This window comes from Clarias gariepinus, chromosome 7 (genome assembly GCF_024256425.1).
Source record: "Clarias gariepinus isolate MV-2021 ecotype Netherlands chromosome 7, CGAR_prim_01v2, whole genome shotgun sequence".
Taxonomy (NCBI): Eukaryota; Metazoa; Chordata; class Actinopteri; order Siluriformes; family Clariidae; genus Clarias; species Clarias gariepinus.
In genome coordinates, this window is record NC_071106.1 from 786,637 (window position 1) to 930,815 (window position 144,179).

The following is a 144,179-nucleotide window of genomic DNA, read 5'->3' on the forward strand; positions in this document are numbered from 1 at the left end:
CAGCGCCGACCGCCTCCACGCCTCCACGCCTCCAAGGCAAAGTTCGTCATGGTGACCAGGGACGGTCACAGCTCGGGTGGGGGCAGTGTGGCGTGGGCGGGGTGGCGGCTGACGACCAGCATGCCTTGCGGGAATGTCGGTGTGTTCACCATGATGGGGAAAGGTGTTTGGGTTGGTGGCTTCGGCCCTGTTTGTGTGTGTAGGGTGTGACGTGTGAAATGTGCTCCAGTTCAGGCTGACGCTGAATTGGATGTAGGCTCCTGAGTGAAGGTGCTGCTCATGCCATACCTGCTGTGTGCTAAATAAAGTACTCCCAGCCATTGCATTGGGCAGCAAATAAGCTTACTCGTCTCTCCAGCATCCTTTCCGGCGTAAAAACGCTACAATATAATGTGCTCTGGTGGAGTTCTTCCATGTGTCACCTGGTGGGAATTCTGTGAAGTACAACACTTGGATGAAAATTGCAAGGCACGTAATCGCAGAATAGCGCAGCAGTCAGCAAGAAGAATTGCGTCAATCCGCAGAAAAATAAGCTCATTTTGTCCCATCTGTACATACCTTACTGTTGTTCCACGTCACTTACAGCCAATGTATGCAGAGAGTATAACAGACCTGAGGGAGGCAGAACAGCGTGAGCTTGCCGAACTTCTTTGTGGCAACAGTGATGTTTTTTCCACTGGCCCCACCGACCTGGTCCAGCATGACAACCAAACCTGGCCTGGTCCACCTGTGAAACAACAGACACCATAGAATGGCATTTAAAAAGCAGCAGAGTGCTGATAATCAGATCTAGCACAATTTTGATGCTGGTTTAGCTCGAGATGTAGTTTTCATAATACGCGGTACTGATAAGCAGCCTGCATCCTTTGATCGAAGTAGGCGTGGCGGATCGTAAGACACTAGCAGTTCACTCAGGTACTGCGGTGCGAGACCATTTAATGCTTTATATGTCAAGAGTAGTATTTTAAAATCAGTAGTCCAACCTAGAGGTGATAAAAGCATGAACTAGTTTTTCTGCATCGTTTAGCGACAATATATTTCTTATCTTGGCAATATTTCTGAGGTGAAAGAATGCTATCCTGGTAATATTATCTACATGAGCTTCAAAAGAAAGGCTGGTTGCACTTGATTGAACAGAAAGGCCATCTAAAGTTACAGTGTGATCTAGAATCTTACTTCTAGCTTCTATGACTAGAACCTCTGTCTTATCAGGATTAAGCAGAAGGAAGTTAATTAGCATTCAATCTGTGAAGAAGAATAGCGTGATCAATGGTGTCAAAAGCTGCACTGAGGTCGAGTGACACAAGCATAGTTACACAACCCTGATCAGAGGCCAATAGAATGTCATTTACTACTTTAACGAGCGCTGTCTCTGTACTGTGATGAGGCCTAAATCCTGACTGATACAGTTCATGTATGATATTTCTATGTAGTTGTGAGCATAGCTGCTCTGCTACTATCTTTTCCAGAATCTTAGAGATAAAGGGGAGGTTTGATATTGGTCTGTAACTGGATCTTCTTAATTATTGGTTTGATAACTGCTAATTTAAAAGATTTTGGAACATAACCAATGCTGAGTGAAGAATTAATTATTCTCAACAGGGGTTCTGTTATTGCTGGTACTATCTGTTTAAGAAAATGAGTCGGTACAGGATCTAATATACAGGTTGATGAATTTGAAGAAGAGTGAAATTAGTTCATTCTCTTCAAGGGGAGTAAAGTATTCTAGGTTCTGATCTGACATGGCTAGATTAACATCTGCATCAATTACATTGTTCGGTTTCAAAGCCTCAATTTTATGTTTAATATTTAATTCAATTCAATTCAATTCAATTTTATTTGTATAGCGCTTTTAGCAATTTTCATTGCCGCAAAGCAGCTTTACATAGTCAAAAGAATTATTTAGGTTTGTATGAAATGTGAATTTGTATGAATCAAAATGGTCAGTTTGTCCCTGGTGAGCAAGCCGAGGGCGACAGTGGCAAGGAAAAACTCCCTGAGATGGTAAGAGGAAGAAACCTTGAGAGGAACCAGACTCAACAGGGAACCCATCCTCATCTGGGTGAAACAGAAAGCAGTAAATGATCTGCATTTATACAGTGTGTAGGGTGGGAGGCAGTTCAGCTATAATAGCTAATGTTAATTGATGTTAATATGGAGTCCAGGTAGTTATTGAAGACCCAGGTAGACTTGTAAGAAGTTCCAGTCATGAACTATCGAGCTGTCAAGTCCCCAGAGAAACAGTTGCCAACACCAGTCAAGGCCAGAACCATTTTCTAGGTAGAGAGAATCATTCCCAGACACCAGACGCATCCCAGAGAGACACACGGGGCATCCATGTGACGAGATCTTCAGCCAGAAGCGGGGCACCAGGATGGGTCAGACAGGTCCGGAGGGCAGAGGGAGTCTGGATCACTGGCAGCTCAGGAACGACATGTGTAGCTCGACAGAGAGAGAGAGAAAGAGTGAAAGGGGGGGACAGGAGGAGAGAGGAAAAAGAAAGAGGGGGGGAAAGAGAAGAAGAGGAGAGATGGCAGTTAGTTATGGTCACAGTCACACAATGTATAATGTGAATGTATATTAACTGTAGAGTGCAAGCAGAGACTCCGGCAGGACTAACTATGACAGCATAACTAAAAGGGAGAGCCAGAAGGAAACACAAACATGAGGGCTTCCTGACATGTAAAGCAAGCAATCACCTCACCATCAGCAAACCTGTGTGATCAATGAGAGTGAGGAAGACAGCATCCAAACATACCAGTTCACCATAATACTCTACGTCCATGAGTCCCCCAGATCTGCTCCTTTACCTATGGCAAATCTATTTATAAAAATGCTCGGCTAAATAAATAGGTTTTTAGCCTGGACTTAAACACTGAGACTGTGTCTGAGTCCCGAACACTATTTGGAAGACTATTCCATAACTTTGGGGCTTTGTAAGAAAAAGCTCTGCCCCCAGCTGTATTTTTCATAATACGCGGTACTGACAAGCAGCCTGCATCCTTTGATCGAAGTAGGCGTGGCGGATCGTAAGACACTAGCAGTTCGCTCAGGTACTGCGGCGCGAGACCATTTAATGCTTTATATGTCAAGAGTAGTATTTTAAAATCAATGCGAAATTTCACAGGGAGCCAATGGAGTGAAGATAAGATAGGGGTGATGTGCTCATATCTTCTGGTTCTGGTGAGGACTCTCGCTGCTGCATTCTGGACTAGCTGAAGCTTATTTATGCATCTAGCTGAACAACCAGACAGTAAGGCATTACAATAGTCCAACCTAGAGGTGATAAAAGCATGAACTAGTTTTTCTGCGTCGTTTAGCGACAATAAATTTCTTATTCTGGCAATATTTCTGAGGTGAAAGAATGCTATCCTGGTAATATTATCTACATGTGCTTCAAATGAAAGGCTGGAATCAATAATCACACCAAGGTCTTTCACTGTTGCATTTGATGGAACAGAAAGGCCATCTAAAGTTACGGTATGATCTAAAATTTTACTCCTAGCTGTATGCGGTCCTATGACTAGAACTTCTGTCTTATCCGGATTTAGCAGAAGGAAGTTAGTTAGCATCCAATTTCTTATGTCCTGCACACATTGCTCAATTTTAGTAAGCTGTTTTTTCTCATCAGGTTTTGCTGAGACATATAACTGTGTATCATCAGCATAGCAATGAAAACTAATACCATGCTTACGGATTATGTTGCCCAGAGGAAGCATGTAAAGGGAAAAAAGCAGTGGACCTAAAACTGAACCCTGCGGAACGCCAAACTCCACTGGAGAACATGCAGAATAATCACCATTTAAGTCTACATACTGATAACGATGGGTCAGATAGGATCTGAGCCAGGAGAGGGCTGTACCCTTAATTCCCACTACATTTTCTAATCTGTGAAGAAGAATAGCGTGATCAACAGTGTCAAAAGCTGCACTGAGGTCAAGTAATACAAGCATAGTTACACAACCCTGATCAGAGGCCAATAAAATGTCATTTACTACTTTAACGAGCGCCGTCTCTGTACTGTGATGAGGCCTAAATCCTGACTGATACAGTTCATGTATGCCATTCCTATGTATATATGAGCATAGCTGCTCCGCTACTATCTTTTCCAGGATCTTAGAGATAAAGGGGAGGTTTGATATTGGTCTGTAACTGGACAGCTGACAGGGGTCGAGGTCAGGTTTCTTAATTATTGGTTTGATAACTGCTAATTTAAAAGATTTTGGAACATATCCAATGCTGAGTGAAGAATTAATTATTCTCAACAGGGGTTCTATTATTGCTGGTACTATCTGTTTAAGAAAATGTGTCGGTACAGGATCTAATATACAGGTTGATGAATTTGAAGAAGAGATGAGTGAAATTAGTTCATTCTCTTCAAGGGGAGTAAAGTATTCTAGGTTCTGGTCTGACATGGCTAGATTAACATCTGCATCAATTACATTGTTCGGTTTCAAAACCTCAATTTTATGCCTAATATTTACAATTTTATTATTAAAAAAGTTCATGAAGTCCTCACTATTGCATGATGTTGTTGTGGAGATTTCTGCAGTGGTCTTATTTCTGGTTAATTTGGCTACAGCATTAAATAAGAATCTAGGATTATTTTTGTTATTTTCTATAAGAGTGGAGAGATATGTTGATCTAGCTACACTAAGAGCTTTTCTATAGTTCAGGATGCTCTCCTTCCATGCTATTTGAAATACTAGTAATTTAGTTTGACGCCATTTACGTTCTAATTTCCGAGCGGTCTGTTTTAAAGTGCGCGTGTGATTGTTATACCAGGGAGCTGGTTTCTTATCTCTAATCATTTTTCTTTTGACTGGAGCTACATTATCTAAGGTATAGCGAAATGTCGACTCTAAATATTCAGTCACCTGATCAAGTTCTGTGGGATCAGACGGTGATCTAATCGAAGTTGGGAACTCTGGAAGATTACTGATAAAACTCTGTTTGGTAGTTGATGTGAATGTACGTTTCATACGGTAGCGCGGCGCTGTGTGTACATTATCACTGTGACACACTTGAATTGAGACAAGATAGTGATCTGAGATAACTTCAGATAGTGGAATTGTGAATAAATTTCTTATATATAATCCGAATAATGTTATTAAATCTAAAGTGTGACCTGCTTTATGAGTGGGTCCTACTACACACTGATTTACTCCTACTGAGTCCAGTATGGACATAAATGCAGTTCTTAGAGGGTCTTCTGGGTTTTCAAAATGAATATTAAAATCTCCAGCAATTAGCACTTTGTCTACAGAAACGACTAGATTTAAAAGGAAATCTGCAAATTCACTAAGAAATTCCGAGTACGACCCTGGAGGTCTGTAAATGACAATTAGCGGGATCGACTGAGCTGACTTAATATAGTTAAATACACTTATGTTACTATAAAGAATTTCAAATGAATTAAATTTGTGTCCGTGTTTTTGTACAATAGTCAAATTATCATTGTGAATAACTGCGATGCCCCCTCCTCTACCAGTTAACCGAGGCTGGTGTATGTAGCTGTACCCAGGAGGACTAGCTTCATTTAGAGCCACATACTCGTCCTGTTTAATCCAGGTTTCTGTTAAACAGAGTATATCAAACTCCTGATCTGTGATAGTTTCGTTAATAATAACTGCTTTAGATGTGAGAGATCTAATATTTAACAGTCCTAGCTTCAGATCAGAGGTGCCGGCTGCGCATTCAGTATGATTTGAGTTTGTGGTATCTATGTTAATTAAATTATTAAAACAGACTTTCTGGATATTTCTACATTTTTGCTTAACTCGGGGAACAGACACAGTCTCAATATGATAAACCCTGAGTGACGACTGTCTGCTCCCTGGCCTGGGCTCTGGATTGTCACCGATTAACTAGGCCTCTTCTAAGACTATGAGCTATACTACAGGAAATGAGAGCAGCACCTTCCCGAGTGGGATGGACACCGTCCCGCCCTAACAGGCCAGTTTTGCCCTCAAAGGTCTTCCAATTATCAATGAAGCCCACGTTGTTTTCGGAGCACCACCTGGACATCCAGCGGTTCAGCGACCATAACCCGCTGTAAGCTATGTCGCCACGTCGCATTGGGATGGGACCAGAGCATATTACTCCATCGGACATCGCCATCAAGTGGGGTTGGAATATATTGGCGAATGCCTTCACTGAGTAACGCACACGTGCGTTGAGCTCATATGGACTGTATGTTCAACAATGGAGCTGCTTATTAACTAAAAAAAATTTAAATGCAAAAGATAAAAGTGTGTAAACATATATGGGTAGATAATGTGTTGCATCTATTTCTGCTTTTAGTTGACATGGTGAATGTATAATATCACTCCTCTTAATACTGTAGGTGTGGGATGTATTTAATATAAGTCCTGTAATGGTACTGGAGTGGTGTTCAGTTTAATCACCACTCAGAGTGGGGGTAGTGTTGCAGGAGAGAGAGGTTGATTTACGACAGCTGGTCACGGGAGTGTAGTCCAGTGCGGCAGATGCATTGTGGGTAATGCAGTCCGGTGTGTGTGATGTAAGTGCAGTCCGAATGCTAGATGTAAGCTGGGATATAAAGCCTGGGTTTTGTTTTTTTAGTAGTTTTTGTTGGATTTAAGTGCGGGATCCACCCAAAAGTTTTGTACTTTAGCCTGACAATAAAAGAATAAAAGAATGGGCATGCATCGACCACTTTGTCCATCTCATCATTACACGAGCATGAATTAATGGGCTGTTACACTGTCGCAAGCAACATTAAAAATAAAGCGGAGAAGCTAACTCTGTTTGCCTGTCTGTCTTCTTCTTCTGTCCCTTTAATGCTTTTAAATTTGATGTATTTCTCCTGCTGCTTGAATGCTTTTTTTTCTCCTTCCAATCCTTTTACTGTTTCTCTTCGTCATCACTATATTTACTTTCCTCTTTTTTTGTATTTTGTCTTCGCATCTCTCTTCTTCTACTTTATTGATTTTATTTGATTTAGATCTTTCTCTCCCACTCTTTTTCTCTCTCACACTTTTTTTTGCTTTCTCCTCAAAAGTTGTTTTCTTGTCTTTCCTTCTTTTCTCCCCTTTTAGCACTGTATTTCTCCAGCTTTTATTCTTTCTCCCTGTTTTTTTTATTACTATTTACTTTTATTTACTATTTAATTTTAAAATAGCTTAGTCTCCCTTCATCAAATGAGATTTAGTGGGTGAGAAAAACATGAATATTGGAGTGTTGGATTAAGAATAATATGAAAATAATGTTAATTAAAGATATTTTAAATAATTAGTCTTATTGTGTGCATGGCTGGGTGTAAATAGTGACTCTAAAATCTGGCCTTGCAAGCTTTGACTTCAACACACTTTGTTATTCCTGACTCCATATCCACTGAATTTATGACTTTGTGCTCTAAGGAGTGAATACCAAGTGCAGAACAGCCTCTCTTGACTATGCACAGGCTTGAAAAATTGTGTTACCTTAGTCAAAGATCCTATTAATTGTCTGTTCTCCTTCCGTTATTTACATTTTTTATGTTTTTCCGCACCACTTAACATTGTTTCATGTCTGTACTGTAGATGGAAGTCTCCCTCTCCTCAACTGTGAAACTGTAGTGAATAACTTTCCGCTTTCATCACATGGAATGTACTATTGTAGTGTTTTTTTTGTTTGTTTTTTTTTTTGTTTTTGTTTTTTTTTTTGGGGGGGGGGGGGGCGTAATGGCATTCTAATGCTATTTCAGCAAGTGGATTTTAATTATTTTTAAATATTAGATGTAAGTGCTGGCTTAAACTTAGTTAGGCTTAAGTCAGGGGCTCTGGCAGTTTGGGGCTTTTGCCTAATGGTCAAGACACAACAACGCCTCTTCCAGCAGGTCATAAAAGAACAACAGAACAACATCTCAGCACCTGCAGGACTCACTCGCTTCAGTTCGTGATTCTACCATAGGAAAGAGACGGGGGGCCAAAATAGCATCCATGTAAGAGTTTCAAGGTGAAGGCCACTGCTGACCAAAAAGAACACAAAGGCTCAAATATTCTGTCGACTGATGAGACAAAAGTTTAACTTTTTAGTGCAAAGCAAACGTGGTCATCTCTAAGCTAGGGTTTGGAGCAAGCATGATGTTATCAGAGCTGGAAGCATGAAGCTTGTCTACCAGACTGGAGTACACAGCAGGCATGGTGTTCTGAAATCCAGGTGGAGGTGACAGCATGGTGACTCGAACGCCAGCTGGTGGGGCAGGCATGATGTTCTTGACAGCAGAAGGAGGAGCAGCTGGGTGTGAGTGGGGCAGTGCAGGCGATGCAGGGTATGGCTCAGTCATAACCTGGAATAAAGCAGGAAGGTGAAGGTTAACCTGGGCACAACAGGCTCTGGGTCAACATGAGGTAACTTGAACAGGAAATGACATCACTCTGAAATATCTAGACATAATTCAGCCAAAACAGAACCTTGTAAGTTGAATGGTTTCAGCTGTGGGAAAGTGATAGGAGGGAGGTTTGTGTCTATATGACCAATAGGTGGTGCTAGTTGTACAGTATTAACAATCTTTGCAGCACCGGTGTTCAGATACCTTGTCTTCAGCTCAGGCCCTTTTACCTGCTGAAGAAAGATTATTATCTGAAGAATAATACAGATAAAGAGTCTGAATTTCTTAAATGAAGTGAACAAATTCTTTACTAGGCTTGAAGCAAGAGATAATAGTGACAGCTGTTTAAATACTGTATGTACAAATGGTTTCACAAGAGGGAGCTGAAGCTGATGTTTATAACACATTGCATCACCAAACCCAGATGATTTAGGGGGCGTTACTCTTAAAAAAGAATTGACTTTAGCAGGGGAAAGTAATTTTTCTCTGGTCCTTGGAGAAGCTTGTTGAAGCGAACTCTCAGGAAGCTTCATATAATATTATTTTACCAAAAAATGCTGTGTGTAAAGTGGTACATTATAGACCATGTTCTTATGAAATAGTACATTATAGACCACGTGCTTCCTAAATCCTTAGAAACGCCTGAGACTCCATATCTTACTCCATCTATGAGTCTCCTACAAAGGCTAACCCAGATGTTCAGTGGTAGAGTTTGTTCATCATTAAGTATTTACAGTGTATGAAAGTAAACAAGTGTTTACATGCTGGTGTGATGAGAGCGACGGTGCTCCTCAATGTAGTGTTAGCTCAGTATTCTTTTTTACTATGCAGATAAATGACACCTTCTTACTTACTTCTTTTAAGGCTGTTTAAATTTGAAAATTGTAGCTACAGGATAGCCACTTCATGGATTGTCCAGCGATATTACAGGAGAAGTGCATTAAGACTCACTAACCTCATCAGCAGGGATAACACAACTGTGTGTTAAACCACTGCATAAATGCAGGACATATACACTCAACAAAAATATAAACGCAACACCTTTGTTTCTGCTCCGATTTTTCATGAGATGGACATAAAGATCTAAAATTCATTCCAGATACACAATATTACCATTTCTGACAGTTTGGGTGGCCTTTTATTGTGGGCAGTATAAGGTACACCTGTGCACTACTCATGATGTCAGATCAGCATCTTGATGTGGCACACCTGTGAGGTGGGATGGATTATCTCAGCAAAGCAGAAGTGCTCACTATCACACATTTAGACTGATTTGTGAACAATGTTTGAGAGAAATGGTAATATTGTGTATCTGGAATAAATTTTAGATCTTTAAGTCCATCTCATGAAAAATCGGAGCAGAAACAAAGGTGTTGTGTTTATATTTTTGTTGAGTGTAAATTGTCTTTCATTATTTTTGCAGCTCGGCTGGTAAATAAAATAAAAAGGAAGCCAAAGCAGGTGTGGAATGAAATCCTGCACACACACCCCAGCCCTTTCTTAAGATTTATTTGACACCACTGACGTGAAGGGTTCATTGTGTGTGTAGTGTATGTTATACAAATAATGTGATTGCATGTTTTTAACAAAGTTTTTAATGCAGGAAAATTTTTCCAAGCAATCAGATAATAGTATGTAATCCTCGTATCCAATGGTAGGACTTAGCTGAGGCTGTAACTCGGTGCTGGTGGTCTCCTGTCAACCTCTGAGTCTCGAAACTGGGTTAGATGATCTGCAAGCTGCTCCACAATGTACAACCTGAAGCTTGGAGTTTGGCGTCTCGGGTGGAAACCTGTTCTTTCTGGTCTTTTTTTCCACCTCAATCTGCACGTCTGCTCCTCAGGTGAAGTGCAGGACGGGGAACATCTTCAACCTGGATACTTTTGCACGCGTTGCAGTTGGGCTTGTGATGTATCACAGGTCGAGAGTGCAGACTTCCTCTCTCACACCCCATCACCTGTCAGCCCCGTTAGCATTATTTCTATCCAAAAAAATCCTGCCTACTATGTACCACTGATGATCCAGTTTCTGTCAGGGATATAAGACTACAGTAGAGACATTTTATTCACAAACTGTATAAGGGCAGTGGTAGCTTAAAGGGTTAAGGCACTGAGTTACTGATCAGAAGATCGACGGTTCGATCCCCAGTTCCACCAGGTCGCCACAGTTGCCACTGTTGGGCCCTTGAGCGAGGCCCTTAACCCTAACTGCTCCAGGGACGCCGTATCATGTAGTTCGACATGTAGTTTAGCTAAATTGACGTTCCCAAATTGTCCATAGTGTGTGTGTGCTCCGCTGTTGCTGGTTCCCAAGTGCTGGATGAGAAAGGAGAAGGGTTGGGTGTAGGGCTAGAAACTTGCCCCGTAAAAAAATGTTTCCGCTATGGAAACAATAAGAAACTCGTTTCCCTATGCACCAATTGGTGCTGGAGGCCTTAAATTAAATAAAAAATATACCATATGATCTATGGCTAAGAATTATGATACTTAGTACAGTATTAGCATAAGAACAAATGAAGACCAAGTGGGTCGTAACGATGGGGGACACATTCAACAGAAGAAACAAAACTGGACACCTGGACTGAATAGTCAGTATGTTGCTCTGAATAAAAGTGTCGCTATAAATGTAGAGCTACAAATGTGTTATAGACGTCTGGATAGTGCTGAAGTCCACAAGCTAAAAAGTCTGACTTTGTCATTGAGGAATCCTTTAATAAACCTTTCTGAGGTTTAGAAAAACCCTGAAGGAACTTCTGTCAAATTCCATAAAACTAGAAAAACAACGTTACTAACTAGAAAATAATATTTGGGTATTTTGACTTCAGTTTAAATGCTACAGTATACACATACAAATATGTATTTTTAATATCTATATTTTACATAGACACATTAGGAACATTATTTAGGCTTAGATATTTATTTTACTTACAGAACTCATTTCTATAACATTTTAATTATTGGAAATAAACACTTGAAAATGATGAGTTGTGTTTGAATGAATTAGTTTAGAATTTAATCACAAACCCCTGGTTAGGCGTCTGCTCATGGCTCTCACTTGGAGAACAGGGGTTCTGAACTGCTGATCAACAAGCAACAAGTCGTTGATTAAATCTCACACAAACACTTTTAAATAACTGGATTAGTCTCTGCGTTCCACCTGTTTGTCTCCTTTTACACCCCATATTTACACTGCAAACATGTGATATGTTCTTCTCTCACCTTTGTCCTCTCTTAGTGTCTTTTATCTCTTGTTCTGTTTCATTATCTCCACAAGTTTATTGTTTTATATAAAAGACATTTCCTTCTATCTGTCTCTCATCTGTCACATTTTTTCTTTATTCCTTTTTTTTTTGAGATCCTGAACATTGAAGGCATTACAGATATTCCTAACCGTTGTTTAACCGCGAGGTAAAAAGTATTTCGCACTACTTAAGCATTTTTCTTACCAATTAAATGACTTTGCCCTCTAAGGTGCTGAACAACTTCCACACCTGCGTTATGATGGGAACCTTACAGGCTGGTTCCTCAGGTGTCTCTATAGAGAGAGCTGAGCGCTCTATCCCCCCTTGCCCCCCTTGCCCCCCCCCGAGCTCCTTGACCTGCACTCTGTCTACAGCGAGACCTCAGGAACATGAACAATGCAGTCTTATCTCTGTTATAAGAGCTTCCTCTCTCTGAGGGTCAACACGGAGAGAATGAGGAGGGGCTTCATCCCTGCACTCAGACGACACCAATTACTAATACACTGGGCTGCTCACACAACACAGTATCTTTTTGTTACTTGAGCTGCACAGTGGTGTAGTGGACCACCTTAAGTGTGGGGTTTAAGTCCCGCCTTCAGGCCTGTGTGTCTGTGTGTGTGTGCGGAATTTGTGTGTTCTCCCCGTGGACTGCGGGTTTCCTCCTGGCACTCTGGTTGGCCAGTCATGTATAGTTGACACTCGGGGATAGCCAATGTTTTTTTTTTTTTTAACTAGGGTTCGAATCCCACTCTGGGTAAAAATGTAATAAATGTGAATCCTTTGTTTTACACTTTTTGCTTATGATTATCATTAAATTATAGCAACTGTGAGGTGAGTGCTAATGTGTTTCATAGCTTAAGAAAACAAAATTCTCAAATACAAACATGCATTTAGTACTAAAGCCTAACTTGGATGTAATGGCATGGTTAATAAAAAGACTGACTTCATTTATTCAGCTGAAACACTTTTAATTTTAAATTGCAATTACTTGTTACAGTCCCACACTCATTAATTTGTTTTACTTTTTACTATACATAATTCACTTTTTACGTTTTTTACATAAAGCATACAGAAATTATTAAATTTTAAACAAATATTGAACACTTTTGGCAACAATAACATGGTAACCCTAAAAAAACTGAATGCTTATTATATATACAATTTACAAAAAAGGATAGTCTAAAAGTGATTTCAACAGAAAGATAAAGGAGATAAACATACATATGGATACAAATAATAATAATAATAATAATAATAATAATAATAATCAGATAAGTGGACATTTTTAATAGTTATTTTTTCTTTTTAACAAAAGGCAGCATTAGTGAAAAAAATGTATAAAAAAACTATAAAGAACAAGAAGAACAAAAAAAATTCACACTTGAGAAACCACAGTCAGTCTCCCCCTTTCTTACATGATCTTTTCCCATCTTCGTCTTTTCATCTCATTAAATGTAAAATCCTAAAACTCTCTCCAGGTCATCTCCTTCTCCATGCCCAGATCCTTCCTTCTCCATGATTCTACAGATCCTTGTACAAAGAAAATACCTTTGCAGGTCAGTAATCTACTGGGTAACCCGTGTGTACGAGTCCCTGTTTGGAATGAGAAGGAAAGATTTAAGTTTGGATTCGGTTTGGAAAAACAATTCATGGTCCCAGCACAGGAGGACTTTTGGTTGGACAGCTCTTTCTGGTCCTGATGCCTGGACCTTCTCTGGCAGTCGATGTTGTTGGCGGCGTAGCAGAAGCAGCAGCTGAAAGAAACATGGAAAAATAAAATGAAATAAAGACTACATAGGCATGCACATTTCATAACAGGCATACTGATCTGTTTTTAATTTAAAATACATGTTCACTCACATCTGTGCACAGACAGTTTGGAAGGAGAGATACTCAGCATCGCTCTCTCCAGCTCTTCATCTTCATTCATCACACTGTGGTGCTGACAGAAAAAGTTTCAGACAACCCTGAAGCATCCCCTCCTGTCTGACTGACCACGGCCAGGGCGTTTTGTCTTGTCAGACCTGTCCTGTAGAAACACGTTATCTTTTATCAGTCAGGCTGCATTGGTCGGATCTTGACGGAGATATCCAAGTGGTTCCTTACGAAAAACCTGAAAAACTCTGACTCAAACTTGTTTGGTCAGGGGTAGCTCAGTGGTTAAGGCATTGGACAACGGTTCGGAAGATCCCAGGTTCAAACCCCACAACCACCAAGTTGCCACTGTTGGGCCCTTGAGCGCGGCCCTTAACCCTCAACTGCTCAAATGTATAATGAGATAAAAATGTAAGTCGCTCTGGATAAGAGCGTCTGCCAAATGCCTAAATGTAAATGTTTGTGCATTTTACCTGTTACAAAGAAAAAATATTTTGTTTAATTAAGCATCACAACCAGCAGAACAAACAAAACATTGAAATAGCTAAAAATGTAATGAATACAGTTAACATAACATTGAATGAAAACACAACACATAAGAAAATTTAGCATGGCATGTAGCATAGAATTTTTTTGACAGTACCCTGGCACTGATATACTGTAGAACATTTACATTTACATTTAGGCATTTGGCAGACGCTCTTATCCAGAGCGACTTATAAAAAGTGCTTTAAAGTTTACATCATTAGATAAATACTTACATTGGGTTAACTAGGTTAATAACTAAGTGCCATTAGTCCAACACAACTGGAAAGAGGTTTTTTTGGGGGGGGGTCCAAGTACTGGAGAAACAGATGCGTCTTGAGTCGTCGTTTAAAGATAGTTAAAGTCTTTGCTGTACAGACATCTAGAGGAAGTTTATTCCACCACCTAGGAGAGAACAGAACAGAAAAGAGCCTGGATGAATGCCGCCCTCGATCCCTGAGAGATGGTGGGATGAGGCGAGCAGTGCTGGAGGATCGAAGGGAATGTGGTGCAGTGCCTGGTGTGATTAGAGCAGAGAGGTAAGTGGGTGCTGGGCCATTTTTATCTTTGTAGGCAAGCATCAGCGTTTTGAATTTGATGCGGACAGCTACAGGAAGACAGTGCAGGGAGCGGAGGAGTGGGGTGGTGTGGGAGAACTTGGGAAGGTTAAAAACGAAACGTGCTGCTGCATTCTGGATCAGTTGCAGAGGACGAATCGTGGACAGAGGCAGGCCTGCCAGGAGTGAGTTGCAGTAGTCCAGTCTTGAAATAACAAGGGACTGAACAAGCACCTGAGTAGCCTGTGAAGAAAGAAATGGGCGAATTCTTCTGATATTATAAAGAAGAAATCGACAAGAGCGAGTAAGGTTAGCGATGTGTGGGGAAACTGACAGATGATTGTCCACGGTTACCCCAAGATTGCGGGCAGTGGTTGAAGGAGTGATTTGGTTGTTGTCCAGGAATATCACAAGGTCTTGACATGGGGATGAGTCACAAGGGATAAACAACAGTTCTTTTTTACTGAAATTGAGCTTCAGCTGATGAGCAGCCATCCAGGATGAGATGTCTGCCAGACATGCTGAGATCCGGGTGGAAACCTGAGTGTCAGAGGAAGGAAAGGAGAGAGTAAGCTGGGTGTCATCTGCATAACAATGGTATGAAAATCCATGCGATGATATGACCTTACCAAGAGACCGGGTATAGAGGGAGAACAGAAGAGGACCGAGTACTGAGCCCTGCGGGACACCAGTAGAGAGTCTACAGGACATGTACCACACTACGGTTCTATCATGTCACATACTTTAGTACACACCCTTCTGGGGAACATAGATGAAGATACCCTCAAAAATATGTTACACATGTTTATGTACGATAGTAATAGTGATATTCACACAGTAACTTCTGCAATGCCATTTTACCTGTTATGGTTCCCTCCTAAGGATGATATACAAAGAAAGAGCTGAGATAAAGTCTATTTATCTGTTTGTGTCTTATTATTTATTAAGAATAAATAAATAAATAAATAAAAACATACTGATCAGCGGGGTCTGTGTCGCGCAAACGCCCGCCGTCCGTCTGTCTCACTCAGGTTCTGGCTCAACCAGTCAGCGCTCAGAATGACGCCAGCGGGCCACACAGCGGCCGAAAGTATATTCCATCCGTAGTGGTTTAGCGCTACCATTGAAAATAAATGGGAATCTGTTTAGGGATCTTTAGCTCCACGCGGGTCCAGGGTCTGGGTTCGATTCCCGGCCAGGTTCGATTCCCGTCTCTGTGTGTATGGAGTTTGCATGTTCTCTCCGTGCTTGGTGGGTTTCCTCCCACAGTCCAAAAATATGCAGGTTAGGCTAATTGGCGTTCCCAATTTGCCGTTAGTGTATGAGTGAGTGTGTGTATATGTCCGCCCTGCGATGGATTGGCACCCTGTCCAGGGTGTACCCTGCCCCGTACCCTAAGTCTCCTGGGATAGGCTCCAGGCCCCCGCAACCCTGAATACAAGATAAAGCAGTATAGAAGATGAGATGAGATGAGATGAGAAGATAAACATATAAAATAAAATACAAATATTTTCACTTGTATAAGCAATTGTAACGCCTGGAGTCGTTTTAAGACAAAACCTCATCTTTATCAGATCTACTTTTTCCATTTCTGACACGATAATGCTAATAATGATGATATGCTAATGCTAATCATAATAATGATAAAGCTGACATGGTTCACTACCAGAATAGTGAAATTCCATAACAATAGGCAGAAGAACTGCGTTACTCAGCGTCGTCTCATTAAATCTCTCTCAGGATTGTCCTGTCACCTTTTCCAAACTCGGTCCCTGTTCACGTCTGCTTTCAAATGAAATATCTGTTTTAAAATAGAATTAATAATTACAACTATGAAGACTTTTTCCTCCATCGAGGGACTCATTTCCAACAACAGCTGCACAACACAACTTCCTTTTCACTAGCAGGGACCCGTGGGGTCGGAGCCGCGGCCCGTCGGCGGGCGCACATGGGCGTTCGAGGGTCACGACTGTATATTTAGCCGCATCCCGTGATGTCACTGAATACATCGAAGCTGATCATCTTCACTGTTTAACTCTTTTTAACCCCAGACTCTGTTTACACCAGTGACTGCAGGTAAACACTCGGGGTGGTGTTACTGTGACCCGGTACCTTTGGGGTATCAGTCGCTCTGTCACCCCGCTGGTGGTAGTAGTGTTTAGTGCACAGAGTGTGGACCTTATGGCTTTCCATACCAGACTGTTCCTGGAGTTAGGAGTTACTCCACTTCTACACCTGTGTGTGTGTGTGTGTGTGTGTGAGTCTCTCTCTCCCCTCCCCCCTTCCCAACCACCTCCCCCACCCCCACCCCCTCCCACCCGTGTACCAAGGACCTATTCCTCTCTCCGATCAGAGACACCTCTCACACCTCTGTGTGTGTGTGTGTGTGTGTGTGTGTCTCCTCTCACCATGTCCGCGTGGTACGCGCTCCTGGCGCTCGTGGCGGCGCTCCTGGCGCTCCTGGCGCTCGTGCTGCGCGTGTGTTTCCCGTACCTGGTGTCCGACGTGCTGTACGTGGTGAAGGGAGTGCGCGTGGCTCTGAGGCTCAGGCGGTTCCGCGGCTCCACTCCGTGTTACTCCATCCTGGACCGGTTCCTGGACTCGGTGGGGTCTCACCCTCAGAAGGTCTTCGTGCTGTTTGAGGGTCGGTCCTTCACCTACCGCGAGGCGGACAGGTTGAGCAGTAAAGCGGCGCGCGCTCTGCTCCAGCACACCGAGCTGCGCGAGGGCGACACCGTGGCGCTGCTCCTCGGGAACCAACCGGACCTCATCTGGACCTGGATCGGACTCTTTAAACTGGGCTGCAGCGTCGCGCTGCTCAACACCAACATCCGGGCCAGGAGCCTCCTGCACTGCTTCACCTGCTGCGGGGCAAAGACCCTCATCACCGGGGCGGGTAGGGGGAGTACACACACACACACACACACACACCCAAAGACCCTCATCACCGGGGCGGGTAGGGGGAGTACACACACACACACACACACACACACACACCCAAAGACCCTCATCACCGGGGCGGGTAGGGGGAGTACACACACACACACACACACACACACACACACACACACACACACACACCCAAAGACCCTCATCACCGGGGCGGGTAGGGGGAGTACACACACACACACACACATATACACACACACATAAAGCTGGGGGCCAATAGTTATGAGAATGCCCCAGATCTAAGTTCCTGACAGAGTTCTGCTGCTTCAGTGTGTGTAGATGTTTGTGTCAGATGTTCCTCTGGTCTACTGAAGTATAATTACACACATTTCATTAGTGTTAAAGTCTTTTATTATAATTACATTAAGTGTCTCAGTATCTGCAGTGTTGATCTTCTTATTAAAGCCCTCGACACTTCACCCTGACACGCTGTCAATCATCTTCTGTTCCACACCCTGACTGATGGCGCGGCCCATCCTTACATCATCAGTGCTTAGAGTTTGTCAGAATTTGTGGGTTGTTGTTCGTCCAGCAGTTTGTCCACGAGGTCTCAGTGGGATTAAAGTCTGGGAGTTTCCTTGACATGGACCTCAGGACTGATGGTAGCGCTTCACCTTTTATTCTCCGGCTTCACAACTGTTTGAAGCCCGTATAATAGATGTTAATTAACGGACTGGTTACATACCACACGCCATCTGTCATAAAGTGCTCCATTTTTGTCCAAATGTCTGTACGAGCTCCGTGTCACCCAGTGTTACCAAAATGTCTCTAATTAGTGCAGGTCTCTTGTCTTCACACCATTTCCTCATAACTCCTAACCAGTTAGAAGCACACCTCCAGAGCCCACCCCCAAGCTTCTATGTGTGTGTGTGTGTGTGTGTGTGTGTATACAGTACCAGTCAAACAGACTGTATATTATAGATTTTGGACACCCCTTCTAACTCCCTGGTCTTTTCTTGATTTTTATTTCTTTCTTCACTGTAAAACATTGCTGAAGACATCAAAATTCTATACAGATTCCAAAACTGTAAAGTGGACGTACATTGAAGTCTATACATTAAAGATATTTGCAAAATAATATCTTGGAGCGATGTAAGATGAGTAACAGAACACATCAAGATTTTTGTCCGTCTGTCTGTTTGTCTGTTTGTTTGTGCACACATCACGTAAAAACTACTGAATGGATGTTATTGGGGTTTTCACAGGTGTATTTGGGTGTGTTTTACCGAGCTTACGGTAAGATATAGACTTTGTTTCATCACAATCGGCCCACAGGAAGATAAGATATGCTAGTGTAAAATTTAAATGAAAAATCCAATTAAATGTGTCCAATTAAATTCCACCCAAACAAAGTCTCGGACACGTCTCGTACACAATAATCTCCTCTGAACAGTTGATATTGAGATGTTTATCTGCTCCTTCTGCTCTGTAAAGCTTCATAACGGCTCTAATCTGAGGTGCTGGTTGTTAATTGGTGATTTCTAAGGCTGGTGACTCTAAATGAACTTCTCCTCTGCAGCAGAGCTCAGTTTTGGTCTTCATGAGAGACAGTTTCATCATGGAGCTTGATGGGTTTTACAAACACACTCGACACGATACTGTTCTTGTAGGAACTGTTCCAGAACAGCTGACCTTCATGTCTTAGAATAACAACTGACTGTTACTGATGTTATTTAATTACCTAATGCCATCTATAGTTATAGTTGTGAAAAAGTCCAGTGTTCTAGAAAGTAGAAAATAAATCACTAAACAAAAAAGCATTGAAGTAGGTGTGTCCAAACTTTTGACTGGTACTGTGTGCGTGTGTGTGTGAGAGAGTGTGTGTGAGAGAGTGTGAGAACATATATCCACTCTCTGTAGTGTTTATCCTGTGTAGAGTCACTGGCGGTCCGGAGCCTGTCCCAGGGAACTTGAGGCACAAGGCAGGGAACACACTGGTGCCACACACACACACACACACACACACACACACACACAGACTGGAGGAGAGATTTAGTCGCGGCCCTGGATAATGTGGTAATAAAACACATACCGAGGTGTTCAGTAACAGGACAATAATCAAAACATTTAGCAAAATCAGTTAACTGTTTAATCTCCAGACCTGATCTGATCGAGGCAGAAGAGAAGGAGAACGTTGGGTTTTTAGATTTTAAAGCAATTATAAAACAAATTCCACAGACTGCTTTAGGACAGATTTATTACATAAACATTTAACTACCGTTATTTAATGTTATATGTAATGTACATGTAATAATATGTCCTCCCCCTGCAGGATTGCGCACACATTAGTGTGTGTCTTTCACACGGGAAGCTGATTTATTGAACCTAACGCCACCCTGATGCTCTGTAACACTAAAATCCTGTAATAAAATTAATTTCCTGTACTCGGAGTGTCCGGCAAAAAATACACACCAAAGGTGTAAAGGTGTTGTTGTCATCATGGGACACGCCTGAGACGAGGAGGCATCGAGAGTCAGATTAAACCCTGTACACAGCTCTATAAACTCGGTGTGCCTCATCACTGTAAACATCTGGGTTAGGATTATAACTGCTGTTATGAAAGTAAAAACAATTCTAGCTCTCGTGACATGAGTTCTTTATATCTGAAAGCTGTGCAGGACCTGTACGGAGGAGCTCCTGGAGAATAGATGTAGAGGACGTCGGAGAATGATCGTTTCTTTACTTGTGTTATACACATATGTAGCTGTGTAGCTGACAGCGCCCCCTACAGCACAGTGTGACGCGCACCTCCTCCACAACGCAGAAAGAACAGCCGTGATTGGTCCACCTCACAGCGTCGCGGTTCTGCCTGCTTCTTCTTTTTATTCTTCTCATTGGCTTTGGGGAATTCTTCAAATCATTCTCAACATGGGAATGAGAAAACTATGAGTAACAGCACATGACCTGGATCACCAGCACAACCCTGTAACTTACCCCGAACACTCCGCCTGTCTCTCCAGGGGTTCTGTACGCTGGACACGGGCGTCAGGACCACACTTCCTTCCGCCATTGTTTATGAAGTTCAACTCTGTGAGTGTTTTCTGATCAAAACTGCAACATTAATATTAATGAGTAATAGAAGAAGCACAGCGCTGCACTTTATTAGGAATTCATCAGTGCAAAGTACAAAGTCACACGTTAATGTACATGGACGATTGGACAGGGTTCACTTATTACTGATTGTACTGTAACTTCCTGACAGATGAACAGCACAACAAAAAACATAATGGACTAGAAACAGAAACACGAGAAACATGTAAAAGTGCACACACACACACACACACACACACACACACACACACACACACACAGAGGACTTACAGCGCTGTTATTCTACACCTGATGAATTTCCTGTCTGTCAGCCTCAAGTTCTCAAATCTCTGCTATGACGTCCTCACACCCCGTATCCACGGCAACCAGGTGTTTTAGAGAAGCAGTGGATCTAATGCTTTAAACATTCCTCTGTGAAGTGGAGACACTTACAGAACAAAGGAGTCTGAAAGAAGGAAAATCAGCAAAGTGCTAAAATCATCTATTAATAAGTCAACCATTTAGGTGTGTGTGTGTGTGTGTGTGTGTGTGTGTGTGTGTGTTATTATACATTTATGAGGGTGCGTTTACTTCTTGTGTGTTGTATCACACTGGTTTATCATTAGTGTGCAGTGTGCTGTTGAGACTGAGGGATCTCTCACACACACACACACACACACACTTCCTTACTGTAGATTAATGGTGGACATGAAAAGCACACGCGTGTGTTCAAACAAAGGCATCTCTGTGCAGCTGGTAGTAAAGTGTGTGTGTGTGTGTGTGTGTTTGGGTTGTTTTGTGTGAGAATCACAGCTGATTGTTAAGAACGTGAATGTTTTCTCACCCAGAGCCACAGTGTTAGTTGTTAGAGACGAACTCTCACACACATCAGTTTTATCGCTTGTGTTGGGTCGCTTCCCTCTACAGTGCGGTTCCCGTTAATGCGTGACATGTGCGGTTCAGATCTCCCTGATGTTGTGGTGTTGGTGGGATCACGTGTTGGTACGGGAGCATTTCTATACACGCGGGAGAAAAGAAGGGGCGAGTGTGTTACTCCAAACCGGGTAGTTAGGACTGTGTGTGTTGTGTGGACAAACCGTGAGTACGGACAAGAAACAATACACAGGTGGTGTTGCTTTTCACTGAAACACGAGACGCTGAAAAGGAAAAAACATCACAACCATCTACGATAAACGTAGAATCATTGAGTATTAAACTATTGCTAAAATATTTATTTAATTAGCAACAAATTGTTTAAACATTTCAAATCAAAATCCATTTTAAAACGATTACATAATCATAATAATAATAATAATAATAATAATAATAATAATTTTAACATGCCAATTTTTTCCTGAACATTTCCATAAGGTGTGCTTGGTCACATGACCAGGGCTCATTATGAAACGTGAAAAGGAAAGACAAACAAACAGGAACAGAGAATATTGGGGGAAACGTCTAATTATACCGTTCATACGTCTGCATCATCTTTATTTCATACACTGGGTGTCTCAGTGGTGGGTTTGTGTAACCGTAACATTTACCTGGGACATCTCTTCACCTTCTACTCGCTGGTATCTGTGGCCTCCATGGATCTTCTGTGTGTACTGACACTGTGTAGGGGCTACATATGTGAGATAAGTTGAAATACCTGGGTCACAGACGTGATCGACTCCCACACACACATTACTGTATCTGTAGATGAGAACTCTATGAACCGACAATTACAGTCAATTGGGAAATAATTACCATCTCTACTAGATTTAGGTAAACAAATGGTTATGTGAACATAAGGGGTTCCCCATGTTCCTTTTGCTCCTATAGAACACGTGTCCACTTTTGGCCAAGGGTAGCTGGATTGTCTCCATATCTCTTACCAAGCCGATGTGTACGTCTGTATCAGTCACTTCTATCATGTCAGTAGTTACAACACTTCCTTTTAACTCTAGTTACTGTTACTTTTACGTCACCATATGTTACTCTGTGCTACTGATACTTTAACACCGTACAATTTCCTCACGTGTTGTCCTTAAATGTACTGTACTTATTGTTGTGATGAGTTTGAGTGGAGAGTCGTGGTTCTGCGTTGTTCCTGTCACTCTAGTTGGTTCTTCTGACCCATGCACTCTGCGTTCATGCAAATTTCATGTGCTATAACCACGCAAACTCCTGTTTTAGAATATTTTGGACCACTACTGTACTTGGATCCAAAGGTTTATCTCGTCCCAAAACAATGTGACCTAAGACTTGACGTGTATGTGTGAATTGTAGCTGTGATATGCTTTGCTTTATGACCTTGTTCTGCTGGACAATAAGGAGTTGCTGGTGTTTAACATGACAACAGCTTTCAATAAAGAATTAAACACTGGAATTATTTCAGCTAAAGACTCGGGTAGGTAAGTTTGTGGGACCTAAAATCTTACTTTGTGTTGATCACCGCCAGTTCAATTCCCTTAATTAACCCTACACCGTGCTTGCCATTAGCCCATACATTTTAGTGAGAAATGATAAACGTAAATTGTTATTAAAAAAAGAAAAGAAAAGGCTTTGCATGCTGATAACCTCATTCTCTGCCTGTCCAGGTCTTGTGACTGTAGGTAATGTAATATATCCAGTTCTTCTATACGTTACAACATGATTTATCAGCATTGCGTCAGCATTTGTTTCTCTGTGGCTGTGATGTAATGACAAGAGGTTCATTCTCAGTCACTCTCATTCATACCACATGTCACTCAAAGGCCTAATATATTTTTTTTTCTTTACTCATCCTTGTTACTTTTAACCAATAACACATTAGGGGTGTCTCTCCTGTAATTAAAGGACATTAGTGTGACACTTGTGTGACGTTTTCTCATGTGCACACTGCTTAGCTCTGCATTAACTACACATCTGAGCTCATCTGAATAAAATGAGATACAATATGTTACTAAAAACAACAGTTTTTTTAGTAAAGTCCCCTTGACTGTTACCTGTGCACCCTGCAACCTGACCTGATTTACCTCCGGAGGTTCTTACACCGAGCGCGTCCGCTTCGGGGCCAGGTTTTCGTAAAACCGGCGAAACCAGTACCCACCCTCTCTTTTTGTGCACCTTGCAGGAGATTGATCAGAGTGTGAGATTCCTGTTGTGTTTAAGGACATAATGTCGAGTTCCTCTCTCATCCCGACGCCGGGATATACGAGCTCTGGGAAATGAGCTAAAACAAACTGCGTGTGTGTCCACAGTGTCGAGCACATGGATGGGAAGTCATGCTGTGTGAGTGGTCGTCCTGTCGTCCTGGGTTTGAGCCTCATCCTGCTCTCTGTGTGGACGTGTAGATGTTTGTCCTGTAGTGTGTGTAAGTGTGTGCTTGTGTTCTGTAGTGAGGAAGTGTGCAGGTTCTCTGCAGTTTGTTCAGGACTGGATTGGGAAAGCCGGGTGTAATCAGCAGGGCTGTTATCTGATGTGTGTGCTCTTTGCCCTGTTGAACTCGAGGAGTGTGTTCAGTGTACAGGAGGACAGCAACTTGTGGCTGTCTCACGTCTCTCAGACTTTAGTAGAAGCTCTCTGTTCCTCATTACACAGATTTATTTATTCAAGAAAGAAATGCATTCCTCCTTCTTCTTCTTCTTGTTCTTTGTCAGTGCCTTCTAATTCCTTTTCCTCTTTTCTACTTCTATTTCTCTCGCCCCTCCCCCACTGTCCTGTACTTTTCTGAGTGCAGTTGTCCCAGTGTGTTTCCTAGAGATTGCATTTGTGATTTATCTAAAAAAAATGGAGAAAAAGCACAGGAGACCATCGGCCCAGTGGAGGCACTTACATATTAGAATGCTAACACACTCTTCACAATTACACACACTCCTCATAATCACACACACTCCTCATAATCACACACACTCCTCATAATCACACACACTCCTTATAATCACACACACTCCTTATAATCACACACACTCCTTATAATCACACACACTCCTTATAATCACACACACTCCTTATAATCACACACACTCCTTATAATCACACACACTCCTCACAATCACACACACTCCTTATAATCACACACACTCCTTATAATCACACACACACTCCTTATAATCACACACACTCCTCATAATCACACACACTCCTTATAATCACACACACTCCTCACAATCACACACACTCCTTATAATCACACACACTCCTTATAATCACACACACTCCTTATAATCACACACACTCCTCATAATACACACACTCCTCACAATCACACACACTCCTTATAATCACACACACTCCTTATAATCACACACACTCCTCACAATCACACACACTCCTTATAATCACACACACTCCTTATAATCACACACACTCCTCACAATTACACACACTCCTTATAATCACACACACTCCTCACAATCACACACACTCCTTATAATCACACACACTCCTTATAATCACACACACTCCTTATAATCACACACACTCCTCACAATCACACACACACTCCTTATAATCACACACACTCTTCACAATTACACACACTCCTTATAATCACACACACTCCTCATAATCACACACACTCCTTATAATCACACACACTCCTTATAATCACACACACTCCTTATAATCACACACACTCCTTATAATCACACACACTCCTCATAATCACACACACTCCTTATAATCACACACACTCCTTATAATCACACACACTCCTCACAATCACACACACACTCCTCATAATCACACACACTCTTCACAATTACACATGCTCCTTATAATCACACACGCTCCTTATAATCACACACACTCCTCACAATCACACACACACTCCTTATAATCACACACACTCCTTACAATCACACACACTCCTTATAATCACACACACTCCTTATAATCACACACACTCCTCATAATCACACACTCCTTATAATCACACACACACTCTTCATAATCACACACACTTCATAATCACACACTCCTTATAATCACACACACTCTTCATAATCACACACTCCTCACAAGTACACACACTCATAATCACACACACTCATAATCACACATGCTCCTTATAATCACACACACTCTTCATAATCACACACACACTCATCATAATCACACACACTTCATAATCACACACGCTCATTATAATCACACACACTCCTCACAATCACACACACTCCTCACAATCACACACACTCTTCACAATTACACACACTCCATATAATCACACACACTCCTTATAATTACACACACTCCATATAATCACACACACTCCTTATAATCACACACACTCCATATAATCACACACACTCCTTATAATCACACTTCTTATAATCACACACACTCATAATCACACACACTCCTTATAATCACACACACTCCTTATAATCACACACACTCCTCACCATCACACACACTCCTTATAATCACACACTCCTTATAATCACACACACTCCTCACAATTACACACACTCCTTATAATCACACACACTCCTTATAATTACACACACTTATAATCACACACACTCCTTATAATCACACACACTCCTCACAATTACACACACTCCTTATAATCACACACACTCCTCACAATTACACACACTCCTTATAATCACACACACTCCTCACAATCACACACACTCCTTATAATCACACACACTCCTCACAATCACACACACTCCTTATAATCACACACACTCCTTATAATCACACACACTCCTCACAATCACACACACTCCTTATAATCACACACACTCTTCACAATTACACACACTCCTTATAATCACACACACTCCTTATAATCACACACACTCCTTATAATCACACAAACTCCATATAATCACACACACTCTTCACAATCACACACACTCCTTATAATCACACACACTCCTTATAATCACACACACTCCTCACAATCACACACACACTCCTCATAATCACACACACTCTTCACAATTACACATGCTCCTTATAATCACACACGCTCCTTATAATCACACACACTCCTCACAATCACACACACACTCCTTATAATCACACACACTTCTTATAATCACACACTCCTTATAATCACACACACTCCTCACCATCACACACACTCCTTATAATCACACACTCCTTATAATCACACATACTCTTTATAATCACACACTCCTCACAAGTACACACACTCATAATCACACACACTCATAATCACACATGCTCCTTATAATCACACACACTCTTCATAATCACACACACACTCATCATAATCACACACACTTCATAATCACACACGCTCATTATAATCACACACACTCCTCACAATCACACACACTCCTCACAATCACACACACTCTTCACAATTACACACACTCCATATAATCACACACACTCCTTATAATTACACACACTCCATATAATCACACACACTCCTTATAATCACACACACTCCATATAATCACACACACTCCTTATAATCACACTTCTTATAATCACACACACTCATAATCACACACACTCTTTATAATCACACACACTCCTTATAATCACACACACTCCTCACAATCACACACACTCCTTATAATCACACACACACTCACACACACTCCTTATAATCACACACACTCCTCACAATTACACACACTCCTTATAATCACACACACTCCTTATAATTACACACACTTATAATCACACACACTCCTTATAATCACACACACTCCTCACAATTACACACACTCCTTATAATCACACACACTCCTCACAATTACACACACTCCTTATAATCACACACACTCCTCACAATCACACACACTCCTTATAATCACACACACTCCTCACAATCACACACGCTCCTTATAATCACACACACTCCTTATAATCACACACACTCCTCATAATCACACACACACACTCCTCATAATCACACACACTCCTCATAATCACACACACTCCTTATAATCACACACACTCCTTATAATCACACACACTCCTCATAATCACACACACTCCTTATAATCACACACACTCCTCATAATCACACACACTCCTTATAATCACACACACTCCTTATAATCACACACACTCCTCACAATCACACACACACTCCTCATAATCACACACACTCTTCACAATTACACATGCTCCTTATAATCACACACGCTCCTTATAATCACACACACTCCTCACATCACACACACACTCCTTATCATCACACACACTCCTTATAATCACACACTCCTTATAATCACACACACTCCTCACCATCACACACACTCCTTATAATCACACACTCCTTATAATCACACACACTCCTTATAATCACACACTCCTCACAATTACACACACTCATAATCACACACGCTCCTTATAATCACACACACACTCTTCATTATCACACACACACTCATCATAATCACACACACTTCATAATCACACACGCTCATTATAATCACACACACTCCTCACAATCACACACACTCCTCACAATCACACACACTCTTCACAATTACACACACTCCATATAATCACACACACTCCTTATAATTACACACACTCCATATAATCACACACACTCCTTATAATCACACACACACTCCTTATAATCACACACACACTCCTTATAATCACACACACTCCTCATAATCACACACACTCGTTATAATCACACACTCCTTATAATCACACACACTCCTTATAATCTCACACACTCCTCATAATCACACACACTCCTCACAATCACACACAAAACATTCTACTTCTAATCCCAGTGATATATTTAGAGATGACAGAAGGCCATTCTAGTAGTAATATCTACATCAGGAGGCGTAGCGGACGCACCATCAGGGTGAAACCACCAGGGTTTGGGGTCGAATTCTCTCCTCCGCTCCGCCTGTGTGTGTGATCTCCATGCGCTTACTGCGTTTCCCCCCCACAGTGCAAAGACATGCAGTGTTTCTATTGGTGTTTCCAAAACGCCCATACTTTGTGTGTGTGTGTGTGTGTGTGTGTGTGTGTGTGTGTGTGCAAACTGATAACGATCAGTCAAAAGCTGCACTGAGGTCGAGTAATACAAGCATAGTTACACAACCCTGATCAGAGGCCAATAGAATGTCATTTACTACTTTAACGAGCGCTGTCTCTGTACTGTGATGAGGCCTAAATCCTGACTGATACAGTTCATGTATGCCATTTCTATGTATATATGAGCATAGCTGCTCCGCTACTATCTTTTCCAGGATCTTAGAGATAAAGGGGAGGTTTGATATTGGTCTGTAACTGGACAGCTGACAGGGGTCGAGGTCAGGTTTCTTAATTATTGGTTTAATAACCGCTAATTTAAAGAATTCTGGAATGATTTGGGCTTGATTCCCGTGTGTGTGTGTGTGTGTGTGTGTGTGTGTTATAGATTGGTACCCTGTCCAGGGTGTACCCCTCATCTCATGCCATAAATCTCCTGGGATAGTCCAGGTCGCCGCAACCCTGTACACAGATTAATGCAGTGTAGACCATGTGTGTGTGTGTGTGTGTGTGTGTGTGTGTGTGTGTGTGTGTGTGAGTGAGCAGTTTTAGCTGTATATGCTGCGTCCTGCCACATGTCCATGTATTTCCTGCCTCGTGTGATGTTCTTGCTGTGCGTGGTCAGATATGGATCATATTATTTTTTAAGAAAGCTTTAAATCTGCAGATCTAAAGGACGCCGTGGAGGAAATACTTCCAGCACTGAGAGAGCAGGAGGTTGGTGTGTTCCTCCTGGGAGAGAGCTGCGAGCAGGATGGACTCGTGAACCTTAGCGAGAAAATGAATGCTGCGAGCGATGAGGAACTCCCACGATCACTCCGATCCAGAGTCACCATGAAGAGCCCTGCATTCTACATCTACACTTCAGGCACCACTGGTAGGACACACACACACACACACTCACACACACACTGACACACACACGTATTTAAGATTTTGCAAGCCAGCCACATATTTTATAAATCCAGTGACGGTGGAAACGTATGAAATGTAAGTGTTAATTCTCATACACAAACATATGTGTGTGTGTATGTGTGTGTGTGTGTGTGTGTGTGTGTGTATGTGTGTGTGTGTACACACTTTAAGGTCTCCCGAAAGCAGCTGTGATCAGTCATGAGAGGGTTTGGTTGGCCTCCTTCTTACAGAGCATGTCCGGCGTCCATTCTGATGACATCATCTACGTGTACCTGCCCCTCTACCACAGCGCTGGCCTCCTCATGGGCCTGACGGGGGCAATAGAGCGCGGTAGGTCTTTCAGACCCCAGTAATCCCCCACCCACCCCCTCACACACGACCACGGTAACTTATGGTGGGGTTATTTTTTGCCTTTGCTATGGCGTGTGTGTGTGTGTGTGTTCAGGAGTCACGGTGGTGTTGAAGAGAAAGTTCTCAGTGTCTCAGTTCTGGATTGACTGCAGGAAACACAATGTGACGGTTATCCAGTATATCGGCGAGATCATGCGCTACCTCTGTAACACACCCAAGGTAACACAACACAACACACTGTACACGACCCTAACACACACCCAAGGTAACACAACACAACACACTGTACACAACCTTAACACACATTTATGGCGTTATATTCCTGCCACAATTCCTAGCGCGTGGTTTGACATTTTGAGCGCAGACAAAGCACTCTATGCGCGTGCAATGTCTCCACTGCGCGCTCAACAGCTCGATTCTGCGCGTGTAGTTCCTCCCCTGCTCGCTCAACATGTTCTCCGCGCACGCGCGACTTCTCGATTCTCTGCGCGCTCGACTCTGTCTGCACGCGCGTGCAACGTTTGTTTTCTGTGCGCGCTCGACTCTGCCTGTACGCTCGCTCAACATTGTCCAGTGTTACAAAACTGCCACAAAACCAGCCAATCACAGACTTCCACACACTACTTCTGATTGGCTGTTCCTTCCCTATCAGCTGGCAATATGTGCTTTTAAAATGGTCATTGTCTCAAAGCAGCTTTACAAAATCAAAAGAAAATAATAAGAAATTAAAATTATATTATATATAATTATATACAAATGAAAATAAATTACAGTATATAAGGGAAGCAATGTAAATAAATTTGCATTTATTTATAAATATTATAAACAAATATAATAGTATTTATTTTTATTTAATGAAGTATTAGTATATACCAGTTTCGTTTGTCCATTGTGTGTTTTTATTCACTTATCTAATTATTCATATAGCTCATTGTTAGACTACATCGACTAAAATTCAAATCAGACAACTCGGCCGCTTCACTTATAAACCTTTATTTACAATGCTTCCGTTAAGCGGTCGATAGTAGTGCCACTTGATTGGAGGAGAAACAGCCAATCAGAAGTAGTGTGTGGAAGTCTGTAATTGGCTGATTTTGTGGCAGTTTTGTAACACTGGACAAAGTTGAGCGAGCGTACAGGCAGAGTCGAGCGCGCACAGAAAACAAACGTTGCACGCGCGTGCAGACAGAGTCGAGCGCGCAGAGAATCGAGAAGTCGCGCGTGCGCGGAGAACATGTTGAGCGAGCAGGGGAGGAACTACACGCGCAGAATCGAGCTGTTGAGCGCGCAGTGAAGACATTGCACGCGCATAGAGTGCTTTGTCTGCTCTCAAAATGTCAAACTACGCGCTCGGAATTGTGGCAGGAATATAACGCCATACACATCTGATTAGGCTTAAAATGATCACAAAATGGTCAGTTTGTCCCTGGTGAGCAAGCCGAGGGCGACAGTGGCAAGGAAAAACTCCCTGAGATGGTAATAGGAAGAAACCTTGAGAGGAACCAGACTCAACAGGGAACCCATCCTCATCTGGGTGAAACAGAAAGCAGGAATTGATCTGCATTCATACTGTGTGTTAGGTGGCAGCCAGTTCAGCATAACAGTTGATGTTAATTGATGTTAATATGGAGTCCAGGTAGTTATTGAAAACTCAGGTATTGAGTATAAAGTTTCAGTCCTGAACTATCGAACAGTCAAGTCCTCAGAGTAACAGCTGCCAACACCAGCACTTCCAAAGAGAACCAATCACCTCACTGTCAGCAAACCTGAGTGATCAATGAGAGTGAGGAAGACAGCATCTAAACATACCAGTTCACCATAATACTCTACGTCCATGAGTCCCCCAGATCTGCTCCTTTACCTAAGGCTAATGTTGTTGTTCTTTCGGCTGCTCCTGACAAGGGGTCGCCACAGCAGAATACCCAGTCCGCACTACAACTTAGCACAGGTTTTACGCCGGATGCCCTTCCTGACGCAATCCTCCCTTTTTATCCGGGCTTGGGACCGGCACTGCATCCAGTGGCTGGGGTTTGGGCACTGGCTGGGAATCAAACCCGGGCCTTCCACATGGCAGGCGAAACACCTACCACTTACCTAAGGCTAATTTATTTATAAAAAATGCTTGATTAAATAAATAGATTTTTAGCCTAGACTTAAACACTGAGACTGTGTCTGAGTCCCGAACATTATTTGGAAGACTATTCCATAATTTTGGGGCTTTGTAAGAAAAAGCTCCGCCCCCAGCTGTAGTTTTCATAATACGCGGTACTGACATGCAGCCTGCATCCTTTGATTAAAGTAGGCGTGGCGGATTGTAAGCCACTAGCAGTTCACTCAGATACTGCGGCGCGAGATCATTTAATGCTTTATAAAATCAATGTGAAATTTCACAGGGAGCCAATGCAGTGAAGATAAGATAGGGGTGATGTGCTCATATCTTCTGGTTCTAGTGAGGACTTCCTGGCATTCTGCTGCATTCTGGACTAACTAAAGCTTGTTTATGCACCTAGTTAAACAAACAGACAGTAAGGCATTACAATAGTCCAACCTAGAGGTGATAAAAGCATGAACTAGTTTTTCTGCATCGTTTAGCAACAATATATTTCTTATCTTGGCAATATTTCTGAGATGAAAGAATGCTATCCTGGTAATATTATCTACATGAGCTTCAAATGAAAGGCTGGAATCTATAATCACACCGAGATCTTTTACTGTTGCACTTGATGGAACAGAAAGGCCATCTAAAGTTACAGTGTAATCTAAAATCTTACTTCTAGCTGTATGCGGTCCTATTACTAGGACTTTTGTCTTATCAGGATTAAGCAGAAGAAAGTTAATTAGCATCTAATCTCTTATGTCCTGCACACATTGCTCAACTTTAGTAAGCTGGTTTATCTCATCAGGTTTTGCTGAGACATATAACTGTGTGTCGTCATCATAACAGTGAAAACTAATACCATGCTTACGGATTATGTTGCCCAGAGGAAGCATGTAAAGGGAAAAAAGCAGTGGACCTAAAACTGAACCCTGTGGAACACCAAACTCCACTAGAGAACATGCAGAATAATCACCATTTAAGTCTACATACTGATAACGATGGGTCAGATAGGATCTGAGCCAGGAGAGGGCTGTACCCTTAATTCCCACTACATTTTCTAATCTGTGAAGAAGAATAGCGTGATCAACGGTGTCAAAAGCTGTACACAACACAACACACTGAACACAAACCCAACACACACCCAAGGTAACACAACACAACACACTGTAAACAACCCTAACACACACCCAAGGTAACACAACACAACACACTGTACACAACCCTAACACACACCCAAGGTAACACAACACAACACACTGAACACAAACCCAACACACACCCAAGGTAACACACTAACCGTCTCACACACGTCTTCTCATGTAGGCAGACTCGGATCGCATGCACAACGTGCGTCTTGCTCTGGGGAACGGTATCCGTCCCGACACGTGGGTAGAGTTCCTGCAGCGGTTTGGAGATATACGTGTCTGCGAGTGCTACGGAGCGACGGAAGGAAACATCGGTTTTGTGAACTACACCGGGAAAGTAGGCGCCATCGGTCGGATGAATGTGATCCTAAAGGTCAGCGAGGAATTTAGCAAACATACCTGTAAAATTTAGTAAATAATAAATATAAGTGGTGTTTATAGTCTTGTTAACGTTCTCCAGCTCATGATGTGTGTTTCTGTAGAAACTTTCACGCTTTGCTTTGATCAAATACGACCCTGAGCTGGGAGAACCGGTGCGAGACTCCCGAGGATTCTGCGTGGAGGTTTCTGCTGGTGAGTCTGAAGACCTAATAAATATTTAAATAAATAATAAATGTTTACGTTTTAGACATGCTATATGGACTGAGAGTGTGTACTGTGAGAGTGTGTAATCTGCACACATCAGAAATGCGTGTGCACACGGTGACCTTGTTTTATCACACAGGGCTTAAGGAAAACATGGCTCCCTTATTTCATGCTGAATATTTTTCAGCATCAGATAATATAGTAGTAATATAATAATATTAGATTATGTTTGTTCTTTGTGTGTGTTTTTTTTTTTTGGGGGGGGGGACCTGTCAATCCAGGAACCACACCTTCCGTATAAAACACATTTACCCAGTCACACAGTATATACAGGACTAGTCAAAAGTTTAGACACAACTTTGGATTTATTTTCCACATTCTCGACCAATACAGAATTTTTCAAAACTCTTAAATAACTTGTATGGCATTAGGTTATTAAGTAACAACATTTACACTAAAAGTCTGTTGTCATTTTAAGACACAACGCTTAGCTGTCCTGAAACAGTTCTCACAAGTTCTGTCAAGTGCATTTGCACAAGAAAAAAAAATCAGGAAACACAGTGGAATTAAAAGGGGTGTCCAAACTTTTGAGAGGTATGTTGGGAACTCTCAGCTGCCTTCTAAATGGTTGCTTTAAAAATACACTTGATTTATTGGCCTCAAGCGTAAGTCAATTTATTTAGCTAAAGGCTAGTTCCTTATTCACATCCTCTACTCCCAAATCTGTTACCGCTGCTGGTTTGAAGACCAGATTTGCAAAGATGGTCACTGTTACTGCAGCCTGGTGTCTAGATGTTTTTAGATCTTTAGTCGAAGAGAGGAGAGAATGTGTAAAGTCTATAAATAGTGTATAAATGTATATAAAGAGAGTCTTAGTGTACTGTATACTGTATGACGATATTAGAGATCAGGAGGAAAAGGGATACAGTATAGATTTCTATACAGCTGAATGTTTCAGCATTTCAGAGCGTCCGCTTTACCGCCAGATGTGGATTAGCCGTTGTATAATATGTCAGCATATTAAGAATTTGTGTCAGCAGCATGAGAATTTAGTTGTTTTTATGCCTCGACCCGCAGGCAGCTGTAGGAAGCTGTTCCTCCTTCTTGCTGTGCAACTATAAATTGACTTATGAGAATGGAACCTGTGGTGTAGATTTCACATTTTACAGTTAGACACTGAAGGAATTATCCATTAATGTATGGAGTTTTTGTTTGTTTATTAGTTGCAGCCCTAGTTGAAACAGTTCACTGAAAACTTCGTTAAACTTTAGCTTTTACCTTAAGCCTGTAATACCAAAACTAATACTCTGTTCATATTAAAGACTTCATGCTGTGTCTGGCGTCTTTAGCTCAGATAGAAAGTATTCGAAAGTTAGTATTGTTTCCTGTACACCAGTCAAGATAACAATCATGGTATCTTATTTGCCAAAGCACATTAATGTATTCTGGTGCTACCAAGCTATGTTTTGGCTCTGACCTGATCCCTGTTGGACAGAGCTTTCAGATGTACCTAAAGTCTGCAGGTGACTTTTCATACAGAGCTCTAATAGCTGCTACGTACTCGTCCACTACAACCATTCCTTCTTAAAGGAAGTTTAAATGATAAGAGAAGAAGAATCTTAAAGGATAAAAGGTCATGTATGGGGTTTAAATGGCCAACCCTTGAGTAGTTGAGGTGATGGGATTGTAGTGCTAGAAACCTTTATGTCCAGTAGCTTTGTCCAGCTCACCCCAGAATGAAGGGATGATCTGAGAGGTCTCAGTCAAAGTTAATTAGCATCATCCCATGTGACCTTCTGAGTATTCTATTATTAATTTATTGTGCTTTGCATGATCTCTAATTTTCAATAAAAGTAATTTTGTAGTGTGTTTTTGGTTATTCATAGATGAAATTTTTTAATGTAATTGTGCTACAAAGAATACATAATATTCATATATCAATACTTGATAGTTCCTGAAGGTGATTCCACCGCATCATGACACACTGTTGAATGTAGTTTGCTACTTGTTGGAATCTTGATCTGTGCTAACACTAAAACATCGATATTATTAATCATGCTGGATATTATTGAGGAGCCTGATAGGCTAAGATCTATGAGACTAAACAAAACGTCTACAAAACCAACTGGCATTAATTATTTTATCAGACGTTATCTTAAAGAACATAAACCTTGCCGTGCTCGGTTCATCATGTGTTGGTGAACAGTGATTAAATGTAGTGAAACTTTATGCTAACACACTTGAGAAGTCATAGTCATTCAGTGTTTGTGTGCATGTGTATATGTACAGGAGAGACGGGCCTGCTGGTGGCTAAGATCACTAAAGTGGCTCCATTTAGCGGCTATGCTAACAACAAGCAGCAAACAGATAAAAAGAAGCTGAGGGATGTCTTTGAGCAGGGAGACATCTACTTTAACTCCGGAGACCTGATGAAAGTTGACAAAGAGGGCTTTGTTTTCTTCCAGGACCGTATTGGGGACACGTTCAGGTGCATGTCCATCAAAAAGTATCAAGCTTGTTTAGGATAAATCTTAACGCGTGTGTATTTATAGCTGTTTGCTGTGTGTCAGGTGGAAGGGCGAGAATGTGGCTACCACTGAAGTGGCTGATATTTTGATCATGGTGGATTTCATAGAGGAGGCGAATGTCTATGGAGTCAAAGTGCCAGGTATGGAATCATCATCTTGCCTTTCATAAAATTCCCTTTTATCACCATCACCATTAGATTTAGGTTTAAGGGGCGAGGGGCAGTGGTGGCTCAAACAGTTACGGATCTGGGTTACTGATTGGAAGGTTGGGGGTTCAAGCCCCAGAAGCGCCATGCTTCACACTATCTGCTTTCCTCCTGACCCAGCGCTCTGTCGCCAAATGGGATATGCAAAAAATCTTTTCCCTGTTCTGTCAAGGACATGTGACAGAGAATTTAATCTTAATATTAAGGGATTAGGTTTATTTTATTTTATCGAGGTGGTGGAAGTTCGAGTGCTTTGTTTGAACACAGGCTTGTTGAGAAACTTGTGACTTCTGACGGAGGTCCTTCACCTGTTGTGCAAGCAAGGTGTTTCTTAAGTGCCATAAAATAAAATAAAAAGTTTAACAGTTTTCATGGTTTATTGTCTGCTTGTTTACGAGATGATTGTTTTACGAGAGAATTTGGCCTTGACTGACACCAAAGTGTGTGTGCTTAAGGTCATGAGGGCAGAATCGGAATGGCTGCTATCAAGCTGATGGAGGGACGGGCCTTCGACATCTCTGCAGCGTACAAGCACATTGAGAGTTACTTGCCCATGTACGCTCGGCCACGCTTCATTAGGATACAGGTAACACTATAATATGATACGCAAACACGTCATCACTCGAACACAACAACAGCAGTTTAACACAACCATCCACTGCCTTTATGTCGTAAGATTAACTTTCATAATCTTCACATTAACCACAGCCTAGGAAACCATAAGCTAGCATAACTAGCTAACAAGCTAATTAACGGTAACAAGCTCACCCTTTTACAAGGTGGTGCTACAATCTTGCGCTCTGATTGGACAGAAGGTATTGATTAATTCTCTATAACAGCAGCTATGGCAGTAGCGCAGGTCTATATTAATGCACTCGTTTCTGATACGTTATCGTTTCCGTAGTAACGGCTCAATCACAAGGACATGCACGTCTCAGTGTCGGGGTTTTTCCAATAATCCTGTGTTTCTCTGCCTTCCTGCAGGAGGTGCTAGACACCACAGGCACCTACAAACAGATGAAGGTGAAACTGACCGAGGAGGGATTCGATCCAAAGACCATCAAGGATAAGATGTACTTCCTGGATGACAGGAAAAAAGCCTATGTGCCCATGACGGAGGACATTTTTAACTCCATTAGCAATGGACACCTAAGATTATAACACACACACACTAACACAAACAAACACATAAAGACCTCAATCAAGTGCCTTAAACCAGAGATGTTTATTATTCAAACGTAGGACTTAATTACATGTATAAGTTGTGATTTGTCATTGAAATGTAAACAGGAGGAAGAAAATAACCAAAAAACACATTATGCTTATTTTTTTATTCTTTTTTTAATAATTTTAATAATTATGTAAAGATTTAACCTGAAGTTGCAGTCAGTAAATAAAGTTTAATTAAAAGAAAATTTATGTGATTTGTATCAAGATTTGATATAGTGAGTGTTGAAATCTTCATGTTAACAGAAACCAACCTAAAGACGTTATGGGGACGCGTGTCCTGGTCAGGGAAAGCCCGCTGCACCAACAGGTTAAAACCAAGCCGTCTTTAATTTAGGCTTATGGCTTGTAAGTTTTAATTATGGCTTGTACCTGAGACTGATTTTTGAAATCAAATCACCCTGTAATCCTGAGCACACAAATACATCAACACAGAACGTGAACCAGCCTTTGCTTTGCATGTAAAATGTAAAATCTTTTCTACACCCTCTCATCTTACCACTTGCTCATTGCAAACAGAGCGGTGGTTCCCAACCCGGGTCCCGGAGGACCGCTGGCCCTGCACGCCTGGTTTAGGGTGTTTTCACATTAGGGCCCCAGGATGGTTTCTGAGAACATTTGACCCCAAAGTCTGGTTCATTTTGATTAGTGAGAACCCAAGCCTTCAGGGTCGGGAACCAGGTGTCCCCTGGGAAAGGTGTCCCCTGGAGCATGGGCACAGATGGAATCAGTGTGAGTGCACACTGCCACCTGCCGTAACTGAGACCGAAATACACAAGTGTACCAGAGTATGGAGAATAATAATAATAATGTGAATGCTGGCCAGCAGGTACAATCAATCATGCCCAGAGTGAAATCTCCCTAATGTGCAGGACAAGGTCCTTCAGGAGCAGGGTTAGGAACATCTGCATTAGATAGATCTGAATTATTTAGACAAGGTGGAAGCCCTGTGGGTGTGATTGGTACAAAGGGACATTAAAGAAGTTTAAAAGGTATAGATTAGTAAATTATAGTTAGTTATAGTTAAAATGTGTGTGTTATTTGGTGGGCAGTGGGCCGGGTGAGTGTGTGTGTGAGTGTGAGAAGCAGTTGAAGCAGTTAGCCTTGCTAAAAGGCCAGTAAAGCTGCTGAATGGCACACTGAGCCCAATCCTGCGGTAAACTCGGCACACTGTGGAACTTCATCAGACGCGTCCGTGTCGTTCTCCGCCCCTCAGGACTCTCTGGAATCTTTGCCAACACACCAAGGGGCGGGACCTCCTTCAGACCGTGGGAGTGGTCAGGCCTGGTCGGTGGAAGCTCCGCGCTGCAGCTCATCGAGCGAATGGCACGCCTCTGATTCTGACGCACCAGATGCTTGTCAATCATGGACGGCTCATCCTGCGTCTCCACTTCCCGCTCCTGCCACAGGGTTTCTTCTTCGGTTTCTCCATCCAGCGAGAGCGCATGGGGGCGGGGCCAGCGTCCTGGCTGAAGGATCTCGTTGGCCATGCGCTGGATGATGCTCCAGTCGCGGTGGATGTCTTCAGAGCGTGTGTGCTGCGAAGTCACTGTGAAGCGAATGATGAGTTTGGAGCCGACGGCGGCCGGAATCAGAAACATGCTGCCGGAGTGCGTTAACCTCCGCAAGAGTTCCTGCGTAATAGCGTTTCCACCCTACACACACACACAATGAATATGCAATGAGGTTACATAGATTAAAACTTTTTCTGGTAGAGTGCCCTCTAGTGGGAAAACTAAATACAATTCTGTGCTTTTGGAATTTTGAGAGCAGTGTTTGCCCTGTGGACACCATAAAAGGCCTCAAGGTTGTCCTTAGTAGAAAAGCTACATATGCTACATATGATATATGATCCATATGATCCATGCTACATATTTTACACTTGTATGTCGCATGGATGCTCGGTTTGGTCAGCCTGGGATGCGTGTGGTGACTGGGGACGGTTCCACTTTACCATGAAGTTTTTTAAAACACATGCGTGTAAAGCAAAAAAAAAGTCTCATTAGAGGTTAAAAATCCATTTTCTTCCTCAGCCTCTCTGTTACAGCCTGTGAGCACGCGTGTAATTTGACACCGTGCAGGGTCACATTCTCGCTCTCTCTCTCGTCTTTGTTTTACTTTACAGCAGTGATTCCGTTAGTATGCGCTCACACGAGTGTCCCGACAAAACAGTCTTCCCGTTAATGTGTGTTTATGTGAAATTCAAATAAGAAAGGTTTAGTGTGTAATAAAGGTTTATCAGAAGGTTAAAAATCCATTTTCTCCCTCAGCCTCTGTTATGTGTGCGCGCGCGTAATTTGGAGGGTCTTCACACACACACTCACGCATATACGGAAATACTTACTGTATCTGTCGGGATTTATTTTAACTTTTTTATAGGAAAGTGCAGGTTAATTTGTTTTATTTTTACTTAATATTGGTGTTAATTATTTTTATGTATTTATTTCTTTTGGGCTGTGGAACGAATAATTTGATTTTATAATATTTCTTATGGGAAAATTTAATTTGGTTTACGAGTGTTTTGGAATACAAGCCCGCTTCCAGAATGAATTATGCTTGTAATCCAAGGTTCCACTGTACTTTAAGTACTGTAGGTGATATGGTTGGTGTAAAGACACACTGATGTTAGAAACAGACTAGGAACTTTTTTTTTTTACCCCAGATATTGGGTGAATCAGTAAGAAAAGGCTAAACTACACCATATTTGCACTTAGCATCAGCTGCTAATGGCTAATTTAAACAAATTTTATCATATTCTGAGATTGAGCTTCCAAGGTTTATGCTAATGAGTTGTGAACACCTGTAGGTGTGTGTGTGTGTGTGTGTGTGAGAGAGAGAGAGAGAGAGAGAGAGAGAGTGTGTGTGTGGCATCATTCGTGTTGGTGTCTCAGCCATAACACTACGGATAAGATACAGTATGTCGTTCTTTAATAAATTTCAGGACGTGCTGCTACGGTAATCAGCGTCGGCGTGGTAACAGTTACTCCACACCAAGTTCTGTTTTTTATTTCCCTGATATTTTATTGAGCTTTGATTCTCAGGCTGTAACTGAGCTCTGTGATAAAGCGCTTTAGAATCTCCTACTTTATCTCCTTTGAACTTTAGCTGACAATCATTAGCCTGTGTGTATAGAACACACACACACACACACACACACACACACAGAGAGGTCAAAGACCTTATTTATAGATTGAGATTGCGGTGAACAAACTCAACTCTTCAAATACTGAATTTCACTCAGTGACAATAAAACTGTATTTTACTGCACAGATGTGTACAGTCTGTGTGTGTGTGTGTGTGTGTGTGTGATATGTTTTGCATGGTGTGTCGCATTGAGTTGTATAGGGTTGTGTAGGGTTGTATGATGTTGTTTACTTACAGTCATGCTGAACACAACCAGTCCCATGTGTCTCTCTGCTGGAATGTGGAAGTTTGAGTCGCTTCTCACCAGAGACTCGAACAATTTGGCCATTTCAATCCCCTGCATGGAGAAAACCACACACAACCAACCAAACACAATAAACAAAACACAAGAACAGTAGTCGCGCTAGTCATCCAGGGTTTAGCGTCACTGTCAAAACTATGAAATGTGAAAAGATTAATAAAAGCAGGGTTTTTTTCACCTTTGGAATAATTTACATCAAATTTGTATTTGTGAGCTCAAAATGCCTTTTATTTGGATTCTTCCTTAAAAAAAACTTTTTAATAAAGTTTTAATTCTGAATTGTGTTTATAAATGTATATCTTACCCTCACTAAATAGAAAAGAAACACTACACAAAAGGTAAAGTGTATTAAATACATTACAGAAACAGACTTTTACTGCAATCTGAATATAATAATGTAAAATATCCTCAGTTTACACTGCAATTCATTTAAACATGTGATACAGCACCATCTGCTGGACATGCACAGAACTACATTACATTGTTTTGATCCTGCTTGCTAATTCTTTTACTTTTTTGTGTGTAATTTTTTTAATAAAGGTGGTGATGGTGATGATGATGATAATAAAGATGATGATGATGAAGATCTTACATGCCGGATGTGAGCCTGAAGGTTCTTCAGGCCGAAGGAGCGAAGAACAAACCACAACTTTAATGAGCGGAAACGACGACTCAGAGGAATCTGCCAGTGCTGGAGAGAGAGATGGAGTAATGTTTACAATCAGTACGTGTTTAATAGAAGATTGTGTGTGTGCGTGTGTGTGTGTGTGTACCATAAAGTCTGTAGCTCCAGAGTTGTCATGTCTCAGGTAAAGAGGATCAACACTAAACGTCTGCTGGAGTTTAAACTTGTCCTTCACCCTACAGGAACACACACACACACACACACACACACACACACACACACAAGCTTAACACTAATGTAAGGTCTCTGAGTGTATTGTGTTGTGCACGGGTGTGTGGTGATCTTCATGTCTGTTCAGGTGTGTATTCATCATTAAACGTGTGCCGCATCATTAAACATCATTGAACCAGAAGAGGGCGCTGACGAGCGCTGAGTGTTTTTTCCCTCTGCTTTACCAGAAGGCCGTACAGTCGAAGTGAACCATCATCCACTTAGACGGGTTGAAGACAAACGAGTCGGCGTATTTGATCCCGGACAGGAAGTGACGTAATTCAGGACAGAGGAAGGCGGAGCCTGCGTATGCCGCATCGACATGGAGCCACAGACCCTCACCAGCACCTAAAACACACACACACACACACACACACACAATCTGTAGATTTAACTTAACATAAATGTAAATGTAGGCAATGAATCACTGTTCATCACACACACACACACACACACACACACACGCACACACACACAGTAAAATAGCTAAACTTACAGATGGGTCCCAGCTCCTCTAGGCAGTCAAAGGAACACACACCTGTAGAACCTAGCGTAGCACATAGCTACACACACACACACACACACACACGTTACTTAGCTACTCACAGAGTGTGTAACATATTTTAGCCTAGCTAGGCGTATGTAATACACGTGTGTTAGCGAGCATCACGTTACCATGACAGGCACTAAGCCCCGCCTCCTGTCCTCCTGAATGGCTCTCTGTAGGGTTTCTCCACGCAGCGAGAACTTTTCATCCGTCTCCAGGAACCTGATCTTCACCAGAGCGATCAGGCCAGCCTTCTCCACTGAGGAATGAGCCTACACACACACACACACACACACACAATGTAAGTGATTTTAGGGAATTTAGTGATGTGTGTGTGTGTGTGTGTGTGTGTGTGTGTGTGTGTGTGTGTGTGCACCTGGTCCGAGGCGTAGGCGATGAGTGTGGAGTTCAGCGTGGACTCGTCCGTGTCGGTGTGTGTGTCACAGAAGGCGTCTGTGTGTGTGTCTGTGGGACAGTTTCCGCTCTTCAGCTGCAGGATTTTGTCTTTACGGGACGCAAGCAGAGCCACCAGTGTGCACTCACTCACCGTGCTCTAACACACACACACACACACACACACACCACAATAATCACCAGTGTTGAGTACCTGTGTGTGTGTGTGTGTGTGTGTGTGTGTGTGTACCTGCAGTATTCCTCCTCCGCGGCTCTCTGGGTGATGGTGAAGGAAATGATCTGGCAACCCGAGAGCTTTACACAGCCAGTCCATCACACACATCTCCAACTCTGTACAAGCAGGACTTGATGCCTAACACACACACACACACACACACACACACACACATTAATTAGTCAGCACACTGGAGAGATTCAGAGTTAGTTAGATTAATATATTTGTGCAGCTGTTTAGTGACACCCAGGTGTGTGTGTGTGTGTGTGTGTGTGTGCAGTGGTGGAATGTACTTATACTGTACTTATACTGTACTTAAGTACATTTTTACGTATCTATACTTTACTTAAGTACAAAAAACAATGCCTACTTATACTTTTACTCAAGTAGATTTTTCAGTAATTATCTGTACTTTGTACTTCACTACATTATTAAAATGCGTGTCGTTACATCCTTCCGAATCTTGCATGAAATTTTTTGGTCGACTGACGTTTTGGCGTTGCTGGCCAATGCACGTTGAAACAGATCAGAGATCTGATTGGTCAAAGAACTCACGCCGAAAATAGTGAGCGCGCGTTTTGAAACAACACAAGCGGAACTGATGTAAATGTAAGAAAAGGATTTCAAATGTGAAACATGGACGAAGAGCGAACAACATCGACTGACCTGCAGCTCTGGTTCTGAGAGACACCCCTGGCCTTATTTAAGCAAGTTATTGGAGTTTAAAGGTTTAAAGAATGACTCCTGGCGTTTTTAATGTGTCAGGTGCCGACCTCAACGCAAAGAACTGTTGGCCTTTAAAAACTCCCCTTTAAATTTAAAGAAATATATAGAGGTAAGAGATGCAATGCGAGTTATTAATATTTAAGTTATTAACTTGCTATGACATGGTGCTATGACTGTTATAGAAAAACGGATGTCAACATAACAAAAATATCACACCAGTATAATATTTGTTTGATGTAAGTTAGTGGTACCCTAACACTCTCATGTTCTATAGGGGTATTTTGCCCTTTTGACCTTTGATTGCCTGGCCAAAATTTTGCTTTTTAAGTTTCTTATCGTAACATTTGCCTTTATATTGACTTCACTGTTTTTCACATAGATTCTGTTTTTTTTTTGTCCTGTTAATGTTGGGTTGATCAGAGTTCTAAATAGCAATATTACTTGCATGTTTTAAGAGAAGCACTCACCCTTGTCAAATTTTGTTTGGTGCTTATTTTTTTTTTTCATTCTAATGTGTTATACATTATTAGCCTAATGCTTTATGTCGTAATTGGCTTAGCTTAATGATTATTTAATGAGTAATAATAAGTAAATAACCAGATTGTTACAGTGTGTCAGTATTGCAGAGATTCTTTCCAGTACACAATAGAAATTGTTTGTGATTATTACAATTGATCAGCCCAGACACTGAGACAACCGAGTGTGTACTTTTACTAAAAAAAATACTTAAAAGTAAATTTAAAAGTTTGTACTTAGGACTTTTACTTAAGTAAGATGTTGATGTAGTAATTATACTTTTACTTAAGTACTAAACTTAAGTACTTTATCCACCACTGTGTGTGTGTGTGTGTGTGTGTGTGTGTGTGTGTGTGTGTGTGTGTGTATGTGTGTGTGTGTTACCCAGGTGAAGCCGAGGCAGTTGATGGCGTCAGCCAGCATGTCTCCCAGTAGTGACGGCCACGAGGTCAGAGCAGGAAAATATGCATGCATGTGGGGACTCTGCCAATGCACAACCTACACACACACACACACACACACACACACACAAACATACATACATACATACATACACACACACACACACACACACACACATTAGCTTTTTGTTTAAGAAAGTAAATACAGTCTGAAAGTGGATTGTGTGAGTGTGTGTATGTGTGTGTGTGTGTGTGTGTGCGTGTGTGTGTGTGTATGTGTGTGTGTGTATGTGTGTGTATATGTGTGTTAGTGTGTGTGTGTGTGTATGCATGCGTGTGTGTTTGTGTGTGTGTGTGTGTGTGTGTGTGTGTGTGTGTGTGTGTGTATGTGTGTGTATGTGTGTGAGTGTGTGTGTGTGTGTGTGTATATATATGTGTGTGTGTATGTGAGTGTGTGTATGTGAGTGTGTTTGTGTGTGTGTGAGTGTGTGTATATGTGTGTGTGTGTATATGTGTGTGTGTGAGAGAGAGAGAGAGAGAGAGAGAGCTCTCACCCCAGGCATGATGATGTTCTCCACGTCCTGCATGATGGCGTCCCACGGCTCCGGCTCATGAGGAGCTTCATCAGGAACCTGAGACTTCATGAATCCAGGCTGAACATCAGGGACAACACGCCTCTGTCTGATCTGCGTCAGGTACTGACAGATATAATCCACCATCTCCTTCCCTAACACACACACACACACACATACACACACCAGGGGTGTTCAGAACTGGACTCAACTAAATTTGGGAGAAAATAATTAGAATTAAAGTTAAGTTCTGGGATTTAACCTCACAACCTCCTGAGCCTGTGCCGTCACACAACAGAACATCATCTAAAATAATAACACTGGCTGGACAAATGCAACAAATAATTTAACAGAAAAACTTTAAAAGGTCAAAATTTAAATGTTAAGTTTATTTAAATTAATATTTAAAAGACATTTATATACAATTAGTTTATTGATTATTTGTTTTTTTATTTGTACTTTTCTCATGGCAATAAAGTTGAATCAAATTTAATAAATCATATTTTTTTAAATCACTTCTGTTAATTGTTTTCGGATCATCATTAATTTCATCGTTGAACAAAATGTAACAAGGTAACTGTAATTACATTTATTGCTTAATTAATTTTTAATAATGTTTGGAACTATTATTGGAACACCAATTAAACAATCGTAACTAAAACGTGAGATATTTAAGGACTTTTTAATTAATTTATATTACATAAAAATGACATTTTAAAGTATTAGAATATTTTTTATTACTTTTTTCTAATTATTGTAATTTTGAATCTTACATTTATAATGCTATAAAAGTAATTTAAATAAAGTCTGAATTATTACTAAGTCATTGTTATTCATCTTATTATTATTATTATTATTATTATTATTTGGCTATCCAATTAATTTTATGACAAATGTTTAAATTACTATTACATTTTTTAAATAATTATATTAAATATTAAATATAGATATTTATCTCAACTGTACTTATTATAGATACACTCTATAAAATGCTGTATTGTTTCTGTAAACACATTGTTGTGTCGCTCGTGTTGAACACCTGGTTGGGTTATTTTGACCCAACAACTGGTTTATTCTTTATATTCTCTGGTTTCTCCAAACGGCAGCCTGCAAAATGTTCGAAATATTACTGTTATTGTGTCACAAAGTGTAGTTTTAAGAGTAAAGTGAGAATTTAAGCGAGAATGCGTGTGTGTGTACAACTCAAAACCTCCATCGGTTATTAAAGATCTCCATGCAAAATATGGAGATGCCTGGAGCACTGTTCCCCGTTTTGTTCCTTGGAGGTGAGACCTGGGCCACCTGACAGATCTTTCCCATTGTTGGAGGAAATGCTGTTGATACAGTACAGACTCTTTGGTGGAGGCCGTTGATTCTTGTTTTAAAGGTGTTTTGTCTTTGATGTTAACTACACAAAGCAGGGTCTTCTTACCTGGGAGTTTCTCCAGCATACTGTAGATCAGATTGATGGACACGAGTCCTCATCTGTTACATTTTTGAGGACAACAGTGTTTTCAGCCCACATTTAATCAATAATATTTTAGAAAGTTTTATCGATTTTGTTCTTAATGTAATTTTGAAGGAAATGAACTAGTAAGAGTTAAATAAGTCATAGTTAAAATGAATAGTTAAAATATTTAGATGGGGAATGTTTGATGTCTTGTGAGCATTATAAGATTTTTATTCAAAACTTCTATTTAAAAAGTGTTTAAACATTGTATTAAATGTAAAAAATTTTACAGGTACACACTTTTAAATTTTAAAGATTTACAGGGGTCCCTTGTTTTTACTGAGTGTTTGTTAGACTTATGTTATATTTAACAAAGGTCACCTTGGGATTATATGGTTCCGTCTGTCATTATTGAAAATTGAGTTATTTGCATTTTCTTATTCTTTGACAAAAAATAAATAAATCAAATGGGATGTGTCAACCCAGCAAGAGTGTCAATTCTACCCCCTGGTTGGGTCAGATGAACAACCCAGAATAGTAAAACCCAGCATTTGGGTCAGAACACCCCAGCCAATAGCGCCGTGTCCGGTAGTGACCCAGCGGCTGGGTTCAGGTTGGGTTGTTTTTTAACTCAGAAGTTTTTAGAGTCTACACCGCGATATAATGTTTATTATTTTTTAAATAATTAAACTGTTATTTTCACTGCCTTTTAAATTTGCCTAACTTTTCTTTTTTTTTGATAACAATAAAGGTTAAATATTAATTGAAATGTATATAATAATTAAAGAATAATAATAAAAAAATGCTTAACAATGTAATTATTCAAAAGAAGCATTTCATATTCCTGCTTTTAAAGTTTTAATTGCGTTAAAAGATATAAAGAAATGTATTGACACTGTGTGTGTGTGTGTGTGTGTGTTACCTCTGCGTGTGTATTCCTCCGCCTGCATAATCCCTCGCTCCTTCTGTGTCTGGATGAGCTGCTGCACGTGTGTGAGGGAACGGTATATATACGGACCCCAGACCACTTCACTCTCACTCACACTCACACACCCTCCCACACACACACACACACACTCTCACACACAGGCACAAAAAAAGCCTGTTGGTGACGTGCAGGCAGGTTTATTCTGCACTCCACCTGTTTGATGAGAATGATGAGGTTTCTTCCATTTAAACAGAAGAAGAATACTCTGTGTTTGATGACACACACACTGCGGGGAACCAGGTGTACACACACTGTGGGAAAACATCATGTGTGCAGGACGATGGTAGAATAACACACACACACACACACATACACAACTGTGAGTAAATAAAAAACTGTAGAAATTGTCCCCGAACGCACCGTAAATTTCCCGTAAGGCAGGAGAGCCGTCGACGTTACCCACAATCCCGCTGCGTCAGATCGCTGTTCTCATGGTGAAAATTACATTTTTGTCATATTAAATCATATTGGTGATTGTCAAACACCAGAGTTCGTTGCCATGGTTACATTCGGAAAATTGGTCTAACACTTTACAAAGCTTAACTTTGTAAATTATGCTAATAACCATTTTAGCCGCTAACTCTTAAAAACACGATTACGCACAATGAAAAATTTAATAATTCACAAAAGTTAGCACTTTTCCCGCCATTTCATATTGAAGGTAAAAATCGATGACATCTGATTACACAACCAACAAGCTAGTGAGCTAATTTAATCACAAAGCTAACAATCTAGCTGTTTGGACAATATTAGCCGTTCATTTACGGTGAAATGGTTGATTTGCTGAACAAGGAACTTAAAGTCTTAATCTTAAACCTGAAGTGATTTTAAGTTTACTTTCATATGGCTCCTGTCAGACACACACACACACACACGCACACACACACACCACGCCTAACACAAACAGCTTTTATGCATAACATTATGTTCCTCTTTTTACGACACTGTTTGCTGTTCTGTTGATCAGTAGAGGTTTTATTATGATTAATTATTGTTGTAATTAATAAAGTATTGTTAAGCAAGCGGCAGCACAGTCGCCTTGCACCCTCTTAATAAGACGAATAATGAAATAATAATAAAATTAAAAATAATTAGAAGATATTTCATGTGACATCATTGAGTGAGCTCGTGGCTAACCATGGTGTTTCAGAGTGATCCATAGCTCGCCAGTTTGGGCTACGAATTTCTTAAAAAAGATCGAAAGATTAATTCAATTCAATTTTATTTGTATAGCGCTTTTAGCAATTTTCATTGCCGCAAAGCAGCTTTACATAGTCAAAAGATTAGTGAGGGAGAGAAAGAAGTGTCATTATGATGTCATTGGTGAGTGAATTTTATATCGTGTAAGTTAATTGCTGTTGATGACTGAAATCTGCACCAATAATCACAATCAGTGCAAGGTAATAAACTCTGGGATTAACTTTAACACTAAACAGTTCATGTCACACACACCACCGCTCCGACATTTGGAATAATTTGCAAGTTCCTTTGTTTAGTGTTTTATCTTCTACATTGTACAACAATACTGAGGATTTCCAAACTGAACAGAGAAATAACAGGGGTAGCTCAGTGGTTAAGGCATTGGACTACGGTTCAGAAGATCCCAGGTTCAAACCCCACAAACACCAAGTTGCCACTGTTGGGCCCTTGAGTGCAGCCCCTAAGTAAGTCACTCTGGATTAGAGTGTATGCCTAAATGTAAATAACACATATGGCATTAGGTAATTACAGTCAGTTGTTATTTTAAGACATGAAGGTCAGCTTTTCTGGAACAGTTCCTACGATGCGTTTGTTAACCCCATCAAGCTCCATGATGAAATTGTCTCTCATGAAGACCTTTTCAGGAAAACAAGACCAAAACTGAGCTCTGCTGCAGAGAAGTTCATTTAGAGTCACCAGCCTCAGAAATCACCAATTAACAACCAGCAGCTCAGATTAGAGCCGTTATGAAGCTTTACAGAGCAGAAGGAGCAGATAAACATCTCAATATCAACTGTTCAGAGGAGATTATTGTGTGTTTAAGATAAACGCCTTCAGCATTGTTTTACAGTGTAGAAATAAATATAAATCAGGAACGATCAGGAAAGGGTGTACATACTTTTAAATGGTAAAAAACACAATAAGTCACACTCTAATGATTCATTGTTCCGCGTTTTGCTTTGATGACGTCCGTGGCATCGTTTCAATAAGCTTATTTGTTACAACATTAATTTCTCTTCACAATGTCGTACTGATGATGAGAGTCGGAGCGCTGCGTGAGGTCTTCTCCAACACATCCCGAAGGTTCTACTGGGTCAGGACTCTCTGGTGTCCAGGTCAGGCTGTACTGGTGATTCAGTACATTCAATCATCAGCTGACTTCATTTTATTGCCTCATAACGTTGCTGAGCCTAGACCTGAGCTCTGATATACCTTGAATAAGACAGTAAACAGCCATAAAGAGAGTGAACCAAACACACACACACACACACCACGTCGTCATTTATTCCACACAATCCACATTATCGCATTCGTTTAAGAACAAAGTTGACGTTCAGGTGATCACAGCTGGGTGAGGGTAATATAAAAAAAATAAAAAATAAAAAAGCACACAAGGGTACCCTAATCCCTTCATCCCTAATCGCTACAGCCTTCATACATCATTAGGAGTACACTGTGTACAGGCACTGGACACTAACATACTGCAATGCATTGTGGGATTTAAGTAGTGCACTAAATATTAAAGCTTTGTCTTGCTAAGTGCACTGAGTAGTGCACAGGGCACAGGGGTCTGAGTGACAGGAGGAGGATGTGGGAGGGAGCACAAAAAGTTAAATTAAAAATGCAAATGAAACAAAACAAAAATAAAAGCCTTTCAGAGATCTAGTGTGTGTGTGTGTGTGTGTGTGTGTGTGTGGGGGGCGTAGAAACCCATAACAGACAGCTGTCTCTGAATGGAGACGTTTCATATCACAGGCTGATATTTTAAAGTGTTCCTGATAAGAATATCTTGGTGTGTTGTGAGACCGGTTTTGATGCATAAGGTTTTTATTGTGTGTGTGTGTGTGTGTGTGTGTCACGCCGGTTTCTTCCCCCCCTGGCGTGTGATGGCCTCCAGTTTTTGGCGGTACGCTTCGGCCTCCTGCTCCTTCTTCAGGAACTGTTGTCTGTATTTTTGAGCTTCTCTGTTTGCCTCTTCCAACTGCTTCAACAACGCCACCTTCTCCTACACACACACACACACACACACATACATAACACACACATACACAACAGTTAATAACACAATAGTTTAATGTTTAAACGCTACAGGAAAGTGATTTGTTTTTATTTTCTCTCTCATAGTTGAGGTATACCCATGATGAAAATTACAGGCCTTTTAAGTGGGAGAACTTTAACAATTGGTGGCTGAATAAATCCTTTTTTGCCCCACTGTATGTGTGTGTGTGTGTGTGTGTGTGTATATGTGTGTGTGTGTATATATGTGTGTGTGTGTTTGTGCTGACCTTTGTCTCGTGTGTGCGCGTGGTGGTATTCTCCTCCTCTTCCTCTTCTTCTTCCTCTTCCAGTCTCGCTCGTTTCAGTGACGGCTCATCGCTCACCACCGTCTCCTCCGCTACGTCTGTGGCTGGAACGGTCAGTACTGAACACACACACACACACGCACACACACACATAAAATCAGGTGCTGGGGCTTGCCAAGTGGTTGTTATGGCAATTCAGGTGGTTAATGTGGGGTTTCTAGCTGGTGGTGGCTATGAGGTGGCTAGATTGTTGCTATGCTAATTTAGGTTGTTACTACAATGAGACCGTTAGGCTGTTGCTATGCTAATTCAGGTGGTTACTATGGGACCGTTACACTGTCGCTATGCTAATTCAGGTGGTTACTATGGGACTGTAGGCTGTTGCTATGCTAATTCAGGTGGTTACTACTATGGGACCGTTAGGCTGTTGCTATGCTAATTCAGGTGGTTACTACTATGGGACAGTTAGGCTGTTGCTATGCAAATTTAGGTGGTTACTATGGGACCGTTACGCTGTTGCTATGCTAATTCAGGTGGTTACTATGGGACCGTTAGACTGTTGCTATGCTAATTCAGGTGGTTACTACTATGGGACAGTTAGGCTGTTGCTATGCAAATTTAGGTGGTTACTATGGGACCGTTACGCTGTTGCTATGCTAATTCAGGTGGTTACTATGGGACCGTTAGACTGTTGCTATGCTAATTCAGGTGGTTACTACTATGGGACCGTTAGGCTGTTGCTATGCTAATTTAGGTGGTTTCTACTATGGGACAGTTAGGCTGTTGCTATGCTAATTTAGGTGGTTACTATGGGGCCATTAGGCTGTTGCTATGCTAATTCAGGTGGTTACTACTATGGAACAGTTAGGCTGTTGCTATGCAAATTCAGGTGGTTACTATGGGACTGTTACGCTGTTGCTATGCTAATTCAGGTGGTTACTACTATGGGACAGTTAGGCTGTTGCTATGCTAATTCAGGTGGTTACTATGGGACCGTTAGGCTGTTGCTATGCTAATTCAGGTGGTTACTACTATGGGACCGTTAGGCTGTTGCCATGCTAATTTAGGTGGGTACTATGGGGCAGTAAGGCTGTTGCTATGCTAATTCAGGTGGTTACTACTATGGGACAGTTAGGCTGTTGCTATGCTAATTCAGGTGGTTACTATGGGGCCGTTGAGCTGTTGCTATGCTAATTCAGGTGGTTACTACTATGGGCCAGTTAGGCTGTTGCTATGCTAATTCAGGTGGTTACTACTATGGGACAGTTAGGCTGTTGCTATGCTAATTCAGGTGGTTACTACTATGGGACAGTTAGGCTGTTGCTATGCAAATTTAGGTGGTTACTATGGGGCAGTAAGGCTGTTGATTTATGTGGATCTAATGGGGTTGAAGAACACGAACATAGTCCTAGAGGTTGCTGAGTACAACTACAACACTGGTCATGAGACTAGTGCACTTATTATCATCTCCTCTTTCAGTTATCACACACACACACACACACACACTTTTCTGACCTTGCTGCCCATCAGGCATTGTGACTATTATGGGTTGGTTAATGGCTCCACCCCCTTGCAGGTTTCCTAGCTGAATGCCATCGGTTACTATAGTGATGACTTGCTGACCTCCAGAGGTCACGACCTGCTGGATAGCGCCGTCGACGGAGTCTGCGGTCACCACCTCCTCAGTGGCCATCACTACAAAAACACACACACACACACACACACACACTGTATAATGTATATGTGTGCTACACAGGGTTTTACAGTCAGTCAGAATGAGCACTCACCTGTAGCCATTTTGCTGTGTTCTATTATAAAGTGTGTGTGTGTGTGTGTGTGTGTGTGTGTGTGTGTGTGTGTGTGTGAAGATGATGTTGGAGTCGCTGCTTTGCTTTGATGAGACAAAGAGGGTTTTCACGGAAAGATGTGGAAATGGTGATGGAGGTCAGAGAAAAGCTTAATAATTTCACACACACACTTTACATCAAAGGTACATACTAGAACAAAGACAGTCATTCATTCAGTGTGTGTGTGTGTGTGCCTTAGATTTAAAAGTGTTAGTGAGATGAGGGGTGTGTGTGTGTGTTTATGTGCGTGTGTGTGTGTGTGTGTGTGTGTGTGTGTGTGTGTGTCTCATCTTGTGTGTGTACCTGTAGGTTTTGTGGTGTTCGAGGGTAGTGTGAGTCCGGTCAGGTTGACCACGCCCCCCGGGCCGATGATGAACTGAGGTGACGCGGTGTGGATGGTCAGCATGTCGGGACTCTCAGGGTTTGTGTTGATCTGGTTCTGCATTGCCACCTGCAGGACAGCACCAGACAGTAATAACCACACCTGTGCTGGGTTTCTGCAGGGGTATCTCAGGTAAATATGACGGGGTTTGAATGCTATGTGTGATCAACCTCCACAATGGCGATGTCAACCGACCCCTATGTGCTAGGGGTTGCTAGGGTGATTCAGGTGCTTACTATGGGGGTGTTATACTAATCTCCACCAGCCATCGGAAAAAAAAATGTATTTGACTGATGGGATTTAGTTAGTAACCTACTAACCCAGTGTATCTGATTAATAACAGTAAACTTCAAAGCACTCTTTGTAAGTCACTCTGGATAAGAGTGTTTATTAAATACCTTAATAAAACTGCAATTGTCCCCAATAACTAACTGGACTCCATATAACATTAATTAACATCAACTGTTATGCTGAACTTCCAGCCTCCTAACACACAGTATGAGTGCAGATCAATCCCTGCTATCCGTTATCACCCAGATGAGGATGGGTTCGCTGTTGAGTCTGGTTCCTCTCAAGGTTTCTTCCTATTACCTTGCCACTGTCGCCCTCGGCTTGCTCACCAGGGACGATCTGCTCTTCTTGATTCATGCACACTTACATTCCATACAGACTTAAATAATTCTTTTGATTGTGTAACGCTGCTTTGCGACAATGATTAAAATTGACAATTGTTAAAAGTGCTATACAAATAAAATTGAATTGAATGTAAATGTTGTTTCTGTGGTAATTCAAACACTATGAAATTTGCGAGATTGTTACACTACAACAGTTATAGTGTAACCATTGTTACATTGTTGTAACGTCCACGACGCTCTGAGATCTCGCACCGCTGCCTATAACGCGGAACTCGCAACAAATGACGTTGACTTGTACAAGGCTTGTTCGGAAAGCAGTAGAAGGCTAAGCAACTAGAGTCACAGCTCCAACAGAGTGATTCTGAGCCTGTGGCAGGGACTAAGGACAATAATGGACTGTAAAGCATCAACATCCGGTATGACGAAAGCCATATGTGTCTCTAACAGATGAGCTAAACATGTTCTACACTCGCTTCAAGCCAACAAAGCTAATAATAATGCTAATGTCTGCAGACAGAAAGAGAACGCCAACATTGGAAACATGTTCATCGTCTCTGAGAGTGAACACCAGGAAAGCAGGACCAGACGGAACCTCAGGTCGAGTCCTGAGCAGACCAGCTAGCACCCGTGTTCACAGAGATACTCAAACTCTCCTTAACCCAGTCGGTGATCCCCACATGCTTTAAGGAGTACTAGTGTAACCAGAGTAGTGTAACCATTGTTATGTTGTTGTAGTGTAACCATTGTTACGTTGTTGTAGTGTAACCACGGTTACAGCTCAGGCACTGGTTTCTAAGTGGTTGTATGTGTATCTAAGGGCACTATGGGGTTGTAAGGCAGTTGTGAAAGCGTATTAGACAGTTACCCTGCGGTTGTTGCTACGTCCTTGCGATAGTACCTCATGCAGTTATTACGGGGTTGTTGAGTGGTAATGGTATCTTTGGGAAGGGGGGATGTCAGGTGGTTGCGATGGTATTTCTGATGTGTGTGTGTATAAATTTGACACCTGCAGTATCTCCACAAGGTCCTCGTTGTTGTTGTCGAGCGCGATGTCGAGCGCCGTTTTCCCGAACTTGCTCTGAGCGTGAACATCGGCTCCAAACCTCAGCAGCAGCGCCACCACGTCACCGTGTCCGTGTTCAACCGCCCAGTGCAGCGCCGTCATCTTCAACATGTCCTTAGCATTCACATCAGCGCCGTGCTACACACACACACACACACACACACAATGTGGTCACTGTTCATCACTCAGTCAGGATGAAAGCGGAGCAGGAAGTGGTTTATTCTGTAATAGCAAAATTGCTGCTCTCCAAACAAACAAATAAACAGGATCACAAACATCAAAGCTGCTCTGACGTCACATATTGCACTTATACACCTAAACACATGCACACACACACACACGCGCAAAGACAAACACATATGTACACACATGCAAAAATGTCAAACCTGATACTGCACTTAACAACATGTAACAGAATTGAATATGGTGTGTGTGTGTGTGTGTGTGTGTGTGTGCGTGCGTGTGCCTGTGGGTTTTGTGATCTTAGAGGGTAAGATGTGGTGCGTGTGTGTATGTGTGTGTATTTGTGTGTGTGTGTGTGTGGTAGCTTAAGGGTTAACATTCTGCTTCCAAAAAAAAAAACACGTTAAAGACGTCATTAAATAGAAACGTGTTATACAAACATACATAATGATGATGTCACCCATCTTTTAAACATGTAAGCCCCACCCCCTTACCTGCAGCAACACCTCTACGATGGAGGCGTGGCCTTCTGAGGCAGCCATGTGCAGAGGGGTGCGGTCCACTTTGGTGCGGGCGTCTCGGCTAACACCAGCGCGCAGCAGCACTTCGGTGGTTGAGTAGTGACCGTACTGGGCTGAGAGGTGTAGCGGCGATGTACCCAACTACACACACACACACACACACACATACACACACGTTACTTACAGCTTTATACAGTGGTACCTCAGGTGGTCACTACAGGGCTGCCATGTCATTTTAGGAGGTTACATTAGGATAAGTATCAGAGTCAGAAGCTCGAACACATGCAGCGTTAACAGAGTTCATCATTAATCACGTACATGATTGCTCCAAAACTCACATGAAGCCCCGCCCCTACATCCATTTTTATACAAACATCTGTTTTTATACAAAAGATTCAACCACATCTGTAAAATTCTAACATTTATTCATCATGACAAAGCTTTCAGGAGGAACGAGGAGTGTGACATCACTTTAACAGTCAGGGAGTTCTTCCCTCGGCACTGTACTGGGCTGGGAGGTGTAGAATCATTAGTAGAATATATTATTTATGTGAAATATTTTTTTTATTTCACATTGAAGTTTATTTGTTCCCGGTTTGTTTATCAGGGACAATCTGTTAACTCTGATTCATACACATTCACATTTCATACAAACTTCTGTCATTTTATTTACAGCTGCTCTGTGACCGTGACGATTGTTAGAAGCGCTATACAGATCAAAGTGAACTGAATGATGATGTCATCACTCACCCAGTCTGTAGTGAACGGAGCTCCGTTGGCCATGAGGATCCGAACCTCGTCATCTTGTCCTGTACGAGCCGCCTCGAGCAACTTCTTCCCCAGATCCACCAGAGACATCTAAACACACACACACACACACACACACACACACACACAGTTACAGCCCTGTCCCATTCTCTCACTGTGTTCCAAATTCAGCGTTTAAGTTATTTTACTTGGACTTGAACAGACGGTACAGGTCACATGACTGTGTGTGTGTGTGTGTGTGTGTGTGTGTTTCACTGTCAGATAGAGTAGGTGAATGAACTGTTAAACTTAATGTTTCTGTAGAGGTGTGTGGATCTGAAATATATTCACATTTTGAAATAAATCCAGACAACAAAACAGCCTTAAATCACTACTATAGATATTTTATTTAGGCTTTATATATACTGTACGGCCAAAAGTATGTGCACCCCTGACTATCTTACATGTTAGTTCCTAATGAACGTCTCATTACAGATTTATTCCAATTTACTGTTATAATGAACCAAAAATCTCCTCTTTCCTGCAGGCTGTACACTAGATGCTGGAGCATGTGTGTGTGTGTGTTTGTGTGTGTTCATACAGGAGCATTATTGAGCTCAGGCGCTGATGTCTGGATGTCAAAAAGGGCTCCAGTATGGGGCACAAACTTTTGCGCCCCTTAGATGAAGATGTTATATTTGGGATTTCAGTGCTTGATGTAAGAGATTCTGCACATCTGTCCTGGACATAATTAAATACAGGTGTTCTATTTCAGACCAGAGACGGCAATTAAATCAAAGACAGAAGATATAATCAAACTCGTTCTCTCTCTCTCTATCTGTCTCTCAGACATGCAATAGTTTTTTTTTCTGTATCTATAGATCCCTCATGCATACATTAAAGGAAAACGAACTGAGTAAAGCGTCATCTAGGCAGCGTTCCAAACCAAACACTAACTCGAATGGTTTCATTTTAGTTGATTTATTGTTTATTTAATCATTCGTATGTTAACACCTTGTGACTATATATATACTCAGCAGAAAAAGAAACGTCCCTTTTTCAGGACTGTGTATTTCAACAATAATGTTGTAAAAATCCAAATAACTTTACAGATCTTCATTGTAAAGGGTTTAAACAATGTTTTCCATGCATGTTCAATTAACCATAATCAATTAATTAACATGCACAGTTCTAAAAACGCAGGACACTAAAGAGACTTGTCTACCGACTGTGAAAAACACCCAAAGAAAGATGCCCAGGGTCCCTGCTCATCTGCGTGAACGTGCATTAGGCATGCTGCAGGGAGGCATGAGGACCGCTGATGTGGCTAGGGCGATAAATCGCCATGTCCGCACCGTGAGACGCCTAAGACGGCGCTACAGGGAGACGGGAAGGACGGCTGATCATCCTCGCGGTGGAAGACCACGTGTAATGACACCTGCACAGGATGGGTACATCCGAATATCACACCTGCGTGACAGGTACAGGATGGCCACAACAACTGCCCGAGTCACAGCAGGAACACACAATCCCTCCATCAGTGCTCAGACTGTCCGCAATAGGCAGTCCATGAGGAGGAGATGCACTGCAGTACTTCAAGCAGCTGGTGGCCACCAGATACTGACTGGTACTTTTGATTTTGAGCCTCCCTTCATTCAGGGACACATTGGGAAACATTTTTAGTTTATGTCTTATGGTGTTGACTCTTTTAGTGTTCATACAAATATTTACACATTAAGTTGACTGAAAGTAAAAACTGTGAAAGTCAGAGGACGTTTCTTTTTTTGCTGTGTATATGATATAATGTCATGTATTATACATTGCCTGGGCAAATAAATGATATAAATATATACTAATATGTGCCTGCACGAAATTAAACTGCACACTCCTTAGCTCATTAAAAAAGAAATGTACAAAGCCATCTATAAAATTTTGAAATGAACTAATCATTTTTTTAAGGTAGATTTTTCTGTCCTTTTTTTTTTTTGTGTGTCCATAAGAAAACCACTTGTTAGTGAGACTCGTCAGAAAAAAAGGCTTCAGTTTGCTAGAGAGCGTAATAATTGGACTTTGGAGTGATGGAGAAAGGTCATGTGACCTGATGAGTCCAGACTGATCCTATTCCAGAGTGATGGGCGTGTCAGGGTGAGAAGGGAAGGACATGAAGCGATGCTCCCGTCATGCATAGTGTCCACTGTACAAGCCTCTGGAGACAGTGTTATGATCTGGGGTTGATCAGTTACTCAGGTCGAGACTCAGTAACGTTATGGGGCAATAAAATGAAGTCAGCTGACCACCTGAATGTACTGAATCACCAGAGGATCACATCTATGGAGGGTTTCTTCTTGGAACAGGACAGGACATATCAAAGGACTCAGAGTGTGAGAGAGAAAGCGGCTCTGAAGGAGAAATGACAAATGAACTGGACACACAGTGTGTGTGTGTGTGTGTGTGTGTGTGTGTGTGTGTGATCAAAGATAAAGGTGACGTATTCCAGCTCCACAATCTTAGACTGTGACACTAGGCAGTGTATGTATTTATTTATATATTCATTTAAATAATCGTTCTAGAGTTCGCACTCATAAGTCAAATAGAAAGTGAGAACATCAACTGTTTTCTCATGAATGTTCTGAGCGCGCTGGTGAATATGAGTTCTTCTAGTAACTTTCTATTGTCATGCAAAATCCAGAAGCCTCAGTTTTTAGGTCCACTGTGTAATACGTTGCTTTATTTACAGACATGCAAGTGTGTTCTTCTGTAATATTATTAATTTTTTAAGTCTTCAGAAAGGGATTAATTATATGGATAATAATACAGACATGAAAATAAACATGTATAACAATATTAATACTAGAGATAATATGGTGGCCAAAATTTTTTAAAGAGTACTGCATTTATACACAGTGAGGCCAAAAGTATTCAGACAGCATATGCGATGTATTATAGCTCTCCCTGTGCACAAAACAGGTAATGCGTTCTCTCCTATTTGACTGAAGTGTTGTTCTAATTACAATGAGCTGGTCTGGATAATGGTTGGAAAAAATACTGTTCCCGGCTGGACTTTTAGTGTGTCCCACTCTGCATGAAAAAAAAGGCTAAAATTCAGAAATTCTCAAGTAATTTCTGTACATGATCTTCAGAGAGCGATCGAGCAACATGGATCAAACAAGCAACATCAAAGCACTGCGTCTAACTACAGTTTTGAAGAATAAAGGATTTCATACTTAATACTGATCACTTAATACTTGTATCAATAATTTTGTTCACCACCGTTCTGTGTGTATATAGATAGATAGATACAGTGGTACAGTACCTCTGCACATTCAAGATTCAAAGAACTTTAGTAATTCCAGAGGGAATGTGCTTAAATAAACGTCCCGCCATGAAAATTTTCGCCGTAGGAACTGAAATTTTGCAAGAAATTTGCCAAGAAATATGAAGCATTTTGGCATACAAGCAAATGAACGAAATCGAACACTGGCTAACTTGCGTGTACGTCCGGGAGCCGCTCAAAACTCGTTTGCGTCAGTGAAATGTCAAGTGAAGCGATTTTACATATATTTTCTGGGGTTATTTGCATATTGTAAGGGCATAGCACCATGGGGACAGTAACAATAAGAAAAGGGAGTTTGGTCTTTAAAGCAGCCAGTGCCAAGAGGAATCATAAATTAATGTTGAGTGAGGATTAATGTCTATTTATTATCATCATTAAATTTACATGTTTTTTGTTTTTATATGCAAAAAATATGATTGTAGTGTTGGGGGTTGGTAATATTTTTGGTTGGCTGGAACGGATTATCTGCATTTACATTGTTTCCTATGGGACAATGCGTTTTACAATACAAAATTTCACCTAAAAAGAACTTGCCACTGAAACTGATTGAATTTGCATGATCAAAGCACAGCTGTAAATGGAGAAATAGACAGATATACAATTAAAGTGTATAAAAGTTTCTTGACCTTGTCATTTTTATCAAATGTAAAATTCACTGATAGAATTGATGAACAGAAGTTAAATACTACCCTGCACCTGGACACTGAATAATAACCTCCACCAGGATGTGCTAGCTTATCACAGGCTAATGCCTCTGGAGCCGTCACGTCAGAACTACACGATACATTCCCACACGTGTCATTTTAATGGTCAGTTTTAATGGTCAGAAGTGTAAATGTTGTGACAGTGTGAGGAATTACACACAGGAGTGAGTGTAAATATTGTGTAAATAACTGTGGACGACTTCGAGCCTGTTAGCATGGCGCTAACTCGTTAAAGCTAACACTGAAGCTAAAGCTAAAGCTAACTCTGGGCCTCCAGTCGGTCTCCCCACAGCCTCGGCAAACATCAGACGTGACCAGTGAAACCAGTGGAACCAGTTCGAACAGACAGGGAGCCGCGGGAGCGAGAACGCGCGTGCGTCCGTGTTCGCGTGGAAGCTCTGGAGTTACAGTAATAAACAGGAAATCGGTTAGAACGCGAGGCAGGTTTCCGGGGGAAGTGGAAATATTTCTTACCGACAAACACAACATCAACTTCCACATCCGGTGAAGCGCGAGCTCCAAACAAACCCCCCACATCACACTGACCTGAACAGGGACTCTCACTCCGTCTCGCGCTCTCTCCTCAGAGTCTCTCCCGCGGCGCGCGCGCGTGTGTGTGTGTTTAATCACAAACCTCGATGAAACTCAGTGCTGAAAATAACACAACACCATTCCTGCCCCAGAGCGCGCGCGCTAGTCCCCCCACAGCCTCGCGGAGCCACACACGCACGCACGCACACAGAGAGAGAGAGAGAGCGCGCGCGCGCGGGCTTGTTCGGCACTTTCCTCCCTTTTCTCTTCACTTTCCGCTGATGTTCATTAAAGTTCTGACTGAAATGCGGACATGGAGAGTGTGTTACATCAATCACACAGTGTGAGAAACATCATTAAAGCTGAAGTAAACACAAACACGGAGTCGCGCGCGGAGTGATACACGGTGTCATGGCGGCCTTATTACCACAACTTTATTTCAAAACAAAACAAAACTGTATGTTAAAAGTTTCATTTCTTTACGCTAAAATAAAGATGTGTACCCTGAGTTCCTAACATATAAAACTCAAACCCGTATTATTTGTTTTGAAGAAATAAATGTTACATTTTATGATCAACACAAAATAGTTATTTGTACGTCACATAATTATCATGTTATTATATAAACATAAATAAAATCTCAGGAGTAATATGTTTAAACGTTGAAAAATAGATGTAAATGAAAAACTGAAGACTAGCTAAAACTATGTCATTGTGTTTTTATTTTTATCTAGATATACTAATAATGATGATGCTTTGTTGTCAAATATTATCATCATTTTTTGTTGAGTTTAAAGTTTAATGTCAAAAACATAAATATGATGCTTATTACATTATCTTTTTGCCTATTTATTTTATACACAGTTTTTAAAAAATTAAACCAAAGAGGTGTAAGAAAATTTCTTAGGGCTTTTTGAATTACGGGAAAGACACGCTGACTGTCTTAATTTCAGCAAAATTATCAGCTGAATTGAACTCCTTATTAACCTATTATTAGTGAAATAATTGCGTTAAAGTACAAATGACAATCGAAGTTCTGACTAAAATATGGACATGTAAACTATGTTTTAAAAAGAACAAACTCTTTAAATGCTTATAACAATTAAAATAAACGGAGTAAGATGCGGTGTCATGGCTGCGAAAGCATAACGTCTGTGTTATTACTTACATTTTTTACAACTGCATGTCAAAAGTTTTTATGCAAAAATAAAGAAATGTACCTTGAGTTGCAAACATAAAAATAAAAACAGTAATATTTGTCTATTTAAAGAAATAAATGTTACATTTCATGAACAACACAAAAATTGTCATTTATACATCGCATAATTATCGTGTTATTATATATAGAGACAAATAGACTAATTAGATTAAATATAGAGAATAATATTTTTCCCCCTTTTTTTAAAACTATTTTTTTCTCTTTGTTTTTTTTCTTCTGTTGTTAAATTTTTTAAACCTTTTAGCCATTTTAGCCATTATTTGTTTTGCTGTTTTTTAATAAACATACATAGGGTTCAGGATTTTATAGTATAGAGTGATATATCCTTTTTCAGTACAAAATAGGCAATGTGATTTTTTCATTTTACTTTTTTTTATTTTATTAAAATTTAGAAAAATGGGTTACATAGGCAAAGAAAAAGCACATAACTGCTTTCATGCTGACCTAAAGATCAACCAAAATTATTTTGAAGTAATTGTGCATAAATCCTATTTGTGACTTAATTTGTGATGATTTTTAATAACCTTAAAATTAATTCTTATTAATAACATAATAATTATGTACAAATGAACTCAAGGTACACTCTATTAATTTTTAGCATCAAAATAAAAATTGCAATAATGCAAAATAAAATGATTAATACATAGTATACATACAAATTAAAGTAATAACATAGACATTATGAATCGAGCAATCCAACATTGTTACATCATGTATCACTCCATGCTAGACTTTGCTTTCCTTCACTTTGCGAGGATATTTTAAGGGTAATGTTAATTTATTTTAGTTTGTGCTTAATGTAGCATATTTTACATGTTTATCTTTTAGTCAGAACTTTGACATGTTTCGACAACAGCAGTGTTTGACTTATGGTACTTCTAGTAAGTAACTGACTAACTCAGTGTAAGGATATATTTAATGACAGAAACTTCAAAGCACGTGTAATTCACTCTGGACATGAGCGTTTACCAAGAGCCTAAATGTAAACCTGTTTAATATTTAAAAAATTAAGATCTATATATTGACAATGCTGATATTTTCTCATTACTTTTGATATGTAGGTGTCTGTGGTGAATGTAATCACGGGTCTTTCCAATATGGCCGAAGAGTTAACGTGTTGCTTTTGCTAGCACTGAGCGCGTGACAATGAGAAGCCTAGCCAATCACAGCGCTCGGGGGCGGGGTTTGTTTGTGGGTAAAAAAAACTTGTTCCGGGAATCAGCTGTAGCTGTTAGCATGTGTAGCTCTGCTAACCCTGCTAATGTGTAGCTACCGTTATTAACGTTTTAACTGGTAATATATACAAGTTCGTATATCGTTTATAGATCAACTGAGAGGACTGAAAGATTATTAGCACTACAAAGGTTGTTTTGTGAGTTAGTTTATCATGCTAGTTTGCTAATGCTAGCCTCTGGAGTGCTGTGTTTACACGCAGAGTTTTTACTTCCTGATTTAAAGAGACTCTGGAATTAGTGACATTTCTGAAGGTTTGAGGAAAAAACCAAGCTTTTGTTGTATCACGTGTGATTTAGTTGTTAACTGTTAGTTATTTATTTATCAGCTGGTGTGTGGAAGAGTGAAGCCTCAGCTAATGACAGTTTGAGATTTGTTTACAAACAAGACGTTTGTGTGTTTCTGGCCTTTGTGACAGCAGTTTCTGAAGCTGTCAGTGATTTCATGTGTATCTGTGTCCTGAAGGTGAGTGTTGTTTCCCCACAGCTGATGAACATGTGAGGAAACTGCAGTGTTAAGATTGACACAGATCTAACCCTCGAGTCTGAAGATGCCTGGAGTGGCTACAGGAGTGAAGGAGCTTTACCTCTCCACCTCACTGGGAGAGCTGAACAAAAAGGCCGAGATCAAGCCGGAGAAAGTCAACACCAGACAGTAAGACTGAGCCGGCTCTTCACAGAGACTAAACTCTTCACCGCTGCGTTTTTTTTTTTTATTACTGTATGTTTAGGACAGGATTTGTTTTCCAGACGTATCTGTCGTCATCTCAGCTTTAATTTCGACCAAATGATCCACTGAACGGCTTTAATTTGGACCAAGTGATCAGCTGAAGAGCTTTAGTTTTGATCTCCTGATGAGTGGAAGAGCTTTAGTTTTCACTAATCAGCTGAACATCTTAAATTTTCACTGTATGAACAGCTTTGATTCAAATCAAATAATTTATTTTGATCAGATTAACAGCTTTGATTTGGACCAAATGATCAGCTGAAGAGCTTTAAAAATCTATTGAACATGCTTTGATTCCAATCAGATAATCAAGATGAACATGGTTTATCTGCCACGCCCTTTTAAAATATTTTATTGTTTTTTGTTTAAAACTTGTGGTCTGTATTAGAAGGTAACAGGTAAGCGATAAGAGCGAGCGCTCACTGCTGTGTTTTTATACGAAAGAAAAAGTGCCAAACCTCTTTCCCTGGAGGATGTATCACAATGCTTACTGACTTGAGTCACTTCACTTCTACTGCCCGCTTTATTCAAAGGAAAATACATTGTGATCATTCCAGGCATGTACACTTTTATTCTGTAAAAAATGACCAACATTACTCATTTGGACTAAAATCTCAGCGGTAATCTGATGATAATTCTATTATACTTCTCCACCTGGAAAAGGTAATCCCGTTAGAATAGGGCTTTTAGTCCCTGAGAGTGAGCGACATGGAGCAGCTAGACGGGTTTCAGTTTTGTTTCACTTTTCCGCCATGTGTGTTTCAGCTATGTTCAGAGTGCGTGTAAGCTCTTTAAGGCGGCGGAGGAGTGCCGCCTGGAACGAGACGAGGAGAGAGCCTACGTCCTCTACATGAAGTACCTGACTGTCTATGACTTCATCAAGAAAAGGCCGGACTTCAAACAGCAGCAGGTGGGAAATAGATCCAGACAGATGTAAGGAATTAGGAGATATTACGAAACACTAACAGTTTCATGTCATATTTCATTTTGTATAAGTCAAAAGAATTAAGAGTGAAAATGATTTTTTATAAAATATTTTCCACGATTGCTCATATCAGCATTACTTCAGAGACTAACAATGACTTTAGTAATAATAAAGTATTAATAGACTGTTCAAGTGTTTGTAGCCATAAATATAATGAAAGGAATAAAATGTTCTGAATTCTGATGATGATGCGACAGAATTATTTTCAGTTTGAAGAAAAGAACAGCCACATATTGTTTATTTAAAAAAAACAACAACACCCAAATACTTCGGATTATTGCAAAATGATCAGATTGTGGTGAATTGAAATGATCAGATGATCATGTGTCTGATTAATAAAATTGATAAGCTGGACCTGTTTAGATTTGAGAAAATGATCAGCCAAGCAGCATTTGTTTTACCAGATTATTATTTTAAATCAAAGTTATGTGGTTTTATTAAACCGAATCAGTTCTTTTATTCCGCAAAGTGATCGGTTTTAGACCCACTATTTAGACCACAATGATGAGCTGAGCAGCTTTTGTCTTAAAATAGCTTTCTCCCAGACAAAAAAGATCAGCTGGACAGTTTGTGTTTCGGAGAAAGCTAATCCAAGCAGCTTTTGTTTGGTCCAGATGATCAGATGAACAGCTGGCAGCTTCTTGAATGTGTTTTTAAAAAAAAAAACATATATATCTTTAAGTCAGACAGCTGTTTAAGTTAATATTTGCTACAATTTTATCATTAAAATCGAGTTTTTGATTTAACAAAGTGATCAGCCATGTTGCTCCTTTATCTATTATTTATATCTATTACTGAATGATGCTGGAGTCACTGCCGGCAGTTTCCATCATGCCCCAGGAGTAACTGCTGTGTACTTTAGTCTTTCATTAATGTATTTATATCATGTACAGTTCTGTGGAGACGCCCAATCTAATGCTGTAAAGCAAAGATGTCTTCACAAATATTGAAGTTAAATGTTTCTGTATTGAAAACCACTATAAAGCGAAATAAACTAAACATCATTATGTTTGTGATAATGTAGATAGTATCAGACTTGGGTAGTGTGTGTGTTGTGTTGTAAGGAAAGGTGCGGGAGGTTCTTCTCAACATGTTGGAGGAGCTTTTGCAGATCTTTATCTCTCACACTGACATCTGTGTGTGTGTGTGTGTGTGTGTGTGTGCAGTGAAACCCAGCTGGTTTAATTATTGTCTGCTTCCTGTACTGACACACAGAAATGTCTTCTGTAGCATTAATATGGAAGCAAATCAGTCTTATTAATAATTTACACAAAAGACTTGATGCACACGTGCGTGTCCCAGTTCACATGTGTGGAACCCAATTCACGTGCAAGAAAAAAAAATACATTCACAAAAAAAAACCTCGCGTTCACAAAATAAATATATATATTCATAATACACGTTTCCAAAATGCAAAACACAATTTGCAGATGTACAACTGTGTACAAAATTTTTGATTGTTTTAAATTCTTGAGTGTATCATGGACTGTTAATGTAAAAATCGTCTTTCGTGTTTGAATCGTGTGTGTATTTTTAAAACTTTGCTGGCACCAATGTGGGTCACTCGTACTCTTTACACAATCTGAGTTAATTACAACGGAAATGTAGTTTCACAGACTCAAACCAAGAACAGGATGCTGGTCTAAGTTATTACTTTATTCCATAATGTTTCATTAATGAACTTTACTGAAAATAACACAGTTAACCACTTCATCATCTTTATAAACACTTCACCCTCATTTCATGTTTGTCAATCAAGACAGTCACAGTTTTTAATTTGGAGAATAGATGTTTATGTGAGTCACACGGTTTTCTGTTATATCTGAATACCACCAGATTTGCTTTAATTTCATTAACAGCTCAAATGTTTATAACATAATGGATTAAAGCTGCACGATTTAAAATTCACTCTGGTGCGTCACTGAGCCAGAGAGCGGGTGTCATTTATAGGTTTTATAAACAGCTTCACAAACAGTCTCTTCAGTCACCATTATATACAATATGATTTCCTTACAATAATTCAAATTATCAGAGGTACTGGGATAAAAGTTTGTGTACGGGCATGTTAATAACGTTCTGACGCGTATCTTTCTTGTTACACTTGGTTACTCACGACTCGGATGTCCGTTGAATTCTTTGTCTCTTGTTTTATTTTCAACATCAAAGTTCAACAGTTCTTACAGTTTCTTGCATAAATCCACTTCATTTGCTGTGTCCTGTAGCTTACGGTCTTGAATTATTGTTACAACAACTTATTTGTTATATCTTTCAGCCTAAGGTATTACGGTCATAAGCTGTCGTTCTCCACACTTCTATATCTTAACAACAACTAACCTGCGTGATAGACATGCAGCTACACAACTATAGAATGATGTCACAGAACAAATTATAAAGTGATGTCACAGTAAAACTTACGAGTATCATACTAAGTGCTTAGCTAATAAGCTAAATGCTTAACTAATAAACTTAATGTGTAATGCTTAACTAACGAAATAAAAATACACTAATTTATAAAAATGAAATATGGCTCTTACAGATTGTATTTCTGATATAAACACTAATGTCTACAATACAAACCAAAATAGATTTTTTAAAAATTTTAAACATTTTAAAAGTGACTTTAGTTTCAAATAAAGATCATATCAGTTATATCAGAAGGTGGAGCTAAAAATTTACTTCATTCATTCATTCATTCAAGAGATTAGTTAAAATGTTGATTTATCCAGTAATGCAATAAGTAAAGCCGTGAGTCTTGTGTGAGAATTGTGTTTATTGTAAAGAATCGAAAATCATGGCTCAATTTATCTATTCATGCAGCTTAGAGTGAATTATTAATAATTATAAAAGACTGTTTCAACAGGTGACAGGAGTTAATTGCTAAAACAAAACTTGGAATATGTATCATTTCATCCAGGGCACCAATAACCACCAGCTCCTGTCTACAAATGAACTGTAGGTAGTCAGTGTTCAGTGGCGTCTCTCCAAGACATGAACCAAACCATCATGAAGTCATTTCACCACTTAAACTGTAAAGACACTAGTCTGTCACATGGTATTGTTACTATGATGAGTGTTTGCGTTGATTCATTTGAAAATGTAAAACTGTGACAAACATGTAATGAGGGTGAAGTGTTTATAAAGATGATAAAGTGGTTAACTGTGTTATTTTCAGCAAAGTTCATTATTGAAACATAATGAAATAAATCTTGTTCTTGGTTTGAGTCGGTAAAACTTCACTTCTGTTGTAATTAACTCAGATTGTGTAAAAGGTGTTAAAGCTGAGCTACCTGAGTGCTGCGCTCCTGGAGGGCTGTGATTGGTCGAATGCAAAGTTTGACCAATCACAGCTGCCAGCAAAGTTTCAAAAACACACACACGAATCCAGGAAGATTTTACATTCACAGTCCATGATACACTCGTGAATTTTAAACATTCAAAACTTTTGTACACAGTTGTACATCTGTCATTTCTGTTGTGCATTTGTGTAACGGATATTATAAATTTATTTATTTTGTCCATGTGAGTTGTTTTTTTGTGAATATATTTTTTCAGACATGTGAATTGGGACACGCATGTGTGCATCACGTCTTTTGTGTGAATTATTAATGAGACTGATTTGCTTCCATACATTAAAGGTTTTTGTTGATGTGGAAATGTAAAGTTTGTTTGTTGTAGTATTTGTAAAATAAACATCTTGGAGTATGTGAGACGTTTGCACAGCGCTGTCTGATAAACACTGATACACTGACGGGTCTCTGCGTCCTCACGTACAGTTTATATTTGATGTTTGTCTTCACACGGCAGGATTACTTCATGTCCATGCTCGGATCGTCCAGCTTTAAGAAGGCTGTCGAGGAGGCGGAGAAACTCTCTGAGAGCCTGAAACTCAGGTACTCGTCCCCTTATGATCACCAACTAATCACCTACACCCGATGTCCTACATTGTATGTCCTATACCCACACCCTAGACAATAACCCCTATATCCTACACCCTGTGCCCTAGACAATACACCCTTCGTCTTACACCCCACTCCCCCAGTTCTAGCACTCCTCTCACCTGTCCTCTCACCTGTCTCATTACCTCTTCCCACCACCTGACCCTGACTTGTCCCTACCCCTGTCCTCACACGTCTCTCCTCTCGCAGGTATGAGGAGGTGGAGGTGAGGAAGAAGCTGGAGGAGAGAGAGAAGAGAGAGGAGAAGGAGAGACGAGAGCAGAAAGCGGAAAAGGACAAAGAACGCACCTCACCCAACACCATTGAGGGCAGAAAGGACAGCAAAAAGGTACAAAAGGTCAAAGGTCAACGTGTACTGACCCATGTCATGAGTTTATATCGACTGTGTTTCTCTCACACAGGCTAAAGAACAGAACGAACTGAAGAGTGTGATTTCACCAGGTCAGGAGAGAGTGTGTGTGAGTGTGTAAGTGTGTGTGATTAAGGCAAAGCTTCATACATGTACCCTAATCTCCCTCTCTCCCTCTCTCTAGCGCCCCTGAGTGGAGGCGTTAGTGCTGAGCAGTTGTACACTATGATGACGGACCCTAACCTGAGTGTGTTAGTGATGGACACTCGAAAACAAGTTGACTTCGAGAAGTCGCACATGACGGTGCCCAATCAAAAGTTAATCAGTGTTCCTGAGGAGGCCATCAGCCCCGGGTGTTTATACACACACACACACACACACACACACACACACACATGCCAATATTACTGTCACAACATCTGGAAACTTCCACACTGTCCACTACAACCCAACGAGTGAACTGTGTAACGCCTTATTAGTGGGCGGGGCTAGTGTTCCTCTTTTAAAGTGCTTGATTTAGGTTTGATTGTAACTGAGTGTCGCCTCACACTAACCCTGATGTCTCTGTCTCAGTTACAGTCCAAGTAATGAGAGACAGATTTCATTTTAATCTTCAGTCTTTAACACCAGGGGGCGAGTTAGATATTTAAATTTTCATATTAGTTATATAAAATAAATATAATTATAATAAATAAATAAATCTTTTTATGTAATATGACACATTTTCCTAATTCTTTAAAGTTATTTCAATTTGTCAGTAATAATAAATTAATTCACCAAACAAACATCAGTATGTTGCATTAGAGAACCTAAAGCTGTGTGATCAGGGCTTGTGACTGACTAGAGGTTTACACTTGTACACTTGTACACTTGTACATATTCACTTCCTTATTAGTGAAACTACCCCAAGTGTCCAGGTCACAGATTAGAGTGACTCTCGTGTGCTGAGATTTAAACATTTATTAAATTATTAACTCTAAAACTAGCTGTTGATTTACTTAATCAAATGTTCATATATAGGGAATAGCTAACTGTGTGTGTGTGTGTGTGTAGGATCACAGTGAATCAGATCGAGGTGAAGCTACCTTCAGAGTCTCTCCCTCAGTGGAAGCAGCGCGGCTTTGCTGATTACATCATCCTGCTGGACTGGTCCAGCTCCGTCACTGACCTGAAACTGGGCACGACTTTACAGAGCCTGAAGGATGCGCTCTACAAAGTAATAATAATAATAATAATGATATTAATAACTGGGGCTGGGAATCACCAGTCACCACCTGATACGATATTATCGCGATACCTCGGTGCTGATATGGTTAAAATTGTAACTCTATAAGTTTTGATAGTTTTGAAGTCCTGTTTTTATATTACAATTTTTTTTCCAACTTTGTTACAATTTTAAGACCTTGAACCTTTAAAACACCAAAAAACACAGTTTATCAGTGCCAGAGTTCCTCAGAGCAAAACAGCAAGCTGAATTACATGAACTTTTAAACATTTGACTTAGATTTTCATTTGAAATACACAAGCACAATAAATTGAAGTGCCAAAAATTGTAAGTGTTGTAAATCCTTTATTCAGATTGTTAAAATCACTTTTGGCACTGCAGTTTATTGTGGTTGTGTATTTCAAATAAAAATGTACTTCAAGTGTTTAAAATACCATCTTCATTATTTTTTAACTTCTCAAAATTCAGGTAATAAAATTCAGGTCTTCAGATTCGGGGTCGGAGGTTTTTGTTGATATAAAATCCTAAGACTGCGTTACTGTTTTGCCACTTTTTCTCCAGGGATTATTCCCATCTTTAATATTAATAATATGTCTTGCTTAAGGAATGTTTTGTTTCTGACACACTGTGTGTGTGTGTGTGTGTGTGTGTGTGTGTCAGTGGGACAGTGTGACGATCCTGCGCACGGAGCCTCAGGTTCTAGAGGGAGGCTTTGAGAACTGGCTGCTTTATTATCCCATGTTCACCAGCAACGCCAAGATCAAACCCCCGCGCCAACACTCTCAAACACTGGTACCAGAGTGTGAGTATACACACACACACACACACACACACACACACACTATCCACTTTATTATTGCACCTGATTAATTATGCAGTTATCTCATCACACCATCCATAACATCATCCAGATACGGGTCAAGAGCTTCAGACTAAACCTCAGACTGGAGGAACGTCTGATCTCTGTATCGCTGTGACCCGTGTCATGGATACGTCAGAACCTGCTCTGATCTTCACACCCGACCTCAGTCTGTAGAGTTCACACAGAGCGGTGCAGAAAACAGAACACATGTAGTGAGAGACGGTTCTGTGAGAGGACGAAGGCCGAGGTGGTTCGAGCTGACGTTTTAATTAAGTAGAAGCGTCCTGGAGTGGACAACCCATGAGACGTGGAAGAGCTGTAGAGGCAGAACACACTCCTGTGTTTCACTCCTGGCTGCGTGAATGTACAGGTGTTCCTAATAAAGTGGCTAAGGAGTGTACATTTGATTTCTCTAAAACCAGTAAACCATGCAGGCATAGAACACACACACGCACACACACACAGACTCTATGTGTTTCAATCAGTGTGATTGATGATGTCATCAGGAACGTTCTTCTACTTCAGTGAATTTCAGCTACCCGTGTCTGGAGGAGACTCCGCCCAAACCTGTAGAAGTGTGTGTGAGGGACGGTGCAGAAGATGTTCAGTCTAATGGCTCCGTGGACGCAGATATAAACAGCAAGCCTGCTGGCCCCGATACACACACTCACACTCCCTCACCGAGCACACAGCCAACGCCCGCGCCGGGCGCCACCAGTGTGTCCAGTCCAAAGCAGCCTGCAGCTACGGCAAAGACAATACCACAGGTACATTCTCTCATACACACACACACACACACACACACACAGGTGAATACCCTGCCCAGATTTACTGATGTACAATTTTTCGTGTGTGTATCTCCAGTTCGACCGATCGACCAAGCCTATGGTGAAACCCTCAGAAGGCGCAAAGCAGAGCCCCGAGGGTGCAGCCAAAGACGGCGGGCCCAAAGACCCAAAGTCCAAAGAAGTCGTGGCTAAAGATGGACCAGTTTCCACGGTAACCAACGGTCCAGTGATTCCGGATCGTTCGGGCAAGCCGAACCTGGAGAATAAGAAAGAGAAAGAAGAGGAGGAGAAACGACAGAGAGAGGAGCAGGAGAAGAAGAAGGAAGAGGAGGAGGAGAAGAAGAGGAAGCTGGAGCGCCAGAAGGCGGAGGAGAAGGAGGAGAAAGCGGAGGATGGAGACGAGAAGGGGAGAAGAGGAGCGAAGGATCAGGCGCTGGACGCTCAGCTTAAGAGCATGTCTCTGGATTCTCCTAGACCCCATACCGCTGTCTCTGATGTAAAGGTGTGTGTGTGCGCGCATGCTCTGACACTTCAGAGTACACGGGTAGTCTCCGACTTATGAACATTCAAGTTAGGGATTTCCTCAAACGGACCGTAGTTCTACTCCTGGTTTTCCTTATAATTTAAGAAAATTCCTTAACAAAACAGAGTTCACAGTTCAATACAGTGGAAAACAGCTCTGAGACAAAATGGGGTTTGGAATTCCCCTTGTGATTTAAAATCTCAGAGACAACACTGTTACATTTGACATTTTACTGTGAGATTAATTTCCTTAGGCGCCGTTAGATTTAATCAATCTAAAGGGTCGGTGTGCTTTACATTGTATATGTGTGTCAAAGGTGTATAGGATTCCCTTGGTCAGACTTAAGAACAAATCCGACTTATGAACGTGCTCCCAGAACTGAACTTGTTTGTAAGTCAGGGACGACCTGAACAGTGATTATATGGGCCAGAAGGAGTAACAATTGTATATTAATTATATCTCTGTGTATGTGTGTGTGTGTGTGTGTGTGTGTGTATTGCAGGGGGCGCCTCTGACCCGTACTCGGAGTGAGGATATAGGAAGGGCGGTGCCTGGTCTCCCTGAGGGCTGGACAAAGGTACGGAATTCACACACTGTCACCACCCTGACCGGATTCACACACGTTTGAGTTACTTTATTTTGATTCACCCAGATGTGATACACACAGACCTTCATTTCTGTGTGTGATTTATCTACATATGACTCACATCCACCTGTATTTCACTGAACTGAATCCTGATTCACTTACATTTGGTTAAACTGATTCACTACCATTCGATTCCACCCAGACCTAATCCTGTGTGTGTGTGTGTGTGTGTGTGTGTGTGTGTGTGTTTTTTTTCAGTTCCTAGACACAGTCACCGGGACGTATCGTTATTATCACTCCCCCACCAACCGTGTGCACCTTTACCCCCCTGAGGTCACCCCCCCGGCCACGCCTCCAGCCACACCCTCCAAGCCTAAAGCGCGTCCTGAGACATCAGAGAAGGAGAAGGAAAAAGAGAAGGAGCAAGAGAGGGAGAGGGAGAGAGAGCAGTCCAAACTGAAGCGCTCATATTCCTCCCCTGATATCACACAGGACCTGAACGCAGAGGAAGCCAGAAAACCCACACACACACCCACAGTGAACAGAGAAACCAAGTACCCACACACACACACACACACACACGTGACATTGTTTTTTTTTTTATTCACCTATTGTATAGCCCCCGCCCACATTGTTTAAAGTTTGCGTTTGTGTGTGTCCTCAGACCTGTGACTGCCACTTCCTACGCTAAAGCCGAGATCGCTCGTCCGTCTGCCGCCAAGATCCGGACCATGAACCCGGTGTTTGGGGGACTGGGTCCGTGTCTCACAGGCCTCCGGAATTTAGGGAACACCTGCTACATGAACTCGATCCTGCAGTGTTTGTGTAACACCCCGTTCATGGCTGATTACTTCAACAGGAACCACTACCAGGACGACATCAACAGGTACGACAACACTTTTACTGTATAGTGGTTTGTCCAGAATAATCCAAAACCTCTGTTACAGGTATAAACACTCAGGTTTGTCCTCCTTTACAGCTTTCGAGCTCATCCAGTGTTGATGTTTGTTACGTGATGAGATGAGTTTTTTCTCTCTTCCTGATCAGGTCGAACATCCTGGGCCATAAGGGCGAGGTGGCCGAGGAGTTCGGTGCGATTATGAAGGCGCTGTGGTCGGGTCAGTTTAAGTACATCAGCCCTCGGGACTTCAAGATCACCATCGGTAAAATTAACGACCAGTTCTCTGGATACAAGCAGCAGGACTCTCAGGAGCTTCTGCTGTTCCTGATGGACGGCTTACACGAGGATCTCAACAAGGTAACATCTGCTTAGAAACTGGAGACGTCACGATATCTGACTGAACATGAGCGTGTATCAGGAGTGTATGATCCTCCCAGACTCGACTGTCTGATAGACTATGCCCAGATTATTAACCACGCCGTAGGCAGCGTTTGACCCGTAACACCTTGTCGGAAATGCCTAATTAGTTACACAGGGTTTGATACTGGTTCCCAGTAGACAGGTGACATCACTTAAACAACACAACCTGATCATCAGCCCTTCATCAGTCACCCAGTAATCACTAACAGACAGCGCCTGATCCCAGTTACCCTACAGCTGGTTCCTAAAGTTACCCAGTAGGTTTGGTCTTATCTTATTAGTAGACGGTGTCTGATGGGACTAGAATCCAATGACCCGATTCGATATTATCACAATACCTGGGTGGAGATTTGATCTGTATTGGGACTCTATAAGTATCACAATTCTATAAATGTCCAGATTCAATAATTTATTATTTTAGAGTTTGTTACAGTTCTAAATGAACTCGCTCATATTACATAGGACACTGTGTGAAGGGTTCATAGTGCACCCCCTGTAGGATTATAGAGGAGCTGCACCATTTTTTCCACCTCAAACGCGCAAACATATAAATTAAAAAAGTCTGAATGGACACACAAAAGAATTGCGATAAATCACTGAGTACACTGTATGTGACACATAAATGTGAATTTGAATTAACCAATCAGGCAGCTCCGCACCTCACACCGTGGTTAATCACACACCCCACAGTCCTCGACTACCCCGATCAATACCACCTGATACAGTAGGCAGTGTTTAATCCCAGTTACCCAGAAGGCCACGCCCAGAAGGCATCTTCAGCACCCGGTCCAGATCTGAGAACCTGATCGTGTGTGTCTCTGTCCAATCACCAGCACCTGGTTCAGTTACGCTCGTTTATAACAAGACAAGACGCTTTTCATGATGTCTGATCAATGAAAAGTATTTTTTCGATCACATTTATTATGAATTTCTTCTTTTCCTTTCTTTCCTTTTCTGTTGGTTGTCATTGTGACGGCCTGTGTAGAGAGTAAGTATTCATAAACTGTGTGTGTGTGTGTGTGTGTGTGTGTTCCATCTTCCTGCATTGGAGAATGTCTCACACACATTGTTCTGTTAGTTATGGTGTGTCTGTGTGTGTGTGTGTGTGTGTTTGTGCATGAACATTAGGATTGTTTTCAATGTGTGTATTTTTTTTCTTTTCATTGTGACAATCCTGTCACAACAGCCATGCCCATTTTAATGCATAAGCTCCGCCCATTCTGTCTCTCATGCTGATAAACAGTGTAACAGCACTGTTCTTAGGTTGCGTGTGTGTGTGTGTGTGTGTGTGTGTGTGTGTGTAAGACGTCCAGCCTAACACTGTGATTTTTTTATTTTTTTTACCGTGTGATTGCCCCTCCCCCCCCGTCAGGCGGACAACCGTAAGCGGTGGAAGGACGAGGCGTCGGATTCGATGGATGATGTCAGCGCGGCGAAGTGGGCGTGGCAGAAGCACACGCTGCTGAATGAATCCATCATCGTGAAGCTGTTCCAGGGTCAGTTCAAGTCCACACTGCAGTGTCTGAGCTGCCACCATCGTTCTCGCAACTTCGAGCCCTTCATGTACCTCTCACTGTCACTCGCCTCGTCCTACAAGTGCTCTCTACAGGTACACACACACACACACACACACACACTGTATACTCTGCATGGTTCCCTCTCTTCTACACACAGATCAATTCAGATACCTGCAACAGTACAGTCACTTAGTATTGTGTGTGTGTGTGTGTGTGTGTGTGTGTGCGCAGGAGTGTTTGAAGCTCTTCTCCAAGGAGGAGAAGTTGACGGATGGTGATAAGGTGTACTGCCCCCACTGTAAAGCTCAGAGGGAGTTCACCAAGAAGCTGGAGATCTGGAAGCTTCCGCCCATCCTGCTCGTACACTTAAAGCGGTGAGGAAACAGAAGAAGAAGAAACATGTGGGCGATACTAAGTGCTCCCCCCCCCCCCAACCCCCCGATCCAACAGCTTGTAGCAGCAATAACCTGAAGTAAAGGTTTCCTGTATGACCTCATCAGCCTCTCACATGGTTCTGGTTTGTTCTTCTCGACATGTTGATTGAGGTTTTTGGGCTTTTCATTGGGTTTAGTTGGATTTTAAAGGTCTGAACTTTGACTCGGTCATTCCAAAACCTGGATTCTTTTATTTTTATCAGTCATTCTGATGTAAAGTTACTGCTGTGCCTCAGATCTTTGTCCTGTTTTATGACCCAATTCCGATCAAGCTTTATCTGTCGGACAGACGGCCTCATGTTTCCCTCTAGAATATTCTGGTACTGTTGTATTCTGGTAGTGTCCAGGTCCTGTGGATGGAAAAACCCAAATCCTCACCCCTCCCCCGCCATGCTTTACAGTTAGGTTTCCCCAAACATGGTCAAGTCAAGTAGGCTTTTATTGTCATTTCAACCATGTACAGTTCAGTACACGATGAAACGAAACAACGTTCCTCCAGGACCAGGGTGATACATGCAACATCAATTTACAACATAAATTAACAAATAACTAACTAGCAAACTATCTAAGAACCTAATTAGCTAAGACTAGCTGAAACAAACCAGATTAACATTATAAATTAACAGAAACTATTCAGTAGTCCTATACAGAAAAAGACAACATAAAGTGCACGTGCAAATGTGCAAACAAGAGAGACAACACAACAACATATTACGTTTCAACACTCTGGTAATAATTTAATTTAGTGGAATGAGAAACAGTAAACATTTACTTGGAGATAGCAGCAAGCATACTTGTAGATGGTTCTGGACATTAAGGCCAAACATCTCCACTTTTGAGAGAAGTCTTATCAGATTCAGTTTTGTGAACCTCAGTCGTGCTTCGACTGAGAAAGAAAGTTTCCGTCCTGAAGGTTTCCACTAGTGACTAATCTTTCTCACTGTAGGATGTTGAACCCCAAATAGTTTGGAAATTATTTATAACCCTTTTCCAGATTGATGTGCAGCAACAGTTGCTTCTCCAACATCATTGTTGGTCTTGTGTTTAAACACAACTGAAGGCTCCAGAGCAGCAAACTGACAAAACTTATGCTTTATAGAGGTCTCAACACCTGCTGATGATCAGATAATGAAGGGCTGCAGCTTACCCTCTTACATCCTGTGGAAGTAGTAAAGGGGAAACCCAGGATTGTACAAGGGTTTTTTTTTTTTTTTTTGGCCTTAATTTTTGTTAAAAAAAAGAAGTTTTTTTAATAATCAGAGCAGCTATGATCAGATGATTTTTTTAAAAACTAAACCACAGTGTTAGCACCCTGCGTTTAATTCTATCACTTTGTGTGTGTGTGTGTGTGAAGGTTCTCATATGAGGGCCAGTGGAAGCAGAAGCTCCAGACCTCGGTGGATTTCCCACTGGAGAACCTGGACCTGTCCCAGTACGTCATCGGGCCGAAGACCGGCCTGAAGAGATACAACCTGTTCGGCGTGTCTGTGAGTATCAGCGCCACCTCCTGGTCCCTGTTACCATGGAAACGATGACCTAACCGAAGCGAGCGCATTAATGTCTCCTGTCTCCATCTCTGTGTAGAATCATTACGGAGGTCTGGACGGGGGTCACTACACGGCGTACTGTAGGAACGCCATCCGGCAGAACTGGTATAAATTCGACGATCACGAGGTGTCGGAAATCTCCACATCCTCAGTCAAGTCGTCCGCCGCCTACATCTTCTTCTACTCCGCTCTCTGAGGCCACGCCCACCCGGACCACCACGCCCGAGTCCCGACTGACCCGAGAGCCCTCAGAGCTGCTGTGGGTGGAGCTTAAAGCCCCGCCCGATGAAGCTGTTGAAGGGTGTTTTGATGAGAATGTGAAAGATGTGAAATTCTCCCCGTCTCTCTCTCTCTCGCTCTGTCTCTGTCTCTCTCTGTAGTGAAATCTCTTATCTCTGACTGAAAGGGGCGGAGCTTTCTCCCCGTCCGCTGTCGTTCTGCCTTTGGCCACTGATGACGTTTGGGACACGCCGTCCTAAGCGCAGTTTGATCTTCCGATTTTGAGAAAGAACTCACGATCTCATGTACTGATTATAGAGACGCGTCCCGTCTCGCTTTGTTTTTTTTTTTCTTTTGGAAATTTACATTTGAAGTAACCAATTCCTGTCCATGAGTAAACGAGTCGCCCGTCTGTCTCTCACCGCGGCGATTTCCATACGTTCTGTGCTCTTACTGTTGTCCCACGTCCTCCTGCAGGGGTTGTGACGGTAACAATACTAACCTTAATTATCCTATGCACGACATCTATAACCAGACGCCGCTCTCATTTCTCTATGTATCCATTAACACTACACCCTATGTAGTGCACTATATGTCCATTAGATTTCCCCGCCCCTCCTTAAGCTCCTCCCACCACCCACACATCACGCCTCATCTAAAATACACCTGTGGTTTTGTTTTATACAAACAGCAGGTCTCCTGAGATAAATAAACCACGCCCTCCTGTCGAGCGTTTGGATCAGTGCCTCCCTGTTCCTCACCTTCACCTGTAATTACTCTGAGCCACCCGTTGTTTTTGTTTACGATGTCTTATAGAGCTGAGCTCGTTATAACTCATTATCTTGGTATTTACCTATTTGTCTGTCATTCATCTTTCTGTCTGTCTGTCTGCTTCATGTTTATAATCAAATACAGTGATCTCTCTCTCTCTCACACACACACACAAATGAATATGCTGTACATTCTAACATTTATTTATATCTACACGCTAGTCTAGCTGTGCTAATCTCCACGTAGCTTAGCAAAGTAACGAACTCCTTTAGCAGATATAGGAGGTGGATGAGTGGAGCGAACGCACGGTTGCGTCCTGAAGTTTAACTGCACTACTGACACGACACACATCATCACTACCACGTAAACCTGCGAGGATGATAAAAACTAAACAGGAAACCGAACAGGACCTGCAGTTTTCACTCCGACGTCCCAGTGGGAATTCCTCACACACTTACATCACACACATCTCTTTCCCAGCCACACACTGACGATTTTCCCTTCCTTCTTTCTAAGGACCCTAAAGGTCTTTACATTTTTTGTCGTCTCTAGTGTCTTTCATTTTCTTTTTCCAGGTCCCTAGTTTTTTCCCTTTGTCTCTAGGGTTCCCGCTTGCTTTCTTGTTCGTCTCTGATGTCTTCATTTGTGTCTAGGGTGTCTTTTATCTCCTTGTTTCTAGTGTCCCTAGTTTGTCGTCTTCCTCTCATTTTCCTGCGTTCTCTCGCTCCCTGGTGTCTTTACTCCTCTGCAGGTCCCTGGATTACCTAAAAACGTCTCGCTCGGTGTTACGTAACTAATTCCTCAGGACCGCAGATCTGAGCTGAGGGACGCCGCTGGTTTTAATATCAGGAGTTGGTTCAGTCAGACTGCTGGACCTGATTGTTGTGTCAATTATTATTATAATTTTTTTGCCTCCACACACTTACATGTACACACAAAATGGGAGGAGCTAGTTAAGCCCCACCCATTCATGTTTATTTCAGGAAATCATGTTTCTTTGAGAATTAAACACTAACCTGAACTTTGGTCAGTGGTTTTAAATCATGAAACATCAAACACAAGTCATCACCCTTTACTGCCGGCTGGCATCACACACACACACACACACACACACAAAAGATTTGTCAGTGTTAGAGATGGATCACTCAGTGGACCGTATACTCACGTGTAGTTAATCAGCTGTGATAATAATAAAGCGAATCAAACACTCATACGTGTCTTTCCTTAGTTTTATTGTCTTTATTATACACAGACACAAACACACAGGTTTAGTTTTTGTATTGTTTATTTGTTTACATGATACGTGGTACAAAAAAACTCCAGAATGTCCTCCCATCATCGCTCCTAAATAAAATACACTCATTCAGATTTTATCTCTTCAGAACTCTGCCTTACTCAGCTACTTAAAATCTCAGACGCCATGTACAATAAAATAATATTAATTAAAATAATAAAAAAATAATAATAATAAAGATAATATAGTACCTCTGTAACATTATTCATGTGTTTGCACATTGGACAAAATTAAAACTGTAAAAACTGCATTGCAATTTGCCCAGTTTAAATGATCTGTGCGTGTGTGTGTGTGTGTGTGTGTGTGTGTAAGATACTGGAGTCGTATAAAAAGAGGACACGTCTCGTGTAAGTCTCATAGTGTTGATCCACAGTCAGTACTGACGTGAGATTTGTTCCGCGGCGCGGCGTTCGAGATCGACGATAGAAACATCAAAATAAAATCATCTCTTAAAAAACTCTTTAAAATCTTTACAACATGGTGTCACTTTAGCCCCGCCCACTGAGACGCAGTAGTACTGGAACAACTACTCACAATTCCAAAGCCCCACCCCCATCCCGGACACACACACACACTTGCATTACTTCCTGTTTGTGTCGACGTCACACACTCGCTCAGACAGACAGACGGACAGACAGACGCTCTTTGTGTCTCTTTGGAGGGTTTCCAGTCCCCACACAGATGTGGGTTTCCAGGTGCTGCTTCAGCATGTGTGTGTGTGTGTGTGTGTGTGTGTGTCTCTGTGTCTCACAGCATTAAGCGCATAGAAGGACGCTGTTCTTTAGCCCCGCCCACTGTCTGTGTGGAAGCAACTGGGCTTTCTGTTTGATCGTCCTGCTGCAGCGTCACTTTCTCCGGCGTGTAGTCGTTCCGCTTCAGGTCTGAAACACACACACACACACACACACACACACACACCTTTACATTTAAAAGTCAACAAATCAAGCCAAAGAGGTGTGGTCTCTATTCTTCTTAGTTAGTGAAGAGGGCGTGGCTTATGGTTAGTGCGCCCATCTCACTGAAGTGGGCGTGGCTTGTTTTTTTGTTTCGCGCGCACACTCGCTCTCGCGCGCACACTCGCTCTCGCGCGCACACTCGCTCTCGCGCGCACACTCGCTCTCGCGCGCACACTCGCTCTCGCGCGCACACTCGCTCTCGCGCGCACACTCGCTCTCGCGCGCACACTCGCTCTCGCGCGCACACTCGCTCTCGCGCGCACACTCGCTCTCGCGCGCACACTCGCTCTCGCGCGCACACTCGCTCTCGCGCGCACACACTCACCAGGCAGTTTGAGTTTGCGGCAGCAGGAGTTACAGTGGTGTTTAGTGCGGAAGTTACGTATGGCATCATCACCCAGATTCGCCGGACCGAACACCATATCATAAGACCTGTAACACACACACACACACACACACACACACACACACTTAACACAACAGTCTTAAGACCAGTAATGAAGTCATGGTGGAGTGTGTGATCAGCAGAGAGTGTCTCACCCTTTCTCTCCACTCTTAATGACTGATGGATCAGTTAGAATCTCACCAACACCTGCAACACACACACACACACACACACACACACACACACACACACGTGTTATCATGAAAAAAGTTCTGGTCTCACAGTGACTGGCTCTGACCTGAAGTAATCCAATCTGTTAGTGATGGTCTTCAGGCTGTGTGTGTGTGTGTGTGTGTGTGTGTGTGTGTGTGTGTGTGTGTCTCCGTCTCACCCTGTAGGTCCAGCACCAGCAGCTCCCCGCGTGTGTACTCGTAGGTCCAGTGGCTGAAGGCCAGCATCGTCTCCTCCAGCAGGTTGGTGGGGACGATCTCGTCCCCGTTGTTGTTGTTGAACTTGCGGAACTCTCCGGTGATACACTCCTCTATCGCAAACCACTGTCCTGCTGAGTGACAGTACAGGAGGAACACCTCCAGGAACCTACACACACACACACACACACCACCAATGATTAAAGTCAATGTGAATCTTAGATTATTACATGATGCCTGTTTTATCATTCTTACAATTAAAGTCAAGTACTAGTTATAAAGTAGGTGATCCTGTGTGTGTGTGTGTGTGTGTGTGTGTGTGTTACCTGGGTGAGTAGGGGATCGTTTTGGGTCGGACTTGATTGAAGGCGAAGGTGAGCTTCTGAGCTGCTCTCTGCTGTTGGATCTCCTGTTTGGACACACACACACACACACACACACACACACACACACACACACAAAATCAGAAATACTATCATCTTGGCCAAGCATTGAAATAATAATACTCAATTAGACTGGGTTATTATTGAAAAAGCCTTGTCACGGCCATACAGTCCTATCGAGCACCTGTCTCAGTGCTTAGAAATAACCATAAATCCTATCATGAAGCACTCGAGAGAGGTCTGGGCCAAGATTCAAAAGATGCATAAATTATCACAATGTAAACAACCATACTCTTCTTTATGGTATAATTCTGCTATTTGTATTGGGAAATCACCCATATATTGGAAGAATATATTGTGTACTGTGATAGACTTGTTTGAACAGGGTGTGTTTATGTCTTATAATAATCTTGTACAGAAATATAATTTAAAGGGAAAAGATAACTGCTGGAAATATCTTCAAATTAGGAATTGAAGATAGTTTTGGATTGTTCAATTATTTAGCCTTTATGGCACTAAACTTTAAATATCTTGAGCAAATGGCTTGGAACAACAATACCATTATTACCAATTTTCTCCCCAATTTAGTCGTGTCCAATTCCTCCTTGTCACTAGGGGGCTCCACATTAAGGCTACTACTACCACTCAGTCGGGAGGGCGAAGACCATACGTGTTTCCTCCAAACCACATGACGTCAGCCGACCGCATCTTTTCGAACTGCTCGCTCACGCACCGTTAGGGGCGGAGTAACACACTCAGAGGAAAGTGCTAGCCGCTCCTTCCGCGTGCGTGAGCTCACAGACGCCCCTGATTGGCTGTAGAGTCGTGATTAATGTGGGAGCACAAAGTACCTCTCATCCCTCCCCTCTGAGAGAGCTCGGCCAATCAGCTCTCTCTGTGCCTCCGGCTGTGAGAGGAAAACAGCATCACCCGAGGATCGAACCAGCGCTCCCCGGATGATAGGGCGAGAACTTTACCACTGCGCCATTTTATCTGCGCGTATTTTACATTCTAACACTGCAGGAGACAAAACAGTACAGGACAGGACACAGGACTCACCTTTACATTCTGTTTTTTATTTTATATTAAGTCGAGTCTGAGAATAAATTAAAAGGATTTGAAAAAATATTTGGGTTTGAACTATAAAAATTGTCTTTTTTTTTTTTGACCACATCCAAAATAAATTTTTTTCACTAGGGCTGCACGATATTAGGAAAATATGCGATATGCAATATTGTTGTTGAATATTGCGATAACGATATTTCTTGCAATACAACATTTCCCTAGAGAAATGCAATTATTATTATTATTTGCTTTTTGTTTAAAAATCATTTATATATGTAATGATCATACTAAAATAAACAGGTAATAGATATTCGTCTGATGTAATTAAATCTGATTCAGGATAAAAAGAAACTATATGTAAGGAAGTTGCAAATATTTAGACTTCAAAACACTATGTAAGACTTAAAACCCTGGGCAGATATCCTGATCTCTGGTTTGCTGTTACCATAGACCTGCCAACACAATGTGAACTACTTTCAAACGTTACTTTTTATGTATGTGAAGAAACAAGCGTGTTAACAGAAAAGTTCAACTTATATTTCTCAGAATAAACTATGTAAAGGAAATTTATATCTGTAATTAAAACCCTAATAAACACACAGCTTCAGCTCCTAATGTCTGTGAACTGATCCAGTGAAGGATGAATAAGGAAGATCATGATTGTATAAAGAGGCGTTGGCTCCGTCAGGCTCTGATGAGAAACTATGGAACAGATGAGAGAAAACACGCCTACAGACACTCACTTCTGTTCTCTTATTATAAACGCAAAAATAAAAACTAACTGATGATGTAACGACTACAAAAAGTTTGGAGACTGGAGTTCTGTAACACGCCACCAGATGGCAGCAGAGTCACAGAGAGATCCTCAGGGTGTCTGGAGAGTGTGTGTCGCTAGGAGAGTTAGCACAGTTTCTGTGTGTGTGTGTGTGTGTGTGTGTGTACCCTCAGACAGAGGTGCAGGACGGTCTCCTCTTTGTAGACGCTCTGCCAGGTGTTGATGACGTCGGGTAAGAAGGACTTGACGATGTACAGGTGTCCAGGTTTGAGGATGTCGTACTCGGACCAGGTACACAGAACCTTCAGCGCCCGCCGCAGGCCGCCGCCCATTTCCTCCTTACTCAGGAACTCGATCTTAGCACACAGGCCGCGCTGCGCCCACGACGACATGCTGTTGTTGATGTTGGTAGGAGAGCTCTCCTCCAGACGGTACACTGTTACCGGCTCTCCTACACACACACACACACACACACACACACACACACACACACACGTTTTATAAAACAAAGAAAGACACAAAGAATACACGGGCACGACTACGTCATTAAACTGGGCATAAAAACAAAGAAAACAGGTTGAACTCGTGACTGAAAACCAACTCTACTCAGAGATAACCAATCAGAACGAAGGGGCGGTGCTTTCTATAATGGCCACGCCCCTTATGATGAATGCCCAGATTAATGATGAGGTCGAAGGTGAGGAAAGGTAGTTACTCAGTCTTACCTCTAGGGGGCACAGGGGTGAAGGGGATGCTCTGGGACAACCTCATGAGGTTATTACGCTCCACCGCTACCACACACACACACACACACACACACACACACACACAGAGGTGAGATAAAATCACAAAAAAGGAGTTGAGGGTCACAAAACTTTGTAGACCTGATCATGTGACTCACCTGAGTACTGATACCCCTCCATGGGCTTAAAGGGAGAACCGATCGCTGGGGGGGGATGGAGACAGAGAGAGAGAATGAGAGAATGTGGTGTGTGTGTGTGTGTGTGTGATGTGTATATGGTGCAGTAGAGCGTGTCAGCCAGCAGGGGGAGACTTACAGTCCTTGCGTGTACTCAGAGGACTGTGACGGGTCGGGAACAGGACTACTGGAGCTGTAACACACACACACACACCAGCAGGGTTATACAGGTTATGATGCCTAACTATACGTGTGTGTGTGTGTGTGTGTGTGTGTGTGTGTGTGTGTGTGTGTGTGTAATAAACTGTGCTGTCTCACCGTTGGTGGCGTCTTCCACTGGATTCCTGCAAAACACAACAAACATTACACACTGTATCAATGAATGAATGAGTGTGTGTGTGTGTGTGTGTGTGTGTGTGTGTGTGTGTGTGTGTATACTCACACATTGCTGCTGGCCTGCACTGATTTTCCCTGAGCTCTTTCCTGCACAGGAAACACAAGAAGGAGGGTTAGTGTGCAAACACACACACACACACACACAGAACACATAAGGAAATAATTGCATTGTGTGTATTAAATGCCTGGTGAGTGTGTGTGTGTGTGTGTGTGTGTGTGTGTATACCAGTAGCAGAGCTGCTCGTGGGTCCTCATGAACATCCTCCGCTGACACTCGACTCCTGTCCCTCTTACTCAGACCTGACACACACACACACACACACACACACACACACGTGTTATATTCAAGTACTTAATCATGTGACTAGAGCTCGTTATAATAGTTTAATAGTCACATGACCAGGGCTCATGACAATATTTAAATAAATAAATAAAAACAACACTTGATCACGTGACCGGGGCCTGTAACAACACTTGATCACGTGACCGGGGCCCGTAACAACACTTGATCACGTGACCGGGGCCCGGTATAACACTTGATCACATGACCGGGACCCTGTATAACACTTGATCACGTGACCGGGGCCCTGTATAACACTTGATCACGTGACCGGGGCCCTGTATAACACTTGATCACGTGACCGGGACCCTGTATAACACTTGATCACGTGACCGGGGCCTGTAACAACACTTGATCACGTGACCGGGGCCCGTAACAACACTTGATCACGTGACCGGGGCCCGTAACAACACTTGATCACGTGACCGGGGCCCTGTATAACACTTGATCACGTGACCGGGGCCCTGTATAACACTTGATCACGTGACCGGGGCCCTGTATAACACTTGATCACGTGACCGGGGCCCATGTCCGAGTCACAGAAGCTACACGTGTGAAGAGTTCGTGTATCGGGCTCGAGTTCACACACGACATCACTGACTACAGAGTTAATTTATAAACAGATTCGGTTTGTTTAACCTCCGAACAACAACTTTCACACACTTCATACATTCATCTTCAGTAATAACCACGTGTTCGTCCACGTCCGTCTCTACTGACTACTCTCACAAAACATTAACTTTATATCTGATTACACACACACACACACACACGTCAGATGTATAACCCAAATACACCTTTAACAACTAAGGTGTCACTGGGGGTGTGTGTGTAATAATTGAGGCTGAGGGTGTGTGTGTTATTAATTTATTATTAAACAGCAAATGAAGAAAAACGACTTACAGTTTTAATCAGTCGTGTGTTTCAGTGAGTTTATATTTAACTAAATATCTACATTTAAAATAACATTTAGTGTTTAGGAAAAATATTTACAGTTAACGTTTATGTGTGTGTGTGTGTGTTGTGTGTGTGTGTGTGTGTGTGTGTGTATACACGTACTTGGCTGCAGAAACGTGGGGTTTTTGTCGAGCTCTGTAAAACCAGAGTAAGAGTTCACTGTCCTCATATGGCCCTCCCCCTGTAACACACACACACACACACACACACACAGGTTAAAGGTGATGGTCACATGACTTGGATACTTTCCATCCGGTATTGAGTGTGTGTGTGTGTGTGTGGGTGTGTGTGTGTGAGTGAGAGAGAGAGACCTTGCTGCTGTGACTGAGCTGCCTGCAGCCCACAGAGCTCTGCTTAGGAGATGACCTTTGACCTTCTGAGTCTTCCTTATGACCTGTCAGAAACAGAGGAATGTGTGTGAACAATGCACATCGCACGCATGGCCTCTTAAACATCAACTTACTCACACACACACACACACTTGAGTAACAGTTAATCTAACACTCATTATGTAACACCAGTGTGGACTTTACACCACTTCTAACCACACCAGCTGTCAATCAACACACATTTAGAGGATTATTACCCTGTGTGTGTGTGTGTGTGTGTGTGTGTGTGTGTGTGTGTGTGTGTACAGTGCTGTCACTCCCTATAGCTGGAGCACTGAGCTCTCGGTTAAAGTGTTAAAGGAGAAAAATGCAGTAAAGACCAGAACACACCACGTCCAGATCATCAGACTTTAAAATCCTAAAAAACCTCCTCATCGTCACACGACTCGTCTATAAAACATTTATTATACTATTTTAGATTTTCTTCATTTTTAAAACAAAACTGTCCCTGATTTAATAACTGTTTGTTGTTAACTAATGTTGTTAAACAATAAAGACACTTACATACAGAGAGAGAGAGAAAAGGAATATCACCTGCTGCAGAACCAGAATCTCACACACACACACACACACCATGAACTACCTGTGAGGGGAATCTGATCAATAACACCATAGTACAACTTTAAGAAAATGGATGTTGAGTTCATTACTGTTCATTACATTAACACTACAGTTGTTAGTCTACTTTCTGTCACTAGAGGGCGCTGTAACAGGTCTAACACTGAGAACAGCGCATGAGACCTGCGGATTTCTGTCCTCAACATTAGGACCATCGACCAATCAGGTTTCAGCAGGTCATGCAGACAGAGTTGGACCCATGTGGCTCGTGTCCTCAAAATAAAAACACTGTGGTTACTAATCTGGGCTTGAAGACAAACGTTTAAAATGAAGAGAAATGTTTGTTTTTCTGTAAAACAAAATCTGTGATAATGACAAAAGTGTCACATCCACAGCAGTGACATCATTAAACCGGAAAAGCACATTAACATCTAATTCACATTAACATCACCTCTCTCGCGCGCGCACACACACACACACACAGCTGGGTATGTCCCAGTCATCATACACTCACACTACGCACACACTCACCCATGTGAATCTGCTGTACATTTATAACACATTAACACCAATGTTACAGAATACAGCGGTCATGGTTTATATATACACACACACACACACACACACACACACACTAAGGGGTGTGACGGCGGTGATGACACGGTGCACTGCTGTGAGGTTCACGCAGCACTGAGTGATGAGATCAGTGAGGTCCACCTGACGAGGCTACATGGACTAAAACTGAACTGAGACCCTGGGTGTGAAGTCGTCCTGAGGAGGACACACACACACACACACACACACACACACACACACACACACACACACACACACACACACACACACACACACACACACACACACACACAACGCTGCCAAGTCAGAAGTTAAGGTTGTCCTGCCCCGTGTTTCATTCTTTCTTACTTTTTAACATTGTATTGTTTCTACTTTATAATTTTTCTCCGTTCCCTCAGAGCCAAGCTTCGTCTCAGTTTCATTGTCCTCTCATTTCTAATGTTTCTTGACTGTTCTTAAATGTTTTTTCCCCCTCCGTCCCCAGTTTATAGAACACGAGTACTTGGTGTATTCCAGATGTTTCCACGCGTTCCCCTGTTCCCGCTTCTAATGCGCCTATTTTAAACATTCCTCACTTTCCTGTTCCTGTCCCTATCTTTACGTTACTTCACACTTTCCTTCTTTCAGAGTTTCCAGGCTTCTTGTTTGCTTGTTTCCTTCTTTTCAGTCTCCGTCTCCTACTTCTTGTTCAGAATTTCCCATTGACCCGAGCCTCCGCTTTCCTTCACAAATCTACTGAGTCTTTCCACTTCATTTGTTCTGGAAGATTCCTTGTTGCTTAAAAACAACTTGTTCTTAGTGTCAATGATACGAGTGGAGGTGTTTGATAACTGATGGACTGAGTGGTTGTGTTTACATCAGTGTTGTATAAAGTAAATAAAGCAGGTTATCTGACCATCTATTGTAATACTCACCCACAAACGCCCCAAACTCCACAGCAGCCTCGGGGGGAGAGTGAGTCCGGCCCGTGTGTGTGACGTGTGTCTGTGTGTGCGCGAGTGTGTGCACGCTGCTTGGTTGCGTAGGGGTGCTGACGAAGAAGGTGGCCGATGCGCCGCGAACATTCGGCGGGTTCCTGTCTCCGGCATCATCCGGCTGGATGAGTGCGTGCGTGTGCGCGACGCCACCGAAGTACCCGGCCTCCGGGGGACACGCCGGCCTCCTCTCGGGCCTCGTCGCCAGCTCGGCTCTCAGACGCGCCCCTTCGGAAGCTCCTCGCCCAAACAGCGAGTCCGCCATGTTGGAAGGGGGCGGATAGACGCTCCTCTGAACCAGGATGGAAGCTTTGGAGGGCGGGACGGCGTCCACGCTGCCAGGCACCACGTTCTTGGACAGGCTCAGTTCCCGCGTGATCTCATTATGCACTTTGCTGGCTTCGGAAGCTCGCTGTGCCGTCAGAGCCTTCAGAGTGTCCACAGTCAGAGCGGACAGGTCCTGCAGGTGACCGATCTGAGAGTCCAGAGAGTGCAGAGACCGCTTTATAAAATTCACCCTGTTCCCCACCTCCCTCAGCTGGATGCTCATCGTCTCCACCCTGCAGAAACCAGAACAAACAGGCTCTGTAAAGAGGAATCTCAAGACCGTCAGACTGATGTGTGGTGTACACCTGATGGAACGGCTTTAAACTGCAGCGGTGTAGCAGCTACTGCACATACACACACACATATATATATACACACACACACATATATATATACACACACACACATATATATACACACACACACACACATATATATATATACACATAAAAATAGAAACTTTACATTACTAAAGTTGCCATGAGGCAGTGTTTGGTGGTGTAAAGTTGCCATGCAAGAGTGTTTGGTGGTGTAAAGTTGCCATGCAAGAGTGTTTGGTGGTGTAAAGTTGCCATGCAAGAGTGTTTGGTGGTGTAAAGTTGCCATGCAAGAGTGTTTGGTGGTGTAAAGTTGCCATGAAGCAGTGTTTGGTGGTGTAAAGTTGCCATGAGGCAGTGTTTGGTGGTGTAAAGTTGCCATGCAAGAGTGTTTGTTGGTGTAAAGTTGCCATGAGGGAGTGTTTGTTGGTGTAAAGTTGCCATGAGGGAGTGTTTGTTGGTGTAAAGTTGCCATGAGGCAGTGTTTAATGGCGTAAAGTTGCTATGCAGGAGTGTTTGGTGGCGTAAAGTTGCTAATCAGGAGTGTTTGGTGGCGTAAAGTTGCTAATCAGGAGTGTTTGGTGGCGTAAAGTTGCTAATCAGGAGTGTTTGGTGGCGTAAAGTTGCTAATCAGGAGTGTTTGGTTGCGTAAAGTTGCTATGCAGGAGTGTTTGGGGGCGTAAAGTTGCTATGCAGGAGTGTTTGGGGGCGTAAAGTTGCCATGCAGGAGTGTTTGGTGGCGTAAAGTTGCTAATCAGGAGTGTTTGGTGGCGTAAAGTTGCTAATCAGGAGTGTTTGGTGGCGTAAAGTTGCTAAACAGGAGTGTTTGGTGGCGTAAAGTTGCTATAAACAGTATGTGAATGTTGTTGATCGATGCTGGGTGTTGGTGCTGCTAACCGGTCAGAGGTTAATCTGATCCTCTCTTCACTCCCAGAGTGGAACTTGTCGTCTTTCTCGTGGAAATACGTCTCCACACACTGCTCCTCAAAATCGTGCAGCTTCTTCTGGTCCTCTTCATTCAGGAAGAGCTCTGCATGTGGAAAGAGCATCAGTATGGGTTTGTGTGTGTATATATTCAGGAGCTAAGCGCGTGCACAAGTGTGTGTATAAGGTAAGTGTTTGGTGTGTGTGATGTACTTCGTCCGTAAGCACTGCTGTCCTTTTTCCTGCTTTTGCAGAGGAAGCGGATGAGTGAGGCGATGTGGCAGAAGATAATTAGTGGAGGAGGGAGGACGGGTTTATCATGATACGCCATGATGAAGTGGTAACGCTGATACTTCCACACCAGGTTAGACATGGACATCACCTGCAGGTACACGTTACTGAGGGGACGGATGGACAGACAGACACACACAGGTTTAGGTAAATGTTGTTACTGATATTATGATGATAAAAAAAATACTGAAGTTTACTGCATTTGATCAAAAACTAATGAGGTGTTTAGAACCAGAAAAAAAAGAGGATTAAGAGTTTACAAGTGTAAATTAGGACAGGTTTGTTAATGTAAAGGTGGTGTTTGGATGATGTGAAAGGTGGTGTTTATTCTCACAACACTCACTCAGAGGTGGATTTATTAGTTTAAATTTGGTATATTTATGTAAACATGCTGCAGATGTGACTTTACAGGCGTAAAGGTAATATAGAGTAGGATTTGTTAATGTAAAGTTAATATATGATGGTGTTTAAAGGTGTAAAGTTTAACACAGGGTTGGGTATAAGTGTGAAATGTGAGTGTGTGTGTGTGTGTGTGTGTGTGTGTGTGTGTGTGTGTGGTGCTCACTTGAAGAAGGCGATGAGCAGGTTGACCATCAGGATGTACTGTATGAAGAGGTAGACGGCCTGTAGAGCTGGAGTTAACAACACCCCCGGCCCGCACAGTTCCTTAATGTGGGGCTCTGTGTTGCTGTTGTTAGCACACACTGTTTTTCGCACACACACACACACACACACACACACACACAATGATAAATACAAACCCGATGTGTGTGATGTTGCAGTTACATCATCAGCATGATTCAGAGGATAAGACCTTCACCATACTGGTCATGCTCCAATGAAAACCCACTGAAGGAGTGTGTGTGTGTGTACCGTCAATCTCGTAGGCGTACACCTCCCCATACATCATCCAGTAGGGCTGGAAGACGACGTCGACGATGAGGGACCACTGCGGCGTGGAGTTGGGGTAGAGGATGGCTTTGCGTGGAACGCCGTACGTCACCAGCACCACCAGCATGATGACCACGATGTAGAACATGTTCGCCACCTGCTCACACAAACGTCACCATGAAGATCCTCTAATCGCCCTAATATAACGTCCTGATGTGACCTGGGTGTTCTTCCCTCTCACCATCTTGCCGATCATCATGACGTACGGCCCGGCCTGCTGGTTGACTGCCAGGATGTCGAGGAGCCGGACGTACCAGAAGATGATGTTAAGGCAGTAGACGGTCCTCCCGACGATGGCGATGTCGCCCGGACCGAGGCGAAGGCCGAAGCCCACCGCGAACATCACGATGGCGATGAAGTCAGAAGTGTTGAAATAATCGTTGAACCAGACTTTGATCTTCTGGCTGATCTTTCCTCCTTCTGACATGAACATCTACACAGGGAACGCGAGAACTGATTTACAGATCTGTGCATGTGACTCTGTAAGTGTGTGTGTGTGAGAAAGTATATTGTGTGTGTACCTCACGTATTTTTTCAATGGCGGAGGTGAAGATGTACAAGATGACGGCCCACTCCTGTGGCGACGGAAAGCTTGGCAACTTTACCAACACCACATACGAGTAGAGCATCAGGAAGCCCAGATAGAACAGCTAAAACACACACACACACACACACAGACACACACAGTACATCTAGTAAACACACTACCTAGGAAACAGCATCATTTGGGACAAAGCCTTAAAATAACACTAATGATGCATAAATAACCACAAACACACGTCTTTCACACTCTCTTTCCCACCATTTGTCTAGCAGTAAAGTTGTTCTTACAGTGTGTGTGTGTGTGTGTGTGTGTGTGTGCACGCGTGCGTGTGTGAGAGGCTCAGGGCATTTTTCCAGCACCTTTATCTTTGTTAAAGGTGATAGCATCAGTAAGACGTGCTGTTCACAAACTCAGAGTGTTATAGGAGTTACACACACTCTTATCTACTACTATCTAACACACACACACACACACACACACACAAAATCACGAGAAGGCTGTTGTTCACACACCGTGTTGGTCCAGAACTTGACGATGGGGGCGTGGTAGAAAGCGTAGAACTTGCGTGTGATGGGCAATCGACGTGAACGTATGAGAACCTCGGCCTCGTTCTTCAGCTCCTCGTGTTCATTCATGCGGGAGTCCTTGAATACGTCCTGAACACACACACACACACACACACACGGTGGTTAGCATCTTGGTTCATTCCTCATTTGTTTATAAAGATTATTTCAGATGTCTCTAATTTACAGTACCTACAGTTGCTCAATATTTAGTTTTTAGGGGCCCTCGATCACAGGCACCCAAGTTTCTTAATATTTCGTTTTTAGGGGCCCTCGATCACAGGCACCCAAGTTTCTTAATATTTCGTTTTTAGGGGCCCTCGATCACAGGCACCCAAGTTTCTTAATATTTCGTTTTTAGGGGCCCTCGATCACAGGCACCCAAGTTTCTTAATATTTCGTTTTTAGGGGCCCTAGATCTCAGGCACCCAAGTTTCTTAATATTTCGTTTTTAGGGGCCCTCGATCACAGGCACCCAAGTTTCTTAATATTTCGTTTTTAGGGGCCCTCGATCACAGGCACCCAAGTTTCTTAATATTTCGTTTTTAGGGGCCCTCGATCACAGGCACCCAAGTTTCTTAATATTTCGTTTTTAGGGGCCCTAGATCACAGGCACCCAAGTTTCTTAATATTTCGTTTTTAGGGGCCCTAGATCACAGGCACCCAAGTTTCTTAATATTTCGTTTTTAGGGGCCCTCGATCACAGGCACCCAAGTTTCTTAATATTTCGTTTTTAGGGGCCCTCGATCACAGGCACCCAAGTTTCTTAATATTTCGTTTTTAGGGGCCCTCGATCACAGGCACCCAAGTTTCTTAATGTTTCGTTTTTAGGGGCCCTCGATCACAGGCACCCAAGTTTCTTAATGTTTCGTTTTTAGGGGCCCTCGATCACAGGCACCCAAGTTTCTTAATGTTTCGTTTTTAGGGGCCCTCGATCACAGGCACCCAAGTTTCTTAATATTTCGTTTTTAGGGGCCCTCGATCACAGGCACCCAAGTTTCTTAATATTTCGTTTTTAGGGGCCCTAGATCACAGGCACCCAAGTTTCTTAATATTTCGTTTTTAGGGGCCCTCGATCACAGGCACCCAAGTTTCTTAATATTTCGTTTTTAGGGGCCCTCGATCACAGGCACCCAAGTTTCTTAATATTTCGTTTTTAGGGGCCCTCGATCACAGGCACCCAAGTTTCTTAATATTTCGTTTTTAGGGGCCCTAGATCTCAGGCACCCAAGTTTCTTAATATTTCGTTTTTAGGGGCCCTCGATCACAGGCACCCAAGTTTCTTAATATTTCGTTTTTAGGGGCCCTCGATCACAGGCACCCAAGTTTCTTAATATTTCGTTTTTAGGGGCCCTCGATCACAGGCACCCAAGTTTCTTAATATTTCGTTTTTAGGGGCCCTAGATCACAGGCACCCAAGTTTCTTAATATTTCGTTTTTAGGGGCCCTCGATCACAGGCACCCAAGTTTCTTAATATTTCGTTTTTAGGGGCCCTCGATCACAGGCACCCAAGTTTCTTAATATTTCGTTTTTAGGGGCCCTAGATCACAGGCACCCAAGTTTCTTAATATTTCGTTTTTAGGGGCCCTAGATCACAGGCACCCAAGTTTCTTAATATTTCGTTTTTAGGGGCCCTAGATCACAGGCACCCAAGTTTCTTAATATTTCGTTTTTAGGGGCCCTCGATCACAGGCACCCAAGTTTCTTAATATTTCGTTTTTAGGGGCCCTAGATCTCAGGCACCCAAGTTTCTTAATATTTCGTTTTTAGGGGCCCTCGATCACAGGCACCCAAGTTTCTTAATATTTCGTTTTTAGGGGTCCTCCATCACAGACACCCAAGTTTCTTAATGAGTGAGTGTGTTTAGTTTTTAGGGCATTCGATCACAGGCACCCAAGTTTTTCAGTATCTAGTATCCATATCTCTAGTGTACAGTCCTCTTAGTGTAACCAATTCTTGACATCGCTTTACAAAAATCAGGAAGTGACTGATTTAGATTTTAATGATACATAATAATTTAAATAAAGCAGAACAATGTTTAATGTCATGCACAGAAACTTTACACACACTGACGAGCTCTGTTACTTTCCACCGTCTTCGTTTGTTTGTGTGTGTGTGTGTGTGTGTGTGTGTGCTGTGACTAAAATCGAAAACACAAGTTTAGATCGGACAGAAGTTTGTCCTGTTTGAGCTCTGTTTAAAACACCCTACAGTCAGTGATGTTAGAGGAGAAGCTTGTGCTGTTCGTGATGAGTGTGTGCAGGACAGGAATGTGGAATATAAAAAGTGTGTGTGTGTGTGTGTGTGTGTGTGTGTACCATCTGTATGTCGTCAGGGCTCTGCAGGTTGTGCTCACTGTCCTCCATGGTCATCTGGTGAGCGTCCTGAGACTGAGGGACGTGTGCCATCTCCGCCTTACTCTTATACTCCAACATCAGGATAGCGGGGAACACCAAGATGCTCAAGATCACCTGACACACACAGACACACACACACACAGACACAGACAAACACACACATCAGAGAGTTAAGATTAATGTGAAGAATTAATGTGAGACAGTCAGACAATTGCAAAGACGGAGCGTGAGGCAGACAGAGAGCTCCACCTTGTACCAGGAGTTCTTGCGCATGTTGAGGCGACCCATCCAGATGTCAGACAGCAGCATCTGCGTGCACGTGTGAGCGACGAACGGCCGCAGGCGTGACGAAACGGCCAGGTTCAGACACGTGGAATTGCTCCAGTTCTTTAGCTCATAGGTCAGCAGCTTCATCGCCATCATCTCATCCTGCCGGAAGGACTGCTCCAACAGGTCCACCGCCAGCTGGCCAAACTCACTGACACACACACACACACACACACACAGTAAACAGACTGAAGTCCTGTAATATCTCAATGACACGTGGTGATGGACTCAGACTCACTTGGAGTACTCCTTGAGCTCCTCAGACATGTCGTCCACCACGTCGCTCTTCTTGGCCTCGTAGCTCATGGAGCGGCTCAGCTTGCAGGCAACGAGGGCCTTGGCCATGTTCTCCTCTCCGTGCTGCCAGAAGAACAGCGCCATCTTCTGCCGCTTCATCAGCACGGCCCACACCAGCAGCTCGTTAAACGGGTAGGGGAAGCGCCAGGTCTCCGGGTCGTCGATGTCCACGACCTCCTCCTTGCTCCGCCTGTGCTGGACGTCACCGCCCGAGTCCATCTGAGACACGGAGAGACAGACAGGTGGGCCTGAGGAATGGGTTGTATCAGGGACAATTAATCTGCAGTGACCCGAGCTTAGACGGGGAAGGGAGGAGGAAGAGAGACTAATGGGCGGGGAGACAGGTAGAGAGAGAGAGTGAAGTAGGTGAGACAGGTGTCACTCTACCCTCGGTTTGTAAGGCTGAGCCGTTTTGATGAAGTGGTTGTGCCGGGTTTTCTCCTTCTTGTCGGCCTGGATGCTGAAGGGCTCGTGACCTTTCCGCAGTGAGGGCGCGCTGGGGGGGCCGCGACCCGATCGCTACGGAAACCACAAGATACACTCAGTGCGTTTCTGATTTTCTGATCACGGCTGCTGATTAAAACACTCACTCACTGCCCCGTCTCCACTGTGAACACTGAGGTCATGTGACCTACGCCTCACTCACAGGGAGCGGACTGCTAGTGAGCTGGAGCGGCGGATGTGCAGTTACCCGCGTGTTGCCGTGCAGGTTGTTGTAGATGATCCTGAAGCGCTTGCGTGTGTAGTTACAGCGGTACGTCCCTCCCATCAGGTGCTCGATCACCAAACCCACATCGATCAGAGTCACCTTGTAGTTCGGAGGGAGGTTCCCCTGCAGGACGGTAAACATCAGTGTGGGTATCATCAAAAACAGCGTGTGTGTGTGTAAAGTGTGTGTGTGTGTGTGAGGTGTGTACCTGTTTAACATCTCTGACGAGCTGCAGCAACGTGGGGTTCGCAGGCAGTTGCTTCTATAAGATTAGAAAAAAAAAAGAACACTTTAAGACATGTCTCTGAGTGAAAGAAAATGTCAACAGTCAGGACATGGTCTCTGACACAATATCATCCTGTGTGTGTGTGTGTGTGTGTGTGTGTACCGTGTTGTAAAGCTCCTCCAGGCGTGAAACAGTGAGGAACCTGTGCATGCTCACACCGTTCTCGATTAGCAGCTTTACAAACTCCACACGGTCCATCACCAACGCGTCCAGCATGGCCTGTTCTAAAGAATCTACCTACACACACACACACACACACACACACACACACACACACACACAGTGTTTGATCCTGCAGACCTCTAGAAGTTTCCCATTCTCAGTAAAAACAGAAATGTGATTCCACATGGGTTTAAAGTTTCACTGGTTTTTCCAAAAAGTGACAGTTTAACCACACACACACACACACACACACACACACACACACTCACTAGTAACTTTTGTCCGTAAACAAAGACGTGATCTTTTGCGATGTCCACTCGGTTCCACGCCAGCGTCAGTACGAGCTGGTCAAACGCAGAAGCATCAGTGCCTGCACACACACACACACACACACACACACACACACACACACAGAGGTATGTCAGAGGCTTTATTTTGAATATAAACACGAGTTACTGTAATGACCTGATTTCTTATCGTTCTCTCTCTCAGAAATGAAACCACCAGCTGCTCGAGTCTGAGACACAGAAACACTGATTATTACTTTAAATCAGGACTGAACGATAAAAATAAATAAATAAAACTTTAATTTACAACAATTTAAACCACGATATTTAACTATCAAATTATGTATTCGAACATATTCATCATTTTTTTGTTTTACTGAACGACACTGATCATCCTAACCACACAGCGCTGACGGATTAAAGGTCCGATATAAACAGATAAACATCCTGTAACACACTTTATTATTATAACTACTTCAACAAGGCCTTTATTTTTTAATTACTTTATTGCACATCTTCGTTTATGGTCACACATTTCCTGTTGGGATGTGGCAACAAACCTAAATTCAAGGGTGAGTCAACAATTATCCGCATTCTTGCTGTAGAATAAATTTTACAATTTTTGTTTTTTTAACAAACAATTTTGCTTTTATAAAAGGCAAATCTATAATTTTTAAATATTATCTTCTTGCTTTTTCGATGCACTTTGTCCGTCTGTCAACAAGCTCTCGTATTTACTCGTTAAAAAAATGAGCTTTGAGCCACAAATGTACCACCGTCTTTAGTTCTTCATCAGAAGTGACCCTTCATCCTATCAGGGCTGCTTTCAGATTAGCGCTAATAAAAATAAATAAAAACCTTGAAGAAGCGATAAAACGTCACTGTTTCTTTATAATCCTACAGGTGGCGCTCTCAGAACTATTCACACATTTAGGGACACGATCACAGTGGACAGAACTATGGACCCCAGGGTGACCTGAAGCTCACAGGGAGCTCGTCCCTCTTTAACCATCATCAGACTGTGTGAGTGTGGAGGTTCTGAGTGGAGACTCTGAGTGGACCAGAAAGGAAACGCCGGTTTGGTGTGGACTGGGACCTTTGACTTTGTGCTCTGCTGCTGGAGCTCGGCCAAGGTCAACACGGAAAGTATGAAGAACAAAGCACGATCAGAGTGGAGAGACACACACACACACACACACACACGTACCTTTAAGCAGAGCCTTCAGGATGGCCACGTCAATGTCCTGATGTTCCTCTGAGCTGACATCAAACACAGTGATCTATCACACACACACACACACACACACACACACACACACACACACACACACCAGTCAAACCTCACAAGCTCAGAGTGATCATTATAAAGCTATGTATAAACTGTGTGTGTGTGTGTGTGTGTGTGTTACCAGCTCTTTGTTTTTCATACACTCCATGAGCGTCTGGAAGAGGTGCACAGCGTCATTCTGACTGAAGTTAAAGGTTTTCTTGATTGTCGCAATGATGTCCAGCTCAACACCGTCTGGAAGACTACTGTATTATCATACACACACACACACACACACACTCTTCAGTTATTTCTTTTATTATAAATATGGAAAAATTTAAGTGTAAGACAATTTTTGGGAGAAAAGGGACACAAGATGAAGGGGAAAAAAAGGTGAACTGGTGTGTGTGTGTGTGTGTGTGTGAGAGAGTGTGTGTGTGTGAGAGAGTGTGTGTGTGTGAGAGAGTGTGTGTGTGTGTGTGTGTGTGTGTGTGTGTGTGTGTGTGTGTGAGAGAGTGTGTGTGTGAAGGTGTTCAGGTTTTAGCTGTTGCTAGCGCTGCTATGAAATCCTCACACTGCGGGCGCTGACTGATGATGTCACGCCCTACACATGCGCAGAGGCACAAAGTCACACCAAATCCAATTAGCCTGTGCTCATTCAGGTCACATGACCATGCAGCGGAAATGTATCTGATCTGGGATCATGTGCGAAATTACGCAGATTCAATCTGATGTGTGTTTAGACAGCCCTGAAAAACCTAAAAATATATAATCAAACCAGATCTGTGTCACAATATAATAAAATCTGAATTTATCTTTATCTGAATCACTTCGAGTTTTTAATGTGAACGCAGCATCAGCATCTTTTTTTCCTTTTCCACACAAATCACATGGACAAATCTGATCTTTTTCACTTCTGTTCATGATTCTAAATCAGATCCATGTCTGATTATTTGCAGTTTGACCTCAGTCTAAAAAATCTAACTAGAATTCACATGAATAATTCAGTACAATGTCACATAGAGGTCACAGTGTGAACACGGCATAAAAACAGGATAAGAAGAAAACAAATCAGGGAAGGGCTGTACACCAGATTAGTGTGACTTTAGCAGGCAGTGTGAGCGCAGCACTAGAAGCACTTAACAAAAGGGCAGTGTAAAGTAGGACACAAGTGGGAACAAAGGGGACGAGTAAACTAGAAGACACCTAGAGAGTAGAAACACTAGACATTAAGTGAAGTACGTTAACGCTTTTAAAACATAAACAGGAGAAACAAACAGGGCTTTGAAAACGCACAAACCAACTGACTGTGTGTGTGTGTTTGAGTTACCCATCGTCCTCGGTTTGTTTATGGACAAAAGACAGGATGTCTGCAGCTCGCCCTGTCCCTTCACACACTACGACGGGGACAGGTGGACTCTCCTGCAGGTACTCCAGCACCGTCAGGATCACATTCGGTCCCCCTTCAAAGATCAGCGCTACCACTGGCACACCCTGCCCGATACCTACACACACACACACACACACACACACACACACACACACACACACACACACACACACAGAATTATAATACAGTTGCACACTAAACCAGGAATCCTTCAGACCATCCCATAAACCAGCACTGACTCAGGAACGATAAACTTTAGACAACAGAGTGCAGACACAATAACTCCGATTTATGGACAGTGAGGAACTTTAAACAGGAAGTAACTAATACAACTGAACACTTAGGGGGAAAAAAACAATAATAACTAAGTAATATAATTCTGTAATATAAGGACATGATGGTGTTGTTACCACACTGTTAGTGAGTAGTGGAAGTAGCAGGGGGACAAGGAAACTAGGGACACTAGAACAAAGCAAAAACACTAGAAACATGAAGAGAAGTCATTGTCCAAAACACTGTATTGGGGCTGATTTGATATATATTTTTTTTAACGTTATACATTTAATACAGAAAACCAATATCACTTCCCTAAAAATTGAGAGATGATTTTATATGTGTCCCAAAAACAGCCATTTATTAGCGTTTTACTGTCTCGCTTCAACCACATTTATGATTATTATAATAAAGAAATATAAATCATTTGCATTATGAGTATTGATACTAAAATTAGTTAAACTTATAGAAGCACATGTAAAACTAATTGCTTAAATTAAAACATTCCATGCAAAATAGATTTTTTGTTTAAATGCTCCAGATTACACACACACACACACACACACACACACACACACAGTATGCGGGGGGTAACCCTATGGTATGCGGATAAAAAAAAAAATCTTTATTTTATTCTGTTAAAAAAGATTTTTATAATCTACCCAATGATTATTCTTAACACACATGCACTATTAAATTCCAGGACGACCTCAGTGCTTTATGCGAGAGATTTTTCCTTGGTATTAGCTTAAAAATAAAAAGAACAAAAAAAACCTTTAGTGTCTGTAACCATGTTGCAATATCTTAATTTTGTTACACTTTTTCAGGTTTATGTCTCTTCATGTTAAATCTAAATTGGCCAAATTTTATCTGAATGATAAATAACTTCATTGAAAGATTTGAAGTAAAAAAAAAGTTAAAGACACTAAAACATAAAATGGCATGAAACTGTATTTAGCAAATGTGTTTCTTATTTGATAAAAATATAAATGTGTGTGCAGTTATAAATGCATTTACCAAAAAAACTAAGCACCGGTCGGGAGATAAAAAGCATTCAGTGTTATGAAAAATGGCGTTATATGATCTGAAAATTCACTTTTTAAATTAAACTTTTAAAGTCTCTAGCTCAGTGTCTCTAACACATTTGACTATGTAAGGTAACATTACAGTCTTTTCATTATTTTTTCGTTTTACTTGACATCATGTAAGATGATAAATAATTTACACATAAAGGGAATTTTCATTCTCATAACTGTTTATTGAACTAGTCCCGTGTGCTGAATGCGGTTACTAGGTGACGTACGTGCGTGTATCCTCTGCAGGTTGATGTGCTTCTCTAGCTCCCTCCGCAGGTTGACCTCGGCGCCGTACTTCCCCACCGTGCCGTCGTCCACCAGGATGAAATGCGAGTGCAGGTTATTCAACACATTCAGCTTACTCAGGGGGTTCAGGAGGGTCTGATAGGGGGCTACCACCTACACACACACACACACACACAATTATTAAATTGTCAAATACTTTATTTTAACATTCACTTAAATTTATATTTTCTACAAACACCACACACTCACAATACACACAAGCACGCTTTAGCATCACTGTTGCTTAGCAACCACATTCCCCTGTTGCTGAGTAAACACCAGGTAATAAGTGCGGCATGTATTCTAGGAAACTGTCGTTTGTATATGTATATAGATGTGTGTGTGTGTGTGTCTCACATCTCTCCCAATGAGGTCGTTACGGTTCTCGATCACACCCCAGGGGGCGATACCGATGGTGCAAATCTTCCGAGCAGAGCGGGTTGAGTGTTCCTTCAGCGCGTCTCCCACGTGCTTCGCCACACCTGCACACACACACACACACAAAATTAACACCTTACTTAAAATCAAACACACAGTCGAAATCCTTCATTATCATCATCATCATCATCGTCGTCATCATTACAGCACTGACCCACAGGAGCTAATGTGTGTTTTCAGTCTGAACAGAAATGACCAGATCATACAGTATGTGATAGTTATGTGTGTGTGTGTGTGTGTGTGTGTGTGTGTGTGCAGTAATAATGGTGTCTGCTCCTTTCATAATTGAGGCTCTGAATAGCGGTCATTAAGTGAGTGTGAGGTGTTATAATGTTTGTGCGTGTGTGTGTGTGCATTTGTGTGTGTTGGAGCAGAGGCATGATCAGGCGCCGGGATGGGAAAGGCGTGTGTGTGTGCGTGTGTGTGTGTGTGTGTGTGTGAGTGAGTGAATCCATACCTAAAGACCGCTGTGTGTTACAACAAGCACCTGGAGGTGCAGAGAGGCCGGAGCCAAGAGAGGGAGAGAGATGGAGTGCGTGTGTGTGTGTGTGTGTGTGTGTTCCCCTGCCTGTATTGACGCCCCCGGTGAGGATCCACGCCCCCGTGGTGACCGCTGCCTTGATGAGTCCCTTCCCCACCACCTGTTTGATGCGAGGATGAAGCTCGAAGTTCTGGATCCCTCCGTGGACCGAGATCAGGATCTTCGGGAGCTCCATCTGCCACTCCTTCAGCATCAACCTGAGGATCGCCTCGGGCCGGGAGTCGTACGACAGACGTACATACTGTACACACACACACACACACACACACACTTCTGTAAATAGAAAGCATCTAAACAAACACTCTAACTCTAAAATCTATAAATTCTGCTTCATTTAGATGCCAAGAGGTTAGTGAAACAAGTCGGTGTGTGTGTGTGTGTGTGTGTGTGTGTGTGTGCGTGTCCACCTTGGCTCTGTAAGAGTGTGATCCTCCCTGGAAGTTGATGATGCCGTAGGCGTCGGTGGGACTTTGCTCCGTGTGCCTTTCCATGCTCCATTCCTCTTGCTCCGCCCCTAACCTCGCCCCCAACCTTGTTCCTAACCCCGCCCCCTCACCCAGCTTCACATCCGAGTACTTCATCGCCAGACTCGCTGTGAACCCGGCGTGCTGCCGGACCAGCCGGCCGCAGCAGCACCTACATACACACACACACACACACACACACATACACACACACACACATATATATACAGAGAGAGAGAGAGAGAGAGAGAGAGTCTTAATACATATTCTATTTATCCGTCTGGAATTTGTGTAAACACACACACACTCGAGTCAGTCACCTGACGAGCTGCTGGCAGATCTGACATCCTGGAAGGCATCTGCAGAGAAACAGATCAGATCAGACAAAACATAAATATTCTGTATACAAGTATGATTCTCCTTAGTAATGATACACTCTACAGAACAGTGTGTGTGTGTGTGTGTGTGTGTGTGTGTGTGTGGTTAGCATGTGGTTCGCTCGGAGTGACCCTATAGTGGTGAGGGTTTGACCAGGTCTTGTTCCTCACAGGAAACCATAAGTTACGCAACAAACAGGAAACTGCTTCCACCAATCACACAGTAACTCTGAACAGGGCCGGGAATAAATGACGGAAAACCTCTCACACACACACACCGATCACCGGGAGATAAACTCGGTGATGGATTGACTTCGGAAACATGGCAGTTAAAATACACACACACACACACACACACATAAGAGAGAGAAAAGAATACAGTCAGGCATCAGAAACACACCGTGTGCAACTTAACAACCAATCAGGAGACACATCTCAAACAGAGAGGATCCTTCAGTCTAAGTACAGAGTTGAGAAGGTTAAAGACATCAGCTCCTCCCACCTGGGCGGAGACTAACAATCAAGTCTCTAGCTCCTCCTATTTATGCAGAATCATCCTGAAACAGCATCTCACACCTGAGTGTATTCAGACCATCTCCTCTTAATCAGGTGGCGTCTAAAGAACTTAAAATCCAATCTAGCTCCGCCTACCTGGGCGGAGTCAAACCACTAATCTAGGGAAAGTATACAGGTGCCTCAGGTAATGTACGTATAGGATGTACAGGAGGTGTTGGATCGAGCCAATCAGGATGCAGATCTGAGACTGAGGTGTGTACGAGCCAATCAGGACGCAGATCTGAGACTGAGGTGTGTACGAGCCAATCAGGACGCAGATCTGAGACTGAGGTGTGTACGAGCCAATCAGGACGCAGATCTGAGACTGAGGTGTGTACGAGCCAATCAGGACGCAGATCTGAGACTGAGGTGTGTACGAGCCAATCAGGACGCAGATCTGAGACTGAGGTGTGTACGAGCCAATCAGGACGCAGATCTGAGACTGAGGTGTGTACGAGCCAATCAGGACGCAGATCTGAGACTGAGGTGTGTACGAGCCAATCAGGACGCAGATCTGAGACTGAGGTGTGTACGAGCCAATCAGGACGCAGATCTGAGACTGAGGTGTGTACGAGCCAATCAGGACGCAGATCTGAGACTGAGGTGTGTACGAGCCAATCAGGACGCAGATCTGAGACTGAGGTCGAAGTGATTAGTAAACATTCCTGTGCATGTGTGAACCTGAGGACAGGAATGCTGGTGTGTAAATCTGAAAATCCACGACCCCCTCTGTGTGTGTGTGTGTGTGTGTGTGTGTGTGTGTGTGTGTGTGTACCTGTGTGGGTCCTTGGACACTGGCAGTATGTAGACACATTCCCTCTTGGTGAAAGTGCTCTCTATCCAGGATTTCTGGGACTGCAGGAAGACAAAACACAACATTCTCCATTACTAAGTGAAGCCCAACTGTCCACCTGCACAAAGTAATGGCACCCTCCTACCTATTCATTGATGAACAGGGAGCTCTCAGCACATTGGATCTGATTTATTCTCAGTACAGCCTGTCTGTGTGCGTGTGTGTTTGCTCACTAACCACTTTTACACAATCTCAAATAAGAGAACAAGTTCTAAAAATGGAATTTAAAAAAATAAATAAAAATAAATACAAATAAAAAAATCAGTGAAACAAATTAAAGAAGAAAAGAAAAATACATAAAAGTAATAAAAAGAAAGTAAAAAGAAGAAAATAATGAAAGAAAAAAAGAGCATGAGATAAATGGTTGAAAAAAGAAAAAGAGTAAAAAGTGAAAATAAAAAGAAAGAAACTAATAAGAAAAAGAAGAAACAGCAAAGGATAGAAATAATTAGCTAAGGTGTAAAAAAAATATAAGAAAAATGAAGAAGCTAGTTTAAAAAACTTAAAAAAAAGAAGAAATACAGAAAATAATAAAAGAAAAAAGAAAGAAATTAATGAAAGAATAGAAAAAAAATTGATTACAGATAATTAAAAATGAAATAAAACAGAATAAATAAAAAAACAAAGAAGAATAGAAAATATACTAAAAAATAGGAAAAATTGTATACAAAATTTTGAAAAAGAAGGAAAGAGGAGGAGAGGAACATAAAAAAAAGAGGAAAAATTAGGGAAAATGGCTTGAAGAAAGACTTGAGCCAATCAGAGCATAGATTCGGACTGATGGTGTGACATCACAGGGGCGGGGGCGTTGCGTTCGGCTCAGGGTGGGGGTTGGAGGCGTGTCTCGACACTGAGCGAGCATCGTACCTGCTTGGGGCTAAAAGAGTATCCTCAGGGCAGACATTCCTCTCATTCAGACCCACACACAAACATACACACACACACACACACACACACACACACACACACACACACACACACACACACACACACACACGTGCTGAAACATGCTCTGCTCCTCATGAGAAAAATCCAGACTCTTAGCGTGTCCCAGGTCCTGTAGCTAACTTACACACACACACACACACACACACACAAAATATGCTAGCTAACCTGCTGTCACCATGATGCAGACTGTTATCACGGCAACCAGCAGGAGAACATCTGTAAGGTTGATTAAAAAGTGAACAAAGTAATCCTGGGACTAAAAAACTGTTCTGGCCATGAAAAAAAGAGACTCTCTCTCTCACACACACACACACACACACACACACACACACACACACACACACACACACACACACCACTGGAATGAAGCAGACTTCAGTGCTGCCTTCTGAGTGAGTGTATCCCTTCACACAGTGCTGCCTGAGCTCCTCCCGTATCGCATAACTCTAACATTCGGCTTAGACCCGGCTCTGCAGGAATCGTGTGTGTGTGTGTGTGTGTGGTGTCGAATCCCAGTCAGAGACGGATTTACACACAGAAGAATTTTAATTAAATTTTAGCAGAGGCCCAACCTACAGTGTGTCAAAGTTTAAATAAATAAAACTGTTGTTGTAAGATATATCACACACACACACACACACACACAAAGAAGAAAAGAAAACAAGTGGAGGAAGAAAGAAATTTTTTTTTTTTAAATCCAACAAGTATAAATAGTCACACAACATTTACACAAGACAATCGTCTCGATGACATCATGCTCGTTATCTATGAATAGACATCAATATACTAATTAAGACACGCCCCTCTAACCGTCTGACACTGCTGCTAGTAAACTAGCTCTATGTTAGCATGAAAATCACTAGCAATAGCTAGCTAGCTAATCTCACATGTCCTGCAGCTAACAGAAGATGCATTAATAATTTGCATAAACATGTTTAGTGACATCACAACCTGAAATATGCATACATGACTCCGCCCACAAATCAGGCAAATCCACAGACAATGCGTAACCCTGATCAGGTTCTGAGATTGACACACACACACACACACAACTGTACCTCATACGCATCATCCTCAACTTCATCCCTCTGATGCAGCACCTTGTAGAGGAACATCACACACACACTAGAGAAGATCCTAAGAACGCTACACAGCTACTTCTGTGGATGAAGAGGTTCTGCTGTATCGTCCTCCTGAGAGTGCAAGTGTCACCTTTAAAGGTTTAATGATCCCCTCTCTCTCACACACACACACTTCCTGTCTTTCTCTCTTTCTTTTTTCCACACAGTTAATAAGTAAGAGGACAGGAAGACAAACCCTGGCTCAGGACACAGACAAACTGAGACAGAAATCCATCACTGGGTTACTATGAACACAGACGTGAAGGCAGTGGAGAATCTCTCGGACACACACACATACTTTCTTTTCCAACAGTTTTCCAAAAATATGACGCAAAGTTTAAGTCTCTCACTAGGACACACTGGGTGAGCCGCAATGCTAGTCACTGTATTAGCTTAGCTAGCCCCATCATCAGTTAGTTCCTGTTACGTATTTCCGGTTTCCTAGCAGCTCGACTTTTTCTACTTTAACCTTACAAACAGTAAAATCACATGTTAAAAGTTAGAAGAAAGTTGTGATCATTAGATATGTCCTCAGCCCCGTCATCCTGACCCGAGCCTAAACGCCTACCTTAGAACTCGACCTCATCCTTCCCTCAACCTATCCCTTAGGACTTAACCCAATCCCGTTCCGCAGGGCTCGACCCCATCCTGCCTGTCGGAACTCAACCTCAGTCCCGTTCCGCAGGGCTCGACCCCATCCTGCTGTTAGAACCTGTGTCCTACTACACAACCTGAGCTCCTTCCAACCCTCAGGACTCAACCCCCACCCTGTCCCTGAGGGTTCGACCCCTTTCCCACCGCTAGAGCCTGGCCCCTGTCGCATCCTTTAGAGCCTCACCCCAGTCTCGTCTGTTAGAAATCGATCCATATCCAGTCCACACGATCATGACTCCATTACCACCTGTTTGAACTTGAACCCTTGCCCATCCATTAGATTTGATGCGCATCAGATGAAACTCACCCCTTCTTCTCTTTTATAGTGACTGGGTGCTCTCTCACACCCTCCCTTGACTTTCCCTTTGTCCCCTTCCTCACCCGCTCTTCCAGAACTTTACCCCTTGGTGCTCCTTCAATACTCATCTCATAGCCCAAACCATGTTCCCTAAACCTTTTAGTGTTTCCCCAACCTTATCGTGTAGACTGTTGATTGTCTAATTAGTTAAATCCGGGAGCTGAAAGTACACAGGGTGTCCTCCAGGACCAGGGGTGGGGATGGGGTGGTTAGGACACCTGTAGGCACCACAGAATGTACCTCAGAAAGCGCTTCGCCATCAGCTTTAGAACTTCTTCACTTCTTCGGCTCTTAAACATACAAATAAACAGCCTCAGGAGTCCCTCAGGAGTGCACTACTTCACCTCCCCTACCACACCGCTCTGATATAAACACACTGCGTAAGATTAAAGGATATGATCAGACGTCAAGCACCTGTTAAAACTTCACTCCTAATTTCCTACCAAACGTTAAACATGTTACCAGTAAAGCAACTTCACACGCTTCAATACATCACTCATCTACAGTCTAAAGGTTTAAACATGCTTACACACACACACAGACATACACACACAGTCATGGTGTTCCAATAATAAGAGTAGGATCCCTACATAGAGAACACTCGCACCACAGCGCTCTCCCTGAATGTGTCCTGCAGTGTGATGATAAGCTGAAGCATGTGACATTGTGGAGAAAAATGTCTACCCCTGCAGCACGCACGCGCGCATACATACACACACACACACACTTAATCAGTAGTGTGTAAAGCCCCTCATCAGACAGGATTATAATCATGTTTACGGCGACTCCCACGTTAATGCCACAGGTCAGGTTTTCAGTCGGCTGTGATGACATCGTAACAATGATGTCACTAAATGTTTGTGTTTCTTTCATAATGACAGGGAGAGTGTGTAAAAGTGCTAGCTAACATTATACACACTCTCCCTCCGTGGCACAGTGTCTACACCATATCTATCGCTCACATCCAGGCAGATTGATTTCTCCAGAAGGAGAGTGACATGAGCATTTTCTGTAGGTTTGTAGATATAAAACAAAATCATTTGATTTTAAGTGAATGCACTGAACACACAGAGTGGCACGAAGGCGAGAGAGGCGACAGAATGACGAGAAGACGTTAATTATGTGGGGGGGGGGGGGGTCTATAATCTGGCATTTGTGTGTAAATTTTTAGTTTTAGTGAAAAATTGTCATGCAAAGTGTAATGTGTTTATTCAATTCTTTTATCAAATCACCTGACTGTAAAAAAAAAAAAAAATCACAAACCCACTAAAAAAATGTAAATATAAAAAGATATTTAAAAAACCCAAAATCAAATCAGAAATCATTTACACATTATAAAAAAACACGCCGTATAATTTATGATTTTTTTCTTTATTTTCTTTATTTTAAATTAAAACTAATAAAACCTATTTTAACATTTCTAAAAGATGTGAATAGATACTTTCATTTTTCCTAAATAATGATACTCAAATGTATCACGCCAAAGAATTACATGACTCATTATTCAGCATCATTTTGAACTTTGATCACGTAAATGTCAACTTCTTGTCACTTCTTTCTTTCAACTTTTTTAAACAATAAAAAATTTTGCTACATCATAATAATAAAAACAATACACAATTTCTACAGAATGTTTTACATTACTGTATTATTGTACTGTTTGCTTTATTTTAATTATAATTTTATCATGCCTTTATTTTTTATATCGAGGTCTACTAAAAAACTGTAAGAAAAATACACCTGTAACGCTAAAAAAAAAAGGAAACCTTTTTCTAATTGTAAATAATATTTACAATAAACGCATTTCTGATTTATGTTAAAAAATCTCTATAAATAAAAAAAAATATATATATAAATATACATTTCCAATTTTTCAGCGTAAAAACACACTAAATAGTCAGCTTGTTCCAGATGCTAAAATATTTTTTATTAACTTAAAAAAAAATATTATGAAAATCATTAAGTCTATTATTATTTCATCACTGTTACAGCCTACAGTCACAATATGAATGTAATATCACATCATCCAGCTATAGTATAAACTATTACCTGTTTAAGTTTATTGTAAACACTAAAGCTACACACGCACACACAAATTAACTTCAACTTTATGATTAATATTTTTTAAGTGAGGATAAAAGAACTCCACGCCATGTTTGTGTTTATTAAGTACTACAATGATCCCAATAAGTTCCTGAAAAACACTAAAACACATCATAAGCGGTGCGGCGGTGACCTCTGAGATTAACTCTGGGTTACGCTGCTTCAGGAGGGGAGGACGATGCAGCGGAGCTTTAATCCTGCACTCAGTGGACCATGAAGAAGCCTGGTGTAACGAGCGCTGACTAACATCATCACTTCACCCAGAACGATTACAAGCTGATTAACAACCACCTCACAGCTTGCCGCCGACAACAACAACAACAAGGTGTTAGCAGTAATAATAATAAAATCCCAACCTGCAGGTGATCGTACGGCCCTGTAAACCTGTCGAGCGCTCCGTAAGAGAAACCCAGTGCCAGGAACATGGCAGTGTGTGAGCTGCTGATTCACACACACACACCGCTGCCTTGTTGTCTGTAACGCTGAGATTTAAAGGTCTGGAGGAAGCGAGTCCTAAGAGCCGAGTGTGAGAGCGAAACAAACAAACACAACGAGACTGGATTTAAACACCGGCTCCGAGAGACCGGGCGATACTCTCACTCACTCCATCATTATAACACTGATTATAGTGTCTCGCACACATAAAGTAATAATTACTGTTAAAGTTGCTTTTTTTGGTTTGTTTGTTCATTTTAAAGAAATTCAGATCGATTATTTTACAATTTACTTTTGTTTTTCAAATAGCTACACTTGTTCACAATTGATAATTTTTTTTCAAAATATATACAAACTATAATCTTCTGATTTTTTTTATTACAATATTACTCTTTTTGAAACTGTAAGATATAACTTTGTTTAACGTTTTAGTCATACACATGTTACATTCCTAATATTTTATAATCAATTTTATAATAATTTTTTTTAAATACAAGCAATTTTAGATTTTTTTTTACTGAAAGCAAAACTTAATGTTTTATAGACATTTAATAAACAAAACAATGCAAAATGTTTTAAAAGCTTAACAATAATAACTATTATTATTATTATTATTATTATTATTGTTATGATTAAAATTAAAATCAACTAAAATAAAAACATTTAACAAATAGTATTAATTAATAGAAAAAATATAAATTAATTAATCATCAATAAATAAAAACTAAATTAAATAGTAAACTAACACTAAAATAATGCTAAAATTACAAAAAACTGTTTAGTTGAAGCTGGGATTTTTCTTTGCTCTTTTTTTCTCTTCGTTTTCTTTTTCAATTCTTTGCAGGTTTAAATACAAATAATGCACGCTGATTTTTCCACATATATGTATACAAGTGAGCTTTCCAAAAGTTTTGGCAAACCTTGGGCCAAAAAAAACTGTTTTTGTTCTCTATGTGTATCTTGTTGTACCTTACATTAAACTTTAATGTTTTAAAATTGTACATTTTAAATATTTTAATATGTCGTATTGCTTGTGACCGTTCCTGTTTATATGGCACAAAATATCTTTGAAATTATAAATAACCAGCAGTCAGACCAGGGCTTGTGGTGAACAAAGGTGTAAAAAAAATAAATAAAAAAAACAGGTGAGTGACAGTTTCAGAGGAAGTTCCTGGGAGGCCGGTGTATTAGACGTGAATCAGACAGGCGGGTCCAATCATGAGGAAATGTTCTACTGTAATGGTGTCTAATCAGTAGTGAGTGTGTGGATGAGTGAGCAGGGCATTATGTAGAGAAATGAAGAAAGGGAGCTGATATTCTAAGAGTCCCGGTTTGACTTGAACACACTGACTGTATGGTTATCTGAAGAGTCACATGGCCCAGCCCTGACTGCTAGTCCTCCACTCAAGAGGAATTATTTACTGAAACAGGGCTCAAGTCCAAGGACAGCGGACTGCACTTACACACACACACACACACACACACACACACACTGACTGACTGACTGACTGAGCCCTCATCCCCCGTTAGCTTAGCACAAGCTTTCTGACAGGAAAAGTGTGGAGCGAAAACGGCTGTGAGAATACACACACACACACACACAGAACTCATCACATCATGTTAGCTCAGAGCTAACACCAGGCTGACAGGACACACACACACAGTGTGTGTGCTAACACCTCTAGCACATTTAGCTCTAACTTTAGCTTCAGGCTAACTGACGTCTCTGACTGACTGACTGACACTCGGTGCGCGCGAGAGCTGAGAGCGCGGGTCACGTCAGGCGCGTGAGGAGGAATGTCTGTCTGATAGTGGCGCGAGACTCTCTCCTGACACACTGACAGGAAGGCAGAGTGTGTGTGTGTCGTATCGTGCTAGCGCGCGCACACACACATACACACACACACACACACACACACACACACACACGCTGCTACACTTTCCCCCCTCAGACACGCAGATCGCTATGCTAAGCTAATGTCACTCCGCGTGAGGACCCCCTCTCCTCACCCCCCCGGACCTACCATTCTCTTCACCGGGCGGACTGACGCGTTGGTGTCGCGCGGCTCTCGGCCATCTACCGGCGGCGGCGCTGCCCGTGAGCGCGCTGAGTGAAGCCCGGTGTGTGGAGCGGCGGCGTTTCTCCGGTGTCTCCGCTCCAGCAGCGGGAGCTGGCTCTCTCATACTGCTGCGGCTCACCGACTGACTGACGCGCTCGAACTCGTCTGCGTGACGACGCAGAGGCGCCAGGCCCCGCCCACCCACGCGTGGTCACGTGATCTACACCATATGACTGAACGTAATCTACGTCCCGCCCTGTTTTATTAATTAATTTATTTCGTTCGTGACTCATACCGCAGGGGGCGCCAGAGAGCTAAACTCACGTATTACGATGTAGTTTTTAAATTCTATCACTGGAATGTCTACAGTAGTTCTGTGTACAGGGTCCGCAAAAAAGATGACATCATTTCTTAGTCTAACCACATGGCTCTCAAATTCTAAGGAGATGTGTACAAACTATTATTGTTACTTTAATGTTTTACTTTTCCTTTTTACATGGTAAAGAATGACATTTACTAGCAATCAAAAGGCATTGTGTGTGTGTGTGTGTGTGCGCACATTAAACAATTGTGAAGCTTTGTGAAATGAGTTATAAAATCTATATCCATTAGAATGTTTTTGATAGGCTATGTAGTTACTCAGATATATACTGTATATAAACAGTGGGTGAGGAAAGTATTCAGACCCCCTTAAATCTTTCACTCTTTGACCTAGTGATGTTTCAGTTTGTCTTTTTTAATAAATCTGCAAAAATGTCAACAATTCTGTGTTTTTCTGTCAATAAGGGGTGTTGTGTGTACATTGAGGAAAAAAATAAACTTAAATGATTTTAGCAAACGGCTGCAATATAACAAAGAGTGAAAGATTTAAGGGAGTCTGAATTCTTTCCGTACCCACTGTATATATATATATATATTGTCATATATTGTCTGGTGACAGAGGCTTCCAGAGACAACAACACAGACAACACAAGAAAAAAAAATACAGTTCATAAGAGATGGGGTAGGACGTGGGATTTTATCACTATACACAGACCGATGTATTTCAAGTGTTTATTTCTTTTCATTTTGATGATCACGCCTTACAGCTAATGAAAACCCAAAATTCAGTATCCCAGAAAATGACAATATTATTTAATACCAATTAATAAATAAAAGAATTTGGACAAAGTTGTTCTATTGAAAAGTATGAACATGTACAGCAGGGCGGCGCTGGAGCACAAGATTCTCACAAATTAATCCTTAAATAATAGCAACGTTTATATATTTTCAGTTATAGACTAAAAATACACGAGTTTGTAATAAATTCACAAATATTTTCATATTTTTTAGATGCCTTTTATACAGTATTATACTTATATTGTGCAAAATTATAAAAGAAATCACTATTTTTAAAAAAAGTGACTCAGACAGTTGGGGCTGCTGGTTACTGGGTTTCCACCACCAATCCACCACAGTTGATCCCTTTAACCCTAAAAGCCCTTTAACCCTGTCTGCTCCAGGGGCGCTGTGTCCTGGCTGACCTTGCACTCTGACCCCAGCTTCCTAACTGGAATATATACAAAAATGACTTATTTACCTTTGGGGTTAATAAAGTTTATTTATGTGTTGGCTCAGTGTGTTAAGTCTCTGTGTTAAGTTACTGATCAGAAGGTCATCAAGCAACGGAAATAATATAATGATGGGAACTGAGTTACGAAATGTCTCCAACACATTATTAAACCCTGGAAGGATAGTACTGAACCTGGAACATTAACTTCAATCACTTGGTGAAGTTGCAAAAATGCACCAATAATGTCCAGTAGATTCATCAGAATAAAGTCTTCAGTTTGTTTGGGAGCATAAAGACTGGACTCTGAAGCGATGGAAAAAGGTCATGTGACCTGATGAGTCCAGACTGAGCCTATTCCAGAGTGATGGGCGTGTCAGGGTGAGAAGGGAAGGACATGAAGCGATGCTCCCATCATGCATAGTGTCCACTGTACAAGCCTCTGGAGACAGTGTTATGATCTGGGGTTGATCAGTTACTCAGGTCTAGACTCAGTAACGTTATGGGGCAATAAATCATCTTATAAATCATCTTCCCTGAGAGCAAATAATTACTGTTATTAAAATAATTATTGTTATTAAAATCACTGAGGCTCTTCATGTACCCAGGATGTGCTGTTGGTTACTGGAGGATTCCTTATTTCCTATATTTAAAAAGAATGTTTTTAAAAAATATATATATTAATGTGTTTATGAGTGCATAATTTATGTACATTTTATAACATTTACAGGAATATATTATTTTATATATGTATAATATTTCCTATAAATATTATGTTTAATCCAATAGAAAAAAAACTATTATATATACTATATGAAGTATTTTATTAAAACAGATGTTAAATATACATGTTTAGTTTAATAGGAATTCATAATTTGATTTTTTAATTAGATTTGTTTATTTTTTTTATTATTATTATTATATTTTAGAAATTGTTACAAATATAAACCATTTCCTTAATGTTTTTGTCAAACATTAATACCTGTTAGTTGTAAGTTGATTTTACTTTTATCATTAGATGCAATCTTTAATTATTAGCAAAAATATTTTAATAATTTTAAACAAGCATGTGTTTTTAAATGTTAAAAAACATCAAGGTTCAGAGATTTAACTAAGACTAATAATATTGTTTAAGTTATTTTAGCTTAAATGCAACACCTCAATGTGTTTATAAACCATACTATTATATAAAAAAGAAAAATAAATAAATAACTTGTTTATAAAAACATACAGTAATTGCAGTATCGCAGAATGAGACTGTATTGTCAGTCCTGCACTCGAGGTTCCTCAGGGTTCTCCAGCTTCTTTAACAAACAGCAACACTAGTAGGTGGACTGACTCTGTTTAACTGCCCCTCAGGGGTAAATAGCAGACATTCCTCCTATGTGCTGTACTCCTGGTGGAGAACCCAAATAAATCTAAATGAAATGAAGGAACCCTGTAGAGCTAAATCAGACCTCCGTAAGACAGACAGAAGAACTTTCATAATTTCAGTCCTGATTTATTAATGCAAAATTATTAAAATAAACAAAATGAATCAGTGTTTTATATCATTAGATAGTTAGATATAAGATGACTTTTGCTTATTAATACAACAGATTTCCATTTAGCAGCAGTGCTTAAAGGGTACCAGCTATTAAAACAGCACTGCAGCGCTCCCTGCTGGTCGAGTCTAGTGTAACCTCAAATACTCGGCATATCCTCCTCAAGAGTTTATTTCTTTTCATTTTGATGATTATGGCTTACAGCTATTAAAAACCCAAACTTCAGTATCTCATAAATTTAGAATATTGTGAAAAAGTTCCATACTGGAGACCTTTTTATTTGGAGTATGTTGGGGAAGACTGCTAACTTGACAGTTGTCCAGAAGGCATTCATTGATGTCCTGCACATGGAGGGTAAGACATGAAATGATGTTGCTAAAGAAGCTGGCTGTTCACAGATTGCTGTGTCCAAGCACATTAATCGAAAGTTAAATGGAAGGAAAACATGTGGTAGAAAAAAGTTGTACCCGCATCAGGGATAACTCCAGCCTTGAGATGATTATGAAACAAAGCCCATTTAAGAATTTGTGGAGCTTCAACAGGAGTGAAGCTGGACAGCAGCTGGAATCAGTGCTTCAAGAGCCACCACATACAGACGTATCCAGGATATGGGCTACAACTGTCGCATTCCTCGTGTCAAGCCAGTCTTGAACCAGAGACAACGTTAGAGTCGTCTTACCTGGGCTGAGGACAAAAAGGACTGGACTGTTGGTTTGGAAATCAAGGTCCCAGAGTCTGGAGCATGAGAGATGAGGCACAAGCCTCAGTCCAAGAGTGCTTGAGTCCAAGTTGCTTGAAGTTCAGTGTAAAGTTTGTACAGTCAGTGGTGGTTTGTGAAGCCCCATCATCTGCTGGTGTTGGTCCACTGTGTTTTATCAGGTCAAAGGTCAGTACATCATACTACCAGGAAGTTTTAGAGCACATCATGCTTTCCTCTGCTGACCAGCTTTATGGAGAAGCTAAGTTCATTTTCCAGCAGGACTTGGCATGCTGCCCACACTGCCGAAAGTACTAATACCCGGACCATGGTACCCCTGTGCTTGATCCAGCCACCTCACCCGACCTGAACCCTGTAGAGAATCTATAGTGTGTTGTGAAGATGAAGATGTGAGACATCAGACCCAACAACACAGAGGAGCTGAAGACCGCTATCAGAGCAGCCTGGGCTTCCATACAGTAAGACCTCAGCAGTGCCACAGACTGATGGGCTCCATGCCACGCCCACTGCTGCAGTAATTCATGTGATGAAGCCCCGCCCAAGTCCTGAGTGCTGTATATGTTCATACTTAGTCCAACATTTTTTTTTAAATTGGCCTTTAGTAATATTAAAATTTTCTGAGTTTCACTGAGTTTGTCCATCAATTTTCTGAGCCTACGGAGTGAGAGAGGAGCGACAACAGATTGAGGCGCGCACTCATCACAGATGAACGTCTCAATCTGTTGTCGCTTCTCTCACTCCATTAGCTCCCTATGAAGGTGGCCGCACCTTCTACAGGTGCACAAAGGGGCAGGGCCGCCTGCTTAGGGATTGAGGTCGGGCCAGCTGACGATAATCAGTGTTAACAGCTGCATTGAGTGGCAGGCGAGCAGGGGGATGTTACGCGCCCCAGAAACTTTAAAGAAGAAACCGGAAAGCCACCCCTTTGATCTCTGTGATGAGGACAGCACAAAACCTTCACTCCTGCTTTGCATTCCTGCAGGACCGCTACCTCCACGTGCTCCAGTCTGTCACTCTGCCCACCACCTTTCGCCAGCTGTGGGCACTACCACCGGACCTGCACACATTCATTCATTTTTTTCCTCCCTTTTTCTCCTTCCTCTCTCCTTTTCCTTCCTAATTTTTCCTTAATAAAACAACCTTTCGTCCGTAACACCTTACCTCATGTCCGTGTGTTTGTGGTGCCACCCGTGCAAAAAGGTCAAACCCGTGACACTGGTGGAGAATGTGGGCATGGGGCACCTGTCATGGACCTCAGGTTGAGTTTGTAACGAGGCTCAGGTCTTCCTCATAGACATTGCTGTAGCACTGCCTTGTGAGCTCGAAGCTGTGGTAAGGGCAATCTAACGGTGTGCGCCTCGATCTGTTGTTGCTCCTCGCTCACTCTGTAGGCTCCCTTTGCAGGTCGGGCGGACTGGCAATAATCAACGTCAACGAATTTTGAACTGTCTCCGCATCCTAAAAACGAAGCTCACAGTTTAGTTCGGGGTCTGTAAATAAAGAAAGTGTTGTCCGGTGGAGTTACAATGAGTGACATGCGAGTGGGGTGATGTTACATAACCCAGAGATTAAGAGGAAAAAGCCGCAGAGGGGATTGCGTTAGGGCCCCTGATCCCAGCCGGGAAAGCCGGCCAGCCGACGTACGTCAAGAAGAGACTCCCATCTGTTCGCGTCAGCAGGATAGGTCGTCATCATGGGAGCGTGCGGGAGCACTTTCTCCGCATACTCCATCCTGCCACTTAAGCCAGCCATGTGACCGCAGGCCACAGCATATCTACTTTCTCTCTTCCTCCCCTTCTTTTCTTCCTCCCTCCTTTTAACCCTTTTCCTTTTCTATTATTCCTTAAAGAGGTCCTATTATGCCATTTTAAAGGTTGCTAATATTGCTTAATGAGTCTCTTAAAACAGGTTTACATGTATGCAAGGTCAAAAAACACTTCAGTTTTCTTTAAAAATAGATTTAATTTTACCCCATTTCTAAATGATTCGTAAACCACTTGTGTAAAGCAGTTCGAAGATTCAGTCTGTCTAAACCCCGCCTTTCCGTGAGCCCTCACTGCTGTGATTGGTCAGATGGCGCGGTGATTTATGATTGGTCTACCGCTAGAGCGTGTGTCGGAAAACGAAATGCCCATGACCATAACTGAATGACGGCTCTGGAAACCCGTCAACACATAGAAAAGATGGCGTCAGTTTTACCGCGTAACGACCAGCTAATTTTATATTAACTGTGGCTACAAAAATTGAGAGGTTTTTTATCTTTGTGTCGGTGTTGCGTTAAAAGGCTGGAGAGCAAAAAGGACAAACACAAACAAGTAGATAAAGCAAACGTGTATTATACAAAACTAAATAAACAAAAAAGGTGCACAACAACCAAACAAAGATATAAACAATATTTACAAACTATATACAGTAAAATGAACGGTATGTGTATGTGTGCGAGTGAGTGGAAAATGTCCGAAGTCCGTGTTTATTGTATGCGTGTTATCCGAGTATGGTTCGGTCTCACCGGGGTTAATGAAGTCCGAGAGGCCGATGACGGAGGGTGAGAAGTCCGGGGAATATGTCCAGTCAAAGATAATCCGGTTAAAAAATCTTCTAAAGAAAATGATCCACAGCAATCTCTCCCTCTCTTGTCCAAACAAATAACGCCAGCGCTGCTCCACCATTACTACTCCTCACCCCGCTCTTTTCTGGCTGTTCCTTTAAAGGCAGGTCAGGGAAAGGGGACGGCGCATGTGCACTTTGCGTGTGCGGATGCATTTTTTCCCTCGGGGCTTGCCACTTCGCGAGTGTTAAGTTTAGTTTTGGTGAATGGTGGAGAATAAATAGTTAAAAAGGATTTCGTGTGCTCTCGTTTTTATTGTTTTTTTATATTACAAAGTGTTTAAGCGAACCCGGCATGAATGCTCCATCACATTAACAAGAGTGTGGTAACGTTAATTGTAAGATGGCGGGCAAGTTGTTTACGACGTAGAACGCGGGCGGACATTATGCAAATATGTTACGGAGTGACGTGGATCCGTAACAGAGTAAAAATTTATTTGCTAACGACTCGTTTAGGCGAATGTGAGCTGATTCTTTTTTTTAATAGACAAAAACTCCATTTATCGTGCACTGTCAGCATCACAGATAGTGCAGATAGTTTATGTTCACATACAGCTACATGACACTGCATGAAAGATCATATTTGAAAAAGCATAATAGGACCTCTTTAATGAAATGACCCTTCTTCCAATATGACCTTACCTCATGTCCGTGGTGCCACCAATGCACAAGGGTCAAACCCGTGACACTGAGATACTGAATTTTGGGTTTTCATTAGCTGTCAGCCATAATCATAAAGGTCTGTAAAATAAACACTTGAAATATATCAGTCTGTGTGTAATGAATCTGTATAATATACAAGTTTCTCTTTTTATATTGAATTAAATATAAATAAATCAACTTTCGATTGGGTCCCACGAATGTTATCAAGAACGGTAACAAGAAGAAAAAGGAGCTGCTTTCAGTTTGGTTTTTAAAGCAGCCGGTGCCGAGAGGAATCATAAATTAAGGTTGAGCAAGGTTTAATGTCTATTGATTTCATAATTAACGTCATTTACATGTTATTCTAAATGTTTTGATTGTTTTTATATGTAAACATATGATAATATTTTTGGGCGGCTGGAACAGATTATGTGTGTTTACATTATTTCCTATGGGACAGTACGTTTCACAATACAAAATTTTGTCTTAAGAACGGATTAAATAAATACATTAAAATAAAACATTAGTTTCCATAGCAACAGCTATTTCACAGAAAGATGTGTGTTTGTAACATGAGTGTAAGGAGTGTGTTATTAACTTTAAAAGAGAGAGAACAGACAAAGACTGGTGAGAGAAGGAGATTTTATAGCTGCTGTAGGGTAAATAACAACAGGAACCGTAAAGACCAACATTACAAAGCAACTTTAACAATTAAAATTATTTATCTTTTTTTAATAAGCGATAAACAATAATTTACAGTTTGCTGTGAAATAAGAGGAATAAAACATTTAGGGACGTGTTGTTACTATGGTAACAGTAACTCAACTTCACCCATCACACACCACCCCAGTGCTCATTATTTAATGAACGCAAGTGTGTTCCACTGGAACCCTCAGCTAACCGTGCTGGTACTGGTGGTGATGCAAAAAAGTAAGTGCACCCTTGAAGACACGCTGTTACAGAAAACTAATCAGCGTAAGGTCAGTACTGGTGACTCCGCCCATCAACCCCCTCCTGGTTAAAAACTCACACAGTGTAAATGTCAGAGCAAGCTCAGTCGTCTCAGTCAGCGGGTGTTATGTCCTACCACGTGCTCAAAAGTTTACACGCCCTTCAGTTAACTGACCCGAGTTTGTGCTTTCATTATCGCAGTGTTTAATCACTCGCACCGCGGGAGGCGTTTAAAGAGGCTCCGCCCTGAATCAGGGAATGACACAGCTCAGAAAGACAGGCATTTTGTTACCTGTGTGTGTGTGTGTGTGTGTGTAATTAGAGTGTGAATGAAACCCTCACAGCGTTGCATCGCCACACGTTTGTTCTGATTTAATTTAAGGCATAAAAAAAAAGAAGAGATTAATGAAGGCCTGGTTATAAACACAAACACTGCAATCATTATAAAACACACACACTTTCAGGCCCCAGGTTACACCCTGTGTACACACCTGATCAGGATTATATACTTCATATTTCACAGTGTTAAGCGCTAGTCTGTGGGACACACACACACACACACGACAGAGGATGATGTTGACATTCCAGATGTTTCTGCCTGGTCTCCATGGTAACCTTGTCTTCTCGCCGTCTGTAGAACTCTGCACCCTCTGATCAGGTGTGTGCTGTGGGCGGAGCCTGAGGCGTGATTAAGGCCTTCTTTTAAATACATAATAATGTTGTTTATTAAAGAGAGAGAGAGAGAGAGAGAGAGAGAGAGAGAGAGAGAGGACTGTATTGGTCCTGATACAGCCAAATCAGATGGCTTAAAGTGCTCAACACACACACTCACACACACACTCTCTCACACACTCTCTCACACACACACTCTCACACACACACTCTCACACACACACTCTCTCACACACACTCTCACACACACACTCTCTCACACACACTCTCTCACACACACACTCTCTCACACACACTCTCTCACACACACTCTCTCACACACACACTCTCACACACACTCTCTCTCACACACTCTCTCTCACACACTCTCTCTCACACACTCTCTCTCACACACTCTCTCTCACACACTCTCTCTCACACACACTCTCTCACACACACTCTCTCACACACACTCTCTCACACACACTCTCTCACACACTCTCTCACACACTCTCTCACACACTCTCTCACACACTCTCACACACACTCACACACACACTCTCTCACACACACACACGCACGTTAATCCAGTTAATCAGCACTTCCTCACTCCGCCGGGATATTCAGCGTCTCCATCTGAGAGAGAGAGAGAGAGAGAGGGGGCAAAGAGAAAGTATAAGAGGGGAAGACAGAGAAAGTCAAAAGAATAGAGAGAGAGAGAGAGAGAGAGAGAGAGAAAGTAAAAGAGCAAGAAAATAGAATGTAATAGAAAGAGAGAGAGAGAGAGAGAGTGAAAGAAATGACGAAGAGAAAGTAAGAGATGGAGAAAGAAAGTAAAAAGAAGAATCAGAAAGATCAAAGAAAGAAAGAGAAACGAATGAAGAGAGAGAGACAGACAGACAAAGAGACAGAGAGAGAGACAGGCAGAGACAGAGAGAGAGACAGTGTTAGAGTTGGACTCGGTATGTGCTGAGCTCAGAGCTGTAAAGCTGAGTGTTCTCATTAGAACCCGTCCACATCGCGGTTTCGTCCTGAATGTCAGAACGTTAGACGTGAGTTTATTCTAATGAGACACGCCCACTCTGAGCGCACACACACCTCGGCTGTGTTTCATTCCTGCTCCTCACACACCCTGAGACAGGAACAAAACACACACACACACACACATATATATCTGAGTGGTAGCGTTAGCGTTGCAAGCCACACATGAGGGAGATGAAAATAAGTGTGTGTGTGTGTGTGTGAGAGAGAGAGTGTGTGCATTAGTTGTGAAACACAGAGTGTAGCCACAGCGCCCCCTAGAGCCCAGTTATCTACTGCAGGAAGGGACAAGGGACATACAGCTCTAATCTCTCACACACACACACACACACACACACCTGTAGAGACACTATCCGTAGAAAGAGAAGATATTTAAACATCAAGTGAGTGACTCCCCCCCCCGCCCCCCACTGTTACACTGCACTCTCTAATGGTTCCTCTTCATACGTGTGTGTGTGTGTGTGTGTGTGTACATTTCTAGCCCCTCTCACACACCTGCCTGGTCCTGTTTCCCATGATGCCGTGTAATAACTAATAACTAACTCCTGTGTCAGTGTGTGAACACTTTAGAGCGCCGCCTGCAGGATCAGACAGAAACTGCAACATTTAAACGCCTCAAATTTTAACGTCTAGACATTTAAAATTCATTAGAAAGGAAATTTTTTAATTGATTTTTAAACTGAATCAAACACCAACCTCGCCGCCAACATCTCAACTAATGAATAAGGTGCCAATACTTTTAAATATAAGGGACGCTGTGGGCGGATCGTCACTCAGAGCAGCGCAGCTGAAGGGGCGGAGTTAGGAAGCTGATGTGATGTGTGAGCAGAAGAGCAGCTCATAATGTGAGAGAGAAGCTGAACAGCGCACACACACACACACACACACACACACACACAGCACATGGAAGAGCAGCGAGTGGGGCTAAAAGGTAAACGCCCACCTGGTATTAAAGGTTCCCTGGATGAGTCCAACACCTGATGGAGACCAAGTAATGAGACAGAGTTTCACAGAGCTGGTCTAACACACACACACACACACACACACACACACACACACACACACACACACACACACACACTCCCACACAGCAGGTCAGATGATCAGATCAGAGATGTTCCACATATATAAACACACACACACACACCTGTCTCTAATCACCTGAGCCACAGCTCTCTCTCACACACACACACACACACACACACAGCTACATCTACAGTTGGTCATCGTCTGCTCTTCCTCAGCGTTTGGACATTTTGGTTTCCGTCAGATTTTGGTGTCCTTTTCATTTACTGTTTATTTTGTATTTACTAAATAAATAATCTACATTATTGAAATAAACAAATAAAAACCAATTAAGACAGAATGTGGGCAGGGCCAGGGCTTGGCACCTGTCAATCATCCACGGATACCAGAATGTCCCGCAGGTATTTATTTCTCTTAGCGAACAGGAAGCAGTGCGTTGTTAAGTGTCAAATCTAAAGGACACAGTTCAGAGAAGGACGCGGTGGCGTAGGGCGGGTCGGGGGTGGGGGGTCTCACCTGGTACGTGGTTCCGGCCCAGAATTGTCGGAACTCCTTACGCCTCCAGGCGAGAACGCCGCTGGTGATCAGGGTGAAGGGGACCAGGTACAGCAGGGCGGGCTGACCCATCTTAGACAACAACATGACCACGAAGGTCAACACCAGACCCAGGGTGTACGCTGTACACACACACACACACACACACACCATGTTATCATTACACAGTTAGTGAACTGTAACAGGAGGACAGACTTGTGTGTGTGCTGTGTTACAGCTTCATTACCGACAGCGCAGGAGACGTAGTAGATTCTGTTTGAACTGCCGATCCAAACATCAAAGCGGTGACAGTACGCCACCAACAGGCCTGAGGAAGAACAACCACAAGTTACTGCTGAGGGTACAGGAACTATGGACGAGGGTACAGGAACTATGGACGAGGGTACAGGAACTATGGAAGGTGTGAGTGGGACTATGGCTGTCACATGACACATGAGGTGACTGACCTGGAATAATGATGTCACCGTATCCCAGGATGGAGAACTGCATCTCACACAGATTCTCAGCCCACGCCGCGAACCGGGGAATACGCATCACCACAGGCAGCTAAGTGTACACACACACACACACACACACAACACACACACACACACACGGGTATGAACATCAGTAAGACGCCTCCACATGCATGGTGTACACTGACACAGGCTCCGCCCCCAAAACACCTCCACACATCAGCAGTCTAAGTTATAGTGAAGTCAGACAGTACACTGTTATTCTGGCTGTGTGTGTGTGTGTGTGTGTGTGTGTGTGTGTGTGTGTGAGGTCCGTCTGCTCATTCCACTAACGAGGTGCTAATTAGCCTGTTATCTCTCTGACTACAGGAAGGTAAGTGTGTGGCGTTTGGGACGCGGCCGCAGTGTGAGAGAGTGAGCGTTAGTAAACACTTCATTACACACACACACACACACACACACACACACACACACACACACAGTGTTACAGCACCCACAGGACCTACTGTATATCTGTGTGTGTGTGTGTGTGTGTGTGTGTGCTTTATGGTGTCACCCCTCCCCCTACAGGACAGAGTAAACCTTACTTTTTCATTTGTGGGCGTGGGATCCGCTGGAATGAACACGCCTCCACCGCCCTAAAACATATATACACACACACCCAGTTAATGACTGTTACTGTGGGCGCGCACACACACACACACACACACACACACAAACACACACAAACACAAAATGTACCTTATCTCCTCCACCACCTGGGCCGAGGGCGACTTGAACCATGATGCTCTCGCCATTCTATAAGTGATCACACACACACACACACACACACACTTTCACAGTCAGTATTATTAAAACCCAACATGCTGAAATACAGGACTGATAGTGAAAAAAATTCCCGAGCCTTAACTTTTTTCCTTGCCCCCGAGGTGAGTAAGGGGGGGGGGGGGGGAGGGGGGGGTACCATGTGTGCGACGCACTTTTAACACATAACTTGTTGCCCCTGGGCCCAAATATATAAACAGCCTATGTCTAACCCTGATCATCATTATTGTCAAACAGCTCTTTTTTTAGATATTTTCATATTTGCATTATGTCCCCAGTATTATTCAAGAAAACACAGCATTTTCTTCTCAATATGTTCAGTGTCTAGACTGATATTATTAGCCCGTCTTAGTACAATCACTGGAAGTAAATGCTACAGATGCTACAGCCAGACCAAAACAGGTCAGTAAGTGGCAATAATAGTACTCCAAAGTACACAGGAATTGATTAACTAATTGATAATCCTCCGCTAGTTTCTTACATAAAGTGACGGGTGGGTGGGCGATATTAAATAAGAGGTCAAGCTCAGCAAGGAAGAAGCACAAGCGAATTTTTAAATCAGTCCCACGATCGGTCATTGAGGGTGGAATATTATGGCGTTATATTCCTGCTAGTGTTGCGCGGGTCGGGTATTTTTCCAACCCGCGGGTCCCGCTTTTATGAAATTATTTGGCCCGCCCCGCACCACTGTATCTATTTTTACAACCCGCCCCGCCCTGCAACCATTAAATAGACATACTAGGTATTGTAATTCAAATAAAAACAGCCTTTATTCCATCCATGAAAGTGCTTGGAAACATCGCCCTGTAAACTGCCAACAACATACGATTATGAATATGAACGATAAATCAGGTCATATTAATAACAAGATAATAAAACACATTTGAAACATTTACAAAGCAGCGTTTGTAATCTAGGCTAAACTATTTTTTATTTTAGATTTGTACAGGGCAGGCCTACATTTTACAGCCTACGCTTAACAACCACTGACATTTTTTTTCATTTATCACACGAAAATGTTTATTTAGCGTTTTTACGTTCGCTGTGCAAAAAAAGAATGCTAGAACATTAGATTTAGCAGCCTGACCTTTCTTTTTCTTTTAATGATGTAAATCCCAACCTTAATTTCTTCCGCGCCTCGTCTTCCATCTTCACTTTTATTTCTTTGTTTTTGTTGTGACTGGCAGCGGTAGCTGCTTGGCGCTTTTGTGACATGTCGTGACGTAACCTTATCAAAGAACTTAATAAAATATTCCCAAATATTTAATATAAGGAATTGCACGCAACATACATGGATTTTTTTATTTAATTATGTTTTTAATGACCCGCCCCAACCCACCCCGCAAATAAAGTGACAATTTCTTTACCCGCCCAACCCGACCCGCGGGTTACCAGACGACCCGCGCATTACTAATTCCTGCCACAATTCTGAGTGATTCTGCGCGTGCAGTGTCTTCCCCGCTCGCTCAACATGTTCTGTGCGCGCTCGACTCTGCCTGCATGCGCGTGCAACATTTATTTTCTGTGCGCGCTCGACTCTGCCTTTACACTCGCTCAACTTTGTCCAGTGTTACAAAACAGCGACAAAACCAGCCAATCACAGACTTCCACACACTACTGCTGATTGGCTGTTCCTTCTCCATCACCTGCGCATCTCAGATCTAGAGAAATGACAGATCAATATCCGCGAACCTGATTTTTTTTTCGGAAATCCGGCATGGTGCCAGGATGGGGTAGGGGTAGCTCAGTGGTTAAGGCATTAGACTACGGTTTGGAAGATCTCAGGTTCAAACCCCACAACCACCAAGTTGCGACTGTTGGGCCCTTAAGCAAGGCCCTTAACCCTCAACTGCTCAGGTGTATAATGAGATATAAAAAAAAATAAATAAATAAATAAATTCTGCCAAATGCCCAAATGTAAATGTAATGCAAATGTAAATGTAACCCTGTGACATAAATATTAAAAACCTTGTAATTATTAATTACCCATAGTCCCACATCCCACAGTCGTTCCGATATTTTTGAACATCTGTTATATTCAGAACAGAAGAGACTCACGGGTGTGAAGAACGGCGTGATGAAGACGAAGAAGACGTCGTAAATGAGCAGCAGGCTAAGCAGGATCACACAGATCTAAAACACACACACACTCAGACTTGTACAGTGTGAACATGAAGCTTATAGTAAATAAATCAAGTGTTAAAAAGCACCTTGTAATTAGACAGTGTGATGGTCTTCATGAAGTTTAGACAAAAGGCGATCCCGAGCACATCCTGTAGGATCCAGATCCACCTACACACACACACACACACACACACACACAGTTATATATTTATACTTATAAGTTAGTCATTCTGCTTATCTGAAAATAAACACACAGTAAATATTAAAACATTATCACTTACAGGTCTATATATATATATACACACACACAGTATATGCATCACATGATACACTGTAGTTAATAAAATATGTTATATATCTCATTATAATTTACAATAAAATAATCAAATAAAACAAAACATGGAAACATTATCATTATTATTATTAATATAGTTGTTATAACAGAACTGAATAATCATTACTTCCTTGTTTTTATTTTTTACAAAAACACAGCAGAGCTCCAGACCACATCCTCTTGTTATTGAGTGTGTGTGTGCGCGTGCATGAGAGAACATGTTTAGGCAGTACCTGTCCTCATTTCGGTACACACCCCAGATCACAGCCAGAGTGATGCACACGGCAGCCAGCAGCATGTTCCTCACAGAGAAGCTCTTCTCCTGACAAGACACGCTGACACACACACACACACACACACACACACACAATGTAAAAATATGTTTATGTCAGAAATTGTCAGTACTAGAACTGCAGCCTGTGTGTGTGTGTGTCTGTGTCTGTACCTGAGTTTGCTGCACCCCACAGCGTTCAGTAGAGCCTCCAGGCAGCTGTAGAGTCCCGTCGCGGACGCCAAGCAGAAGATCACGATGATGACATACACTGTAATCACATCAGAATCAGACAATCAGAGACACACCTGGCCAATTGGAGGACACTGCACCTGGAGATCGGAGGGTCACGACTGACCCCCAACCCCCGATCATGACAGGCCAATCAAAATCATTCACTCACTAATAACTAATCAGAGTCACAGCCAATCACAGCTCCCTAGCACAACCCCAGCACAACTCCCCAGCACAACCCCGACTGGCCAATCAGAATCTCAGACTGAGACTGTAGATGGGATTCGCTTCACTACCACCAGCGTTCATCTGATAAACCTCAGACGCAGCAGTAACAGAGAAAGCAGAAGCAGTGCCTGTGTTTTTTTGCGGAACTTGAAAGCGGGTTGTTTTTCTGCAAAAGCCACTGTATGTATTTAAATATACTTTTACAGAAGTCAGTAACTCTAGGCTTTTGATCAGGTGGAATTTTATGTCGACTCGATTTTCAAAAACAAACTGCACAGTCCAGTTATGTCCACTGCGTTTGGGAGACACCCTTATCCTTATCCAGAGAGACCTTTTTTTTCCATTACACATATGAGCAGTGGAGGGTTAAGGGCCCTGATCAGAGGCGACGTGGTGTTGCTGGGGTTTGAACCTTGGACTTCTCAGTAGTCCAGCACTTTGACCACTGAGCTACTCCTGACCTTTAACTCAATCACATGGAGTCAATCACATGTTGGCCAAAGAGAAACAGCCAATCACAATCACACATGGGCAGTGATCTGACCAATCAGAGCGCAGGGGCAGCAACTCACCCAGGTACTTGAAGTAGAAGTACATGAGGACGAGCATCACACACATCAGCACGACGAATAGCACCACCTTCAGCGGGGAGTAGAGGGTTAGATCCCCACTGTCCGACTTCTCCTCTCCTGGAGAGAGCACCGTCACACTCTGCTTCGCCCTACACACACACACACACACACACACACTTTTACACCAGTTTCTTTATACCCAGTGACCTCTGACCTGTGAGTGAACCCTTACTGACTTCTCAGCGGCGCCGCTCCAGAAGCCGCCCATGGCCACGGTGAAGACGGCGATCGCGAGCATGATGAGGATGCTAGGGTCAAAGTCAGGGGTGGGCGGAGCATAGAGCTGCACCTCCATCTGCTCAGAAAACACCTGAAACAAAAAGGGGGGGGCGGAGCTTTAGAGCTTAACAACAACCGTGCTACGCAATCAAGTGCGAGAGATTAAAATAGATCGGTACCTTCTGCATGTCCAGGAAGTCGCGGTACCTCATGAGCGCCAGAGGAATGGTCACTTTACCATCGCTGTCGTTGGCTACTGGCGTGCCCTAGCGGGGGGAAAAATTAGGGTTAAATCAGGGGAGTCTTTATGGTGCTCGGAGAAGAAAACCCATCACTCTGAGAACTTCTTCAGAACTTGTTACGACCATAAGAACCATATGGACTTTTTAAGAACAAGCTTTTAAGCTTTGGTACGAGAACTCATGAAGGTGGTGCATTATGTATTTACGTGGAATGATGTCATAGTGTGGTCTGTGATGTGTACGTACCATTGGCTGTGTGCTGGCGATGAGGAGCGCCGCGGCTCCAAGCTGCTGAGCCACCTGAGCTTTCTGGCTGAAGGAACACTCCCCCCTCATCACACACACGGCCGCATCCTTCACCGACTTTGGGCTTACATCGCCCGCACTGCACAGGGTGGTCCGGGTCAGGTTCACCAGCCTGTACCGTACCTGTGGACACACACACAATGAAGGTCTGCACAAGCTATTTTGTGTGTGTGTGTGTGTGTGTGTGTGTGTGTGTGCATAGTGACTTACAGCATCATCCAGAGAGCTGGAGATGTTGGACAAGGATGCATTGTAAACCATACAGTACTCCCTCTGCAAGGCCCAATCTGAGACGTGCAGGACGGCCTCATGACACTCGCTCTGCAGGAACACAAACCAACAGCACACATCCACTCAGGGTCACGTCTCACAGATACAGGGACGCAGCGAGTAAAAAGAGGACTTAGAGGCCAATAATACATCATTAGAAAAAACGCGGTTTAGAGAGGGACGATACTGCAGGGGCGGAGTGACACCTGACTCTTATCTTATCTCAGACGTGTTATCTTCTGGAGAGCTGTAACATCTCCCTGGAGACCCATAGACCCAAATTCTCTATGTTTTGCTCCCTGAGACACTCAGTTATCAGACACTTTAGCCTCATAACGAGGAGCTCCATCATGCTGGAAGAGGCATCGTTTATCACCAAACTGTTCTTGGATGGTTGGGAGAAGGAGCTCTTGGAGGATGTTTTTGTACTGTTTCCCTGAGAAGCGACCTCACACAGAGTGATGTTCTGCACCAAGTACAGGACTGCTGGGGACGAGGGGTAAAGTCATCCCCTTTCACATTGTTTGGTGAACCTTCATGAAAAGCTTTTGCAGAGAAAGAGATAAGAGACTCCCCAGACTCGTGGACAAACTGCTGGACGAACAACAACCCACAAATTCTGACAAACTCTAAGCACTGATGATGTAAGGATGGGCCGCGCCATCAGTCAGGGTGTGGAACAGAAGATGATTGACAGCGTGTCAGGGTGAAGTGTCGAGGGCTTTAATAAGAAGATCAACACTGCAGATACTGAGACACTTAATGTAATTATAATAAAAGACTTTAACACTAATGAAATGTGTGTAATTATACTTCAGTAGACCAGAGGAACATCTGACACAAACATCTACACACACTGAAGCAGCAGAACTCTGTCAGGAACTTAGATCTGGGGCATTCTCATAACTATTGGCCCCCAGCTCTAAGGTGTGTGTATGTATATATTTTAGTGCTTGAGGTGTGTGTGTGTGTGTGTGTGTGTATGTAGAAGTCAGAGAGTGTGTGTGAGTAATTCAGCCTGTCAGACCTGTATGACGCGCGCGCGCGTGTGTGTGTGTGTGTGATGTGTTGGAATTCCCCAAACGCTTTCACTTCCACAGTTTTTGGTTCAGTGTGTTTACTGACAGATATATAAATATATAAAATAAAAAGCTTCACACGTGTGTGTGTGTGTGTGTGTGTGTGTGTGTGGTTTATAAGTGTTAATAAAGTGAATAAACTCTCTCCTCCTGTTGTGTCTCAGGGGATATAAATCACTAGCTTTAGCATTAGCATTAGCTGCTAGCTGACTCACCCGACCGGAGAGCAGTGTGAGGCTCAGGATCATCCACAGTGCTGTTCTCATGTCCGCACCATCGGGATCAAACACACCGACTGGGTACAGTAATAATAATTATAAAATTAATAATAATAATAATAATAATAATAATACTATCTCGCACGCGCACTGTGTACAGCTGGTTGTAACTCTGAGCTGATCTGATCAGCGACTACACTGCCTTTTTGTTGTTTGTTTCCACACCCATATTCCGACAAGCCCCGCCCTTTCCGCGCAACGATTGGCTACCGGCCCGATGCCTGAGGACACGAGGCTGATCTCCCAGCCAATCCTCGCGCAGAAAGGGCGGGGCTGGTCGGAATACGGGTGTTACGCGACAAGAATTTAATGACTTCCGCTTCCGGCTTTCCCGCTCCATCACAGCGCGGAGTGTAAACACAAGATCGGAGTGTGTAATGGCCGAGCAGTGTGTGTGTGTGTTGGAGACACACATCCAGGAATCATTTTTATGTCTTTATAACTCGAGTTAAAGTAAAATTAAACATTTAATTAACACTTAAACTCGCTGTCAGCTGCGTCAGGATCAGAAGATCTGAAACCATTAAATCAAAAAGGTTTAAAAAGAAATGAGGACAAAGACTACAAACATAAATTTAAAAAAGGCTGTAATGGGGAAAATTTATTATACAAAGGCTTCAAAAGTTGGTGTTTGGACTCTAAGTCAAAAACTTAATGGTTTAGACTCATTTAATAACAAAAGAGTGAGAGCAGGTTTATTGACTCACGACCAGTGTGTAATGCTAACAACCAATCACCAGTGTTCCCAACAACCAATCACCAGTGTTCCCAACAATCAATCACCAGTGTTCCCAACAAACAATCACCAGTCACCAGTGTTCCCAACAAACAATCACCAGTCACCAGTGTTTCCAACAACCAATCACCAGTGTTCCCAACAATCAGTCACCAGTGTTCCCAACAATCAATCACCAGTGTTCCCAACAATCAATCACCAGTCACCAGTGTTCCCAACAAAAAATCACCAGTCACCAGTGTTCCCAACAACCAGTCACCAGTGTTCCCAACAACCAGTCACCAGTGTTCCCAACAACCAGTCACCAGTCACCAGTGTTCCCAACAATCAATCACCAGTGTTCCCAACAACCAGTCACCAGTGTTCCCAACAACCAGTCACCAGTGTTCCCAACAATCAATCATCAGTGTTCCCAACAATCAGTTACCAGTGTTCCCAACAATCAATCACCAGTCACCAGTGTTCTCAACAATCAGTCACCAGTGTTCCCAACAATCAATCACCAGTCACCAGTGTTTCCAACAATCAGTCACCAGTGTTCCCAACAATCAGTCACCAGTGTTCCCAACAATCAGTCACCAGTGTTCCCAACAATCAGTCACCAGTGTTCCCAACAATCAATCACCAGTCACCAGTGTTCCCAACAATCAATCATCAGTGTTCCCAACAATCAGTTACCAGTGTTCCCAACAATCAATCACCAGTCACCAGTGTTCCCAACAATCAATCACCAGTGTTCCCAACAATCAGTTACCAGTGTTCCCAACAATCAGTCATCAGTGTTCCCAAAAATCAATCACCAGTCACCAGTGTTTCCAACAATCAATCACCAGTCACCAGTGTCCCCAACAATCAATCACCAGTCACCAGTTTTCCCAACAATCAGTTTCCAGTGTTCCTAACAATCAATCACCAGTCACCAGTTTTCCCAACAATCAATCACCAATTACCAGTGTTCCCAACAACCAGTCACCAGTCACCAGTGTTCCCAACAATCAATCACCAGTCACCAGTGTTCCCAACAATCAATCATCAGTGTTCCCAACAATCAGTTACCAGTGTTCCCAACAATCAATCACCAGTCACCAGTGTTCTCAACAATCAGTCACCAGTGTTCCCAACAATCAATCACCAGTGTTCCCAACAATCAGTCACCAGTGTTCCCAACAATCAATCACCAATCACCAGTGTTCCCAACAATCAATCACCAATCACCAGTGTTCCCAACAATCAGTCACCAGTGTTCCCAACAATCAATCACCAGTCACCAGTGTTCCCAACAATCAATTAGCAGTGTTCCCAACAATCAGTTACCAGTGTTCCCAACAATCAGTCACCAGTGTTCCCAACAATCAATCACCAGTCACCAGTGTTCCCAACAATCAATCACCAGTCACCAGTGTTCCCAACAATCAATCATCAGTGTTCCCAACAATCAGTTACCAGTGTTCCCAACAATCAATCACCAGTCACCAGTGTTCCCAACAACCAATCACCAATTACCAGTGTTCCCAACAACCAGTCACCAATTACCAGTGTTCCCAACAACCAGTCACCAATCACCAGTGTTCCCAACAATCAATCTTCAGTGTTCCCAACAATCAGTCACCAGTGTTCCCAACAATCAATCACCAGTCACCAGTGTTCCCAACAATCAATCACCAGTCACCAGTGTTCCCAACAATCAATCACCAGTGTTCCCAACAACCAATCACCAGTCACCAGTGTTCCCAACAACCAATCACCAGTGTTCCCAACAACCAGTCACCAGTGTTCCCAACAACCAATCACCAGTGTTCCCAACAATCAATCACCAGTCACCAGTGTTCCCAACAATCAATCACCAGTGTTCCCAACAATCAATCACCAATTACCAGTGTTCCCAACAACCAGTCACCAATCACCAGTGTTCCCAACAATCAGTCACCAGTGTTCCCAACAATCAGTCACCAGTGTTCCCAACAATCAATCACCAGTCACCAGTGTTCCCAACAATACCAATCACCAGTGTTCCCAACAATCAATCACCAGTCACCAGTGTTCCCAACAATCAATCACCAGTGTTCCCAACAATCAATCACCAGTCACCAGTGTTCCCAACAATCAATCACCAGTGTTCCCAACAATCAATCACCAGTCACCAGTGTTCCCAACAATCAATCACCAGTCACCAGTTTTCCCAACAATTAGTCACCAGTGTTCCCAACAATCAATCACCAATCACCAGTGTTCCCAACAATCAATCATCAGTGTTCCCAACAATCAGTTACCAGTGTTCCCAACAATCAATCACCAGTCACCAGTGTTCCCAACAATCAGTCACCAGTGTTCCCAACAATCAATCACCAATTACCAGTGTTCCCAACAACCAGTCACCAATCACCAGTGTTCCCAACAATCAATCACCAGTCACCAGTGTTCCCAACAACCAATCACCAGTGTTCCCAACAATCAATCACCAGTGTTCCCAACAATCAGTCACCAGTGTTCCCAAAAATCAGTCACCAGTCACCAGTGTTCCCAACAATCAATCACCAATCACCAGTGTTCCCAACAATCAATCACCAGTGTTCCCAACAACCAGTCACCAATCACCAGTGTTCCCAACAATCAATCACCAATCACCAGTCTTCCCAACACCCAGTCACCAATCAACAGTGTTCCCAACAACCAGTCACCAATCACCAGTGTTCCCAACAACCAGTCACCAATCACCTGTGTTCCCAACAATCAATCACCATTAAGCAGTGTTCCAACAATCAATCACCAATCACCAGTGTTCCCAACAATCAATCATTAATCACCAGTGTTCCCAACAATCAGTCACCAGTCACCAGTTTTCCCAACAATCAATCACCAATTACCAGTGTTCCCAACAATCAGTCACCAGTCACCAGTTTTCCCAACAATCAATCACCAATTACCAGTGTCCCCAACAATCAATCACTAATAACCAGTGTTTTTAACAACCAGTCACCAATCACCAGTGTTCCCAACAATCAATCACCAATCACCAGTGTTCCCAACAATCAATCACCAATTACCAGTGTTCCCAACAATCAATCACCAATAACCAGTGTTCCCAACAACCAGTCACCAATCACCAGTGTTCCCAACAATCAATCACCAATCACCAGTGTTCCCAACAACCAGTCAACAATCACCAGTGTTCCCAACAATCAATCACCAATAAGCAGTGTTCCAACAATCATTCACCAATCACCAGTGTTCCCAACCATTAATCACCAATCACCAGTGTTCCCAACAACCAATCACCAATCACCAGCATTCCCAACAACCAGTCACCAATCACCAGTGTTCCCAACAACCAGTCAACAATCACCAGTGTTCCCAACAATCAATCACCAATAAGCAGTGTTCCAACAATCAATCACCAATCACCAGTGTTTCCAACAATCAATCATTAATCACCAGTGTTTCCAACAACCAGTCAACAATCACCAGTGCTCCCAACAACCAGTCACCAATCACCAGTGTTCCCAACAATCAATCACCAATCACCAGTGTTCCCAACAATCAATCACCAATCACCAATCACCAGTGTCCCCAACAATCAATCACTAATAACCAGTGTTCCCAACAACCAGTCACCAATTACCAGTGTTCCCAACAACCAGTCACCAATCACCAGTGTTCCCAACAATCAATCACCAATCACCAGTCTTCCCAACACCCAGTCACCAGTGTTCCCAATAAATCAATCACCAGTGTTCCCAACAATCAGTCACCAGTGTTCCCAACAATCAGTCACCAGTGTTCCCAACAATCAATCACCAGTCACCAGTGTTCCCAACAATCAATCACCAATCACCAGTGTTCCCAACAATCAATCACCAATCACCAGTGTTCCCAACAATCAATCACCAGTCACCAGTGTTCCCAACAATTACCAGTGTTCCCAACAATCAGTTACCAGTGTTCCCAACAATCAGTCACCAGTGTTCCCAAAAATCAATCACCAGTCACCAGTGTTTCCAACAATCAATCACCAGTCACCAGTGTTCCCAACAATCAATCACCAGTGTTTCCAACAACCAGTCACCAATCACCAGTGTTCCCAACAACCAGTTACCAATCACCAGTGTTCCAAAAAATCAATCACCAATCACCAGTGTCCCCAACAATCAATTACTAATAACCAGTGTTTTTAACAACCAGTCACCAATCACCAGTGTTCCCAACAACCAGTTACCAATCACCAGTGTTTTTAACAACCAGTCACCAATTACCAGTGTACCCAACAACCAGTCACCAATCACCTGTGTTCCCAACAATCAATCACCATTCACCAGTGTTCCCAACAATCAATCATTAGTCACCAGTGTTCCCAACAATCAATCACCAGTCACCAGTGTTCCCAACAATCAATCACCAGTCACCAGTGTTCCCAACAATCAATCACTGATCACTAGTGTTCCCAACAATCAATCACCAATCACCAGTCTTCCCAACACCCAGTCACCAATCACCAGTGTTCCCAACAACCAGTCACTGATCACTAGTGTCTTGACTCAGTGTGTTAAGGTTTTGAGTTAAGTTAGAAAGATCTGCGGTTTGAGCCCCAGCTCCGCCAGGTTGCCGCTGTTGGACCCTGCGCTCTGACCCCTGCCTACTAACAAGAAGCTGGGATATGTGAAGAATAAAGAATTTCACTGTGCAGTAACATATGTGTGACGAACAAAGGCTGAACTTAATAATCTCTGATCACCAGTGTTCCCAACAGACAATCACAGATTACCAGTGTTTGTTCCCACTTGCACTTTGTCCTTCATTTGAGACTCTTGGTGATATTACAGTAATAAAAGCGTGTTGTTCTGTATGTTGTTCCCAGTCGTTTCCTCCTTCCTTCCTACGCTCCTCCTCACACTGCGTTATTAAATCTCTGAAGGAAATGTTATAATTCTGTAAATGTGTAAACAGTTTAGACGTGAAAGATCTCACCACCATCAGCACCATGAGCAAGCTTTCATCTGAAACTGTTCCTTCTTTGTGAAACAATCATGTTCTCAGCTCAGTGATAAAGGAAATTGGGCTGTGATCAGGTACATTCTGGAGACTTTGTGTATGTGTGTGTGTGTGTGTGTGTGTGTGTGTGTGTGAGACTTTATCATGAAAAGACTTCTGAGTAATAAAAACCTGAACACTTGTGATAGAACCATAGATAAAGGTTTTCTTCACACAGATCACAGAGAGAGTGCACACACACACACACACACGCACATCCCTGATCATCAGGTGACAAACACTTATTAACCTGAAGCGTGTGTGTGTGTGTGTGTGTGTGTGTGTGGAGAACTTCAGTACACACCCATTATTACTGCTTACACACAGCTGTAACTCCGAGGATTTCATTAAAACCGGTTTATTTTTAGTGGTTTGAGGAACTCAGCAGGAAACCTGTTTGAAGTTTATTTGTTTCGTTTCAAAGGAAATGTTTTGCATAAACAAATATAGATGATCTAATGTTTTAAATAAACGAATTTTGCAAAATAGGAACTTTAATATTTTGGCTCGAGATTAAACAATGATATCATTTAGATGACACTATCATTTTTATGTTATATTTTATATTATTATTATATTTTATATTATTTTTATATTTTATAAATCATTATTATATTTATACCAATAAATAGTTTTAAAAAATAAAATAAAAAATATAAATATATATATATATATATATATATATATATATATAAACTTTAACAATTTATTGGTCTAACCTATAATGAATTCATCATCTGTACCGCTGATCCTGTGTAGGGTCACGGAGGGCTCAGGGCACAAGGCAGGGTACACAAATGATTACACACACACACACACACACCAGGCAATATAGATAGACCAGTCAGACTGCAGTACAGTGCATGTTTATGGACTGAAAGAAACCGGAGGGCCCAGAGGGAAGCCAACAGGCACAGGGTGAACATGCACATGCCACACACACTGAACACACACACACACACACACACATATAAGCGAAGAAAACAAGATTCAAGAAGACATAAATTTGTTTGTTTGTTTGTGAGGCAGTTCACCCTGGACGTGGCATCACAGACACACACACACACACACACACACACACACACCTACTGGAAGCGTAGATAAGCTAGCTCCTATCATCCTTACACATGTTGTTTTCATGAGGCTGGAGGAAACCAGGGAACACAAAGGAAAAGCCAGAGGAAATGGAAGCGTCTGAAACACACGAACCCCGACACAGGCGTGCGCTCCCATTAAAATATACAACTCTGGGGAAAAAAATAAGAGAGAACCACTGCAAAATAATCAGTTTATTATGTTTTTTTTTCCTTACAGGTGCATGTGTTGGTGAGATGAACAGTTTTGTTTTCATTTTTTTGTGAACTGTTAAAAGTATTTCCCCAAAATTCAAAATATACCTAGTGTTATTTAGAGAGTATATTTAAAGGAAATGACATCATCACAACACATCAGAATAACTCCAGATCATGCAGCGCTTTAATAACTCAAATAACACAAAATGCAAATCTAAACAAATTGTGTTAATGCTTCGGGTAAATAACGTTAATCCATCAGTATTTGGTGGAATAACCTGATTTACAGTTACAGCTTCCATGTGTTTTGTCCCTCCAGCAGTTTATAACATCATTGTTGGGTAACTTTATACAAAAACAGCTCAGCTTTACTTGATGGTTTGTGACCCTCCGTCTTCCTCTTGATGATGTTCCAGAAGTTTCCTCCAGTAAATTACAGAGCTGTGTATTACATAACTATTTATACACTGTTAATAAGGTAAGACTGTGGAACAAGGTACAGCACATGGTACATGATTCATATTTCTCCCAAGCAAACTCCTCGTGCTCCCAGAGACGTTCAGCTATATGTCCTGTTCCATCCAAGAACAAAGAAACCCTCCATAGATGTGATCCTCTGGTGATTCAGTACATTCAGGTGGTCAGCTGACTTCATTTTATTGCCCCATAACGTTACTGAGTCTAGACCTGAGTAACTGATCAACCCCAGATCATAACACTGTCTCCAGAGGCTTGTACAGTGGACACTATGCATGATGGGAGCATCGCTTCATGTCCTTCCCTTCTCACCCTGACACGCCCATCACTCTGGGATAGGCTCAGTCTGGACTCATCAGGTCACATGACCTTTCTCCATCACTCCAAAGTCCAGTCTTTATGATCCCTAACAAACTGAAGACTTTTTTTTTTATGAGTCTCACTAACAAGTGGTTTTATCATGGACACAGCTGTTTAGTCCCAACCCTGTGTCCATAAAAAAACACTTGTGTTTGTGTGTAAATGCTCTTAATGTCCCTATTAAACATAGCTCTTATATTTTAAAGCGTTTAAGTGATCTCTCATCACGCTCACTCATTATTGTATTCCTGAGGAAAGTTGAGAGTTCAGCACGCTCCTCACAGATTTTAATTGTCTTTTTATTAGACAGTTCATAACCCAATTTTATTTTCTGCTTGATCCAGGTGAATAACTCCACCATTCTAAAATGTGATTTTTTTGACAATACAGAAGGACTAGATAATTTCCAAATCCTGTGTAAAAAAACAAGATGATTTTTTATGAAAGCTTTATGTGACAGGCAAGTGCAGATTTAATTTATTTTATTTGCGTAGCACTTTTAACAATAAACATTGTCACAAAACAGATTTACAGAAATAAAATTTTTTAACAAAATTCGCAGACATGTATAAGCTTTAAAAACGCATCCTAATGAGCAAACTTGAGGTGATGATGGCAAGATAAAACTTTTTGAGATGACATGATTGAAAAGGTTTTCCCTCCTTTGCCCAAGTGCTCAGATACTGAGGATACAATCAGGAGTTGAACTGGCAACCCGACTCCATAAGTAACCCGGCTCCTGGAACTTAGCCAGCGTTCGGTTCAACTCCGTCACTTCGTATGCCGGAAATGCTTCGTATGCCGAGGTACCGCTGTATACTGGATGGTCAGGGTAAAAAAAAATGCACAAGATTGGTTTTTTTTTTTGTTGGTGCTGATGTGACCCAGCTGTTCTGGAAAGGTTTCTGAACAAATGAAAAATTTGGTCAAGTCCATGGAAGAAAAAAAGGTGGGGGAAAAAAGCCGCTTCCAATAACAGCCAGGCTCATGAAGCGTAAATCTGATAGACTAACGAGGGCGTGGCCTGGGGTACAAACATCACAAAAAATATGTACTTATATCTTAACTAACCATTAGTTTAAACAGAGAAGAGACAGGGTGTTGCTTGGCATCATTTATTTGGGCATCAAAACATCTGTACAAAAAAGTCCTCCCGCAGTTCGGCGCGGTGAGGGCGGGGCTGTGGGAAGACGTTACAGTGAGGTCGCACAGGTCAAGTTTATCTGAACACAGCACGTTTAAAAAGGTTTAAAAAAATAAGGATATTCCACATCCCACAAAAATTACATACATATATACTCATAAGTTGTTTTTTTTTATGAAAGATATAAAATCGTGAAAAAGGTCATTATTTAGGTCTACATTTGTGTTTAATCTATTGCTCGCACTCGCTCATTATTCAAACTGTGTGTGTGAAAGTGTGTGTGTGTGTGTGCGCGCGCGCGTGTGACGCGTAGTGGCCCAGCCACCATGTTTAAACCCGAGAGACAAATCACTAAATAAATAAAGCGTCCACGGGGGAGGGGAGGATGATGAGGATGAGGAGTAGGGGGCGGAGCTTGGTTTGACGGGAGCCGGATGTTGATTGGTCGGCGTGGCGAGCGTGGGCGTTTACACTCAGGAAGCTTAAAGCGTCTAACAGTGCGATAATGCAGATATACACGCGTCTCATAGACCAGTGCTCTGACTCGCTGATCCAGTGTGTGTGTGTGTGTAAGTTTCTATATATATATATATATTTATATGAGTTTAAATCCAGCGTTGTTCCTCGTCCTCACTGTTTCAGTTCAGCAGGTCACACACACTGGCGTCCACGCTGCAGAAACACACACACACAGCAGGTTTAACAAAGCCAGATTTCAGGGTAAACTCAGATTGGATTTTTTATATCAGAGATAAGTTCATTTGTTTACCCCCCCCCCCCCCCCCCCCCCCCGCCCCCCCCCGCCCGCCCCCCCCCCCAAGTTGTAATCCCCTCTCACACAGGGACTGTGAAAGTGTAATGATCAGTGGAAAACCCTGCAAAAGTCCACACACACACAGGTCAGATGAGATTAGATACGTGTTGCTAAACAGATGTGGTCTCAGTGAGTGTTTCACCTTCACACTCCCACACAGTGTGTTTAAAACATCAACACTGAGCAGAAGACGAGGAACGAAAACTAAAGTACAGACGTGTGGATCAGACTGAGAGTTAAGGAGCTGCAGCACGAAACCACTGACTGACAGATTAGGAGTGTGTGTGTGTGTGTAATAAACGTGCACAAGGTTTTTACTTTATTATTTATTTTTTGAATCCCAAACCCGTCTGCTGTGATGATTCTCTCCGTCTGGCCCCGCCCACCCACTAGGGTGTGTATAATAAACTCTGCTGGTTCTTATTTCCAAAAACGTTTAAACGTCAGAGACCGTAAGCAGGGTGCAGGGGGAAAAAGGGGGATGGACATGGGGATGGACATGGGGATGGAAAGAGAAATAGAGAAGGGGATAAAGAGATGGAAAGAACGGAAAGAACAGTGTAAAGGAAGAAGGTGGATCGGATAAATGCATGAACACTTTAGAAGGATGAAATGATAAGGTGAGAGAGGGGAGAAAAAGAAGACTATTAATGACACTTTATACTAAAGGAAAGTTTGAAAAAAAAGAGGGATAAAGTGTTCAAAGGGATGGGTGGATAGAGAGAGGAATAGAGAAAAGGGCAGGGGGATGAGATGTGAGATGAGGGATAGATGAATGAGTGGAGAGATGGATGATGGAGGGAGGAATAGAGGCGGTGAAAGAGAAAGAGTAGAGAAATGGATGGATGGATAGAGGGACGGGTAGAGGAATGAGTGTGAAAGGATGAGAGAGAGAGAGAGAGAGAGAGAGAGAGACAGTAGGTGAGACGTAGAGATAAACAGAATGATGGAGGAGAATCTCAGTGAAACACAAGGATAAAGACTTTACAGGGAAAAACCCATGGGGGGGGGGGGGGGTGTCTGATGGCTTTCTGACAGCTGTGTGACAGACACTGATCACTCCATCGACTCACACTCACTATCCTCAGGTACTCTGGTCCCTCTTACACACACACACACTCACCACAACACACTTCATCTCATATACAATTCTCTCATTAGACACTGGACACTCCTGATGCTCTCACACTCACACACACACACACACTCTGTCTCTCTCTCTCTCTCTCTATGTCAAAGCTTTGTAAAGCCTTTTTCGTCACTTCAGGGTGTTTGAATGTTAACAGAAGTTCTCTGTGTGTGTGTGTGTACTCACTGGATCACTGTACGCTCCCCGGTGTGCCATTCCCATACCCGCCTTTAGATTTCATCTGTGCCTGCACCGTGTTCACCTTTAACACACACACACACAATATTATTCTTTCATGTGATCATCTATTTACACAAACAGTTTCACTGGACTTAACATTAAAGTGTGTGTGTGTGTGTGTGTGTCTTACCGTTGAGAGGCCCATCCCCATGTCTCCTGATCCCACGTGTGTCATGTGTACAAAGTTGGTCGGCTCTCCAATCATCGAGCGATCGATCCGCCGCCTTCTCTTCTACACACACACACAGAAATACTGTTGAGATCTGTCCTTTTTCCATGAGAGAGATAATTTGTGTGTGTGTGTGTGTGTTTGACTCACAGGTTGAGGCTGTTCGGCGATGCAGCAGCTAAAGCACACCCAGAACTCCGTCATCTCTCTCCCCACACACACACACACACACACACACACACACACACACACACACACACACACACACACACACACTTCCTCCCACACACACACGCACGCACTCTCTCTCCTTCAGTGTCTTTATGTCTCTCGCTCTGTCTCTCTGCACTTCCTGTTCAGTCTTCGGCTCTGCCACAAGTGTGTGCCGGAAGTCAATGACGGGCGTTCCTCCTGTACACACACACACACACACACACACACACACACACACAAAAACATCCAAGTGCACAATGTAAGTCATTAATTCTGGTAACATGTGTGCGTTAGTGTTAAAGCATGAATAATCGTGGAATCCCATGATGCACTGCGACACGTCTCTCCTGCCCCCCCATAGAGGGGTTACACTATACCCAGAATGCACCTGGCGCCCTGTGTGTGTTTTTAAAGAGAGATTAGTGGAAAATAAGGGAAGCATCACACGCACG

At 42.2% G+C, this 144,179-nt stretch overlaps 8 protein-coding genes across 18 annotated transcripts in view; 3 read left to right on the forward strand and 5 right to left on the reverse strand.

The window, feature by feature from the left end:
- Positions 1 to 16,890: 16,890 nt before the first annotated feature.
- LOC128527510 (long-chain fatty acid transport protein 2-like) lies at positions 16,891 to 37,910 on the forward strand. Its single transcript, XM_053499933.1, has 10 exons — positions 16,891 to 17,429; positions 29,145 to 29,354; positions 29,564 to 29,722; positions 29,838 to 29,962; positions 33,165 to 33,359; positions 33,469 to 33,559; positions 35,861 to 36,059; positions 36,142 to 36,239; positions 36,761 to 36,891; positions 37,290 to 37,910. The coding sequence occupies exons 1-10, from the start codon at positions 16,943 to 16,945 to the stop codon at positions 37,464 to 37,466; spliced, it is 1,872 nt and encodes a 623-aa protein (XP_053355908.1). The 5' UTR covers positions 16,891 to 16,942; the 3' UTR covers positions 37,467 to 37,910.
- Positions 37,911 to 38,567: 657 nt separating this feature from the next.
- hdc (histidine decarboxylase) lies at positions 38,568 to 46,713 on the reverse strand. Its single transcript, XM_053500857.1, has 12 exons — positions 46,695 to 46,713; positions 45,245 to 45,417; positions 44,674 to 44,787; positions 43,063 to 43,185; positions 42,796 to 42,972; positions 42,548 to 42,691; positions 42,369 to 42,435; positions 42,058 to 42,220; positions 41,751 to 41,838; positions 41,570 to 41,668; positions 40,912 to 41,013; positions 38,568 to 39,187 (listed from the first exon to the last, which is right to left on the reverse strand). The coding sequence occupies exons 1-12, from the start codon at positions 46,711 to 46,713 to the stop codon at positions 38,570 to 38,572; spliced, it is 1,887 nt and encodes a 628-aa protein (XP_053356832.1). The 3' UTR covers positions 38,568 to 38,569.
- Positions 46,714 to 50,167: 3,454 nt separating this feature from the next.
- On the reverse strand, positions 50,168 to 61,366 carry gabpb1 (GA binding protein transcription factor subunit beta 1). Of its 3 annotated transcripts, none has more exons than XM_053499951.1 (8): positions 61,254 to 61,366; positions 56,585 to 56,692; positions 55,808 to 55,975; positions 55,074 to 55,268; positions 53,354 to 53,501; positions 52,719 to 52,898; positions 51,186 to 51,322; positions 50,168 to 50,905 (listed from the first exon to the last, which is right to left on the reverse strand). In XM_053499951.1, exons 2-8 carry the CDS (start codon positions 56,690 to 56,692, stop codon positions 50,756 to 50,758), a joined length of 1,086 nt encoding a protein of 361 aa, XP_053355926.1. In that variant the 5' UTR covers positions 61,254 to 61,366; the 3' UTR covers positions 50,168 to 50,755. The 3 variants fall into 3 exon arrangements, with proteins under 3 accessions (XP_053355926.1, XP_053355925.1, XP_053355924.1); XM_053499950.1 differs by having other exon boundaries at positions 61,166 to 61,347; XM_053499949.1 differs by lacking the exon at positions 61,254 to 61,366 and adding an exon at positions 61,094 to 61,112.
- Positions 61,367 to 63,566: 2,200 nt separating this feature from the next.
- On the forward strand, positions 63,567 to 80,622 carry usp8 (ubiquitin specific peptidase 8). 5 transcript variants are annotated; one of them, XM_053499915.1, is made up of 19 exons: positions 63,567 to 63,662; positions 64,089 to 64,256; positions 65,094 to 65,238; positions 69,118 to 69,203; positions 69,459 to 69,597; positions 69,671 to 69,710; positions 69,803 to 69,971; positions 70,672 to 70,834; positions 71,504 to 71,645; positions 72,231 to 72,472; positions 72,570 to 72,995; positions 73,519 to 73,593; positions 73,861 to 74,156; positions 74,267 to 74,488; positions 74,650 to 74,860; positions 76,296 to 76,532; positions 76,672 to 76,814; positions 78,229 to 78,361; positions 78,459 to 80,622. In XM_053499915.1, the coding sequence occupies exons 2-19, from the start codon at positions 64,153 to 64,155 to the stop codon at positions 78,615 to 78,617; spliced, it is 3,132 nt and encodes a 1,043-aa protein (XP_053355890.1). In that variant the 5' UTR covers positions 63,567 to 63,662; positions 64,089 to 64,152; the 3' UTR covers positions 78,618 to 80,622. The 5 variants fall into 5 exon arrangements, with proteins under 5 accessions (XP_053355890.1, XP_053355891.1, XP_053355893.1 ...); XM_053499916.1 differs by having other exon boundaries at positions 63,568 to 63,662; positions 64,068 to 64,256; XM_053499918.1 differs by having other exon boundaries at positions 63,609 to 63,741.
- A 56-nt stretch (positions 80,623 to 80,678) lies between these two features.
- trpm7 (transient receptor potential cation channel, subfamily M, member 7) lies at positions 80,679 to 113,504 on the reverse strand. Of its 2 annotated transcripts, XM_053499909.1 has the most exons (40): positions 113,312 to 113,502; positions 105,591 to 105,670; positions 104,204 to 104,242; positions 103,827 to 104,055; positions 103,447 to 103,660; positions 102,798 to 102,922; positions 102,383 to 102,554; positions 100,747 to 100,921; positions 99,559 to 99,682; positions 99,357 to 99,429; positions 98,132 to 98,232; positions 97,803 to 97,937; positions 97,623 to 97,676; positions 97,397 to 97,537; positions 97,093 to 97,224; positions 96,647 to 96,924; positions 96,331 to 96,559; positions 96,043 to 96,195; positions 93,673 to 93,816; positions 93,138 to 93,266; positions 92,798 to 93,049; positions 92,539 to 92,713; positions 92,231 to 92,369; positions 91,588 to 91,772; positions 91,348 to 91,480; positions 89,747 to 90,366; positions 87,621 to 87,703; positions 87,412 to 87,490; positions 86,239 to 86,312; positions 86,059 to 86,099; positions 85,935 to 85,960; positions 85,756 to 85,809; positions 85,599 to 85,643; positions 85,423 to 85,488; positions 84,865 to 85,148; positions 82,801 to 82,883; positions 82,438 to 82,643; positions 82,202 to 82,253; positions 81,987 to 82,093; positions 80,679 to 81,586 (listed from the first exon to the last, which is right to left on the reverse strand). In XM_053499909.1, exons 1-40 carry the CDS (start codon positions 113,312 to 113,314, stop codon positions 81,453 to 81,455), a joined length of 5,568 nt encoding a protein of 1,855 aa, XP_053355884.1. In that variant the 5' UTR covers positions 113,315 to 113,502; the 3' UTR covers positions 80,679 to 81,452. The 2 variants fall into 2 exon arrangements, with proteins under 2 accessions (XP_053355884.1, XP_053355885.1); XM_053499910.1 differs by lacking the exons at positions 80,679 to 81,586; positions 81,987 to 82,093; positions 82,202 to 82,253; ... (17 more) ...; positions 93,138 to 93,266; positions 93,673 to 93,816 and having other exon boundaries at positions 96,059 to 96,195; positions 96,338 to 96,559; positions 113,312 to 113,504.
- A 7,526-nt stretch (positions 113,505 to 121,030) lies between these two features.
- zgc:123258 (uncharacterized protein LOC641502 homolog) lies at positions 121,031 to 132,275 on the reverse strand. 3 transcript variants are annotated; one of them, XM_053499939.1, is made up of 18 exons: positions 132,066 to 132,274; positions 130,712 to 130,822; positions 130,442 to 130,624; positions 130,133 to 130,219; positions 129,911 to 130,044; positions 129,675 to 129,823; positions 128,815 to 128,911; positions 128,603 to 128,704; positions 128,122 to 128,203; positions 127,970 to 128,044; positions 125,828 to 125,884; positions 125,674 to 125,724; positions 125,078 to 125,177; positions 124,858 to 124,938; positions 124,593 to 124,753; positions 123,994 to 124,027; positions 122,548 to 122,645; positions 121,031 to 122,177 (listed from the first exon to the last, which is right to left on the reverse strand). In XM_053499939.1, the coding sequence occupies exons 1-17, from the start codon at positions 132,114 to 132,116 to the stop codon at positions 122,605 to 122,607; spliced, it is 1,596 nt and encodes a 531-aa protein (XP_053355914.1). In that variant the 5' UTR covers positions 132,117 to 132,274; the 3' UTR covers positions 121,031 to 122,177; positions 122,548 to 122,604. The 3 variants fall into 3 exon arrangements, with proteins under 3 accessions (XP_053355914.1, XP_053355916.1, XP_053355915.1); XM_053499941.1 differs by lacking the exon at positions 125,674 to 125,724 and having other exon boundaries at positions 132,066 to 132,275; XM_053499940.1 differs by lacking the exon at positions 123,994 to 124,027.
- A 2,039-nt stretch (positions 132,276 to 134,314) lies between these two features.
- Positions 134,315 to 135,924, forward strand: LOC128528107 (uncharacterized; the record flags this gene model as incomplete). Its single annotated transcript, XM_053500859.1, has 2 exons — positions 134,315 to 134,431; positions 135,838 to 135,924. Coding segments are annotated over 2 exons (204 nt in total), but the record flags the coding sequence as incomplete, so codon positions are not given.
- Positions 135,925 to 141,117: 5,193 nt separating this feature from the next.
- LOC128527536 (CDC42 small effector protein 2-like) overlaps positions 141,118 to 144,179 on the reverse strand; it is a 3,821-nt gene continuing 759 nt past the window's right edge. The window contains exons 2-6 of one of the 2 annotated variants that reach the window (XM_053499971.1): positions 143,762 to 143,925; positions 143,665 to 143,727; positions 143,476 to 143,577; positions 143,292 to 143,367; positions 141,118 to 141,834 (exon numbers count right to left, since the gene is read on the reverse strand). In XM_053499971.1, the coding sequence (XP_053355946.1) occupies positions 143,296 to 143,367; positions 143,476 to 143,577; positions 143,665 to 143,718 (228 nt within the window). In that variant the 5' untranslated portion in view covers positions 143,719 to 143,727; positions 143,762 to 143,925 and the 3' untranslated portion in view covers positions 141,118 to 141,834; positions 143,292 to 143,295. Of the gene's footprint in view, positions 141,835 to 143,291; positions 143,368 to 143,475; positions 143,578 to 143,664; positions 143,728 to 143,757; positions 143,926 to 144,179 lie in introns of both variants that reach the window. The other variant, XM_053499972.1, reaches the window with a different exon arrangement.

Excerpts from the sequence above, each read along its gene's own strand:
- LOC128527510 (XM_053499933.1), top strand. The coding sequence starts at position 16,943 with ATGTCCGCGTGGTACGCGCTCCTGGCGCTCGTGGCGGCGCTCCTGGCG. Across the intron at positions 29,723-29,837 it reads GACGGGGGCAATAGAGCGCG|GAGTCACGGTGGTGTTGAAG; the intron begins GTAGGTCTTTCA and ends GTGTGTGTTCAG. Across the intron at positions 36,892-37,289 it reads CACGCTTCATTAGGATACAG|GAGGTGCTAGACACCACAGG; the intron begins GTAACACTATAA and ends GCCTTCCTGCAG.
- hdc (XM_053500857.1), bottom strand. Across the intron at positions 43,186-44,673 it reads ACTGCCTCGGCTTCACCTGG|GCATCAAGTCCTGCTTGTAC; the intron begins GTAACACACACA and ends TGTGTGTGTTAG. Across the intron at positions 41,839-42,057 it reads TTCGACTGTACGGCCTTCTG|GGTGAAGGACAAGTTTAAAC; the intron begins GTAAAGCAGAGG and ends GTGTTCCTGTAG.
- gabpb1 (XM_053499949.1), bottom strand. Across the intron at positions 51,323-52,718 it reads AATGCCTGATGGGCAGCAAG|TACTGACCGTTCCAGCCACA; the intron begins GTCAGAAAAGTG and ends GTGTGTGTTCAG. Across the intron at positions 50,906-51,185 it reads CGCGCACACACGAGACAAAG|GAGAAGGTGGCGTTGTTGAA; the intron begins GTCAGCACAAAC and ends GTGTGTGTGTAG.
- usp8 (XM_053499915.1), top strand. The coding sequence starts at position 64,153 with ATGCCTGGAGTGGCTACAGGAGTGAAGGAGCTTTACCTCTCCACCTCA. Across the intron at positions 71,646-72,230 it reads TCAAACACTGGTACCAGAGT|TGAATTTCAGCTACCCGTGT; the intron begins GTGAGTATACAC and ends CTTCTACTTCAG. Across the intron at positions 76,533-76,671 it reads CCTACAAGTGCTCTCTACAG|GAGTGTTTGAAGCTCTTCTC; the intron begins GTACACACACAC and ends GTGTGTGCGCAG.
- trpm7 (XM_053499909.1), bottom strand. Across the intron at positions 102,923-103,446 it reads CACCGGGGGCGTCAATACAG|GTGTGGCGAAGCACGTGGGA; the intron begins GCAGGGGAACAC and ends GTGTGTGTGCAG. Across the intron at positions 96,925-97,092 it reads CTCAGCCTTACAAACCGAGG|ATGGACTCGGGCGGTGACGT; the intron begins GTAGAGTGACAC and ends TCCGTGTCTCAG.
- zgc:123258 (XM_053499939.1), bottom strand. The coding sequence starts at position 132,116 with ATGAGAACAGCACTGTGGATGATCCTGAGCCTCACACTGCTCTCCGGT. Across the intron at positions 130,823-132,065 it reads TCACACTGCTCTCCGGTCGG|AGCGAGTGTCATGAGGCCGT; the intron begins GTGAGTCAGCTA and ends GTGTTCCTGCAG. Across the intron at positions 128,705-128,814 it reads GTGGGGTGCAGCAAACTCAG|CGTGTCTTGTCAGGAGAAGA; the intron begins GTACAGACACAG and ends TGTGTGTGTCAG.